The sequence below is a fragment of the Lichenostomus cassidix genome, chromosome 20 (assembly GCF_008360975.1).
Source record: "Lichenostomus cassidix isolate B80296 chromosome 20, HeHo_3.0, whole genome shotgun sequence".
Taxonomy (NCBI): Eukaryota; Metazoa; Chordata; class Aves; order Passeriformes; family Meliphagidae; genus Lichenostomus; species Lichenostomus cassidix.
In genome coordinates this window covers 10,048,111-10,167,229 of record NC_139500.1, presented here as the reverse complement: position 1 = coordinate 10,167,229, position 119,119 = coordinate 10,048,111, and the positions used below count along the sequence as shown (strand labels likewise).

General features: G+C 42.1%; 1 long non-coding RNA gene across 2 annotated transcripts; it reads left to right on the top strand.

Annotated features, from left to right (window-relative positions):
* The first annotated feature begins 14,246 nt into the window (after positions 1-14,246).
* Positions 14,247-102,058, top strand: LOC146428811 (uncharacterized). 2 transcript variants are annotated; one of them, XR_014855926.1, is made up of 8 exons: positions 14,247-14,361; positions 93,038-93,164; positions 95,700-95,818; positions 97,679-97,849; positions 99,305-99,432; positions 99,799-99,853; positions 99,947-100,174; positions 101,890-102,058. It is a non-coding gene; the product is annotated as an uncharacterized LOC146428811 (long non-coding RNA). The 2 variants fall into 2 exon arrangements; XR_014855927.1 differs by lacking the exon at positions 14,247-14,361 and adding an exon at positions 70,502-70,577.
* Positions 102,059-119,119: the final 17,061 nt, after the last annotated feature.

Here is a 119,119-nt window from a genome sequence, read left to right as displayed (position 1 = left end):
TCTGCTCGCTCAGAAGCTGGTGCTGAAGGAGATGCTACCAAACTTTATTATTTTCCTTCCAATTCTGTTACATTCTGAGAGCTCCCAATTTGAAATGATGGCTTGCCCTTAAAGAGCTGCTTGCACTTGACAAGTGTGTGGCAGTACTTCATTAATTACCAGCAGCCCTTCCCAGCACAACCTCAGTTAGGTGGAATATTTGTTCAGCGCACATAATTATCTCTCTGTCGTTCTCTCCATCCTATCGATTCATGTGGAAAATATGATTAAAACATGAACATCTACAAATGATTCAGAATAACAAGAGAGGAAAGGCCATTGTTTTTTCGCACTGACTATACTAGATTACTATAATTACAGCTGAATGGTTATACATTTCTCTGTGTCCCCCACAAGGCTATGCTCATTCACAGCCTCGATGTACCGTTTAAAATTAGAGCGCTTTAAAAGAAATAGCCTCTTAAGGATGTTTCTTTGACCCATTAAGGACCTTTACCTTGGCACTTGCACATGTAATCTCTGGCATAAGGTCATGCGAAGCGGGGGTAGGGCTAGGAAAAGAAACACCAACCCTTCAGACATCTGTTGTGGTGCTTGGGCCAAGAGCGGAGGGGAGGCTGTGCCAGTTCGGCAGCCGCTCCTGCAGATTGCAGTCGGCTTGCTTTTGATGCCAGCGTTAATAATGTGGGCTTCCCGCTGAGTGGGTGGCACTGCCAGATTCCTAATTAGAACCCACTAAAAGCAGCAAAAGGTGAAGTGGTCATTTCTTTCCACCCCCCACGTCTTCAGCTCTTCTCCCAGTAGGTTTGTTTAGCCTCATTTTTAGTTTGGCGGCTTAGCCCAACAGAAGGGAGTGGGGCAGGGTCCTGTGTGCTCTTGCCTCGGTCTCAAGTTAAACAACTGGAAATTTTGATCTGCTGAAGCCCTCAGGAAGGCCTGATTCACTGTGGAGTGTGTGGAGATGACAGAACTAATTTCACACTTCATCCACTGTGCGCAGTGGGTTCACTTGTTGTTTGCTGGTGCAGCTGCTGCAGGCTCCCGAGACAGGACATCGTTATCCTCTCCTGCTCGGATACGGGTGATGTTGGAAGAGCCTGGCTCAGAGGGTGAGAGCATGTTATGTGTAACCCATTGGCACCTCTTGCTTTCTCTGAAGAGGCTGTACATACTATTCCAGCGGTTTTGTTTGCTCCTAAATAGCTTCAGGTTGATTTTTCATAGAATCATAGAATGGGTTGGGTTGGAAGTGACCTGAAAGACAATCTTATTTCAACCTCCTGCAATTTCAATCCTCCTTCCACTATCCCAGGTTGCTCCAAGTCCCAACTAACCTGGCCTTGAACACTTCCAGATGAAGCAGCTACAGCTTCTCTTTTTTGGTTGGTTCTGGATTGTTTTACCAATTCAGAGATCCTTGAAAAGGCCCTGGCAACTCGGGCTGAGAAATAAGTAAATTTTGGCATTGCTGGCATGAAGCATGGCTAGATGTAGCTTATGTCCTCTGGGAGAACAGGTTGGGAAGCAGGCAGGACACAGAGGCACAGCTTGGAGAAACCAGCCCAGGTAAGCACAAGCCAGCCTGAGTGTCCTGTGGCCACCCTTTTCCAACTGGATGGTGACACATCCCCAGAGCTCTGTTGTGAAGGAATGGATGGGAAGTTACTGAAAGATGGAATAACACTTTTCAGGATGAAGTTTCTGCTTTTTTGGCTCCTCCCCATCATTTTCCTTTAGAAGGTGCCTTTTTAGAAGTTTATTAATCTGTTTCTCTCTGGTTGCTTGATAAAGGAATGTGATTAATTGTACCAAAAACCAGGCAAAATGCAACTTGCAAAATAAAGGCCGAAGAGTTCAGCAAGAATAGCAGACCTGGACCTGAGGTTGCTGTCACTGGACCTCTCATAAGGAATGTGCAGTGCTTTTTTCTAGACATGAAACAAGGCATTCAGGTTTTGCTTGTGAGGGTTGAGTTGCAAATTGGAACTCAGGCTGCACAAAGTTACTTATGAGTCAAAACTGGAGAAAGGAGTCCCGTGAACTCTTGCCAGCTGAAACTTCTCACTTTTCCTTGGCTTTACCTTTAATTTGCTGTTAGAAAACCTGTGATCAAGTTTTAGCCTGTGAGCCAGAATTAGCCAACTAATCAGCAGCCTTTCTCATCGCCTGATTAAATGAAGTCCTTCATACTGTCCTGCCTTTTGATCAGTAATGCAATATGATGCATATTCCAGTAATTGTGAATGCAGAACAATGAGTTTTCTGCCAGAAATATTTTAGCACAATTGCACTGCCCTCTGCAAATAGCACTTGACTTGCCCAACCTTTAGGATGGAAGGGAAATTGCCTTTCTTTGTGTCCACAAAATACTTATCATTGATCAGTAAATACTTTCTAGTCAGAACATTATTTCAGTTCCTTTCTATTTGCATCCTATAACACAAAACAATGCCAACTCTATTTCTTTCTTTTGCTATCCACTAACAAGGACATAATAATTATGACAAATGTTTTGGAAAAGCCTTATAACATATGTACGGATATAAATGAGAAAGAGCTGAAAAGATGAAAAATTCCAGGTTCCAGACAGGGTGAGAGAGAAAGGGTAAAAAAAAAAAAATATATATATCTATATTCTGAGAGATAGGAAATGTGTATCTTTTGTTTGGTAATATGGTATCCATGTAATGTCTCTGAAATGGCCACAGTTAAAGTTCATGCTACATTAGGAAAGCAAAGTGGTTTACATTGAAACTTAATAGAAGTCAATTGTGTTTGAAACATCTGATGCAGAAATAAAACACCTTATGTTTTATGGGAGCGAGGAGCTGCATATTTGGCACTTGTTCTTCTTTCCGAACACGTGTGCTCCCTCTATCAGTCTGAGATAATCCAGGTCTGGCTCCTGCCCAGTCACTCCTCCTAACCAGAATTACGTGAGACAAGCTGAGCTCCCTGCACACACTCCACTCCCTCCTGGACCACTAATTGCCCTGAGTGAGAATTTGTTGTTATCTTCTACAAATCTTCCACTTTCCAAGAGAACATTATTAACAATGAGTATTTTTTTTTTCTTTCATCAATGAGCTATTTTCTTTGTTTGGGAAAGCTTTGTGTATTATCTACTTGTATATATACATATATTTTTTTTTTCTTGATGCAAACTTCAAACTTTTGAAGTTCACATCAGAGCATGATCTCTATGACTGCTGCTGTTTGATCTACTTCTCTATACAACCAGAAAATGAAGTTTCACTGACAAAGCCACTCTCTTTTATAGATAGGTATGGTCATGAACTGATCCTGCAATTGAGCTAAGTTATCCTGTGGACACCTTCCAACTTCTGCTGCCTTCCACTCAATTACATGCTTATTTTCCTAATCCTCTATTTGACAGGCAGAGATTTTATGTTTTTGCATTCCAGCTGAAATGGGAACCTCTGTTCTTTGCTGCTTTAGATGTGTGGAGGCGTTCACACCTTCAGAGTGTTGGGGGATCTGAACACAGGAAGTCAGACTGTGAGAATATAATCCAGAATTTGCAAATATTAGTGCACTTCTACAGCCTCTTCTTTCTAAGGGGCTGAAAGCCAATTCAATTAGCTATTGAAGTGTTCTATTTGGTAGATTAGTTGGGATTTGGATTTTAAGAAAGGATTAATGTGGTGTTTTGTTTTGTTTCCCTACAAGGTTATATGTCAAGTCTAAAAGAAAACTAAAAATAATAACCAGAACTCCAAATCTAAAGTTCAGGGCTGTCATTATTCCTTCAGTCATCCTCCCTTTAAATATCACAATGTCTTCATTGGGAGCAAGTAGCAAAAAGTTTATCTAATCACTTATGTATATGAGGTTCAAACTAAGTACCTTTAAGTAAATGACATGTTTGGATTTTCCCTGTCTAAATTTAGGCAAGCTAATGTGTCAGAATTTAGCTGATACTCTCTGTTAAAAACAAAAAAAAGAAGGAAAAAGAAAATGTGAGATAATGAGCCACACTTGAGATTATATGCATTTAGCCTAATTGTTCAAAATAATGCTTTTATTTTTCAGCATTAATCTTAAATTCTGATGGAAAATTAATATGAAAAGTTTTGAAAGTCTCTATATGTTTTGTACAGCTACCAGCCATTTGACCTAGCAACATTTCCTATTCTTTCAGCGTATTTTAATTAGATGTTAAGGATGGAATTAGGATAGGCCATTTTTTCAGTTTATGGTGTATTATTGGAAGCCAGGGTTTGTTTAGATTGTTGATCTGTGCAAGAAATGGAGATCAGGTTGTTCTATTTCATATACCAAGATATTAAAACATGTTCTCCTAACAGCTATTTCTGTTAAATAGAAATTGGTCAGTTTGGTACCTGTTTCACAAATAGGAGAACAATATATTTTGTGACACAATCCAAACACTGTGGAAAACCTAACCCGAAAGGGGAACGCAATAATGCAGGGAACTTTTTGTGTTAAATTTTTAAACTCTCCTCTGGCATTCCCATTCCCAGGGGATTAATTTCCATGGCACTGTATCTGTAAGTCACCTCCCGTTACCAGGCTTTGTTTTTGTTGGCACTGCTGGAGGTTTTCCTTTTTTCCTTTGCAAAACTTTGGTGAGTACATGAAGACAATCTGGTTTGCTGTGCCTGAGAAGGTGAGGGAGGTGAGTCTGACTGCAAAGAGAAGGGATGTTCTGCAGAATTCAGCAGTGCCCTGCACAGCACAGTTTGTCTTGAGTAAGAAAAGGAGTTCTGCTCAGCCAGAATTCAGTGCTGAGCGCAGGAACAGAAAGGAGCTTAAGCACAGAGCTAGTGGAGAATGTAGAGCTGTAAGGCTAATCCTCTCTGAACCATGGCATCACAGGATGGTTTGGGAGGAAGGGATCTTATAGATAATCCTGTTCTACCCCTGCCATGGGCAGGGACACCTTCCACTGTCCCAGGTTGCTCCAAGCCCTGTCCAACCTGGCCTTGGACACTGCCAGGGATCCAGGGGCAGCCACAGCTTCTCTGGGCACCCTGTGCCAGGGCCTCAGCACCTGCTGAGTAAAGATTTTCCTCCTAACACCTAACCTAAACCTCCTCTCTTTTAGTTTAAAATCATTCCTCCTTGTCCTATCCTTATGTCTTGAATACATCTTTGAGATTCAAAAGTCTACAGTATGAAATTTCTTCCTGGTTTTAGCTATGGCTACTTCAAGCTTTGAGCAGTTGGGGGGAATTTTTTTTGTTGTGTTTTTTTTGTTGTTGTTTTGTTTTGTTTGGTGTTGTTGTTGTTGAGGGGGTTTTGTGGGTTTTTTCTTATTTTTGTTTTTGGGTTTTTTTAACACAAGGATGTTACTGTTTGAATACACAGCATAAGGCAGGAATCCCAAGTTTTCTCACTTTGATATTAATATTGTCATAAAAACCAGAGAACAATGTGGCTAAATGAGAGTCCAACCTCAATTTTATCAGTATTTGTCCTAAAGTCACAGTTCTTGGTATTCCACAACCAGGTGAATATCTGGTCCTCTCAGATGGAAGAGAAAATTTAGGATCTTATGCAAAAATAGTGATTTAAAACTTCAAAAGAAGATACGGCTGTTGGTTAAAAAGGATGGCAGTTTGGGGTGTTTTGGGGTTTTTTTGATTGTTTTGTGACCTTAAGTCCTGAACTGTGAATGCCCAGGTTTGACAGCACAAGAGCAATATTGAAAAGCCATTCCTGGTGGGGAAAGCTGACCTGAACAACAATTTGTGCTACAGCGTGTGCTCTGCAAGTGTAAAATCAAAACTTAACATTGCCAAAAGCCAGAGGAAGAAAGCAGTTCCCTAGACAGACTGGGCCAGCAGTGCAGCCAGCAGGCCAGGAGCCTTTCTGTCCCTGCCCTGCCTGGACATATGTTGGGCTGATGTGTGAGCCCAGCCGTGCCCTGTGCTGCTGCTGGGGGCAAGCAGCGGCTGGCTCACATCAGTGCTGCTGTCAGCAGCACCCCAGCCTGCAGTGTGCTCTGCCCCTGTGCTCTCACACAGCTCCCTGTGGGGCTCCAATCTGCTGCATCCAGGGAGGATCCCTGAGCAGGAGCTTTTGTCTCTGCTCCCCTTGATCACAGTGACACCGCCGATAATTGCAAATGCATTTCATGTATGACATCCATGGAATTCGTGCAGCACTGCAGACCTCAGTGCTTCCTGGTGCTTTTAAGCTCTCAGCGTTGGCTTTGCATCCATCCAGGAGGGTCTGTCTCTCCCCTTCATCACCGCAGTGGCAGCATGGCAGGAAATCCTCTCCTTGGGGACCAGTCCTTGCTGTCTCCTTCCTCCTCTCCTAGCCCCACTCGAGCAGTGCTGTTCCTTGATTGCAATCTAAATTGTCCTTATCTCATGCCAGACACCGGGAGAGCTGCAAGGCATCATTTCCTGCCGGGCACTGCCAGGCACAGAACATATGCTAGACATCCACAGGCAGATGGGGTTGGTTGGGGCCAGCGAAGCATGAAAAAACAGGGCCTGGGTAGGAAGAGGCTGAAGAACACCACAAACTGGTTGAGTGCCACATCCCAAGCAATGTTAACAGCTCATTAACATTCCCTACAGGGCTGGCGGGTCAGCACGAGAGGTCAAAAAAATTAAGGAGTATTTTCTTAAGGAAACAGGAGGGAAAGAGGTTTAGATACATACAGCTGGTGTAGGACACAGTGTAAGGGTTGGTCTGAAAGAAGGCAAAGGGGAATGCTTCATCTCAGTCTCTGCCTGCTTAACTAGGACCAGCCATCTGTCCATTTTCTACCTGGGATTCTCCCCATGCTGAGCTGAAACTTGCTTCATTATTCAAAAGCAAACTTGCCCAATGGCACAAGATGTTGGGAGGCAGCTGATTCGTGACCTAGCCAAAGACATCGGGAGGAGGGAGCGAGGTTTTCCTTTGAACCAGGCTCTGGAAGCATATGGCAGGCCTTGTACTTCAGGACGTGATCCATATGCTGCTCTTCAGTGCCCATATGCTTTCTATATTTTCCATATTTATTTATTTTAATCGGGATTGAGTCTGTGATCTTGATTTTCCTTTTGCTGCTGGCTGTAATTACATTTGGTTGTGCTACTGGAGGTAAGGCAAGGAGGTTAAAAATGAGCACCAGAGTGTTCAGTTGTGTCCTTTTAACATCGACTTGTCCTGTTCATTTTGTGTCGAGAGTTGTATTCTGGGTTAATGATCTGTAATGCTGTTAGTTTACATTTCTCCTTCTTGTTGCAGCTCGGAAGTGGAGTTTCATTGACTCAGGGTCAGAGAAGAGACAAGCTCCAACAATGGAGCTGTACAAACATTAACTGATATTCACTGCTTCTTATGGTGTTAGAGGCTATAAATCAGTGGGATAGGAATATAAATATTCCTATTTCACTGGAAAAAGCAGTAGAATTGAGAAAGAAGCTCCAGACTCTGCCTCCAACAATGTGGCAGAATTGGACCAAAGATAGTTAAGATTTATAGGCACAAGGAAGCACTATCAGCCACTCTCTTTGTCTTCCTCACTCATACTGGGATATTTTGGCTCCGGCAGGGCAGCATTTCCTGGTCTCTTTAGCTGAGCCCTTCCTGTCACAATGGCAATGTGTGGGTGTGACAGACATGGCTCCTTAGCTCCCAAACCAAGCAGCAATGCTGCTGGTGACATCCCACCTCTGCCCTGCACCCCTGAGCACAGAGGTGACCCCAGCCTGGGAGGAGCAGCAGCTCCTGAGCACACTGTCCTGTCCCCCTGGGGCTGTTGCAGGGTCCAAGCCCACCATTAGTGCCTGTTCCTCCTTCCACACTCTAGGAAAAAAGCCCCTGACAAAATAATTAATCTTTGATATTAGGGCAAAAGGTACTGATTTGTTGTTTTTTTTTGTTTTTTTTTTTTCTGTGGGAAAGGATGCGCCACACTCTGCATCTGGTGTTAATGAAACCAGACTTTTGAGGATCCTCACCAGGAATTAAATGAGTATTCCTCACCTTTTGTTACATGCAAAGAACAAATGAGCAGATTGGATATTTCCTCCATGAAGTGATAACATCTGTGTATTATTGGGGAATACTTAAGTCCTTCATCACTGTGTAGTAACTCACGTTAAGATTATTTGGAATTAATGACAGTTTTGTGTGAGCAAAAACAATGTCCTGGATTCCGAGAGCTTCTATCATTGATGTGCTTTTCCACCACAACATTTTTAGACACTGAGAAGATCCTATGGTGTCAAGGACTCCAGGACAAAATAAGGGGTTTTTTTTACAAGAAACATCTCAAATTTTCATTTAAATCTTGTGCTGAAAAGAATTATCTATAAATACTTTTGGATTTCATATTTGTTATTACTGGAGAACTGGAAATGTCGAAATACTGAACGAAAGCCTGTTGTTTCTGCTCTCAAAAGGAAGCAGGAGATGTTATAAACCTTGCCTGCTTTTATGAGAATACAGAGATAATTTTTCAGAACGAAGATTTAGAAAGAACACACTCTGGAAGATTTTGGTGGAATGTCTTTTGGTAGAAGACCAAATATTTAAAACTCAAAAATTTTTTGCTAAGGAGGTATATCATGGTACTTCCAGGAGAGTGGGAACCATTGAACTTTCCCTCTTCTGAGAAACCACGTTTGGAGAAGATGCACTTCAGTGCTGAACGGACTCTCAGCTGGTTCTAACAGGAGATATTAAAATGCTTTTTGTTAACAGCAGCAAAAAGTATTTCTATGTTCTCCAGTAAAATTTGTATTGAAACTTCCTGCTCTACCCATTCCCCTTGACAAATATTTCTATTTTCATCTCAGCTGGGAAGAAAAATCAAATGAAAGAATGCTGGAGTTTCCAGAGCACACAGCTTCCAGTGTTTATACAGTTCCAGTTAGGAAAGACAGCCTTTGAACAGAAAGTGCAGGAAAGACCTCAAATTTCAGACCTTCTAACGTTCAGTCATTTCTCTACTTCAACACTTAGATTATCATGTAAATATATGGTCTCACTCCTTTTTACACTTTTTTTGAGTGGTAGGATGGAAACCAAAACTTCAGATCATCACAGGGTAATTCTCTGGGCAGTCTCCCCTTTCTGTCATAAGCAGCTGGGGAATGTGACAACCTCACTCAGCTGTTCCAACATGGGAAGTTGAGCTCTGCCTTCCTAACCTGTGCAAGCCTCAGGCTGCTGTCACATCAATGGCTGATAATGATGGCAACCATTGCTCTACTGAGGCCTGAATGACAACTTTTCTTACAGTTCTGGAAAGAACATTGTTATCTTGCAACAGATGCTGAGAAACATCAAATTTTAGCCCTCCTGGAAAAGACATGGGAAGTATCCATGTGTTTTACAGCAAGCCTTGGATGGGATTTTCCAAGCATGAGTAAACAATAGAGGGCAAAACAAGTCTTGACTGAATTTTAAGGATCCATGTGAGACAGGGCATGTGCTGATGTAAAGGAGAGAGAAAATCATGAGTGTTTGCTTGGATGTGTTGCTCTCACACTGAACAAACTGGTGTTGGTCAGGAGGGTTTTGGCACCTGGGCTCAGGTAAGGGCAGAGCAGAGCAATGTCTGTGCTGTGCAGCTCAGGGAAATCCATCTTCCTTGTCCACCCTGCACAGCTGGAACTCTGTGAGAGGATGGGAAGTTCTGAGACCCAGGCTGCATCTCTCTGCATGGCAATCACTGTCATTTTCTCTTTGTTCTTCTGGTGAAATTTCAGTGTCTGTCTCCTCTTTCACCATTTAAAGGATAAGAACCAAACAGATCTGAAAATGTCTCCTGCATCTTACAGCAGTGAGCTTTGATTCACACTTCCCTTAATTCACTGCTGTGAAAAATGGGCTGGCATCCTACTGTGAATTTAAATACTCCCAGCCCAGGAATAAATGGATCCCATGGCTCATTTATCTTTCAGATATTAATTAATAGTGGTTAATTGTAGTTATGAACTGCAGCATTCCAGTCTCCAGCATCCATACATTTTATTTAATATATTCTGATTAAGGTGGAGTCAGCGAGTTGGAGAATAATTAAAACAGCTCTTTGCCATCAGCTTCTTACAAAATTTCAGCTTCCTCATGAATTCATAAGATGACTGCATCTGCCTCTTCAGAGAGACAGAGCTGTTTTGGGACTGAAGCACAGCAAGCACTGTGAGAAGATCCATTTGAACATGGTTTGCCTGTCCTTGGTGCCACAGGCTGACACACCACTACCTTTCCTACCCTGGCACTAATGGAATAACTCTGCACATCTGCAGTCTCTGTTCTAGAATCACAGGATCAGAACAGTTTCCACTCTTGATTCTGTGCCTCCTTTGTACAATGAAATAGTTGATAATATGAGTGGGGTAGTCCATGCCTGTGAATTTACAGTAGCAGAAAATTCCATGAAGGGCTTCTTTTGTATTAGTTTTCTGAAACCTGTTGTTACCCCAGGAAGGATGGGTCACAGTACAGGGCTAAGGGAGTAGTTTGCTTAGTGAACAGCATTTTCTTCATAGAATCATAGCATACTTTGGGTAGGAAGGAACCTTAAAAATCACCTCTTCCCAATCCCCTGCCATATGCAGGGACACCCACTAGACCAGGTTGCTCCAAACCTGGTATTTTCTTATTTCACAATTCACATTTCCTTTTTCTCTGACCACATGTAAATGCTATTTTTCTGTGCTTTGTTGAGATTTCATTCAAAGCTGTTGTAACAAGTACATTTTGGACTGATGGAAATACAAGATATCATTCATTTGAGTCTGTGTTAACGAGTTTTGGTTTCAAACCTCACCCAGGACTATATTGGAGTCACTTCAGGCAGCTCTAGGCAAAATGGGGGTCCATGAAGACTGGCAGGTGCTAAGGCACAGCACATTGCAAGTTTTCAGGGCTGTTTCCTGAGGGATTTCCTCCTGAAGGCAGCTATTGTTTGGCTAAGACAGAGCCACATCCACTCTGCTCACCGTGGCATCCTGAAACACCCTTGAAACCCAGAAAAAATGATGACTCTAGAATTGATGTGATGATAAAGTTTCCCCCCACTCCTCATAAATACTCGTGGCTGAGCTCTGGCAGGGAGATGTCCTGTTGGAAACTGAACCTCATTCATCTGGGCTCTGGTGGGAACCCTGTGTTCAAGATAAACACCAGAGTGCTCTTTGAAGTTGTTTGCTCATCAAAAGCACAGTCACTTTGTTTGTATTATGCTTGATACTCCCGTGAGATGGAGTTCAATTTATGGTATAAAATCTTGGCAAGAGGAGGCAGTTTAAGAAGAAAAATCCCCCCCAAACCAAACAAAACCCCCTTGCACTGCTGGGAAGGTGGGAATATTGTCCTCAGAGTCTGTCAGATGTTTCTCTTTGTAGCATTTAAAAGATTTTTATTTTACTTTTCTGTAGCCTATATGAAAAATCTTCCTCATGCCTCCAATATGTTTCAAAGTCTTTTGGGGTGAATTACACATGAGTTCACTTGATATTTTAAGCTTGGCCAGGACTGTAGTGTGTTACTAACATGGTGCTTATGCTTTGATGGTCTCTGACTGCCATTGCTGTAGGAGTAAAAATCCCCCTGTGCCAACAATCATTCACTCCTTCTTCCTCTGCATCGCCTGGAAAGGATGTTACTGATGTACCTTTGGTGGTAGATTTTAGGTTTGAAAATGTCCTCATACATGAGTTCTGAGCTGGGTGAAATGCATGTTGCAAGAGGCAAAATGGAAACACGACAGGATGGGAATAAGTCCTGCTCCTGGTAAAGGAATCATCCATGCTCATGTTTTATCATACATGCATAAGTACCAATGGCTGAAGGTGTTTGAAATTTATTTTTATCTAGCTCATAGCAAGTTTTTAGTGGTGGACAGAGGTTTATACCTTGTTTTTCCCTATTCATAGTTAAAAAAAAAAACAAACAAAACCCTAACAAAACAACAACCAAGCAAAAATGTATTGGAAATAAGTAATAGGAATGAACTGGTCACTCTAAAATGTAAATGTCTAAGTTTTGTGTAGATGCAATCAATCTCCAACTGTGACAAATCTGCACATACCAGCAATTTGTAGCAAGATGGGTACCATATGCATAAATATGTATATTAATATATATTCTTTATTAGTGTGTAAAAATGCACTCTGAGCAGTCATAGCTGAACTGAGGGACGTTTGTCATAACTAGGGACATGAATAGCAAAGGCAAATGACTTTTTTTCCTTATGGTGTGCTTTCTTTTTCTTTGAGAGAAATGATAAATTCCCCATCTCTCTTTCTCATCTACATTACTGATAATTGATACATCTGAAGAAATACTGGTAAATTAAATATAATTTTAAGCTTCTTCATTGCCTTCTGAGAGTCTTAAAGTAATTTGCTTTTAGTAAAGAATTCCAGAAGGATGTCACTGTTATAAAAGTGGCCATCATTGTAACAATGATAATTTTTTAAAAGGCGAGACATCTAAATCATAGAAAAGCTAAGCTCAGGATTTTCAGAGCACTTTAAGTACATCATTTTTGTGGTTGCTTGCTTCGAGTTGCTTAATGTAGTCATCTAAAATTCAAGGCTCCTAAAATCACTCCATGGAATCACTCCATCACTACATGGATTTTGCCCAAGATCTCAGTGGGAGTCTGTAATACTGCTGGGCCCAGAACCTACATGCTGATTCTGATCTTCCTTAAGCTAATCTTAAATCTTCTATAGTTATTAATGTCAGTAGATTTACTTTTGATGCAAAATTACTGTCACTAAGATTAAAATTCAGATTTCCAGACTTTTCATCCTGTGCTTTAGCTCAGCAGAAAATAATTCTTTCTCCATATGCTATTTTTTGGATGAGCTTTAAAATCAGATGCTTATCTCAGTCTCTTCTTTTGGCAAAAGTGAACTGGAAATCCCAGCTGGAGATTTCTATTCTGGCTGTGTCAGAAATGTCTTGGGAGCAGCTTTCTTTGCAGTGCTTCAGTGCTGCTCATTCTGCTCCCATTCACAATATCGGGAAGTTCAAAACAAAATTTACATTCTGGTGTTTGAGGCTAGGGAAAATCTCCTTGATTGGTTTGGAGATGGCTGAAAACATTCGTGTTTTTAAAATAGAGCCATGGAGCTGGAGACAAGCTCACAAGAGATTTTTGGTTTTTGTCTGTTTATCTCAGAGTGCCAAGGTGGAATTTAAGTCAGTAATATCTGATATAGCTCCTAAGTTCACACTCAGTTGTTTGACAGTCAGGGTGTTATGCATAAAACTATTTTGTCTTTCTGATTCCATATTTCCATGTGCACACACAGGTAGTGATGGTGCAAGGAGGTAAAGCTCAGCTGTAGATGCATTTCAGGCTTTAACTTGTTGATAAAACCATCCCTTTTCCAAACAGGTTGGACTCACTGTTGGCCTTGCCATGAGTTTCTCCTTTATTATGGTCTTAATCATGATTCAAAATATCCTTTAATCTCCCAAGAATGCCTCCTTTTCTTGTAAGATTTTTCCTGTGTCTCATAGCTGTAGTTCAGTCCAAGGGAGGTGAGAGAATGTGCTACTTCAAAGGTGATTTAAGTGAGCCTAATGTTTTAGCCTCTTTCAGAGTCTTTTCATTTTCAACAAGGACCTCCTGAATCTTGGTTTATCCCCAGGTGTTTCCACTGACATATAACTGGCTCTGAGAACAACCACGTGTGTTCTACTAATGGGAGACAGCACTGGAGAGCCTGGCGTGCTCCTCAAACCTCTGTGTACAGCCTGGCTCCTGCTCCCACCCCAGCTTGATTTACTTGGAGTGTTATCTTGGAGGGAGCTGGCTCTGAAAATGAGAGTTGGTGGAAAAAGTTTCACTGAAAAGAACAAAATTAATGTTTCCTGTCTTCTGTCCACACAGGCTGTTTTTGGACAGAGCCTCTGCTGAGGTGTGTACCATATGTAAGCACTCCTTAAAGCTGGTTATTCTCTGGTGTCATGACCTAGAGAACAAATACTGAATTGTTGAGTGGATGAGCTGCAGGTTTTTCCCTTCTTCTTTGCCCAGGATTTCTTAATTTCTCCATTCATGTCTCTGTCTGGTGGGGTTTTTTGCATGTGACATCAAACAGAACTTTTGATTCTGTACTGCCAATGAAAATCAGGATTCACCTGTGGATCTGTAGGCACAGAGTTAAGCCAGGAGGCAACAATAAACACCTATTGCCTACAGCTGGGCACTTTGTACAATGTGCAGCTGTGAGAGGGGCTGCAGGCATTTTAAGAGGCTTCCAGCCAGCTCTGCCCAGCCTTAGAGAGGTGACTGTCCTTTCTGTCCACAGAGGGCAAGTGTGCTCTTGCTCTGCCATTCCTGAGGGGTCAGCACGAGAACCCTAGGAGTCCTTAGCATCTGGATCACATTTGGATGGGGTGGTGAGTCCTCCTGCATTTTTCTTTGTCTTTGGGTGTTTCCTGATAAAAGTGATGTTAGCAGAACTCAACAGAGATTCTTGCTTCATGGCAATGATTGCTGTGGTTCACAAGCTTGAAGGGTTTGGGTTGAGGTTCTTTGGAAAGTGATAGTTTAAAAAAAGAAGTATTTTTACTTCAAGAGAAGGTCTTGATTATGATGTGTTAGCTTGATGGTGGAAATTAGGATTGTACTTACGTTGTTAACACCTTAATTTGTTGTCTTGGTATTTCATCTTTTGAAAAATATTCTAATTTTATCAAAAAGCTCCCTCACTTGGTGTCCCTCAGTGCCTTCCATAAGGCCTATCCACCCCTGGCTCTGGAGGCAGGTTCCAGCACTGTTGAGAGGGTTTGATGCTGTGTTCATGTAGCAGAAATGAGGGATATTCACAGCCTGGCATGGCCACTGGCTGCCCTGTCCTGCCTCCCTCTTCCTTGTCAGTCCATTTAGCTAATTCCTTTCCTCTTAAATTACTCCCTTCTGCTGAACAACTTTCACAACTTGTTTGCAACCACCCGCAGTCCCTGTGGTTGTGTATTCTTTTCTGGGGGATATATTAGACTGTTTATTTAGGCTGAAAGCTGCTGAGGGAAGGTTTGCAACTGTGTTTTCATGCTGTCTAGCACCCCCAGAGCCTGACCATTGTTTGTTTCAAAACGCACTGCAATAAAAACAATTGATGTTGCGTGCATTCATCAACAAAACTTATAAAGCAGTTGTAACTAAATCGCTTTATTTATTAAGTTGTTGCTCCCCGAGACTCTGTGAATGGGCCAAAGAAAGGCAAATGTGGCCCACAGAGACTTCACAGAGGAATTGTTGCTCTGAAGAGCCCATTTCACCTGCTCTCTCCTCCTCACTTGTTCCCATCAGTGTCTCTGCTTAAAGCTTCTCCTCCAGGCTCCAACCAAGCGAGCACCCAAATTCCTAGAGGTGCCATTTTGCAGCAATATGAGCCTAATTGTTTCTAGATTGAATATTTTCATGGGATATCAGTCTCAGTGTTGCTGGAATTAGCATGCTCAGTGAAGGATTGAAGATGCTTATCGGGCCCGACAGCTTCAGTGTCAGCGGGATCATCGGCAGCTCGGCGAAACTTAGCTGGGCTGGCGACAATATTTATTTATGCAGAATGGAGACATATGGCCGGAATCATCCGCTCCCTTTCCTCAGTAATTAAAACATCTGGGAGCACAAAAGGGCCGCAAGAAGAAAAAAAGAACAAACCCTCTCTCTGCTAAATAAAACAGGAGCATGGTGCCTTTACATAATTGCCAAGGCTTTCTCTTGCCGCCGTGGTGGCGTCTCTGGAGGACCAAGCTTCTCTAATGTTTTTTGAATGTGTGAAGGCCAATAGAAGCACAACCGAGCTGAGCACAGAGCTCCAAACCTTTTATTAATACTGTCTTGCTTTATTTTCCAAAGGATGGATTTGAATGCTCCTGAGAGGGACTGCTGGTTGTTTAAGGAGTAGCAAAAGCATACTGAAGTCATCAACTGTTTTACAGACCATGATTACACAGTGATAGCTTTCTCTGTCTGGAGTATTCTGTAGATATCTCTTTGATAAACACTATTTCACTGAGAGCTTTGAGGTTAAAATTCAGACCAGGGCAGTATGATGACAGCTGTTATCATTTGATGGATATTCAGTACAGTGTGTGAAGTGTGTTTAGTACAGTTTTATGTAACTTTCAGAGATTATGTGTCCCAAACACAAAACCATCTCAAAATGAAGTAATTGTCTAACTACTTGGCCCTTGCGAAATCACCAGCAGAGCTGTGCACTCCCAGCCTTGCAGGGCTGGACTTCAGAAGAGGAATCTTATTTCTGATATATGACACTTTTAAATCCTAAAATTTGTCATCTGCAGAGATGGGCAGCCATTTTGAGAATTACTGTTGTTTTGTTGTACACAGGGCTCACCCTGTGCTGCTTTGTAGAGACTTTTCTTTATGTCTTTTTTCTTTTTTTTTAGTGCAGTAAGATTATAGAATAATAGAATTGTTGGGGTTGGAAAAGACCTTTAAGATCAACAAGTCTGTCAAATCAGTACCATGATTTGAGTTGATGTTATCCAGGTTTAAGTACCTGAATAACATCCCATCTCCATTTTGCTTGCAGTGGTGAATTTACCCAGTACCTCCTGAGGGAAGAATGAGAAATTGAGGCAAAGGGGTGGAATAGAATTGCCCACAAACACATAAAAATCTGTGGCTAAGGTGGAAATCTAATTAAGCTCCTCTGAGGCTACTCCTGTGACAGCTTTTTGTGTTTTGAAACCACAGTTGAGCAGTAGTTGGTGCTCCCCACCAAGGAACCTGACTAGAGGGTCATAATGGATTTTTCTCTTAAAATCTGGGCAAGTAAAAAACCCACTATGATTGAGGAATGCTGCCACAGGCTGTTGCTCTGGAATTGCTCCTTGGTAGGGGCTGGTCTGTGTTATTTGCACCTGTTTTACACAGCTGGGCCAAGTGCAGGCTGGGATGGTGATTGGGATGAGGATGAGTGGATTCACCTGGGGCTCATATCCCCTGCCTGACTGGTCTAGAGCAGGAGCTTGGGGCTCATTCCTCTTAGGTGTCTTCTGGGTTTAAAAAGATTTCCAAAAAGTTGTGGTGCTCAGGTACCTTTCCCTTCCATGCTCTGGCAGTGACACAGCAGCATCTCTTGGCATCTGGAGATTTTGATTTTACCGCTGCTCCAAGGTAAGGGTTTCCCTGCAGGCACCTGTGGGGCTGCAGTTTGTTCCTGTGTGGAGAATCTCCTGCCTCTGGTTTGTCTTTTGGAACCCTCTGTGTGTGCTTAAAGAAACCTTGGCTTGCCAGGACTGGTTTGTGTGGAGCAGGAAGAGGTGTGACCCAGGGTTTGGGAGACACATGAGTGATTGACTTAATGGCTTCAATTTTAAGTGTTGTAAGGAAGGACATGGGTTGAAAGGCTGATTTAGGAAGGTGGACAAAATGGAAGCAGAGGGGAGGTGACAAGGAGAAGAGCATTAAATTCTTTACTGGGAATTTAGGAAAAAGCATGGAACCCCAGGAACTGGGTGCTGCTGGTGTTTAGTTTGCTCTTCATACTTGCTTCCAGCAGTACCCAAAAAAACTAAATTGGGAGCCATTGGCAGTAATATCCAGACTAGCTTTAATATAGTCCTGGAAGGCTCTGCAGTGCAGCACCTCTGCACTAATTTAGCTCTTTGTCAATAAAATGAGCTCCTGTGATGTTTCCAGTAACTGAACTGCCTCCCTGACCCAGCTGGGTCGAGCTTGGGCAGCACAGCTTGGCTCAGCAGTGAGGCATGTAAGGAGGGAGACTTGGGGAATCTCACCATCCATCTTTTTGGTTTGTTACTTCTCCTCCATACATCTTACAGCTTCTTTAGCTGCAGGTAGCTCTCCCTGCAGTGTGAGCAGCTATTGCATTTTGTAGAGTACCCCAGATAATGACAAGAGATATTTTCCTAAAGAAAACTTATCCCAGTAGAGGTCTAATCCAATATATTTATATGACAAGCAGTTGAAGCCTTGAAAATGTCTAGCTAGCTCAAAGATTCAATTAAATCCAGCCCAGTTCTAGGTGTACTTCCTAATTAAAGTATTTGACATCCATACAGACATAAATATTTATGCATAGTAGAACCTATCCCAAACAGCAAAACAAATTACTCTGACAACACTGATAACATGAATGCTCTCCATGGCTCTATTATCTGCACAAATAGTTTAAGTTTCAGCAGGTGTCATTTTACAAACAGTGGAGGAAGCTGTCAGCTGTGTTTGGAAGAAGGCTGACAGTATGAGGGAAGGTGATAGTTTTAGTGGGAATGGAACAAGAATTCTGCAAGCAGCATTGTGGGCCCAATTCTCACTTCACTTTCTTAGGCTCAACAATCTGGGCCATATTCTCAAAGATGTGAGGTCCTTTCACCCTGTCTGGTTGCCACAGGACCCTGACAGCATACACAAATGTGGCAACAGATCATTTTTACCTTGGGAATTGTGAATATTTGTTTGGTGGGTTCCTTGTTGCTGCCTCCTGTGCTCTGGCCAAGAGCCTCAGCCAGATATGTGTTATACTTCCATGTTTCCTGGCTCCCTAACAAATCCAGAAACCATCCAGTCCCTCATAAATTCCAGTGTTATCAACCCATAATTCCTGCAGCCCCACAGTCTAGTACAGACAAGCACTTAGCAAAATAGTTCGGGGCTGTGTTTTGCTGCTTGCTTTGGAAGTTGAAGTTACTGGCATGAACAGAGTTCTTAATTTATAGCATTAGTTAATTTCCCCTGGAGACTCAGGATCCTAAACTATCCTAATTCTGTGTTTTGGGCCCTATGAAATGGCATAATGAGGGTGGTCATGATTTAGCATTCTTCTGGCTGGTGTAAACAAGGGATTTTGGATTTGGAAAGACCCCAGTGTTCAAACAAAAGAATAAATCTCAGAAGAAAGGTTCAGAACCAAGATGCATGCAAGATTAGGTGTTTCTGCTTTGTTTACCAGCCTTCATTTAACCCCTAAATTTTGTTTTCCCCTGTGCTTTATTGTTGAAAATAGGATTAAAAAACAAACCCAAATCTGGGGACGTCTCATAGAACAGAACACACTTGCATTTATTTTATTTATTTAGCAACAGACATGTATTTTTAAAGGAGTCAATAATCACTCACATCCCTGCTTCCAAGCAGGAAGAACACCAGTCATAAATAGTGTAATACACTTGGTGCCAGGTGAGCATCTACATATTTTTTCCATTTACCTCCTTTTGTGCTGGTGATGCTCCAGGATCCCAGAAAACTGACTTTCTTCCCATCCTCCCCTCTGCTTCTGTGGTCAGTTACAGGGTGACCACCCCTTTATCCAGCCCACCTGGGCTGCTCCCTGTGTGAATATCCTGAGCTCTCATGTTGACCTCTGCTCCATGTGAACATCTAAGCCAGGTTTGATGAACAATATTAATTAGAGCTCTGGGTGGACACAAAACTGGGATTTAGAAGTTTCAAACTGCCAAAGGAAAAATATTTGTTTGCTAATTTCCCTCAAATCAGGTGTTCCAATGTCCACTTTCAGGTGGCTTTTAGCAGAATCCAAGCCACCCGTGGTGCTGCTGGCTTGGAGCAGGGCAAGGCACAGGCAAGACAGGGATATCCCTGGGGAAAAACTCCTTTTGTGTCCCTTTTCCCCTGGGCACATTTGGAAGAACACAGTGTACAGAGACCCCTGAGGAGATGTTTATCAGAGTGCAGGGTGGAAATCCTGCCCAGGCTTTGGGTTTAGCAGGAGCTGTTCCCAGGGAGAGCAGCTCAGGGCTGTGTAGCTGCTCAGTGTTAACATTGCCCGTGCAAGCATTGGGGGAATTGGAGTAAATCTTCCCAGATTGGAGAGCCACTTTCATCTTGTTTGACACATTGTTTCCTGATAAGAGCTGCTGGGAAAATACTTCAGTTTTCTTGTCAGACAGAGCTGGCTGAGTTGCCAGGAGAGACTCTGAATCCACGAGGTCCTGAAAAAGAAATTTAAACAGGCAAGCTGTGGAGGGAGGGAGGGAACAGTGATGTGTGAAATGGCTGAACACCAGGGGCAACTTTCTGAAGTATGGACAAGTGTAAAAGCATGTGGAAATCTCTCTTTGGCTCTGTCTGACAAAGAAAGGTGAAGCCTTTAATTTTCTCTGTGATTCCTGGTTGCTGTTGCTGGTTCCCTAGCTGTGTCTTGAGGTGGGGCTGAGCTGTTTGATCCTGACTGACATCTGCAGTAGCCAAAACCTGCAAACAAGGGACCTGTTCACCTGGAGAAACTTCAGAGAGCCAAGGTGACTCAAGTGATGCTGTGTAGTTTAAAGACAATAAGAAAAAGGACATAAAACCAGTAGAGGAATGTGGGGGTTTTTTTTTGCTTTTTTTTTTTTCTTTTGAGTTATGGGGTTTTTTGGTTGGTTTTTTTTGTTTGTTTTTGGGTTTTTTTTGGGCTGAAGAGGTTTGTGTTCATCGTAGCTTAGTCCCACTGCAAATCTGTTCCTTATATTATAGTTGGTGTTCTCATGCAACCCATGATCTCTGATAATCCCACTGATGCTTCTTGGGCTCACAGTCTGTATTGCAGAAAACGTTGTTTTGAAAGTATGTGTGCTAGCAAACATGGACTTCTGCTCTGAAAATCCAAAGCTTGGATAATTTTTTAATTCTTTTTGTGAGCATGAAGTTAAACACTTCTCTAGTTTTTGGTGGAAAACCCACACTAAAATTTTATGTCAACCTATGTTGCAAGCCACAGCCTGTGCATGGGTTAGAGAGGACTTTATGGCTGTTTTTTGACTGAAGTTCTTTCAGGCTCTGAAACTCAAGGGTTACAAGCTCAGATAAAAGCAGACTTTCCATGAACCACAGTGAACTGAAGCCATTATTTTCAGCAAAACTCACACTGAATGGTGTTCAGCCTTGAACTGCATTGACTCCAGCAGAGAGCAAGCATTTTCTGTGAAGCAATTGTGGATGTTTATTTTTGGTGTCTCTGAAAATCCAGCCATGTGCATGGGTGTGTAGTGAGGGTTTATTTGCCACCTTTGCTACAAAGTGTATTCTGTGTATCCAGCACGAGAAAGAAATTCAAACATGACTGTGGAGAGGGATATGTTTTTATCATCTTTTCTGTGTGAAGTAGGAAATACATCTTCGTACTCTGTGAACATTTTGTTTCAATCTGAGTTTCTAGTTGCAAGGAAGGATAAACACTTGTGAAAGAGCACACTCATGACAGACACACACAGTGACAAACTTTTTAAAAATACATGTCCCTAATTTTCTGAGCAGCTGTTTAAAACTAGATACATGTCAAAAATTACCTTGGTGATGTCAGCTCAGCCTTTTGCATTTTTCACTACCTGTCCCTGGGCAAATTCTGATCCACCACCCTGCACAATCAGAGATGTGTTTCTTCTACAAATTAAAGTAGTTAAGCAAAATGGGAGCTTGAATAGAAAAGTTTATAAATTAGCTATGAAGTTCTGTAAACATGTTTGCTTTTTATTTTTTTTTTAGATTTAATTGCAGCTCTAAATGTTTAATTCAGAGATTTCAGCAGCAGACATAGCTAAGGGTTCTGATGGGGCTGCTGCAGCACAGCCTCCTGTCTGTCAAATGGACAGTGCTCCCAGAAAAAACAACCCAGATTCCCCAAAAGACATCTGTGTCAAATTGATGATGAGCTTGACTGGCATCTTAGAAAGATCTTGAGATGGCAAGATTAACCCTCAAATGCCCTGGGAGGCAAAGGGCATGGCATTTGAAAAGAGGGCCACACACAGGAGCTGGCAGGTGGAAAAACCTGCAAGACTCAGCTAAATGCAAGTCTTCTTCAGAAATGAGAACTTTGGAGCAGGGGAAGGGGATGCAGGTCATGCTGTTGGCTCTCACTGGTTTTCCTTGGGGTGATGTGGTTTTTTGGGATGTATTTTCTATGGAAATAGCCACTGTGGAGTGCTTCATGGAAGGTATTACACCAATGCTTTTCAGGCAGTATGTTGGAAGGTCCCAAACATAGAATATGCTGAGCTGGAAAGGAACCACAAGATCATCAAGTCCAGGTCCTGGTTCTCCACAGGGCAACACCAGAAATCTTACCCTGTTCCCGATGGTGTTGTCCAAATGCTCCTGGAGCTCTGGCAGCCTCAGAGCTGTGCCCATGCCCTGGGGAGCTGTTCAGTGCCCAACACCCTCTGGGGGAAGAGCCTTTCCCTGATCTCCAGCCTGACCCTCCCCTGGCACAGCTCCAGCCATTCCCTGGATTCTGTCCCTGTCACAGAGAGCTGAGACTGAAGCTTCCCCTTGGGAGGAGCTGCAGACCCTGATGAGGTCTGACCCCATCTGCTCTGGCATCAGCCTCTCCTTGTACGGCTTCCCCTCTAGATTCTTCACATCTCAGTGTTCCTCCCTTGGGCATTCTTTAGGAAATTAATATTTTTCTTATACTGTGGTGTCCAAAACTGCACCCAGGACTCGAGGTGAGGCAGCACCAGCACATCCTCCTGCTTTTCTCCAAACTGGAGAAATCCATCACAGCTGACCCTTGGTGCCACCAGATACTAATGAGCCACCTTAAAAATTCAGCAGTAGCTCCCTAATGTTTCCCTGGAGGAAAATAAAGAACACAAAAGACCAACAATTGGTAAAGGGAGAGCAGTTCCCTGTGTTTGAATTTCCCTGTGTTTGAATTTCTGTGCTGGTGTGGTGTCAGCAGTGTGACTGGAAGGAGCCAGCTCCTCACTGGTGTGTGCTGGTGGGTCTGCTGGTGTCACTGGAGCAAGAGTTATTTACACCAGAGGAAGAGCCGACCTTCATGAATTGTAAATAGTCCTTGACAGAAATATGTAGCCGTGGCCTTGTCAGCTCTCAAAGGTTTTGTCAGTGTTGGTCTACTGGTAAATGTCCTGGCAAACTTCCCCTAGCAGAGGCAGCAAAATCCTGTCCTTCCTGGCCTCATATCCCAACACCTCTTATTGCAGTGAGAAACCTAAACAGTCATCTGACCCAAAGTGAATTCTGCTGTTATGGTTGCATCCATGGCATAGTTGTGTTGCTTAGAAATTGTGTGTCCCTGCATTTCTCAGTGTCTGGATTATTAGCAGAATTGTGCATTGTAGGTATGACTTGATTTCTGTAATAACTCCACCGCTGGAAGTAATTGACTGTCTCGGTGAATTTAGTTTTATTCTCAAGGCTTGCCAAACGTTTCTAGAGCTGTGAAGAAAACCCTTACATTCTGGTCATAAAGAGGTAATCATATGTCTTTTAAACATTATTTTTAGGTCTTATAAAAATGTAGACGAAGGCAAGGATTTGGGGTTTCCTCTCATGGCCTCAGTTTGAAAATAGTCTTTGGAAACCAAATGTAAATTGTGTGCAAGTCTTATGTTACTTGTGGTGTTATGACAGCATTAGAGCCCCTTGTGCTTTCCCTGTTTTCTTGGGAATTAATCAAAGCGTGCTCGACATTTTCTGAGGATCAAAATAGATATTTAATAGTGGATAAACACTGAGATTGTTTTATTCCTAGAAATGAGCAATAAATTGCCTAGAAATAGTCGCTGAGAATGTAAAAATTATTTAATACCTATTAGGCAGGAGCTGATGGACCTCAAGGCACTTTATTAACAAGGAACACGTCTCCCACGTAGTGTTGTGATTGATAGGAGTGTCTCCATGTACAGATGTGAAATACTAATGGAGGCTTCAGGAGAAGAGTTAGAGCTCTCCTGGGGATTTATCACATTGCTTTTCAGACTGGGGAGAAGCAGAAGTTAACAGTGAGTTGTAAAGGCTGTTGCAGGTTTTCTCCCCTGCTGTATATACACATTTAGGGCCAACAGGTTTATTGAAGAGGCAATGTACTCTGAAAATATGAAGCTTTATGAAAAAATGCATTCAGAAAAATCTGAGGATGTACAAAGGCCAAGTGGGAGTTTCTCAGAGTAGGAATCCCTGGAGTTTCCAAGTTTCTTTTGGGCTTACAGGATGAGCTCAGGTGTAAACAGAACTGGAAGCTGTAAATTGGGCTGGAAAGCACAGCTCTGCAGCCTTCAGAGAGCCCTTCTGACAGCAGGGATGGTGCCCAGGAGAATCCTGGCTGTGATGGAGAGCCAGGGCATGAGCAGCAGCCTTTGGAGATAAATGCTGCCTATCAGTCTGTTCCCTGGGATCATAAATACAGCTGACCAGAGGGTTACCCTCTGCTCTGGCTCGGGGTGAGGACATCACCAGCCCTGGCTTTGTGGGCTGTAAACATCTCCAAGTTCTCCACTGGCACAGACCACAGTGGTTTACAGCAAGTGAATTAGATCAATTAATTTCCAACCCAAACCTAATGGGCATTTTAGAAAAGGATTTAATGTCTCATTTACTCTCTACAGTTATCTTGCTAAATGCCAATTAAGTATCTAAATATTTCTTACAACCTTAATGAATTACAATATAATAAGTAATAAATGATCGCTAGTTTTTGCTAACATGCTGAAGTCTGCTGTTAACTTGAGAAAGTGAACATTAAATTTTCTTAGGACAGTTGTTTGTGCCAGTGCAAGAATTATTTTTAATAACACTGTAATATTTAAGTAACATGACTGGTAGAACACAGTCTTTTTTTATTTTTTTTTTTGTCTGGTAGGATAATGTCATCAAGAAAAAGTTGAGATTGCCCTTTAAAGGTCATATATTGGAGTAAGTTTTTAAACTTCCTTTTTCTCCTAAATTTTGCGAATACTTCTGTTTCTTCCAATTAGTTGCTGATGTAATTAACTCCATTTTCACATGTGATTGCACAGCTAAACTGAAAATCTGGCCCCACATTTTCAAGCTGATGAAAATCTTTTGGTGGCATTTCAGAGTGCAGTAGCACAGGTACATTTTTCCAAGTGTATTTGATGTCCTCCAAAAACATCTGTGACTTTTAATTTTTTTTTATGTTATTTGCATAAACAACCGCAGAATATATATGAGTACACAGGTACAAACAAAATACTTGTAGGTGATTTCTCCCCCATTTCTATTTAGGCTCCATCCTTTCTTTCTATTATTTGAGAAATGTATGCAAACATCATGGAGGTGATTTTTAATCAATCCTTTCTGTTATCCTTGAAGACAATGAGTAAGATTTCTTTCTTTGGGACAAGTTTGGTTTTGTCGAGGTAAGAGGTGCATAAAGCTGCAGAATCATGCAAACAGGGTCAGGGGTGGTGCAAAGGACAGGATTTGCCATGCCTGTGATCCATGGAATGAATCCTGGGCTGCACAGATTGCACAACAATGATGCTCTTGGGTTCTAGACCTATTGCAGTGAAAGATATTCCACTCCTAATTGGCCTCAGTCCTTCTGATGAGGTGAATGTGAATAAATTGACTCTTCACAATGTGCTTTCTGCAGCCAGAAGGGATGCTCCTCCTGGGATAACTGAGCACCCCAGTGCTGCCATCCCAGAGCAGCCTCAGTTTCCCACAGGATGAAGTGTCATGGCTGGGTTTTTGAGGAGTGGCTGAGTCTCCAGGGCTGTGTGGAGCTGTTGGGGTGATGGGAAATGTACCTTACAGCCATGCCTACAGCTTTCTGTTCCTACAGGAGAGCTGTTACCAAAACTGGCTTGTGGTTTTTTGTGCTTTCTTCCCAGATTAGGGGCTCTTAGGAGTATTCTGCAGGTATTTTTCCTAAGCAGTGTCTCTGTGCATTGTATGAAAGAGAATGCAAAGGTATTTCATCTGTATTAAAGAGAACACAGAGGTATTTCCAGAGTCTCTTTTCTTTCAGCATTGTCCTCCCTATTTATGTCAGCAATTAGTTTATTCTTAAAAGGAGGAAAATAGAAAAAGCAGCACACAAGCACTCAGACTGTGCAGCTCCCTAAGTGCTTTTTTCCAATTTATGAAACAAACAAAACAAAAAAAATCCCCTCCGAAGTTAAACTAATATGAAACAGCCCCAGCATTTGAACTTGTCGCACGAAGCTGGTTTAAATTTTAATGTGAGCTCTGGAGTAGATTTGTGTAAGGCAAGGTAAAGCAAGTCCCATGAAATATTGATTCTGTACATTTTCTTATGAATTTTTATACTCCAATTTAGTAAATTTTTCATCTCGCCTGCACTTAGAGGTTGCCTATAAAGTCGTTACTACCAATTGTATTAACTGTTGTAAATAAATCATCTTGGTTTGGGCTATTTGTATGAACATGGGCCGACAGGGCCTGGTTTTGTTTGAGCTGTGGCATGTTACGGCCTTAGTCTGAAAGGGCTAAAAAGGGATTATCAAAATTTAAAATCCGTCATGGCGCAGTGGCAGAGCTGCAAAGCCCAGGAGCATCTGTCAGAGGCAGGAATCTTCCTTCTGCATGTCCCACCTGGACCAGACAAAGCAGCAGGGAGGGCTCTGCACAAGAAGGTTGTTTTATGTCAGGGAAAAATGAGGTGGGAGGGGAGGCATTGCCACCTGTGTCTTTATACCCAGATTGACCCACTGAAGAGAAGAATAAAAACTATAATGGTTTGCAATGCTTGGGCACAGCCTGACTTTGCAAGTGTGTTTTCTTTTAAAAGCCACCTGAACAGGGACATTGGAACACCGGATTCGAGGGAAATCAGCAAGTAAATATTTTTCCTTTGGCAGTTTCAAGCCTCTAAATCTCAGTTCTCTCTGTACCCAGAGCTTTATCATGAGCTCTAACTAATATCCTACATCAAACCTAGCTTAGATGTTCACACTGCCTCCTCATCTCTAATTATAACATATTAAGTGGGTAGGTAGGCAAGATTCTGTTCTACTTTGTATGAAACGCAGTGGAACTTATATTTTCTGGTCCCTTTCCTTTTAAAAGAAGTACTTTCAAAACAACTTTTAAAACTCTACACAACATTCAGCTGAATACGCTTAGTGATATTTTTTCCTGTGATCTATTCCATTGGTGAGTTTGGCTGCTTAACAGAAACACATCATGAGAGATTCAAGGTGTTCAAATGGTCTCCTTTACTCATGTTGAACTGTATTCTAATTAATGCTTTTTGTTTTTTCTAATTTGGTTTTCAATCCTCCTCTTCTGTTTAAGATTCTGAATTTCAGCAACACTCTGAGCTTAAGGCTGATCATGCCTGGACTCTGCTGTAGAACCAGAGCAGGCTGTGAGCTGTTAATGTTGTTGGAGCTCTTTGACTCATAAATGTCAGCAATCATTTGATGAGGGCCTGACTTGAAGCAAGTTGTTGTATGTGCTCATACCCTGTAGTCTTGAGAGGTGCTTAAATAACTCCTTAAAGCTGGAGTGTATGCTTCAGTGTTCTGAAGATGGATTACATGAATGTGGCTCGCTGTGGTTGATGTATAAATAAGAACAGATGGTTTTTCCAGATTCTAGTTAATGGTAATTAAACTCTAATTTGTTATTTTATACAGAATAAATCTCTGTTAAATTTCTGGTTTTGTAAATATTCTGAAACAATGCTTTTTGAGATACTGTCATGAATCTTTGGGCTATTTTGAGATAAGCATTTTGGTAATTTGACAACAAAGCACACCAGATGCCCTTCTGATTCTTGCTTGTGGATATATAATTTTCCAACCAATTTCTATTTTGCCTACCTATAAATAAAGATTATAAATTCATTTTCCCAGTAGCCCTAAGCATAACTTTTTTCATAAAACAAACCTGTTAATAAAAAGAAATTCTGTAAATGTTTGAAGATAACAGCAAAACAATTCATAACTGATGAAAATTCCCTCAAAGTGCGCAAACAATCCTCTGTCTTGTTCTCTTCCATCCAAGCTGAGTCCTGCTCAGAAACCAGCTGTGCTCTGTTGGTTTGTGTGTTGCTCATAGGTGGGTTTCTTAAATACATTTAAAGCTTTTTATAAAATTCAGACTATCAATAGCATACAAGGAAAAACTCGACTATTTTTCCACAGGAGCAGCACTTCATTAGTTAAAAGGCTCTCTGTAATAATCACTTCGTGTTCCGTTTAACTTGCCCTCAGTGGCTGGAGCTGACCTTTCAGCTGTCTGTGTATCCTGAGTGTTTGTGTAAACAGCCAAGGACCCCGTTAATTGCAGAGCCTTCCTCCCATTCAGCAGGGCCATGTCCGGCCATGCCCGACCTCCTCTGATGGCAGAGGCGATAGGAGAAGCCTCTGGGAGACAGGAAGGAGCTCACAGAAAGGGAAAACCCTGGGAGGGAAGGAGGCAGTGGGCCACTGCAGTGGCCCTGCACTGAGGAAAAGTGAAATAGAACAGGCAGCATCTTGCTCTGTGGCCTTGGGAAGGTGTGGGAGGCAGATTTGGGGTTACAGAGCTGAAATCTCTCTGTCAGATTTACCAGGTAGCACCAACAGGCTTGGCCAGAGAAGTTCTCACTAAAAATCAATACTGGACTCTGTGTCATATTCCCCAGTCCATACTGGGAGGGCTGACTGGTGGGCTAAGGATTGATCCAAATATTTTCTCCAAACTTACAGCCACTCCCTGAAGCTTAGTAGAGTTAAAAAATCAAGCCAATCCCCTCATGTTGCTGTTTTTCCCCACGCAGCTCTCACTGAGTTTGTAGTTTCTCCTCTTCAGTCACGGCTCTTGCTGATTTGGATCCTGGATTTCCCTTACCTTCCCCTTACCTTGGCACAGCATCCTTGCTTGTAGGACTTTGTACTTCACACAGGGAGAGCAGGGCTCAGGCTGAGGTGCTTTTTCTCAAGGGATGTGGGATTTTCATATGGTGATAAATAAAATATCACTACAGAAAGGAAGTGAGGTTGACAGCAAACCTTGGTGAAAGGGTCAGCATCTGCAGTGCCTTAGTGCAGAGTATCAAGATTGGGAAGGAAAATTAATTGTAGAAGAAACACAAATTTTTCCTTTGTGTGTTTATTTTTACAACCCTGATTAGTGTTTTCTATTCTAAATTTCCACACTATTCAGCATCACTGTCGATATGACGTTGGAATGATGGTGATGGGTTTTGCTGGTTTGGGTTGGATGGAAGCCCTGCCTGGACCTGCAAAATTTAGAGAATCTCAGATGTGCTTCTTCCACTGCAAACCTGTATATTATTGATTAATTTTGTTTCAAAGATGCAAGTAAAATCCTGCTGTTTGATTGGAACTGACAAAGTGTAACTCAATCAGTTGCATATGAAAGACCTTTGAGGGCAGCTAGAAACAAGTATTACATTAAGTTCATATATTGAGCCTTCAACATATATGGCAAAAGCCGTGTATTATAATTTTTAGAAGTTATTTGGTCATCATAAATCTTTTTGGAAGAAAATACTTTCTTTTGACTAACTGCTAAATGCATAATTTTCAAATTCTGTGTGTGCAACAAATAAGATGAAGACACAGCTAACTGATATCAGGGAAGGGAGGATGGTTGAATGCAGGAAGAAAATCTTGGATGTTTCCAAGTGAGTATTTAAGCTGTTGGGTATACAGGGTTGTGCTCTTGGCTGTGGTTTTGCCCTGTGTTGTAATACAAAATCAGTCTGGGAAATGGAGCTGAGGGATTGTCTTGTGCTCACACAGGGATTGTTCAAACATCAGCTAAACCTTCCAATCGCTACTTATGGTTAAGTACTGTTAGTATTTGGACTTTTTTTCTATCAGTTGAGGAAGTAAAAGCTCAAAAAACTGTTTTGATATGAAAATGTGTGATTTCTAAATATGCATTCCTTCATTTTTCATCTGAAGTACAACTGGAAGCATGGATAGCCAATGCCTGCTTTGTGTGTTGAAGTGAAATAATGATCACATTAGGTACAAACTCCTAACAGAGGCGTCAGTTTTGGTGTGTATCTACTGATTTGCTGAGTTTCCTTAACTCCTCATAATTCACCCTGAGGAGGCTTGAAAGTCAGGTGCCAGAAAGTTCAGCAGAGAGCGAGGCCAGACTCAAGGCCCCAGCATTTTCAGAGAGAGGGGAGCAGATTAAGTTCAACCTTCAACCCTCTCCTCTGAGAATCTGCCACTCCTGTAAACCTGTTTTAGCTGTAGTACCCTAAAGTCTGACAAACAGAAACCAGAAACACGTCAGTGTGCATTTCTCCTGGAAGCAGGCAGTGTCAAGAAATGCAATTTTGTTAGATGACCGCATTAGCCTTGAACTTTTCAGACAAATCTAAATGAAGAGGAGGAGTTTATTCTGGCTCCTAGGAACTGATGGGAGCCCTGTGGGGCGTAGGTTCAAATTTTTAAATGTTCACATAAAATCAGATAATGGTATCCACCCCCTCAAAAGCTCCACGGGTGGAGAAGGGAAGAACATACCAATAAGCACATGCAATCCTTCAGAGTTCATTATACAGCAAGTGTGTTTCAAAGGACCTTGAGAGCATGTTTCCAAGGGAGGGGGAAGGTCGATGCATGGATGGGAGAAGCCAATTGAAATCAATGGGAATTGATTTAGAGTCCGGGGGCACTGTGTTAAAATCTCCAGTCTTACGATACACCTTCATGAATATTAACAGGAGCGGGATCAATACGCAGCTGATTTTCAGATGTACAGCTGGCTCCTTTTCGTCTGTAGATTAAAGACATGGCAATCTTTCTTTCTTTAGATAAGATTGAGAATTCCAAAAAAATGACTCGTGACTTTAGATCCCATATTCCAGGGCTGTTTGATGGTGTTTAAGATACTTTCCTACTTTTTAAAGTATCCGTTTTCCCGGTTAGGTTTATCTCTGGTGTCTGTTTCGAGGATTCCATCTAAATAAAGCGGAGCGGGCTGCTTCTGGGAGCACGGGGGTGGCTCCGTGGTGTTTTTGGGAATGCAGGGGATTGGGAAAGCCCTGTTGCCTGCCCTCCTGCCGGCTGCCTGCCAGCAGATGGCTGCAGCTCTCTGATGGAAGCCAGCAGCTCCATCGCCCCTTTTGCCTCCGCGGAAAGTCCCTGCAAAGCTCTCTGCTTGTCTGATCCGTGACAGCTCTGCCTGCAGACGTGTGATCTGCCAGCCTGCGAGCCCCAGTGACTGTCACCATCCGCCTGGGAGAGCTCTGCAGGCTCACAGTAGATCCCTGTGCCGCTGCTAGAGGGATGCACCAGCAGAGCCTCCGCGGTCCCTGATGCTGCCCGAGCTGTGAAAGCGAAATCAGACTGTTTCAAGTCTCCTTTAACAAAGGATGCACGTTATTTGAAACTTCCTGAACGCTTTTGTTTGTTTGTTTGGAAAGTGCAGGTCAGGATCCAGACCTGGCAGCTGTCCTGACTTCCTCAAGGAGCTGAACAAATGCCCCAGGTCCAACCAACCCACTGAAATTCTGGGAACATTTTGGGCTCTTCTTTACGGCAGGCAAAGATTTCCGTGTTCAGGCAGCCTAATAACAAATAATCACATCTCAGGTTTCTAAATACATTACAAAATACTTATAGAAGGCTGAATACATCCACGGGCTTACGGTTTTAATGCTTTTCCTGTGGTTCCTTTCGGTAGTATCTGGCAAACTGCATATCATTGAAAATACATTTGTTTTATTCCAGTTTTGTCACTATGACTGGTGGTAAAGATGTGGACAGTGCAAGATATACATATTGTCTCTGGCATCAGATACAGGCAGTTTCTGGGATTCCTCAGAGAGCCTGGGCATGCTCAGGGTGGTCTGATGGACCTCAGGGATGTGGTCAGGTTTGCTTCCAGCCAAAATTTGCTGTATCCTTATGCTGCTGAGCTGTTCCTGGCTGTTCCAAAAGTGGCAAAGCTACGCCTGTGCTGAATTCTGACAATTGCTTGCACTTCTAAAGGCACTGCTGCTTTCACGTTGTGTTTGTTTTGCACTTAAGGGAGTGCAGGTTTTGAGACAATTTGCTTATATTGGTTTTTTAATGAATTCTGCAAAACTGGATTTTGGAGGCTGAGCTGATGCTTGTGACGGGGGGGAAAAAGCTTGAAAAATTAGGAAAAAAACCCAAAAAATAGTTTCTGTAAGTTTGTTAAAGGTCCATGTAGCAGTGCTGCAGTGGCTTTCAGAACAGTTTTTGAAAACTAAAAATGGTGTGGAGGAAGGCAATGGGAACAATGTAACACAAAATGGGGTAAACTTTGAGACTTTGTCTTTCTATACATTATTCATCATGGCTCGTGAAAGGCGACTTGGCTTCTCTTGTGTTTTTGACGGCCAATTGGAAATGGTGAAAATGTTTGTAACTTCTATTGTGTTTTTTTCTAATTAGACAAGGCAAATAGTTTATGAAGAGCAAGGACAGAATTAATCATGGGCTCTTGCTCATCACAGCTGTGCTCTGAATGCCTGACAGAGCCACTTTATGGCATATAATTCAACATATAGAATAAATGCAGTACAAAGGACAGAGTTTTGAAAGCATTTTCAGTGGCGATCACGTTGTTTTGCAAAGTCCTGAGCATAACTGATTACAATTGAACTGAATGGGAGCTGTGAGATGCTTTGGAAAGTGAAATCCTCGCTGGCATTTCCAAAGAGGAGATCTGAATCTGGATTACAGCTTTTTGTGCAATTTGGATATAATTTCCATGTCTAATTTGGTGGGTGCATAAATGCATCGAGTGTTTTCTGCAGGCAGTTGGTTACCTAAGCATCCAACTCTCTCTTTGGTATAATAGCATAGAAATCAGGAGATTCTGATTGTACTTTCAGATCATATGATTAAAGTCTTCCCTCTATGTCAATCTGAAGACTAGAAGCTGTATTTGTATTCCATATGAACTATATGTATGTTTTTCTGAATGATCTGGTGCCAGCAGCAATTGTCATTAACGTTTCTTATGAACTTCAGATTGCATACAACTTGGTATTAGCTTTTTAATGAAATATTGTTTATTGTTCTTCCACCTTTGTCTTTCATTTTAGAACAAATCTGAAAGACTTCTGATGTTCTACTTTAATTTTAAAAGCCCTTTCCTATTTTTCCTTAGTAGGAGGGTCCACACTTTCAAATAACCCTTTGCATTGTATAACACTGGTTCAGCTTTGCAGGATGCAGTTAAAGTGGCTTCTCAGCCTTTTACCTGAGTCAGACTTCAGAAATTATCAGTGATCATTTTCACCTGCAAATGGCATTTGTCTGCCTTGTACCTAGTTGCACTGAATAACTGACCTACAAGCCCAAATTCTGTCTAGATGGGCAAAGCTCATGTATTTGCATATTTAAGTAGCTGTGTCCACACTTCAAAGGTCTGGTTTAAGTCACTTTGAGCATGCTACTGACAGGCAGAAGTGTGAGACTAAGTGTTAGTTCATAAAATGTCTCACAGAAAAAAAGGAGTTTATTCTCTATTACAATATTATTATATTGCAGTGATGTCTGTGAATTTCAGGCTGATGTGAAAATTGAATTAAATGAATGTGTGGCTTGTTTGGCTCTCAGTTCATCTCTGGCTAGAACAAAATGTTCACAGGTTTCCATTGGATTCATTGGTGTTTGTATACAGTATGCTAAAACACCTGACTTAAACTCTGCCAGCTCTGGCTGGAAATACTGAAACATTGCAACTACACAGATGAGAGTTTCAGAGAGGTGAGATAAGTGTCTGATCATGTGGGTGCCTCGTGAACACAAACCTGGTCTTTGAAAACCTGCCCCAGCTGTCCCATGTCATGTGGTGTGAGCATGCTGTGGCTGTTGGGTCCAAAGCACTTCTGATTATCAGTTTTTAAAGCATCAGTTTTCATGGAGTGGAACAGGAATCTTGGTTTGCTTATTGTGTTATCAGCAGGCAGGTTTCCAACGTGCTTTTCTCAGTGTCTGGTACCACACAAACCGGTGTTTGGAATTTAGGAGAGCTGAGATCCTCACAATAAGAGATAATGGAAAAGAAACCCACTTTCTTTACTGGTGTTTGTCACTTATTTCAGTATAGCAATTCAAAGTTTCACTGGGTTCAGAAGTGCCAAACCAGCACATTTTGTACTCCTCAAAAAAAAAAAAATTAAAAAAAATCAGCTTCTGGAAGTGAAGAACATCTGCATCTAAAACACGCCAATTAGCAAGAAGACACGAGTGATGCTAACGCGCTCGCTCTATTTTTGGTCACTGTCTACGTGATCAGGAAAGAAACAGAGAATGCTATGGCTTTGATTAACTCTTCTCATTCCCTTTTAAAAGCATTTCTTCTTGTTCTCAGTAGAGAAAAATTGACGAACAAAGCAAGTCCATGAAGGTGTAAAAATATGGCTGGAATCAAGCAGATTGATGGTCATGTGCAATTTACTTGATATATTTACTAAATAGTCTGCAGGCTACTCAGTGAGATACACTGCGCCCTGCCATTCAGAAGGCCAACAAAAGGCCTATATATTTACATAATTCATAGTTCTCTGGCTAAAGCTTGAATTTTCACATCTGCAGTTTTTATTTAGTTTTGACTTCTGTCATGTCACTTGATTTTGTCTTTTAATGTTTTCAGGATTCTCCTGAGTTAATGTTTAGTTTTAGCAGAAGTAACCATTATCAAATGGCAGCTCCTGGTACCTTCAGCTCTACCAATGCATTATCCATAAGATTTTGAGACCAGTAAAACCAGTGTGAAACTGCGTTGGCAGAAGAAATCTTAGTAGAACCTGTTTAGCTCAGTTCACTGTGAGGGAACAGAGATGTGGGGTTGTTGTGGTTTAAGCATGGCTTCTTTTTTAATGTTTTTTTTTGTTTGTTTGTTTAGTTGTGGGTTTTTTCAGTAACTTTTTTTATAAGGTTATTGTCTTTTTCTGAAGTCATTTATTGAAATGTCTGTTGACACATTTCCAGACTATGGAAAAACATAAATTTGCAATACATTATAATATTTTAGTTCATCAGTCTGTGTGTCTAAATATTTCACAAGCACAATGCTGATTACGGAAAGATACTTCAACTGGAAGTTGAATTGTGTTCCCAATAACTGTAAGCAGCAGGAAATAATTCAGGTACCTGGGATTTGTGTGAAGTGTGTTGGAAGTTGTTCAAGGCTTAGCTTGAGAGTTTGTGTGAATTCTCAGGCATGTGCAGAACATAAATACCTTGGCTAAATTTGCTCTGTTCCTTCCAGAGGTCAGGTGTTGTCCATAGATGACACCAAGCAGTTGCCATTCACCCCTGGTGTCCTGATCCAGCCCCTGGGAAGTGAAGGCAAAACTCCCCATGGATTCTGTAGTGTTTCAGACAAAGCCATTAGCAGCAGTGGAGGCTCTGCACCTGTCAGAGTTGTCATACCTTAATAGCTTTGAAGCTGATTTACAAATACTTTAGCATTGTTTTATCTTGAATGTTTAGCAATTTTACTGGTCCTGTCAGGTAAAACAAACTCAGGTGTTAATTATTGTTATTCCAAGTGTAGCATATGGGGAAATGAAAAATGTCTTGCAGGTACAGCAATAAAACGAAATCCTAATTAGTCTTTGGGTAAAACTGACATCAAAAGAGGGCACTAGTCCTCCACTGAACCCAGGTGTGGTGTGTTCCCAGGTTTCCCTCTCTGTGAGTGTTGAGCATTGCTGACAGAACAGTTATCTTTTTGGGGTAGAGTGAAACCTGTATTTAATAATATTTGCAATTTCAGTGGAATCCTTCCAATGTTATTTATGAGATCTTGAATAGACTGTGAGATGAGGAACAGGAAAACTCACTGCAGAACAGCAGTAGCCTCAATTTTAATCCTTCAGACCAGGGGGTGGCATTCAGCAATAGTCTTGTTATTAGCTGTGTAATAGATGTGACCTTTTAAAGGGACTACTTAAGTTATGCAAAACTACCCAGAACAGGGTAACAGACACTTTAAACTGCTTTTTCTGCACCAAGAGAGTGGGGTGGGTTGCAGAGACTTCCATGGTGCTTTCACAGGCTCTGTCACCAAGCCCACTGAAATGAATAAGAAGATGCCTTCAGAGCTAAATTGTGGTGACATTCCTGGGTTTTGGGCCTTGCTTAGGTGGCTCACATCATGTTTTACTCTGCTGCTGAGCAGTGGGTCCCTTAGTACCTAGAAACTGCATTGTTTTGGTCAGCAAGAGTTACAGAAGGTGACTAGCCCCAGTTTGTGGAAGAAATAAAAAAATAGGAAAAAAATTCAGCCTTTTTGTCTTGGTGATTGTTCAAGGCCCATGGTTATTGTGATCTTTGTGTTTTGTGTGTGTTGGCTGTGCATCTTCTCTCAGGAAAGCAGATGGAGAATTCTGCACAGCACTGGAAGACGAGTGCAGTGTGGCAGTTTAAAGGCAGTTCAGCTCAAACACAGGGAGCCAATGCCTTTGGCACCAATCTCCAGAGGGCTCAAAGGGATCTGATAGGGTCACACTGCTGCTCCACAGAGCAGCTGAAGCCCCGAAATGGCTCAGCCCCAGTGTGAACTGAACATCCTGAAAAGCAGTGGATTTGGGGGTAGTACCACTGTTAAAAGAAGTTCTGCACTTATGTATCAAGTATAATGTTGTTCCAGCTACTCCCTTAGTTCCTTCACTTGAGCTTTGACTTAAATGGGAGTATATTTTCTAAAGATGGCCAATAGGTAACCTAACAAGAATAGGAAAGGATCCTACACATACTAGTTATGCCAGCTGCAAATACAAATAACAAAAAAAACCCAAAACACAATTTTAAAAACTGTCATTTTACAATGGTATTATTTAAATGCCAGGCATTTTTTTGTGTTCCATATTCCTGGAAATTAAGTACCATACTTGATGTTTATCCTAGACCCTTTTAGGTTTCTCGCTTTAGTGCCTTTGGTGACCAGGAGGTTCTACTTATCTTTTAATTTGTGTGCCAGTAATATTGCTGTCCTGGTTTCAGCTGTTAATTTTCCTCCTAGTAGCTGGTACAGCGCTGGGGTTTGGATGTAGGATGAGAAAGGGGTTGGTGTTTAGCTGTTGCTGAGTTGTGTTGGTAAAAAGAACTTTTCCTCTTTTCACTTTGCCCTGCCAGTGAGGGGATGTGGGACACAACAAGCTGGCAGGGGACAGGGTTGGGACAACTGACCCCAGCTGGCCAAAGGGCTGTCCCAGAGCATAGCACTTCATGCTCCATCTGCAAGCAGGGGCGAGGTGGCCAGGGGGCAGTGGGCACTGCCCAGGGACTGCCTGGGCATTGGGCACTGCCCAGGGACTGCCTGGGCATTGGGCAGGGAGTGGTGAGCAATTGCACTGTGCAGCACTTGTTTGTATATTCTTTTATCATTATTAATATTTCCTTTCCTTCCTCTTCTGTTCTATTAAACTGACTTTATGTCACCCCACCTTATTTTTTGGATTTTCTCCTCCATCCCACTGGGAGTGAGGGAGTGAGCAGCTGTGGGGTGTTTCACTGCCTGCCCAGTTAAACCACAGCAGTTGCATAAGCTTCAGTGGAAACATTGAAAACCTCTGGCTTAAACTCTGAATTTAGGGCTGGTACAACTAGATAATGACTAAGGCATCAAAGGGTTCAGATACCTTTGCTTTATAATTGATCTCTCTTACATACCTATCAAAATTTCTTTCAAAATTTAAAACAGCCTCAGGCTTTCCCCATATAAAAAGTAGATCCTGCCTTTCCCATATTTAAAGAGTTGATTCCAGAGAGGTTTGCCAGTGTTTGGTTCCTCTTAAATGCTTGCTATTTCTGTACAATTCCCTGAAGTGTATGATGGTTTATTTGATTTCATTAACATTTGGAAAGGATTTGAGGAATTGCATGGTTTGGTCACTACAGTAAAAGGATAATAATGCTCCTGGGAGCAGCTGAATGTGGAAATTGCATGTGAGAAGCTGCGTGTCCATCCTTGGAGGCTGTAACAGCCTCTCTCTACGGTGTGCTATAAAGTTTTAACTGCTCTAATCAGCCAGGACCATCACTACCACTCATGTCAGAGGAATGGCTCACTTCTATGATAACATCTGAGGGCTGTTCTCATTGATGGCCCTGCCTATAGATCATTTTCTGAGCATGAGACTATGCTCAAGCCCAAACTTGCTGCATATTGAAATAATTTGGAGGGAAGGCCACCATGAGAGGAGGACTGGCTGGGATCTGGCACTGGATGGGGAAATTTTGGATTCACATTCCCTCTTTCCATGCCTTCAAGCACGCCTGTATTACAGACACGGTTATAAAACCATTTTCTTTACCAAGCCCTCTCTTTTACCAGCTCCATAATGCCATGAATAGTGTCACAGTGCCAGAGCAGACTGGTTAGCCAGTTCCCTTCCTTAAAAGAAAAGGCAGCTGGAGGCAGGTGAGCTGCATTAGCACCCTGACCAGCAGTGGCAGCCTCAGTGTGCTCTGGGCTGCTTTTCCAAGTGCTTTAAGCTCTCATAGTTCATGTGAACCACCTGCTTGGTGTTGATGTGACTCCTGTACTTCAGCAGCATCTTACAAAGGTGCTTGTGGAGCCTTACAAGCTTTCCTTGAGTTTGGCAGGGATGTGAAGTGACTTGTGGGATGTGGCACACTTCGAGAAAATCCCTTTTGCTTAGTAGTATTTAGGTAGGTTTTTGCAAGAGCTCAGAAGAGGATGCAGTGATTCCTGTGTCATAACTTGTTGCAGTGCCCTGCCCTGGAGACTCTCCAGCATTGCTTGCAGCCATGGGAAATTGCACTTGAAAGAAGCTGCTATCACAGCAGCCAGGCTGACAGCAAGAATAAAGCAGAGTGTGGCCTGCAGCTTGTTCCTTGCTCAGGATCACTGCCTGGGAACCAGCAAAAGGGGTGGAATGCTGGTGTAAGAATATTGAAGTAGTCTCTCTTATATTTTAACACATGTGTATGTTACCCAGCACTCAAGAGGGTAATACAGGGCTTTATCTCAAATCTTTGCAAACTGCTTACCTTGGGGTCTGAAATGTTGTATCTGACAGTAGCCACTTCTTGGGAGTAGGGCTGCCCTGCTCCAGATTAAAAAGGCAAAAGCTTAACTTCATTTTTCATTTCTTTTAGAAGCAAACACTGTCAATGAGGCACAAAAAACTTACCAGCCTAGGGTCACTGCAGCCTCTCGTGCTGAGGATTTGAGCTACAGTTTACATCCTTTCCTCCCTCCCTTCTCTCTCTGCCCTTCCCTCCCCACCTCTTCTCCTGGCACCATACATGTGTTTAATCTTAGACATGGATGTAAACCTGTCTATTCCTTATTTTGCATCCTCTGAGTATTATTATAATCAGCCCAGTTTATTAAGAATTAATGCCCCTTCGTGAGCAGAGGATAATGGAATGGCCACATTTCCTCTTGTGCTGGACTGTGATTTACTAATAGGAGCTTCCAGGGGAAGGATCATAAAAGAGTAAGGCCCCCACCTCTGGATTAATATTTAATCAGGTGTTAAGAGAGCCTTGTGTTGGATCCTAGAGTTGCTAGCAGAAACCTGCAGGGGAAATGAGAGGGTCCTGCATCTTAAAGGGGCAATGCAATTATAATTAAAGTCTTGATCCAAAGCCCATGGACATAAATGAAAAGTTCCTGTTCGTTTGAAGACCTTTGGATCTGGCCCAGAGGAAACCAAAAATAATGAATGTTTTTTGCATGTGAGACATAGAAAGACAGGCTTACTTTATATATATAATTATTTCAAAGTTATCAAACAAGGTTAACATGCATGATCTAAATTTAAAATGAATGGGATGGAAGAGATCTGCTGCCAAAAACATGCATCAAACAAGCTGGGGGCTAAACTGTTCCAAACTTTTTAGATATGTGAACGTGAATTCAGATGGCCTATTTCTTGTATTTCATGGCTAAATAAGCTACACGGAGAGAAGTGTGGCAGTTGACTTGTTCCAAGTCTCATTACAGTTTGTGGACTATAGCTCAATAATCTGTTTTTAAGCAGGCACAGATCAGCTCCCTTAAGTTTACAGACCTGCAGGTGGTTCCCTAAATCCTCTGCAGCCTGCTGTCCTGCAGGAGCAGCTCAGGTGGGATGCTCTGGGTGGGACACAGCCAGGAAGTGCAGGTGGCTCATCTGACAGAGCATCTTGTAAATCTAATTTGTGCAAAGCAAGTGCCTTTTTCAGTCGCTGTATCTTGTTGCCACTACTGTCACTGGACTGTTTCATAGTAAGGCTGGGCATATGGATTTTTAAGAGCTTAAATTATGTCCTTGACTTGGAACAGAGTGTTGGGTGGTGTGTTGTTGGTCGATGTAGTTTATTGCTGGGTTTTAAACTTTGCCAAATAAGAAAAGCCTCCAGCTGATGTGAAACCCCTGATAAGCAAAAAGGAGGCAAAAATAAGGGTGGTGGTGCTGAGGCTCTCCTCTTCAGATGAAGAGGAACAGAAGGGGCTGCTCTGCTCCTGTAGTGCCTGAGAGAGAATGAAGTTTGACTGTGGCAGATCTCTCTTCTTGCTACAGAGAACACTTTGCTTTCTGGTGAGTGTGTGATAAGAGGCTGCCCAGCTGAGCTGATTTATATGATCTTGTGCCATCCTATAAAACTGGCCTTTCAAACCAGTTTTGAAAGTATCCTCAGTATGGATGGAAGCACATGAAACACCCCAGGAGGATGGCACAGGTAGGTGCTCAGAGTGGCTCACTGCATTTCAGAGCAGCCTGTCGTGTCCTAGGTCACTGTGTTTCCATTGATCTCAGTTTGCATCTGCTCTCCAGCTCTGCTGGTTTGGCATTCGTGCTAAATATAGCACAGACAGGGGACACTGATTAGGGCTGTGTTTGTATCAATAAATCTCCTCTCCTCTCTCTGTGCATCCTCGGGATGCCTTGCACAAAGTAACTGTGTGCAGTGCAATATGGAATGATGGCATGGTGCATTTCATCTACTTGATTTAGAAAATCTGCTGGTATTCCTCTGATTGATTTTGGCCATTTGCATTTTAAAAAGTAAATCCTGTTACAGGAGTGTACATTTAGCTCTAAAACACAGTGGAAATGTGTACATGAGTAATAAATCATTTGAGAGAACATTGGTTGTGCCCTTTCTGTTCTTTATTTTGTATTTTTGCAACTGCATTTTGAGCATGGATTCTAGTTTTCCTGCAAAGTTACAACCTAGATTTTAACCAAGACCCATAACATGCTGCATCTTCTAAAACAACAGTGGAACTGAATTTTTTTACCTTGGAACTGGATAAGTTTAATTCTAATAGCAAAATCCTTATGAGCTGTATTTAAACCAAATATATTCATAATAAGCCTCTTCACTCTTTTTTCCCCCAGTCATCTTTTCATTCATTGGATGCTTCTGCTTTTGTGGGGGAAATTTGAAATCTTTTATGCAGAATTTTAAAATTATTTGTTTGTGGGTTTTCCCCACCCCGTCGTTTTGGAATTAGAAATTAGATTTTACAAATGGAAATCTGCAGCTACAGAAGACCTTTTTCACTTCAGATTTACACTGCAAAAGTTGATTTGATTGTAGCCTCTAGTTTTCATGATCTAAAGGCAACAAAAAATAGGCTGTGTGATTTTGTTGGGTGTGGTTTTGTCATCTTGAGGTCTTTGCAGCTACCTCAGGCTCCACAAAAATTTAGGATGCCCAGTTTTTGCATTTTGAAGTATTCCAGTGCAGTCAGTATCTATGAGAATGGACAGCACAGAGGCTCAGGGATAAAGAGGGCACATGCCAGGCAGGAAAAGCAGGAAGCAGGGATGGATGTGGAACATCCACCAGATCTCAACTGTGCTCCTGAACCAGAGCTAAACAGCTGCCTCCCTCATAATGATTGCTCCCAGAGAAAGACTGTCCCTTGAAAACCTCTTTCCAACACCATCTAATAGGCAAGGCTTATTTCAGAGTTTTATTCCAGCTCATTTAAGTTTAGGGACCTTCCCCGTTGCTCATTAATCTCAAGGAAAAATGCAGATGAGAGAGGTTCAGCTGCTGTGCAGCCACTGCAGATGAATCTGGGCAAGGTCTTTTCTTTCCTCCTGCTGGCTGGAGGTCAGGAGCCGTGGCTGAATTAAAACACCTCAACAGAGCAATGCCCAATTACACAGCCTCTTGTAAGGGCTGGGGATTGTGAGGCCATTACTATTGGATAGGAAGAGCTGGATCTCCCCATCGTTTGGTGGGAGATGAGAAATGATCAAAGAAAACTGACTGGTGTTTGAAATGGAGTAGGGAAGGGACTTTTGCTTCTAATGAAACAGTAACAGCTGCTTTGTGATTCAGCCTGCTGCCCTCGCTTGAGAATGGTACCAAATTGTCCATTAGTGGCACATAGCATTGCAATAAAACTTATGAAAATTATTTATTGCTACATCAAGCTGTACAGTTCCTTCTCACAAAGCAAGATATAGCAGAAATGGGGTAAAGGCCAAGCATTTAGCATTAAGTTCCCAAACACTAAGGTCTTACCTAATGTGCAATGTATCCTTTGCAATTAAGAGCAGAAGTTAATGAAGTTTCTGACAGTCCTTATTTTTTCCCAGGGAAACTTTGGCAGTGTGGGGCTGGCCACAAAGCAAGTTATCTCCAATTCATGCAAACCTCAGCTTTGCTCAGAAAGGCTTCATTCTTTTCTCAGAACATACCTATTAACCTTGCTTTCCTTTTGTTTTTAAGATAGAAGGGATTTTTGCAGATGTTTCTGTAAGGGAGTCTGTTGTCTGTGCCATTGTCACCCAACCAGACCTTGTCCCCTCAATGTCTGAGAGCTTCAGGAGGCAGTGACAGGTACCTGACCTGATCAGGCAAAAGCTTCCCCATTCCTGTGGTTGATGGGAACTTTGCCACTGACTTCTTGGAGTCAGGATTTCAGTCCTGATGTTCTCAAAGAGGTATTGATTCTGCGTGGTGGAAAACACAACAAGGTAGTTTATCACAAAAACAAGCGTAAATGTGGAAATAAAACCACAGAGATAATAAAGGTCAAAGCTGTTTAATGGACCTTCATAAAGTTATGTACCACTTAAATCCTAATTAACTCCAGTTTGGGGCATTTCAGTGGGATTTAACAAATAGGCTTGTGGAAAAGCTCTGCATAGGGTTGAATTTCAACCTTTGCAAGGCAAATGGGAGGAGGTTAGTTTACATTAGGCATCTGTGTATTTTGTTCCCAAAGTAGCATTTAGGAAAATGGCCACAAACAGCACATGCTGTGTTATAGCTGGCAATTTAATCTGCAGGCAGGAACATATAAAATCCATGCTAGGATGAAGTTTGCATTGCTGTGAGTGCTGTATAATGGAAGTACTCAACAAAAGCCAGAAGGCTGAGCAACAAGTGGCATTTCAAACCTCTGGGTTCACCACAGCCTCACGTATCTTGCAGGATGGATATTGTACTTAGGTTTCTAGTATTTCTAATGCTTTACTTGTCGTGGAAACAATGGGGGCTGTGCTAGCAGGGGTGGAGCCAAGTGGTGTTGCTACAATGCAGGAAAAAAATCAATTTATTCTGTGGCTTACAATTTATTTCATGGTCGGGGAAATATCAGTTTAAGTGATGATTATGCTCCCCAAGCATGTGGTACATTGGCTCTGTGTCTAATATAAACAATTACTGTATATGGGTTGCATGTGTGGTTATAATGTGGTGCTGTGGTGTGGTACTGAGATTTTATCAGGTCTGGGCTTGTCACATTACTCACCAATCTGAACCTTCCCTTTAGTCACATTTTTGATATCTGTGCAGGTCATCCCAAATGAGTGTGAGCAAAACCTTTACACTGCCAGTCTCCCATCATATGTTCCATTGTTGACATATCCTGAATAGTAATATAATGAATTCAGTGTTTGAGTCCTTAAAAGCACTTGAGGGACTCTACCTGGAAGAATTGGCTTTTCCATTATCCAAATCACATGGAATAAACTGTTAGAAAAAGAGAAAGTGATACTTTTTTTAAGTCTCTGGATATTATTTCTTTATAATGTGATTCTCTGTGGCATCCCAAGATGTTTGGCAATACAGGGATAAATGGTTTGAGGTCCTTGAAAATGCCGAGGGAATTGCCCTGTTCTGTAGCATGTTTAGATCACAAGACACTGAACTTGCTACCAGTTTCTAGGCTAATCCAGCTGCACTTATCATCTATTCTCTGAATTTTCAACACAGAAAAATCAGTTTCAATATTTCAAAATATGAGAAATAAAGCATTTCTACTTGTTTCAACCTCATCCCTGCATCCTGGTGCTGTGTTTGGAGTTGCAGGGTCCAGGGCTCTGTGCCTAGTCTGTCCAGGCAAGCAGAAATGCTGTCAAACCCTGGTTTTGTGAGCTCCCAAAGGCTCTTCCCTCCCCTGGTGCAGGGCTGGGCAGGCTAGGAACCAGCCAGGCTGACCCTGACAGGAGACCTTGTTCAGTGTGAAGAGATCCTGCCACAAAGTCTCTGAAAATAGAAAAAAAAAAAAAAAAAAAAGCTCTGCTTTTGGTCAGCTAGGAGAGGAAGGAAAGAGGAAGGGATAGGACAGAGTTCCCTTGCCAGCAGGCAGATAAGTTACTATCTCAGCGTGGCATTTCAGCCTTGCCTCTTACTCAGTCCCTTCCCCCCATCCTCCCTTCAGCTTTAATATCTAGGTTTGTCTGATTTTAAACTGGGTTATTTGAATGTCAAACTTTCAATAACACTTTAACAGAGGTGTCCATTAACCCATGCTAAATTACAGCAGAACATCTCTGGAAATACATGTGACATCCACATGAATACCAAATGAATTCATTAGGATCAGCGCTATTACAATGAATACCAAATGAAACCCACAATGATGGGGACATCATCTCCCTGGGAATAATCGACAGCGTTCCTTTGGCACTAGTCAAACACATCAGCTGTTTGTTTCCACTGATGAGAGGTGGCAGTCTAGGTTTTGGTTAGATAAACAAATGATGACACCAATAATCACTTAGTTGGTGGCTTTAATGCTTAATAATCACATCCTGATATCGTGCACACTAGAAGCAGTGCTGCACTTTTTATGCATAATGAATCCCAAACACTTCATAAAAGGTGATAACTTTCTTTGACCACTGAATATATTATTTATAAAAGTGCTCCTTTCCCTTCCCCCTCCCACCCTTGGAGATCCTTTTAGATTTTTTTTTTTTTTTATCATGTAGAATACACTGGTAGCACATCTTAGACTATGAGGTCTCTTCTTATACATAATTTATAAAACAATTTACAAGTGATTTATTTTTAGCAATAAGATAAAACATGGTGTGAAGGGTTTTGCCAACAGAGATATAGACGGTTTGGGAGTAATACTTGTGGAGGAGCCCGGGGTCAAGTGAAAATTATTTCTGCATTTTTCCCTGAGGTGTGAACTTTAAGGAGTCTCCTCTTGCACCCATTTGCACAGTGCACTAAATACACACACTTCCCTAAAACTGTGTGAAATTGTATGGCACCATGTTTTAGATGGCCTTGAAAAATATCCTTTCAGCAAACATACTGGCAGATAAATCTCGTTGACAGACACAATGAGAGTGTCCTTTCCAGATGCTGTCTGCTTTAGTTGCTGGCTCTGTCTGGCTTGAGGCCCTGCTGAGTGGTGGAGCTGCTGATGCCCACAGAGGTGATGCAAACTCTGGTTTATAATTAACAAGTCGCTGATGAAGAGGAGGGGCTGTGCTGCCTCCCGTGCCCCAGGAGATGGCAGTGTTTAAGAGCAGGAGCAGAGCATCCTGCGTGTCAGGAACCTCCTGCCCTTGGACCAACCCTGCTCCTCATCAACCAGGAATTCTCTAATATCCTGCTGGTAGTCTAATGGGAGAAGAAACATGGGTTGACCCAAGGATGGAGAGAGGGCTGTGTTGTAGCAGAACCTCTTTATGTCAGCTGTGGTGGTCTTTGGTTTAAATGATTGTTTTGGGCTTGTGTGTAGCAAGGTGATCAAAGATGTTGACCTTGTAGTTTGCTCACACCCCAGCCTGCAGCTGTGTGTACTGCAACAGGAAAACCCAAATCACTGCTTTTCTCTCATACTAAATATTATTCCATATCAGCCATGATTTTTCACAAAACTAAAAGGTCCATTTCTACAGGGGCCTTGCCTTGGAGTGCTGGTAACCAGCACACCACAAAATATAATCAGTATCAAGGACAACATTTGCTTATCCTGTAAACACTGAATGAGGTTCTGGCCTTCTCTTTCCAAGCCTTTTCAAAGACATGTCAGGAAAAATTGCCATTTGTCAGTGGCTGTGTAGAAACACTGGTCAGCAGTGATCTCTACCTGCTGTGGTCACCAGCTGGTGGCTTTGAGAATTGAAGTTATAGCAGTTTGTTATAAAGTTGAAGCTTTGCAACTTTGCTCTGTACGTGGCTGTGTAAGAGAGCAGAGAACAACACTTCCAGTCTCTGCTTTTCATACAAGTGATTGAGCTGAGGTTCTGACTTCTGGCATTCATGTGTCAGAGCTGGGGAAATGCACAGCTATTGTGGGTTTTGAGGTAGGACAAGTGCACCAGCATCTGTGTGCCTGGAGGAAACACCCTCTTGGAAGGGCATCTGAAAGGGTAAACCTCTCACTACCTAACTAAAAATCTAATCACAATGATGGCCATAGTCATGCTGGGTCCAGACATTGAAATGCCTGTGGCATGAGAGTCCAGAAAGTGAGGATGTTCAGCCATTTTTGGGGGGCATGTTCAAAACACCTGAGGAAGAAGCTGGAAGCACAGCCTGGACTGTTCTGGGGTTGCTTTGCAGAATTTCTTTTTCATGCTCTGCTCCTGTGTGTCTCACCCTGCTCTCCTGGGCTGTCTCTGAGCTCTCCATTGTGCACTCCTGGCCTTGAAATGGTTCAGCCTTCCAACTCCTAGGAAACTAATTTCCTACTAATCTATTTGTTTAAAATTAGCATCTACAGAGATAATTCTGTGAGCAGCACGGATTTTGATTTGGGGAGACTTGGGGACGTACACCCCAGAAAACTGTAAATGCAGGCACAGCTTTCCTTTGCATCCAGAATTCAACAGAGCTGTCAGATAACACATGAGAGATGGTTAATAATAAATTAAAAACATTGCAGCCACAGGGAAACTGCATCTCTCCCCTCCCCCCAAACTCCCCCTCTCTTTTTCTTTTTCTACCCCATGGGCTTAATCAGCATCAAAGAGTAACAAATCCAATAAAATGCTTCCCTGAGCCAGGAACCAGCCTGAACTGGATGCACACACACACACACACACACCAGCCTCTCTCCTCTCCCCCTGACTGCCAGCCCCTTTGCAAAACAGCTGACAGTCGAGGTGGAGATAGAACAAAGGAAGAGATGGGGAATGGTAAATCACAGAGACCTCACCATCTCTCATCTGGCGCTGGAAAGCTTGAACAGGCCTCCCGTGCTTTTAGACTACTGGTACAGAAAGGGCTTTTCTTGCTCCTGACTTGGTTTTTATCCCACCAAGATCAGAGATTCAGGGGGAGGGGATGGAAAGGGGAAAGCACACGTGTATTTCTACTGATTTCTCTGCTTTAAAACTGAATTCAAACAACAGCAGTTCCATCAAATGGCAGCGTGTCATGTGTAGATGTTTGATGGGTTTCTGGCTGTAGTTCTTCACAAACACCTGCCTGTGCCTTGCTTGGCTGAGCTGTGCCAGGAGGGTGCCCAGTGAGGATCCATACAGTGACTTCCTCCCCACCCTGCATTTGCAGGTTTCTCCTGTGCAGAAACATCTCTTTTCAGAGCTGGGGGAGATGTCCATCAATCCTGAGCAGGAGGAGAACGTGGTGGGCTGGAACTTCAGGGGTGAAAATAGATGTGGGTGTGTTTGAAGTCAACGGGCTGACATTGCTTTTCCATAGCTAAAGACTCAGCCTAAGGGATCACCTGTCTAGCAGCAGTGTGGAAGTACTCCAGCAGTGCTTGTAGCACTAGGAGATTAGAAAGGAATTAAAAAGAGGTTAGCAGGAAGAAGTAAGGAGAGCATAGCCTCAGCAAGTCCTTCACTCTGTGCTGCTCTTTGTGGTTTACTTCTTGGGGTATGTCTGTGTCCCCTCAAGCTGTAATATCTAAGCACTTCCTAGTTATTAATATGGTGAGTGCATCTTCTCCATAGCCTTGGAGAGAGAGTTGCCATCATTTCTGTCTTAGAGATGAAAACTGGAGCAACAGAGGATAGAGGGTTTTGCTCTTGGCCATGCAGAAAAGCCTATGGCAGAGTTAAGAAATGAATCCCCATAACTCAAAATCTGCAATATCAGATCATTCCTCGAAGAAAATCCTTGCCTTTGGCCTGTCTGAGCTGTAACACTTTCAGGTGAGTTCAGGCATCAAGGCTGTGATGTGCTGAGTCCAGCTTTCTAAATCTGTGCTAGAGAATAACCATGCTAAGGCAGAGATTCCAAGTAGCTGACAAACAGCTCTGTCTGCCAGGCTGATGGACATCTAGACAATGAGCACTTGGAAAGTTGAAAAGTCTGTGTAAATTGGCTCTGCATTTTCCCTGTGCACACCTCTTTCAAATGAGAGCCCCAAACCTGCTCTTGTTTAATGTAAATTGCCAGAAAGAACCCTTGGCATTTTTCACAATATTTCTTTACATTTCCTGCACTGTAATAATTCTTCCAGTGTGTTGCAGTGCTGTGGGTGTTGTCACCCCATGTAAAGCTGTACCTCAAAAGATCCTGTGTGAGTGTTGTTTGTGTGGACAGGGTAGGTGTGGGATGAAGAGTCTGTGGCTCCTGTGCTGCCCAGCTGGATCACCCTGATCCAGTATTAGTCATAGGAGGAGGTTGAGGTGGTGTTGCTGAAGGAATTCTATCACAACACTGGAAGATTCTGCCTTTCTAGGGAGCAAAGTTCTTTGGATTCTCTTTCTCTGCAAGTGTCCCCCATGAGAAGGTGTAGAACTGTGAACTAGCCAGGCTTTAATGAATGAATTTAGAAACACCAAAGAATTCCTATGGAAATACAGATGACATCTGCATTAAGGCCATAATTAATTAACCAATCAATTATCATGATGAATGCTGTTTTAATGAATCAGTTGCAAATCATTTTCAGTTCTTATGGTTTTCATTCGGAGCACATTAATCACGGCAGACTCTCTGGGTTGCAGAGGAATGCAGGATGTAAATCCAAGACCTGAGTACATCTCTAGCAGAGGTGAGCCAGGTTCTCAGCAATCAGATCCAGATGCAGGTATGGAAAGCTCTCCTGAAGGTCAGAAGATCTTCAAATTTGGGAAAACAGTGCTGGCATATTATAGCCATGGGCCCAGAGCATGAAAGATGCAGCTATGAAATGGCCCAGGACTGGGATGGCTTTCTGACACTTTCAGACTGGGACTTTCCTGCTATTTCCACTTATACTGGGAAGAAGGTAAAATAATGTTTTTATTTGAAGTGTTGGATAAACCATACTGGTTTGGGTTTTTTTTGGGTTTGTTGGTTTGGATTTTTCCTGACATTAGGTTAGAATTCTTGCAAATCTGTACAAATTCAATTGGCTTTGGCACTGCTGCACAGGGGCAGTGGCTGTCTGAGTGGAACCATTTGAGGGACTTGGGTTAAACCTGTTCTTTAATGTCTGCTTGGACACAGCACTTATTTTTAGAGAGATGTTCATTTATTCCTGTGGAGAGCTTGCCTGGCTCTACCACCTCTGAAAGATTCCAAAGAGTGTGATGAAAAAAGCACCAATTGGAATTAATGATTAGACTTCAGCCCTTGGATGTAACATCTTTATTTATCTGAGGTGGTGCCAAAACTCCCTGGTTGCTCCTGGAATTAGTCAGAAGATGCACTGACTGAGCCTGGGGTGTTTTGTACAGCTGTGCCTAAAGCTCTTTGGAGCTGGAGCTGCTACAGAGAAGTGCAGCAGATAATGCTTCACGACACTCATGGCATTGAAGTGGAATGACACAGGGAACACAGGTTTTCTACTGCAGGAAACTCTGGATTTGTGATGTGGAGGGGGATTTAATTTGTATTTTTTAAAATTTATTTTAAAGAAGAAGTGCCTGGGAAAAACAAAGTAGCAGGGAGATGAAGTCTTGGCTAAAAAGAGTTCTGAACCAGACTGAGGAGAATTGTTGGCTCTTTATTTCAGGGCGTTGTAGTTAATTAGGAGAATCAAAATAGAACAAAACCCTAAACCAGCTAGAAAATATGTGATTTCATCCACAATGTCAAGCTTGAGCCTGAGGTAGTTTTATATTGCATGTAACCATATAAGCATTAATTTAGGAATTGATCTCTGCAGTGTACCTGTTATGAATAGTTTATATCACTTGCAGCTAAGAAATACATAGATTTCCTTCTTGCATAGCTGAGGGAACATCATGGGGTGGAGTTTGGATATATTATTACATTTTTTCTATTCACCTTGTTGGTGTGGCAGCTCAGAATGCAGTAAGAAGAGGTATCTTTAATGAGTTTAATGGTTTGGGTAGATAACACTGGAATCTTTTTTTCTTGACAGAGGTATTATTTATAATAGTTGAGATAATATGTTTCTTTTCAGTGTTTATTGTATGTCACACTCCAAAAGGCACAGTTTTGGTAAATGTGGGCTTAATACTTGTTTCATAAAGCTATATGAAATTATCCATTGGCTTTTGGAAGCCCTTGGAAACCTCTCTTCTGATGGGATGTGGGCACCCAATTCGTGCAACAAATACAAAAGCTTGTGAGCAGTCCTGACATGGCTATATTAAAAAATGTGGGGAAATATTTGTGGGCTATTTTTTGGAGTCTTTATACTGCTTTACTGGCAATCACATGAATTTTATATCTGCCATGAAATCTCCTGACATTTCCACCAATATGTTGCAAGGAGGTCATTAGAACAATTACTGAGATGTGGGAAAAGAAGTAGCATTCCATAGCATCAATTGCCAGCGCTGCCATCTCTAAGCAATTAAAAACCATGAGAACAAAAATGTGACATTTTTCTGGCCTCTGTATCAAGTGGGTGCACCCGCATTTGTTTTTGAGGTTTTCAGCATTGCTATAGCACTAGACGTACATTCTTGAAAAAGATGAAGCTGTTTTGGGAAAAAAATTGAAGTCAAATTAAAGATTTTTCACAGAAACTCTTTGTTTCATCCATTAGAATTCACTGACTTGATACACGTTAAGATATTATAAAAACTATTAAATTTTGAGGACTTCTGACAGGAAACAAACAAGTTTTGGTAGAAAGTTTGTTTTTCTGAGGTTCCATCAGATTTTGTTTCACTTGTTTGTGAACCTGAAGGAAAGAGTTGGTCCAGTCCAATAGTCACAGCTGCTCACAGTCACTTCAACCCCAAGCCTGGCCAGTTCTGGTGGGATGAAGAGAATGTGAATTTGGGAATATCCCACTTGTGTAGAGCACTGGGGCTGAGGGCATGGTGATTCTGGGCTCCCAGCTCCTCACCTGTCTTCCTCTGGGGAGAGGAAATTTTCAGAAGGGCGTGTAGGGATAGGAAAAGGGAAAAAGGCCTGAAAGGAGAAGGGAGGGTAAGTTTAGGTTATTAGATATTAGGAAGAAATTCTTTACTATGAGGGTAGAAAGGAACTGGCATAGGTTGTGTTCAAGTGTTCAAGGCCAGGTTGGATGGGTTTCAGAGCAACCTGGGCTGGTGGAAGGTATCCCTGCCCATGGCAGGGGGCTGGAATTAGCTGATCTTTGAGGTCTCTTCCAACCCAAACCATTCCATGATTCTGCAGTTTTCACCTATTGCCAGCGACCTGCGGTTTTCACAGCCTTTGGATCTCGGAGGTCTTTAATTGCCAAATGGCCGCGACAGATTTGAAAATGAATGTGACGCTTTTCAACATGGAGTGCTAATGGCAAAATTACTGAGATGCTGTTTCACCCTTGCTTGGCAGGGATGGGTGATGCTGAAGCCAACAAAAATTTTGTCAGGCTTGGGCTGTAGCGATCAAGGCTGTTTGACTTGCTGTAGTCCTCTAGGAAGGTATTTGGACATCTGAGAGATTGTAATTCATTCTGGAAATGACATATTTCAATATTAAAGCTGAATTTCACTTCCATGACATGAAGCTGATTTCTGAATCCAGATGGAAAAAATTCCGAAACTTAAATAATTGATATCTGGTTTCCTGACCAGCTCTATTTCTTCTGTGGCAATAAGCTAGAGTTCTTGAGAAAATCGTCAAGTACTGAAAGAACTGAGGAATGGGTGTATCAAAAGGCTCAGCCAGTCTCCCACTGTCAATAAGGCACGTAGGATTATTTCCCTGGAGACTCAGAGCCGAGCCTGCTGACGGTGTGGCCGTTAATAAAACAGGAAAAAATATTAGTGAGGTTTGTCCGAGACCTGCTTTGAGTTTGTGGAAATACTTTTTAGTCTTTTTGGATCCAAATACGTGATTTATTCCCTTTAAGTCCTAAATTTAGCAGAAAATAAACCAGACTGGGCTTTCCTCGCTTGGGTATGGAATTTCTGTATGTTATGTTACACCTTGGGTTTGGGCTGTAGGGATAGGGATTAGTCTGTTGATCAGCCAGACTGCATCCTCTTTCCCTTGCCTCTGCTTAAAGCCAGCTTTGCCCACCCTCTCACACCTGAATTTTTCCCTCTCAGGTGGGAGCATTCAGTTGATAGTTTGGAGAAATAATAAAATAGCACAGGACAGGGTCTGTGATGGGTCTGGTATCTCCTGCTGGGTTAGGCTGGCTTTGGGGGAGCACCTGTCTGTGTTTGGGGTGAGCCAACCTTGACCCTTCAGCCCAAACCTCTGGAGACTCCACTACTGTTGGAGAGGTGATGGTTTGCACTTTCCCAAACAGAGCCCAGCGATGTTTCCTGTAATTGGAACCAAAGAGACAACTTGCTGCTTTGTAATCTGTGGGTGGGGGAGGCTCTGTTGAGTCAGGAAGCCCCCAGAGGGTGCTGGCTTTACTGGTTTCAGCTGTGAAATCAAAACACATGCATGAGTCAGGCCAGTGGTTAAGTTCTGCTCACTTTGAGGCCCTGGCTTTGATTAAATTCATGTGTCATTTTCAAAGGTCCATGTTTAGCTTGGTTTTAGATCATGCTTGCATAATTAGTTTATTTAAACTATGTCTCATGTTAAATCAGATTTTGCCTGTGGACTTAAGTACAACTATGTAATAAGATATACCTATTAAACAGATGTTTAATCTTAATGACTATGTTCTTGACAATCAATTGAAATTGAACATCTAATAACTACATTGCAACTAGGCATATCTCTTTGCATTTAATAAGATACTATAGTAATATAATTATAGTAATATAGGATATTATAAATAACATATTCATGGCAATATACCAATGTTTGTATAATACATACTATATATATATAAAATCATCTGAAAAGTGAGGAGGCTTTAGCTCAGCTCATCATTTCCCTGAAGGAACAGAACAAAAAGAAAAACCCCAAACCCCCAAATATCATCCTCTTACAGAGGAAACAATTTGTATTGGCACTTTGCACTGTGTGTCCTGTAATAGCCCTGTGTCCCCAGGTCATCAGCTCAAGTAAAATCCAAAGCAGTGGTGTCACAGAGCAAAGCTCCAGCTTAAGGTTACATATCTGGTGACTTGTGGAATACTTTTGTCAGACTCAATAGAAAGAAAGAGGACTAAGAAAAATAAGGGGAACAATTGGAACAGAGATAGATGTGGAAACACTTGCTGGAAAAAGAGCCAGCCAACCCTGTCCATCCTTATTGGAACTGTGCTTCTAGTTGTGTGTAAATAAAATATTTCTGCATTTGTGCACCCAAGTCTCTGATTTTTGGTTGTGGCCAATAAGTATGCCAGATCAGTAACAGATCACACAGATTATCTATTGTTCCACAAATTTGATCTGACAGACCCAACTCCAGACCTTTATATTCTGCTATCAAGATGTGCACAAATGGTTTGGAAAATATCCCTTTGTCATGCTTCTGTACCATAACTGTATACTGATGGCCATTTAAATATAAAAAAAAAATCTTCATAATGTTCTGTTCAGAATTAGCAAGTGTGTGTCAAATAGCCTGATGAAACAGTTGAATATTTTGGTAGTTGTGCAGTATTTTAGTATTTTATGTTTTTTAGGCTCTAGTTTGAGGATGCCTTTAAGCCCATGCTTAAATCTATCTTTTCAGCAAATCTGTTGCACATGTGTTCAGTATTAAGTGCATGCTAACTAGAAATAAGCTGATTAACTTTTGCCTTATGGTTGGACCTACTAGTCCTTGAACTGTATAGAAAACTTTCCATTGAATCCAATGAGCCCTGAGCTAAACAATTTAAAAATGTGGTGGAAAGGCAGGGAGAGAGGGTGGGAAACAGGTGGGTTAAAATTAGCCTGGATTATGTGGTATCTTTGGGGCTATTGAATATGTATAGAATGGAGCTCTTGTTAATGCAAATTACAAACATGTTTCAGAATCTGTCTTGTGGCACATGTACAGTGCAGTGATGGACTAGCAACATATGAAAGACATATTGATGATAGTAAACATTAGCTTGGCATTCTGGTCTCTAGCATTGCTCAGAACTGGGGGGAAAAAAAAGTCTTCAAACTTTTCATGTTCCGTAAAAATAGTTATCAAGGTCTCTTTTTGCTCAGCCTTCCAGATTCCTCTTTAAAAACCAGCCTGGTTTCCCTGAGCATCTCTTTCCCAGTGTATTATATTTTCCCCACGCCTGCCTGTGTTAATTTTTGTTAATATTGTTGTTGCCGTCTTTGCACTAAAAAATGCATGAAGGAGAGAGAAGTGTGTGTTTGTGTTTTCCCTTCCCCCTTCTCTCATCTAACTCAGAGGCTGGGGGAAGAAGACACTTTAAAAAAATTCCTTCCTTCACATACCAGGTTTGCAGTGAATTCTCCAGAGGGAAAGCCTATTGTGGTGGCCTTCTTGTAATTGTATTACTGGAGGGCACCTCTAGCTAACAATGCACTGGGTTCAATTAGGCCTACAACTTCTCAAGAGACTATTTTTACTACTGAAGTTATTTAGCCCCCTTTACCCCCTGTTTAGGATGGGAGAGGATGATGCTCTGTGTTTTATTTTGGGCCTTCTTTTTTTTTCTTTCTCCATTCTGTTGGTAATTTTTCCACACACCTTTATTAAAAGACAGTGATTGCAAACACATTTGACTTAATATTCAACTCACGCTCTAAGTTAACAAGTAGTTCAAAGATTAATTACCATGTACCTTGCAGTTCATAGATTCTATTATGATATAGCTCAAGCAAAGGGAACAGGGGGAAAATCCAGCTGATTAGCCTGTGATTATGTGTTAGCCTGGGCTTGTGGTCTTTGGTTGGCTGTCACTGGTGATGCAAGAACTTCTGAGTGGTTACACTTTCCCATCTGAATTCATTGTGATGTAGTTGAAAAAAATATTCGTGGCACTATTTGTCAGGTTAGTACAGTTTAAATGGTTAGTGCTTTAATGGGTGAAATGAATCTCCTTGGTGGTTGGATTAGGGCAGCTGTTGGTCATGTTCCACACGTGGCTCTCTGGAGCGTGGCTCAGCTCTGCCCTGCCCACAGCTTGGTCTGGAACTGGATTATCTTCCAGGTCCTTTCCAACCCAAACCATTCCATGATTCTGTGATTCTGTGCCATACAGGTGCCCAGTTCACTCACTATTGTGTCTGGGCACTCCTGATCTGGTCGTACTGCACCTAAAACTGCATTTACACCTCACCAGACAGTAGCATCTGCTAAGAGTGGGTTTAGCAATGTGCAGAAAGCCCCAGATGAAAAGTTCATCCTTCAACCCCCTGTTAATAGCTGGAGTTCTGTAGTTTAGGATTTGCAAAGTGAGACCTGTCAGAGCTGTGATTAGAATTTTCTTCCCGCTCTGTTCTCACTGCAAGCAACTCTGTTCCCCTCATTCTAGAGTAAATCGATTAGGACTCAATAAAAAGCTCGGGCAGAACCTGCTTGTCACTTCTTAAGTGTCTCAGGCTGTTTGGAGACTTTGCCTCAATCCCTGAGCAAGTGAGAGCTCTTCTAGTGTGAATTCCCCACATCCATAGTTTCCCTGGCTAACAAGGAAAGGCAATATACATAGGACAGAACAGGTTTCTATTCAGCCGTGGAGAAAGCACTTGTGAATGTTGCAGGAAATGAGATCTTAAGTCAGTGCATGAAACAATCTAATCCATCACAGCCCCTAGAATGGCCTCTCATAACTCAGGGGCTGTCATACCCCTTTGTGTGCATGAAGGCAGTTGTGGAAGAAGTGACGAACTGCGCACATATTCTGCTAAATCCGTTCTGGCAGCTGAGGTAATATATTTTCAATGCCAAGTCACATAATTTTACTTTAGCTCATTTGACTCCAGGCTACAAAGCTATTCCAGAAAACAAAGGGATGGTGTTTGAATAATGAATAATAATGAATTTAATTCTGTGGGCTTGTGCTGGGCTGAAGCCTCTAGGAGGTTAAATGCAGATAAAGTAATGGAAAGGAAAAGTTTTACCTTACAAAATGGTATTGTTTTACTCTACTTGTCTTGACTTCATTAGGTGTTGATACATTTGGATAGGTCCAGCTGGCATATCATTTTAAAACTAATATATTATTAAGTGTGATTTACAGATTTGCACCTACAAAATATAGAATTACTCTCAGCATCTTCTTCTTGCCTTCTAGTTGGATTTTATTTTTGGGGTTTTTTTTTGCTGTCCTGTTATTGTCCTGTCTGCTCTTGCTTTTGAGTTGCAAGGAAATCTGACTGTATCCTTGTACCATGATAATACATGTGCACTCTTTTTACCAAGCATCTTCAGTTGATAATTCAATGCTTTTCAGGAAATAAAGAAAGCAATGCTCCCGTGGGCAAAGAGGTGATGCAAACCTCTGCCTGTATAACACTAAACATGCACTAGTCCTGACACTGCTTCACTCTTTTGGAATCACTTTAGTATCAATGACAGGTGGGCAGAAGGAGAGGGATTCCTCAACAGAGAAATCCTGGAAGGCAACTTCAAGGAAGACTTTTCTATTTGTTAAATTTGCCACAGACAAGATTAATTCAATACCACTGTGGCATTAAAGCCCACTGAGCTCTGGGTGCTTAATTGTACCTTACTCCTTTGAGAATCCCCCTTTCCTTCAGTGTTTTGAGGCAGCAGGAATTTGTTTATAAACTCTTTAGGTTGTTTGTGAAGTTCCTTAAGACTCCCAAAGCTTTCCTCAGGCAGATCCAGGTGAGCAGGGCTGTGAAGTGCTGCAGGTGTTTGTCTGGGATGTCTCACCCCATCTGGAGGGGAAGCTGCTGAATATGTGCAAAAGGATAGAGTAACATTTGGGATTCTTAGCACCTCCCACCCCACAGTTGTTTTTGGTCAGAGATGCTGTTCCAGGTGGGTATTTCACTGAGGTGGGGTTCTCAGACCCTAATGAGGACATGCACAGGGACCTGCCCAGGTGCTGCTCTGGGAAGGGTGAGGAGAAGGAGTGAAGGCAGGAGCAGAGCAGAGGCTCAAACTCTGTGTTTGGCTTCCCTGAGAGCTGCAGGACAGCCCTGGTGAGGGAATCCCTGGAGAAGTTGGAAAGGGCCATGGTCAGGGGAAGAGGGACACTCATTTCTTGCTATTTGGGGTGTGCTAAGTGGGTGTCTGGCAGTCCTGGGCAATGTGTTGCTCTCCTTTTTCCTGTGCAATCTGACAGCAGGTCTTTTCCAACCTAAATGATTCTATGCACTGGAAATCAGTGTGATGGCAAAGATTCAGCGTTACTGTTAATTCACAGCAGAAGATCAGATGAACCAGGAAGGGGAAGTCGCCTCTAGAAACAATTTGATAAGTATTAAAAAGCAAAAAAATCTAGGGGCTTGATAGGCAAAGTAGGATGTGGGGAGCCATAACATAAACAGCATTTTCTGATCGTCTTGAACACAATTTATAGAACAGCTACGTGTGGGATGTACATTCTTTATCTGCAGCCTGAATGTGGCAATACTTTGTTAATTTGTGAGAATGAGAAAGTGAAGTTGATTACAAACAGAAATGAAATAATCACTCAGGTACCATGTGCATGGGACTTCCAGTGAGCTCCATCAGAGGTCCAGGCACCGAATATTTGCAGGATTATGTGTCATCTCATGGATCTGTTTTCACAGTCCAAGCCATCTGGCATACAGAAGTAAACAAACAGCAGAAAAGATAATAAGTAAACTGGTTTTTAACTATTTTTTCCCCAGTCTAAATACTGTAAGACCCAAGGAATTTTGATTCCTGAAACAGATTAATTTTAGATTACATTTAATGTGAAGTGAAATAGTAAATGTGACACTTCCACCTTGCAGGAAGGAGTTTCCTATTTCATTCAGAAGGCTGTGCACATGTTTTCTCCCAGCTCCAGCTGTGGTGAGAAAAGGGGTGAGCTCAGCCCTTCCCAAGGTTACTGTCAGGTTGCTGATCTGATGCTGATGCAGCTGGGAAGCCCTAAATACCCAGCACCAGTGCAGGCAACTCTGAGACCTACTTTTGGTGTCACCTGGAGAAGTTATGATGGTTTTACTGCAGAATTTCCATGGGTCACCACTGCCTCACCAGTCTGCAGCATTGCACAGGTGTTGTTTCATAACACTGAGCACCGAATTTCACTACAGTGAGGGAAATCACATTGACCCAAACTTTCTCCTCAGTGAAACCAGTGAAGGAACGACTGGCAGAAGGGTTACAGCATCCACTTGCTTGAATTCCCAGTGTTGATTCGGAGAAATAGTATCTCACAGTAGCTAGAAAGGTTCTGCATTTCATCAAAAAGTCTTTGAAAGGTTTCTGTTATGGTGGATTAACAGTACATTTGATTTCACAGAATCACAGCTCTATTAAAGTAATCCAAATGTGTGTAGTCAAGGTCCACTATTAGAGCTCATACCATTTAATTGAGTACTGCATTATTTAATGCCTTTCCTTTTGCTGTAATCTCATTTTGCAAGAAATCTCACTCAAAAAAAGAGTTTCTAGTTTTCCTGTCTATAGAGGAAACCTAGACCATGTCATCATACAGGCTTCCCAATAAAATAAATTAATTTAATGAACTTCAGTTCCCATAGTTTGTGTGGGGGAAAGGAGCTTCATCATGTGCATGAAGTTATACCAGACAAGTCCTCTTGCTCTGGTGCCTTTGGAAAGGTGTAGTCTACAAATGGCTGTGCTGAGGTTATCACTTCTTCAGAATTACTCCAAACCCATCTGGTGAGTTTGGGCTGTAAGAGAACAAGGTGGGTTATCTCAGGGTGCTGCTTAGGAGTGTAATATTCCAATCCTCAGCTCCCTTCAAACAAGTCCTTCCATCCTTACCTCCTCCTGCACGTTCTTGCCCCATTTTTGGGGTACATTGGCATCTGTGAGACAGAGAGAAACCAGGCCAAGGAGTTCAACCAGCTGAGTAAGACCTCTGGGGAAAGACCAATTCCCTACCAGTTTAGCCCTTTGGATCCAAAAGAGGAAACTTATTTACCTTAAGATCATCAAAACTAATTAAAAGGGGAATTTTGTCTGTTTGAAGGTGGAAAGCTTGTAGGTAAGGTACAGTGAGAAAAACTGGCCTTTTCCTCTAATCACTAAGATTTTCAGGAAATTTTCTCAGTTTTTAGATACTGTGTGAAGGATCTGCCCATCCTATATATTTGTCAGAGTTTAAACCTCCTGTAGAACAGGAACAAAGTCCTTCAAAGGTGTTTGGTGTTAACTTTTTTCTTTCTGAAAGGTGTATAATAGCTTTTAATATTTTGAGAGTAATCACAAATATTAAAGAGCACAAATAACCTCAGGGGGAAGTTTTCTTGGTACTCTTGGGTTCTCAGCTGCCTCCTTGGTTCCTTGTGTAAGTTGGTGTTTATGATGCTTGATCTCATTTCCCAAAACTATTTCCCAAGCTGTGCTCAGACAGAGGCTATGGGAAGGAACTTTCAGTGAAATGGAATCCCTCATTCAAGATGAAATAGGATTTTTTTTTTCTAAGCTGTTTCCTGGCAAGGTTTTCCTGTGACATTTGCTGGGAGGGTAACCCATTAATTTGAATCCAAGCACCAGCGGGAGCTAATCTGGATGACACTAGATCATGCTTGGCATTTGTTTCCACACTGGTGAGGTGCCATGTGAAATATTTCCAGTGTTGACCCATGTTTCCAGCTTTGGAAGCTGTGCTGGAAAGTGCTGTTATGCTAGAAGAGTTGTCTGATGATTTTATTTTTATGAAAAGTCCAGTGGAAATGTTAACTAGCTCACAGAAAACTCAGGTGCAAGCACAGTTCCACACCTGTGTCAGTACCAAAATGAGGAGCTGGCACAGGATTTCTGTCACTTATTTATTATATTTATTGAGGAAATGCTTAACTTCCCTATTGAAGATGAGGATTTCACTCTTCTGTGGCTACATACACTTCTTAACCTGCTCTTGAAGCTCACAGAATCCCTCACCACAGCCTATCTCTGCACCAAAGAGCTCCCAGAATGAGCTGTTTGAGTTGCAAACCTCAGGGAATACTGCAGAGCCATGCCTGGAAATAGTGGGTCATGCTCAGAGCTGGCACTCCACACAGTGTTGGGTAGATTTAAGAAGTAGCCAAGATTTAAATACTGAGCAGGAAAATATTTTGATCACTCTGTTCATGTCAGCAAATAGCTCCTGGTTTGCCTCCCATGGGCAGGGATGGAGTTGAAGTGCTCTTCCCAACACGGAGTCAGGGTATGTGGTGGGAGAAAGCTTTGAAATTACATGGTTATGTACCAATCTCATGCTTCTTCTGGTGCAGGGCAGGCTGGTTTGGTTTTAAGGACATGATGTGAAGTGGTTTTATGTGTTTTAATTTCTATTCAAATAAACAATTATCAGCAATTTGCTGGGGTGATAAATGGGGGATGGAGGAGTAAATGGCTAAAGCAGTAAAAAAAAAAAACCAAAGTAATTTGAAATCTTGTATGAATCTTTAATAAAATGAAATTCAGGAGCAGTTTTCAGCCCCCGAATTTTTGCCTGTGTGATTTTCAAAACTAGGCTGAAGTCTAATATTCTTGTCTTTGAAGGGCTGTGAAGAAAAAATATTAGGATTCCAAGTTGTTCTTCATCACAGCATCATTTTCAGTGCAGAATCTTAGAATTAACCCACTGCCAGTTCTGGGATATGGGAATTCAGCCCCGTTGGTTGTGGATGATTAGCCCAAAGTATGGTCAAGATTTTGAGTGACCAGGTGAACTTTAGAACATGCTAATTAGTTTTGAAAGATCCCTGGAGTTTGGATAAAAAAGAACCTGCTTTTACTCAGATAAAGGGAGGTATGCAATGCAATCCCTTGAATTGTTCCAGCTGTGAATTCATCCTCAGTTACAATCAATGGACCTCCCAACACCAGCAACTGGATTAATTGTAAATCCAAACTTTTTTTACCTAATTTTTTTTTTTGTCTCAGACTTGACCTAATGTTTTTTGAGAATAGTGGGACTTTTCCAGTTTACTTGAGTAGAAGCTGGGTCAGCCCAATATTAGATGTCTGTCACACTGGTGCCTAAGTGATCTGTAATTCCAATGAGACCTTAGGTTTGATAAAGAAATCTTTAATAAGATAGCTTTTGTGTTTAAACAGCCCATTTGGAAAGGCTTCTTTCCCCACAACAATAGTAATTGGATTCCTCAGTATTCAGTCATTTCACTGCAAGATGTTTCACTCTAAGAAAATAATTTCCAACCCGTGTTTCTTTTCTTCTTTTAACTTTAAAGAGCCTCTTGTCTTCTTTGTGGTCAGTGCAGCCCATTTGTAACTGCCTGGTACGAGCTGAAATCTCTACATTCTTATCTCCCTTGCTTTGTTTTTCTGTACCAAACTGTAAGCAAGCCCTGAAGTTTGCTCAGATTTGGGATCAAACACTGAATTTTTATTTCTTTTCTTGCAAATTCCTAGGGGGGAAAAATCAATATGCTAACGCTGTTGCATCAAGCTTTCAAATCTATGCAGACATCAATAGGCAGCTGTTCTGTGCTCTTTAGCATTTTGGGCCAAGTTTGATTTCAAACAGATTGATGTAAAATCAGAGGAACTTCATAGGAACTTCCCTAGATTTACACCACTGGCTCAGGCTAGGTCAAGCTGTAAAATTAATTCAGGATCCAAATTTTGATTTTCATCGGCTATTTATATAATAATTAGATTGTTATTAGGAATAGGATATCTGCACTTTCATAGCTACTCCCTCAGGAAATTAAGCCATAATTTTGTGACATTGTGTGCTGCCCAATATGTATAGCTGCTCTTACTTGGTAAATGTATATCAAATAGTGTTTGCTACTTCACCAATTTAATACAAAATAAAATCCTTTCAAGTCAGAGTAATGTCCTCTGCTTTATATTTGAAAAAACAAATTAATCCCATGATAGGCTGTGATTTGCAATAAAGTTGATCAATGGGATCTACCTCCACAAATTGCAAAACATACCATTCACATTGTTTTGAGTAATACTGTTGTTTTACCTCGAAGTACATTGCTGTTGCTCCCTGTGTTCAGTATAGCATCTTAAGGCTTTTTAATAGAAAGAAACTAAATGAAAATTGATTGATAAAAGCTCCATCAAGGTGTTAATTGTTTTTTGCCCAGGGGTAAAGCAGAAACTTTTGAAAGCCATGTCATTTGTATTAGATTCTGTTTTTCAAAGTGCATGGGCAATGGAGATGTGAACATAAAGGTAGGAAATTGCTTTTAATCATTAATAACTTGCACAGGGACCTTGTAGTACAAGGTGGAGTGTCCACCTTTGTGCTGGATAATGAGGATTTGTTGCAAAAATTGGTGTGCAGAGGTGTAGAGGAGGATTGTGTATGCAGCAGCAGTGCTGACAGTGGCACCCACAGCAGCTGGAAGCACATGCAAATGAAGGACAAAATACCTGATTAGCAAGGGAGCTGTGTTATAGTCAGGTGCTTTACCAGAACTGCAGCAGTACAGACACGATGTGCTTCAGCAGCAGTTGCCTGTGGGGCCTTTAAAGTTCTTAACTCCTTGGAGCAGGGCCTGAAACAACTCACCCTTCCCTAGTTCTTGGAGTATTCAGTTTTGATTGGGGCAGAATAAATCCATTTTCATCAGTGAGGGATTTTTAGTGAGGGTAAGGACTTCTAGCATATAGGAAAATGACATCCAGTGTGAGAACACAAAGTAGTGGGAAAGATGTTAGTGGAAGGAGTCTTCAGAGCATTGGAGAGGACAGTTGTTCTTGGCTGTAGTGAAGGGGCACAGGCTTGAAAACACCTCCTCCAGGCAGGAGTTTGCTGCATGGCTGCCTTTAACTCTGGCTGACAAGACAGACCTGAGGAGCCAGCTCAGCTATGTGTGAGTGAGCAGCTTGGGCTGCACATGGATGGGCTTGGGCTTAATTTTTTGCTGTACAGAGGTTATTTTTCCTCAAAGTAACCCAAACTGAAATGTCTCTAGTTCTGAAGATATGTGAAGGTGTATGATCAGGAACTTATTCCCTGCTGCCCATCACCCATGAGGCAGGAAAGCCCAGTGACTAGTTGCTTTGGTTGCTCAAGATCATTTTGCACTCTCAGATCTCCGTGTGCCTTTTTAGGATCATTTAACTATCTTCAGGATCATTAAATGATTTGGGCTGTGCCCACTCATCACATGCTAATTATTTGAAAAGGGAGAAGGTGGTCTGGCCTCTGTGTAACCAGATAGTTTCAGTGGCAGTGGGATGCTTGTGTTGTGTCCTTCTTGTCCCAAGAACTGGGGCCATAGGGAAGAGCTGAGCCTTGGTAGTGGTAACCTTTTGTAGTCATGACATCCAGTTCCTGACTTGGAAAGCCTCCAATCTAAATGGAAAATCAACACCCAAACTGGAAAATGTTTGTGAAAATGGCAGCTGGTGTCACTTGCTTTAGATCTTGCAGCAGCACTGGTGGCAGAACAAAACCTGAGTTCTGGAGTCAGTGCAGAGGAGATTGCAATGGATTATTCTACTCTATTCCTTACTCAAAGGAGTGTAGTTGAATTTCTCCACTAGCTCTGCTCTGATTTTTACAGATTGAGGTTGAGGAATTGTGTGCATGGGTTCCCAGTGTCTGGGGGCTTGTTTTGTTACGTGTGTGTAATATAGACTCCTTAGAAATGGCATTCACACCAAGGCTGTTTTTATTGGGAAGGTAACTATGAAAACCAAGTGGAAAGTGTCCCTGCTCTCCCTTTTACCTAAGATGAATTTCACTTTCTCTTCTTAGGCTGAAGAAAGAAAATAATTTTGTTTAATTTTGCTGGAGAAAAATGAAAACAAAAAACTGTATTGAACAGCATGCTACTTTTTGTTTGAATATGCTATAATTCATCAGTAAATAATTTATGTAAAAAAATCCAAGCTCCTGTTCCAGAAAAGATACTTGTAGTCAGAACACAGTTTAACAAAACTCAGTAATCTAAAAGGGAAAACAAGAATTCATTTCCATAAACTATATAAATCCATGCAAACAAATAAAATTTATTTCTCTTATACTTGGAGGAGGAAGGAAGAAACGGTTTAGTAGGAGAAAGTTCAAACACTGTGGTGATAAAACCCTCGCTGGTGAGCACAAAAGTAGTGTGTGTATTTGTAATGTTGTATTGCTGCACCACATAGGTAATTTCTGTAGTCCTTACTCAGTGTACTTATGTACTTTAAAAAGAATAAAAAAGAATTAACAAACCTACGTAGCTATGTTGTACAGCATATCCTATATGATGGGATTTCAGTTACATATTTAAGAAATAGAAATTTTCAGGCATGGCTGCTCAGTGCTTACAAACACTTGCAGTGGTTGTGCACAAATTAAAGAGAAATGCACAGCTAAGACTAAACTCTTTCAAGGTCAGACCCTACAAATCCACTGCACATCAGCTGTGCTAAGACTTGGCAATGGGGCTTGAATGGAACATGTGACAAACATATGGAAAATATATTCCTTTGTTTTGTACGTTAAAGAAATGGATCATACTCAACGTGCTACTGCCTTTGAGGGCTATAAGATAAAACATTGCATGGTTCATTGACTTTGAGATGGGAATCCTGGGTACAGCCCAGATGGGAGCCTGAGACAAAAAGCTGCTCCTGTCTTTGAACATTATTAGTCCCAAAGAACTGAAATTCCTTTTAGGTTTCTCCCCACCCACTTTATAACAATATGTGTGCAAAGAGTTTCCACTTGGTTTTGCACTGAGGGGAATGTGTTTTAGGAGAATTTTGGCTTACAAGTCCACTGAAGGGTTTTGGGAGGTGTAGAAAGCCCATCTTAAATTGTTCCAGGGTAGCTCCAGTGTAGCTGTACTGGTGCTTGCAGAAAAAATGGTTTAAGGAGGTTGTGTCCCCCTGGGCCACATTCTCAGTGACATCTTGATGTTTCTCTTTCCTCACCCTGGTTGGGCTGACAGTCATTTGCAGAGTTGATCCCTGAGTTACACCTTAGAGGTGATCATGTCTAATATCTGTTTTCCACTTTTCATTTTAGGAAGTTTATTTGTATGTGGCATCATTTCATAGTGATTCCTTTGAAATACTTGCACTAGCAGCTGTGGGTGGGAGGGCAGGTAAGTGTGGGCAGTGGTGGTGCCAGAAACAAGCCTTCAAATTATACCTGTGGCATTTTGTGACACTTTTGTTCTTTATGTTGTTTTGGAGTCCGAAATCAGCTGTTAGCCAGGCTGGTGTTTGAGCACAGTGCATTAATGAGTGTCTCCAGGGGTAGGGTATGAGAGGGGCATGGGAGGGAAGCACTGACCTCTGGTATCCCCGGGAAGTGTCATTGTCACAGGAGACCCATGGCATTGCAGCCCAGGTGACACAGCAGCCTGTTGGCACCCACAGGAACAGCCCTCCTCCATCCCCTCTTTGGGAAGCTCTTCCTTTGGGAAGCTCCCACTTCCTCCACTAGAATTCTGACTGGAGGTGATTCAGGCAGGAAAAAGCTTTCTTAAGCTTATTTTCATATTGGTTTTGCTCCAATAGAAAGCAAAGGGGTTCTGCAGTTTGTTCAGAGCACCTCACAACTTCCAGGGAAATGGGACTCCCTTTTTGGGGTCTGGGTTAAACCACACATGGGTAGGAAGAGTTCAAGCTGCTAGACTGGTGTTAGCTGATCTGTTGGTGAGCACAGAAGGTGAAAAGATGCTTTAAACTTAACTTTTCCTTTCCTCCTCACAGCCTTGTGCCAAATAGGGAATGGAGAAATTGGCTCGAAAGCCTTTGTTTCTTCCTGCTCATTTCTGTTATTTGTTGTTTTTCTTTTCAAGTAGACTTCCAGGCTGAATGCAATTTTCCTGTGGGAGTAGATGCCGTGTTCTGTCTGTGTTTTCATCTCCCTAGCTGACAATAATAAAAATTCCAAACAGCTTCCCCCACATTCCCTGCTTTGCTGTTGTCATGTTTTCTGCTGGTTGACAAAGTCACCTCTGCGGCCTTAATATCTGAGTACATTTGTTTTGCAAAGTGCTGGGAGCTGCATGGCTTGTTGATGTTTTCAAAAGCTCTCACAAAAGCTGTTGATACACTGCATGTTGCACGGTTAAGAATTTAGGAATTTTCCACTCCCACTCCCCAGCTGTTTTTTGGATTAGTGTTTGTGTTTCTCTAAAGCACCCTGCAAACACCTCCTGTCAGGAGGGGATGGCAGAGAGGCTGAGGATGTCATTAAGGCAGCCTGTGTTTTCTTGAAATACTGCTTTGTCCACTGAGAACCTGTAAGGAATTCCTGGGAAAATTTCCTTCATGTGCACAACCCTTTTGATGGAGGTGAAATCCCAAACCATTTAGAAAGGTTTATTTTGTGGAGTTGAATCCTCTTCTTTCCCCATTCCTCCCTTGCCTGTTTCCTCCTTCCACCTCTAGGCATTTCAAAGTATGACTTGCCTGATCACTAATTTGTTCTATTTTTCTGAAGATTGAAAAAAAGATACCCAGGAGCAAAAAAAAGAGTCATTTGAGAGATGCTGGTTTGGGGAATAACTGAGAAAACAAGGTTAGGCTTAACTGCAGATGATGTGTGGCTGGAAGAGGAGTAAAGTCTCCTCTGGCCAAAGGAAGGAAGGAAGAACAAATTTGCTCTGACAGTTTATTCTAAGTGGTATTGCTTGGACACTGCAGTAGCAAATCACCTGTGAATAAGAAGGGAAAGGAAGACAAATCACTTTACTTTAGATCACCATCAAGCTTTTAATGTGGGCTTTGTTTATTCAACTGCTTTTTCATGGATATTGGTCTCCTCACGCCATGGTGTTGTGTGTAAGTTATTCATCTTGGTCATCTGCTCTTACACACTGGTGCAAGATGGTTTTGATGCTGGAAGAGGAAAGACAAGCTGCTCCTTGCATCTTGAGAAATCCTCAGGAGCCAAATAACACAGCTCCCTCCAAACATTAACTTCTGTGCTCCCAAGTCCTGATTTTAAAAGATTGCATCTTGCAGAATTGCCAGACCATGAACCTTGCCAAGCAAGAGCTTTTACATGTTTCCAAAATGTCAGGAAAAATAAAATTGGCTGAATTAACCAGTGAACCAGCTTCCCCTTTCCTATACCTTCAAGTAATAGCAGTAAACGTCATTAAAACCATTCACTTTTTAGTCAAATATTATGTGATTAAAGATCCTTTAGACCACAAAACATATTCTGATAAATGGAGTTCCAGGCTGGATGCATATAATGTAGTGGCTCAGAAATTCACTGCCCCTCATTTCAACCCTGTGCTGTACAAATCAAATTGCAAATGAAGCCTGCTTCTGTTGGATGGTGCCAACCATCTGATAAGGAGATCTTGGCTGACTACTCCTCATGTGTCTTAAGGGGATAGAAGAAATGAATATTTGTAATTTTTATTACTCTTTGAAAATACCATCTTTTTACGCCTTACAAAAATGACTTGATCAATTTTCATCTTAAATCAATTATCACAGGGACTTTTTTCTGCAGACTGTTAAGCTTTTGTCTCTCGGAGTTTATCTTAATAATCACAAAAAATCCAATGACCCATGACAGGATTCGCATTGTTCCTTGTGATGTTTTACTCTGTGTACAATTTGGAGGTTGAGAGTCATTTAGGATGGTTGGGGCATGAAGAATATGAGCAGAAAGCTGGTGGTGTCTCTTCATTTCCAGCCAGGTCAGCATGTTCCCTTGCATTCAGACCCTAAGATGCAGTTTGATTTTAAGTTTCCCTTGATGGTTGTTCTGCTTGGAATGTTGCTGTAAAAAGCAAATAAATACATGGAATTTTGTTATTTTAAACTTGGCCTGGCAGTGCAGCGCTGCAGGCTGCTGCTGGGGGAGGTGGGTGCTGCCTGTGCTGGCTGCACCCCTGGGGAATGGAGTGTGAAAATGAGGGGTTTGTGCCTCCAAAAGTTCTTGCTCTTCCTAATTTGGGCTCAAGAAACTTGTCTGAGTTTGGAAGTCAACCCCATTCATGCTGCATTGATTTCTGTGCAGTGTTTAATGAGTGTGAAATAGCACAATGTGAAAGATATGTAGTTTTTATAATGTATTTTTTAAATTTCTACTTGGTTTTTAGCAGGAAGAGAGATTATTTAGTAAAAATACTTTCTTTTTTAAAAAAATTAATATTTCAGAATGAAATATTTCAATTCTATAAATGGATAATTACACTGATTATTAAATGTATATATCAATTCTATTAATGGATAGTTACACTAATTATTAAATGTTTGCTTAGTGTCAAAGTTTTCTCAAAGTGTGTGCCTGCCATATGCTAATGGCAGGCTGGTTAATATTATTTATTCCAGCCTGCATGTTTTCCAGGAATATTAATACATAGAATAAATTCTGTGTGCGTGAAAAGTGATGTGCATTCAGAGCAAGTAATTTTTCAGTTTCCCATCATCTGTTGGAACCTGGTTTTGAGAACTGTGTTTGCTTATTGTGACTGCAATCCCAGTTTACTGAGTTTATGACAACTCCAAAATCCTGGATTACATCAAGGGTTGGGGAAGAAATCTTCAGTCAAGCAGAGCTGAGTCCTTTAGGTGTTGTACACTGCATTTTCTAGCACAAGGAATCAAGTGAGAAGGGGAAGTAGCAAGCAAAGTCCTGAACAGCAGAACTATGGGACAGGATGTCTCCTGGATGATTATCATCATTATCAAAGTGTAATTTATCCAATTAGCCAATTCCATTACACAGGTTCGGCTGACTCTTTTTCTCCTGCCACATTTTAATGTGTTTATATCTCCAGTGAGTGAAGGATGTATTGTTTGACATGACAGCTTGCTTTGTGTGCAGCTACCTCTTTATTTCAATCCAGTGACTGACAAAAGGTAGGAGTGGGTCTTTTTGATGTAGTGTGGGGAATTATTTCCTGATTTGACATGCTAATTGACTGGGGATTTCTTATTATATTAAGGAATTTTCATCCTGAGTTGCTCAGCAAAACAGCATTGGTGCATTGCAACAGGAGGATAGAAATGAGGGATCAAACAAAAAAGGAGACATATTTAATGTGTTTTTCTGTACTGTGATTATTAAAAGTGGTTAATAATCTTTTTGCCATCTCCCTTGTTACCTTCAACCCTCTGCTTCTGTTTACTGAAGTGGCTTCAGAGCTTCTATTGAGAGATAGTGGAACTTTTTAAAACAATTTTAAAGTCGTGCCAGTAGAAAAATATGAAGCCTGATCATGTAAAAAATTGACAATCTGCATGTTTTCATTACACATCTGAAGTGAATTTTCCCCCCTCTTCCCAATGCCAAATAACAAATGGGTGGTAAAGGAAGAGGGGAAAGCCAGTGGAGAAGATCTTTGGTAGCAAAGGAAAGATCCTGTGCAAAGAAAAATTCACAGCATTCAGCTGAGCAAAATCTGGTTTCATGGGATTACTGTAGGTTTAAATTCTTTTCTACATGATCTGGGTAATTATGTCCTTAACCTTGAAATTAAGATCACAGAATTACAGAGTGCTTTGCTTTGGCAGAGATTTTAAGGATTATCTACTTCCAAACCCCCTGCCATGGCAGGACACCTTCCACTATCCCAGGTTGCTCCAAGCCCTGTCCAGCCTGGCCTTGGACACTGCCAGGGATCCAGGGGCAGCCACAGCTTCTCTGGGCACCCTGAGCCAGGGCCTCCCCACCCTCACAGGGAAGGATTTCCTCCTAATATCTAATCTAGATTGAGACTGTCAGTTTAAAGCCATTCCCTCTTGATCTGTCACTCCAGCCCCTCATTCAAAGTCCCTTTCCAGCTCTCTTGGAGCCCTTTTAGGCACAGGAATGTGCTCTGAGGTCTCCCCAGAGCCTTTCTTTCTCCAGGATGAACATCCCTAGCTCTCAGTCTCCAAAAACATGGTGTTCCAGCCCTTCATAGCCTCCTTTGGACCACACCAAGGTGCAGCCAATGTATTCTGCTGTTGGGTAGAAATAGGAATATCAGTGAGCACAAGGGCTGGCAAGATGCAGGCAGGGGGCAAGCACAGGCTCAGCACAGCATCTTTAAAAAAAGAACAAATGAAGTGAGTTGATTCTTTTTATGGAAATTTTTCTTTCAGGGAGGAAGTTGCTCTGACTTCTGGAAGGAGCTGGATACTCCATCACATTCCTGTGTTTCAATAAATGGAAAACACAGTGATGATGCTGATTGTTTTTAAAATGAAACTGTCTGTAGTTATCTCTAGAGATAATAATCCCCTGCTGGTTTAGTGCTTCCTTGATTTCGTTTGTATAAATCTGGAGGATGAGGCATCACAAGGCTGTCAGCTCCCCCACATCACCTCTCAGGGCTCATCTCACCCACCTTTCAAAATATATTCTCTAAACTCATCCTATAAGGTTTTGCTGGGATGCTTTGCTCCCTGATTTTTTAATACTGGACTAAAAGCTTGAACATAGCAATCTTTTCTCCCAGTGATTTTACATCTTTACTGGAAGGTAATTAATTTTGACTCTCTGATTTGCATCACACTTGAGAGTCTGTGGCATGTCTGTGTTTTGGGTGGTTTAGCATCTCAGAGGGCAGAACAGCTGCTGCTTGGCATCCAGGTACTCAGCTAGTGCTGTGCAAAGTGGGTGGAGGGGATGGATAGTTACTATTGGATGGATGGTTACTATTTCATAGCTTTTTTTCATTTCCCTGAGTGCAAGTGGCCACAAGTGAGAATTTTCAAAGATTCAGAATTCGTAGGTTTGTTTTTCCCTGGGTAAAGCAGCTTTGGATGACTGATGTCATCAACTGTGACAGTCACTCCTTTCTAGGAGCAGTTCGGTCTTGCATCTGCCTTTTAATTTTTTTATCCGAATAGCTGAAAGTACTTTTGAATCATTTAGATTCATTATTTGCATTTTAACAAGATAGCAAATGGGAAAGAAAGCGGAGAGAGACTAAACATACAAGTCTGTTGCTTATAATGATACCAGGATGTAAATCAAATTTGCCTAGTTCCACTCCTCACAGTTACTTTGAGACAATTGTTTTATGTAAGATTTTTGTGCATTTATTTCAGGAATGTCTCATGGTTTACCCCAGTTTGTAGTTTTTTGGTTTTGTTTTTTTTATTGCTATCAGCTGAATGGGCTGTTAAAAAATAATGTAGAGAGAGATGCTTTTCAAAAGAAAGATTTTTGCTTTGATCTCCATGATTATATGTAAAAAAAATAAAAATCCCTCTGTGCTTGTTCAGTGGACAGACCTTTCTAATGCTGGTGGCAGGAGACCTAAGTGTGATGGGCATTGCAATAGCAAGCTGTGCATTGTCACCCCTGGCAGAGGCTGGGCCACCAGAGGGTGACAATTTGCTGGTGCCACCAGTGATGGAGCTGGTGATGGGTGAACAAAGCTGTGCTCAAGCTCTGCATTCTGATTTCTGCTGAGGCAATGCCTATGGGAAAATGATAACTCTGTGTAGAAGTGCAGCCATGGATAGGACAGGTTAGAGCACCTCTGGAATGGGATTTGCAGAGCCCAGCTAGAGCTCTTTTCTCCACATTCTGCCCATATATTTCCATTTCGGAGCCTAAATATGACAGTGCTTCATTGGAAGAACATATTATCCAAATATCATGTTGAAAAGGTTGTAAAGTGCAATGTGGGGAACAATCATTAGGAGAAAACCCCCTGGGAGGGAGACATGTGATCTTGCCAGGGTATGAGAAGGCACCAAGGGGTTAATCATCCCCCACTCTCTATGAAATGACAACAAGCTCTTGGCAGCTTTCCCCACTCTTTATATAACACTTCCAAGCGCTGAAGCTTGTATCCTCCTAGTAATGCTTTTAATTTGTGCTCTGCTGGGGAGAGGCCAAGATTTAATCGAAATCATTAGAATGTCTTTGCTTGAAGTAGCTGAGGGCTTGTAGTGAGCTGGAGGAGGTTACTTCAGAATAATTAAAAGAAATACATAAGGTCATCATTGGTGTCTGAGCTATTCCAGACACCAGGTTCAAGGGGGAAAGGTCGAGTTTAATGACAACTCCTCTTAACTTAAGTGGGATGCTTGCACAGCCACATAGTTTTAATAATTAAACTTTGCCTTTTTCCCTTCCCACACACCTGCTCAAGTGACTTTGTTTCTAGCTTTACATCAGCACAGTAAAGATGGGCTGGAGCCAAAGCCCAGATTTCTCAGAGATTCAGGGCTTGAGGGGAAGCCCCACCACCTAGATCCAAATCTGGTTTATCTTTTATTTCGAAAGAGGCATGAATTTCAGTGTGTTTATAAGCGTGCACATATGTGTGTGTGTGAGAGAATGTGGTTGTGTGTGTGTATTTATTTATTTACAGCCTCAGCTGAGAGCTGCTCTTGAATTTTGACTCCCTTCATTTAAGTGGGACTGTCAGAATTTAGGTTCTTCTGCTTTCAGTGTTTCTTGTCCATGCATGGATTTTAGTCCTGTGTGTGTCTGACAGGCAGTGCCATGCTCTGGGTGTGTGCACAGCAAAATCAACTGCTGGGGTTATTTTGAGGCACAATGCATACGCTAATTGCTTACTGTAAATTAGAACATGCACTTTCTCTGTTGGTTGTATATTAGAAACAAAAAAAATACTCAAAGGAAAGTTGAAAAAAATGGGTTTCACATTTCTTGCACTGTACAGTCCTAATGTACACACAGTGATGGAGTGAACTGGCAAGTGATGAATTTGTGTGAGAAACTGTCTTTTTTGAATGACTTTTTATGCCTACATTTGAATACAGCCTCTTACAGCAGAGTAGGTTCTAATAATGAACTAATAGTGAATGTTAAAGATTTAGGGAATTGTCTGTGAACTTTTGACCCTGGGAATATAAGGAGGTTTGCTTTTCAGGAGAATTAGTCTAGCTGGGCTAATGGGTGCCAATAAGGGCTGTAAGCAGTGTGTCAGGGACCAAATCTTTTAATTAACCGCTGAGTGAAAAGTAGTTTGGGAAATGCAATAAGTCAGATTCAGGTCAGATCAAGCAGAATAATATGTGGGCAAAGATGAAATTAACATACTAGGAAATGCAAGCTGAAAATCTCCAAACTTTCTTTATTAGACTGATAGAAAATGGGATTTACTTTGATTGCTTCAAGAAAACATTGCACCTACTTTTACTGACTCCTTTTAGCAAGGTTTGGATTCCCCTGGCCAACATCATCTGCAGATGGAAAAGATTAAACTGGAGACACACCATGGTCCAGCTTTGGAATGACTGAGACTTGTGGTTCAGGCTGGCTTGGTGCTCCAGTGGTTTTGCTCAGTTCTCGGATGCCTACCAAGTTACAACAAGGATTCAATTGCTAGTGAGCTACTATCTCTTGTCTTTCTTGACAAATAGTGTTGTCTCAGAGCTTCTTTGCATTCTCAATTTTTCTGAGTCTGCTGTCTGTTGCTTTGACAGTGACATTTTAACTTCTCAGGGAGCAGTTTGTCTTCTTGTCCTGTGTTTGTATCATCCTTGTCACAGCTCTGTCATGAAATCATAGAATCGTTTAGGTTGGAAAAGACCTTTAAAATCATCTAATCCACCCCAGCACTGCCAATCCCACCACTAAACCATGGTGTTTAAACCAAGTACCACATCCACATGACTTTTAAATCCCTCCAGGGACGGTGAGTCAAGGTGAGCTTCACTAATTATTAACACAACACAGATAACTGCATTCAGGATTGTCCTGTAGGTGTAAGGATCTCAATTTTAATTATACCTTATTAACAAAATTAGTAGGATCAGAACTACATCTAGAGAGTTTAGAAGGTAAACCAGTGCCTGTCAATGTATCATTATAGAGTAAGGTTTGAATTATTAGCTTAATTCACATCTAATAGGATTTTAATCCTATTCTGATTGTTCTCTGTGCATGGAAAGTATTATTTTATAGAAGGACTATACCTTAAATTTTGGTTTAGAGGACTTTGAAATTAATGGAAAAAATCCAAGTTAAGCTTAGTGGGCTTTGAATCGATCCATTTTGAGTCTTTTCCATCAACATTAAAATTTAGATATGCTTTGAAAACTGTGATTGTGGGTCCCTAATTTCCTAAGTATCATTATCAACAATGATAATGTGGCATCTGAACTGCCAAATAACTTACTCAAACCTCCACTAATGTTTCAGTCATCACAAACTACTGAAGTAATTTATTTAATTGGAAAGTGCACTAACTTCAGTGTTACATGCACTGCAGAGTAGTGAGGGATTCCATAAAATCAGAAACAACTTCCCAAGCCCCATTGCATTTCCTCCTTGCTTTCTGACTGCCTTGAGAGTTGCAAAGGCTAGCTGGGATAATATTTTCTTTCTTCATAATTGTTGCTAGGTGCACATCTTGCCAAAAATCAAAGGTCTAAATTGAATTCACTGACTTAAAATCAGTCCTGCTGTCAGCTAGGATGCATGTTTAATTGTTCTGTCTGTATGTTGTTGGGCTGGAACAGTTTCAAACAATCTACCAATCATGAGCAGGCAAAAAAATCATTAGAAAATCAATTTCTGCTTAATTGAAGATCTTTCTTCCAAATGGGAATGAAGCAAGATTTATAACCTCGGATTCACTGACTGTATAATGATGGCACTTGAGCTTGTCAGGGTTTTGGTTTGGTAGCTGTGGCATGGACAGCATTTGCTTTTCCACCTGCTGTGGGTCAGCAGAGTGAGGAGTCTGGGGAGAAAAGGGCTGTGCTGTGAGCCTGGGGGAGCACAAGAAGCTGTGTTTGCCAATCAAGGCTGGAAAATAAGGCCTTGCACAGGGAGGGAGCATAGCAGTAGAAGGGAATTTCTGATGCATTGTTTATTTATGCATTTCTTCTGAATGCTGTGAGTGGAAATTACAGTGACTCCTGGAGACACCCCTTTGGCATCTGACTGCTGATGCCAACTCCCAGAAAATCCTCTATCCCTGTGCCCTTGGGGGAGTTTGTTCTCTGCTCCCACAACAAAAGTTCACAAAGGTAAACTCCTGTCACTCCTCAGGGTGAGAGCTTTGCCACTGATTTCAGTAGGATCAGCATTTCACTCCATCTGAAAACTTGTAGTCTAATTTTCTACTGTTAAAAACAGCAAATCACAGTGTGGTTAAAATGCCAGCAGGCAAGGAAAGCATAGGAAAATGGAAAACTGAGAGGAAAATCAGACTTGTTGTGACTGTAGATCCTTTCCCCTTCCTGGTTTCTCCTGCTGCACTGGGAGAATGCAGCTCCAACCTCCTTTAAGTTCAAAATGAGCAGAAGAGAGTCACAGTGTAAATACCAAGCAATAGCTAAAAATGAATTTACCAAAGTTCAATAAACATAAAAATGATGAATTTAGATGTCATGTAATTAACTCAGAATTACATGAGCAATAACCAAGTAATTACACCTTTAATAATGCATTAAACTTGTCAGGAATACTTAGTCATTCAACTAGAATTTAACAAGATAGCCTATAGCAAGTTACAGTAATTAGATATCACTACTGAAAACATTGACAGTTCCTAATTGATACCTTTTATTATAAAGTTAAATGCCAAACAATTCTTTTGAGTGTATTAAGGAGTAATATTAGCTGTGTTTAAAACCGTACTGCCTACTCTTACAAATTGTATGCAGGTATAAAGAAACAGCAACAAACAGAACCCTATATATATATATATATATCTATATATATATCTCAGCTGAATCTATCAATCACTTACACAAATGTGATTCAAGTTCTCACTCCTGTGATTTAAATTACAACCTAAGAGAATCTGCTCCCTGGCAGGTCTGTCAGTTGCAAAGGGAAAAGAGAGGTGGGAGAAAAAACTTTGTGAAACAGGTAAAGAGAATAATATTTGCATCACCTGGAGGATGCAGTTCTTCAGTGGGAATAAGGCACCCTGCAGCCTTTGCAGGAGCAGAGCAGGGAAAATAAACAACCTCAGGATTTAGTAAATTAGCTTTAAAAGCAGGGCTTGGCCTTGCTAACAACTAAATCAGGTTGTTTAGACTACAGGAGAAAGGGTTTTGGAGAAAGAGATGGAATAGAATTGAAACTATGTGTTTACTTGCTGCTTCTAAATGTGGGAGAAATTTCTGCTGTTTTTTGTTGTTCAGCCTCTGCACTTGGCAAATAATTTTTTGTCATTGTAAGCATGCCAAAAAGTAAAGTTTCTTCCAGGGGAAACTGAAAGAATAATGTAAAGAGAAAGGAAAAAAACCCCAAAATTTTTCAACTTTAAATGTAGTTTTTCTGAAATAAAAGTGTATTTTTAAGTTCTACTTTATAAAACAACTTTTAACCCATCTTTTTATTTACAACAATAATACCCACATTTTTCCTGAATTCACAAATATTTTTGTTTTCCAAAACTTCATCTCTTTAAAAAATTTCTCAAGAGAGAAAGTATGCAATCTTACCCTGGATATGCCCTGGAATCTCTGATGCTTAGTGGAACCATCTGTACTTTAAACCAAACTAAGCAGAGATTGATGGTGTCTGTGTGAAGCAGTAGAGATCAGCTGGAATCATCACATACATCTTTTGTCATTTCTTTTTTCATCTGTATAATTACAAGTCTTATCAGGCTGCATGCTGAGCTATGGCTGATTGTCAATAAGACCTCTCTTGATTGCATTGTATATAAATATTCCATGTCAGTCTTGCAGGATGCCATTCCAGGGGCCAAACCATTGTGCCTCAGTCCATGGATATGAGGTCCTGGCCTTTTTTGCTGCACTGATAATCAAATTAATTCCTAAAAAGGAGGCTCCCAGCTGCCAAGTGGTTAATTCCCCTGCACCCTTCATGCTGCTCCTCTGCTCTGGTCTGTGGTGGCTCTGCTGAGCCCTTTTCTCCAGATACATCGGATTATTCATGAAAATGAAACTACTGCATTTATGTTTACATGGTTCTCAGCCAGTTGCATGGCAACTGGAATTGTCTTTACTTTTATGCATATGAAAAACACTCGATAGATACCCTTTCAATAATTAATTGGTAATGGATGGAGAGGCTGGAGGATGCTTTATCCAATGTGTTCAGGCTTTATCCAGTGGTCAAACTGGATAAACAACTTTGTTGTTCTTGTTAGGCTTCTTTCACAGGAGATGCCATGCACTGTTCCCAAAAATACCAGGCAGTAAACAAAACCCAGGAGGAGCTGAGTGACCTGAGCAGTGTCAAGGCCAGCCAAGTGTGTGTGTTTGCAGGGCACAGGACAGAAACTCTGGGACAGAGCAGAAGCAAAACCTACTCTGTGAGGGAGGCAGCAATGATTTTCAATACATTTTCACAGCTTCTGATGCTCCTGAAACCCACCTAGTGCCTGTCTCTCTCTTTGGACTCTCCCAGTGTGCAGATTACTTCTCAAAATGACACCAGAACAGTTCTGTGGCTTGAAATAGCCTTGAAGAGCTTCCTCTCCTCTCTTCACTGACTGTGACATAAAAGGTTTCCATTGCATGGAGAAAGTGAGCATCAATAAATATTTTTCTTGTTCCTTGTTGCTTTTTTCCTGGCCTGTTCTAGAGGAAAAAGAAAAGGTCAGCTCAGCTGTGTCTGCATCACTTGGCAATTTCACCTCCCCATCATACCTTTGGGCTTCTCTTGATAGAGGTTTAGGATTCCAAAAACTGCTCTGTCTGGGACTGGCCAACCCTTCCTCCTTCTTGGGAATGTGAGCAGGACCTTTTTCTAAAAAAAGACAGAGGCAAACATCTGGTTTCTGCATGGTTTTTCTACTTGTTTTAGCATAAGATGAAGTAAGAGGTTCCTTTACTCTCTGAAAGTCTCCTTCAGACTCATTTAACAGGACCAGAGTGCTGATGGATGCTTGTGCTTTGTAGAAGAGTTGTACACCTGCTTGTTTGGCCTTGCCAGCACTCCCTGAGCTCCCCAGTGGAGCTTGTCAGTGCCTTTCTTGTCCCCTTGTCTGGAGCATCTCTGGAGTCACCCCTTGGTCCTGATGAGGATCTGCTCACAGATCTGCATGTGGGGAGGGAAGGCACAGCTCTGTCCTCACTGACCCTGTGTGCAGCAGCAGCACCTGGAAAGTATTTAGCTGATTCTTCTTCCTTTTTAATGTAGTAGAAGTTAATTGTGTTTTAATTACCCATGAATACCCTCATGTGTGTGTATTTCTATCCATGTAACACACACAGACCCATTTGCTGCCATGGAGGCTCTTCCCTCGAACATGACTTTGGGGTTTGAGGTTCCTTAAAATGAGGTGTTCTCAGCAGCTGGGATGGGAACTCAGCAGCCACTCTGCACATCTGTTCCTGCAGCCCCTCAGGTGGGGGCACAGTTACCATGGCTGCAGGATGCAATCATGGCAAGTCATATAAATGAAGGACACTATTGATTGTTCATTTTTGCACACACCATTACATGCACACACTTCTGAAAATAAGGCTCGGGGCATAATTGGTTGCCAATGGAGCTTCACCAAGTTGGCTGCATACATTTGGTTTCCCTTATTTTTTACATTTTATAGAGCTGTTCATGCTGATTCACAGAACCTGTCTTAGGGCCTTGAATTTCCTCCTAGATGTGCTTCTCTCTGCATTGCTCTTGTGTTGGGTACCTAAAATAGAATGTGGTCAGCCTTTTAGATATGCTGTTTGTGTTCTGCTTGATCTCTGTAAAGCAAGGAATTGAGTGTTCCCCAAAGGCTCCCCAAGTTTGTTCCCAGAAACAAAAGCACAGGAGTTTCTTGAAAGCCTGAGACAAGATATGTGTGGAGGCAAATTTGACAAAATAGTTGATGAGTTACTCCGGAGCAAATTGCTAGGGAGAAAACGCAGATCCTCTCCTTAAATCCCAAGATTGCACAGAATATTTAGGTCTCTAGTATTGATCCTGAGGATGGGCATTTTCCCTGGATCCTTTCCTGGGCTCTTCACCAATGTCAGCAACTTTGAGGTACCTGTGTTTCCCAGGCTGCCAACTGATGAAGTGACAATGGGCTGTGATAATTCGCCAGCCAGCGCTGGATTACAGAGCTGCTGCAGCCCATTAACACTTCCTAGCAATCCTGTATGGCTCTGTATTGCTGAACCTGAAAGGCATTAGGGTAAGCACTGAAAAGCTGAAGCCCATATGAAGTCAGGAGTGTTCCTGGGACAGCAAAACTGGAGGCTTCCAGAGGATTTTTTTGAGCCAGTTGGAGACTGGGAGACATCTGTCTAAAGAATTTTTTGCATGAGAGCCCAGCACATTGTTTTTGGGCTTTACATGAGGGGAGAACCTCTGGGCTGCTGCACAAGTGCTCATCTCCCCTGATGCAGTGGAGAAGAGGTACAGTGAACTAGCACCTAAGTATTTTTATAATAACTTTTAACTTTTCTGAAGTGTGTGGAATCCAGCTGTCCTTGCAGGTCTTGATCCTGCAATGGGTCTGGACCTGATTTGCCTCTCCACTGCATTTTCCTTAGATTTAGAGTCCTGGAGTTCAGAATCCAGTTACTGAAGAAAGACTAATCTGGTCTGTTTGCTGTTGCTGAAAGGAGAAATAGTTAGCAAGATGCACAAACCTTCCCTTGGGTTTCACTCAGCAGTAAAACTCTAAGAGCATTAGAAGGAGGTTCTTCAAAGGACTGTGAAACACATTTGAGTGGAACCCCTACAAAAAGGGTTTGGTTTTAGTCCATACTATTTTGTTGCAGGCAATTAAAGGGTCAATGTGAAGATGAATGATGCAAAGGAATTAAAGAGATAATGGGGGAAAGAATGTCTTAATTAAGACATCTTGCCACTTCTATCATTGCAGTCATGAAAATGGTGAATTGAAGAGTTTCTCTAGAGCTGCAAAAGTTAGCCCATCATTTTTGTCATATATTACCTGTATTCTATCTGCTGCATGAATTATCCTTTAATGATGTGCATGGTGTAATAACCTAGATAGATAGATACACCTTAACTATTATCTTTTCCAAATGGTGCAGGAGCTCTGGACCATTGCATTACACCCCAACTGAAGCAATCAGGCTATAGATGTTTAGTCTGGAAAGGTCCAGAGAATATCTTTCCCACACCACCTACTTGCCACAAAATGTTTCCAATGACTTACTTAAGACCTAATGAAAAAGATCAAAAGGCTGTATTACAGTAGAGGAAAAGATCAGGAGAAATCAAAGTCATAAAGCAGTGTCCTAAAGCCTGGGAACTGCAGGTAACTTGCTGAAATTCCCAGGAAATCCTGGGATGCTGGTAGTGCAGGCAAAAAATCTTGAGTGATCGCTATCAGTGGGGCTTGGAGGAATGCTCTGTCCTTTATCCAAGATCTTGTGATGAGTTGAGCTCAGTGTACTCAATTAAGATATAGCAATATGTACACTGTGGCTCTAATGTTATTGTGGGTCCTGATTTGCCCTTCTTGGTGTCCTGTTCTAGTTAGGGATCAGGGGAAAGCAGTAAAAACCCTGAGTCAATTTTACCCCTTTGTGATCTTTGCAGCAAAGTAGTGGAAGCCCTGAAAGATGGGATTAAACCAAAGATTTAAAGTAACATATTTATTATGTCCTTATTGAAAGTATTAACCTTTTGTGGCAGGATGAGGGAGGTGAAGATGACCTGGCTGGTTTATAGCTGTGTAAGTACACAGTACAGATATCCTGCTTTGGATAGCAATGGGAATGTGCAGTGTCCACCAAAACCTGAATTTCAGTCTCTGTCTTATTAAAGCCCTGACTCAGCAGATCCCTTCAGCATTGTTTTGCTTTCAATTACATTATGCACAAACTGGCTTAAATACTTTGGACTCCCCAGTTTGATTCCAAGTGAGATAGAAAAAAGCAAAATTTAGAACATGGGACCAATAGGTGCCCTAATCCCCTGATGTCCTTGGTGCCAAGTTGTGTTTCAAATCTGGCCCATGTGCAAAAGATCCTCTTCCCTTTTTATAGCTCTTTTAGTCAAGGCTGTTTTTGACAAAAACCAGCAAAATATCCTGGAATTACCTAACGTGCTTGCAAGTGATTGTCCAATGGTTTGCACAGCGTTCCCATGCAGGGGTTATATAAAAATGTTCTGTTGCTATGTGAACTGGAGGTTTGTTTTGATGTAGCATCAATACCCAGGAGGGGAGAAAGGGCTGGGGGGAGGGAAGAGAAGAGAAGACACTGGCACAGTGCCAATCTCTGGAGTTTTTTGTCATGATAAATGGTTCACAAGGAGTCAGCATGACCCGCCAAGTAAACCCAAATGCTCTCAAAGAGCCGTGGGCTTCAGATACTGCTGACAGACAAGTACTCCTTATCAGCCTTTTTGTTTAAACACACAGGCAGAGCTGCACACGTAGGGGATCTGCAGCAGAGAGGGAGAATGGGCCAGCAGAGAGGGCTGCACTGGCAGGTCATGTCCACCCAGATGGCCACAGCTGATTTCCACCCACTTGGACTTCTGGAGAAGCTTTGCCTTTCCTCTCGGCTGCAGACACAGGGCACTGTAGATCCCCTCTGCTGCTGCCTGCAGTGGATGAGTTGTGGAGTACAGCAAAGCCTCTGGTTTTGAAGGGAGGAATTCACATTAAACTGGTGACTGAGGTACAGGGGCCCCTATTACTCTTGTACCTGAATCAGAGGCAGAGCTTCTCTGCCTTTGGGTTGGTTTTTGTTTGGTCCTGATTTTTGTTTATTCCTGTATTTGATCCAAGTGAAAGGCTTGGGATGTATAGCTTTGAAAATGGTTTTCATATTTATTTCTAGTTTTTTTTCACCTTATCCACACTCTCCTAGAAAGCGTCAATCTTGTTCTGATGGGCAGGTCAAGACATGAGCTCAGTGGTGGTTTGGGGAATGCTTGTGCACCACTTAGAGCTCCTGCCTGGTTTCATGGAAATCTATCTGTAACTGCAGCCCCCACAGTGCATGAAGCAACCCTTTGCTAACAGAGACTGTAATGCACTCAATTTACACTTGCAGGAAACAGCTACAAGGACAATCAAAGATATAATTAATGTGAAATAAGTATTCCCTGGCAGAATAGTCTTAGGGAATTGATGAAGTTGAAGAAAACAACTTTTTTCCAGTTATTCTCAGAGGGAATTTCAAAGCAATGGGAAATGTTCAGGAGAGTATTCATATGTAAGAAGACATGTTAGAAAGATCCTACCATTAACTGAAAGTGAACCATTCAAATCCTCTAAACCTAAAGAGAGTGAAACAAGATAGATTGAGAAATTAAAAATGTCAACCAGAGACAAAAGATAAAGGGATTGAATCATGAGTCTTCCACTGTTTGGGTGAGTGTAATCATCTCTCTCTTATCCACTTTGCTGTGTATATACACAGGGTAGGCGACAGGGGAAATAAGAAGGACATTATGAAGCATAAGTAGTCACAGGATATTTGAAAATACGAAGTATTTAATAGTAGTAACTGTGAGCAGAGTGGGTTAAATAAGTGCTTTGGTGAACAGCTGAGTTAAATGATCTACAAGCCCAGAGCTGTGAAGGTAGACCTGGTGCTGGCGGCAGTGAGACAGGGTGAGCTGGCAGGAGGTATCTCTTAGGGGAGTGAGGGGAGCAGCAGAAACTCTGGGAACAAGCCTTGTATCCCTGAGACAGCTTGGAGTGAGCTGGAGCCTCTGTGCTGTGCAGTGAAGCTCTGGGAAGCAATGCTGGTGTGGCTCCAGGAGTGCTGTAGCTACATCAGCTTTGTGCCAGGGATGAGCCAGCAGGGCTGATTAACACCAGGCTGGGGAGGCTCTTCTCTTTCTGGGCTAGAATGAGCTTTGGCAGAGTCAGTGAGGGGTTCTTGTGCTGTCCTTTGCTGTAAGGGGTTCATGAGAGCTTGGCCATGAACTTGTGTGATCAGCTGAGTCCTCTGTGGTTCCCATGAAGCACATGCAGTTAATGGAATAATACATTATGGTAAGCATAACACAGACACAAGAGTTAATGCTTGCAGTTCATACCTGGCTTTGGACTTGACTGACTTTGTTGTGACACTTTATTTATCGTTTTGTGCGTCTGTGAGATGAGGAGAATTGGCAGCAGGTATCACCTTTCTGCACGACTGGAGAGAAATGGGAAAGAGATTGGAGAGATATGGAAAAGGAGAGTCTAGGAAACAGGTTGACACAAGTGGGTGAGGCTGCCAGGGATGAGGAGGTGGCTTATCTGAATGGGGTAACCAATTGCTTCCTCTCTACCTAATTATTGTTGCCATCAATGTGAAGACCCAACAGCTGAAATACATATTTGATTTTGTGAGTGGGACTTAAGTAGACAGAAAATCAAATTGGAGCCAAGAACTAGCCTGAAGGCAGGCACATCCTAATGCAAAAAAAAAATTTAAAGGTATTTGAGCATTCCCTGTGGCACAGCTTCCTTGTCCCGCTGCTGCTGATGCAGCATGGACTGGTTTCCCCCAATTTCCAGGAGACCAAAGAAATAAAATACTGTTCTGTCAAAACCAAAGTGCCTCTGGGCAGCAGATGAGGTGGGTTTGGAGCTCTCTATCTTTTATTGGTTTTATTTTTTTTTCCCTTTTCCATCCTGCATTTGCTCTTTAAGAAATTGTCATTGAGGGGGGAGAAGGCAAACAAAAGTTGACTTTTGTTAAGCGGCTGAGACTTGGCAGTTGTGTGGAGGTCATGGTGCTCAGTCAGTGTCAGCCTCCATTCCCCAGAGTTGTATCCTGTAATGTATTTATTTATCATTACAGACGGCCAAAATTTTTTTTCCCCCTTTCAGTTTGTTCTGTCCAAGGCCGCAGGGTTCCGACAGAGATCAACAGCATTCCCGCAGTGATGAAGCAGCTCGTCAAAAGCTGAATTAGATGTTAAATCTTTCTGAAGTGGGGAGGAGGAGGAAGGAGGGGAATCACATTGTGCTAAGAATTTATCATGTGTTGTTTCCTGTGAGATAATGTATAGGAGAAGATTTGTTATGGTGCAAGTTTCAAACTGCTGTTTCAGGGCTACAGTGTCTGCCAAGCTTATGATGTATTTGATCTTTTCTGAAAGTCCTTCTTTTCCTTTGCTACCTTTTGTTAAGCAGATGGTCTTCCAGGTAGGTAAACACTGAAAATGCTCCATCTACTGAAATATGTACAGCTAAGCACCAGAATTTGCATGGATAAGAGGAATAAGCAGAAATAAGGTAGATTAGGCTGTGAGATGCAGTGAGGCTCCAGCTCAATTTGCAGTTGGATGTGTTAGACAAGCTGTGCAGGTGTGCCTTTTTGTGGAAACCTATGAATTGTGGTACAGACCTTGAGGAAAGCAAGGCCTTGCTTTGCAAAGGTGATGCAAAATGTGCCCAGCAATACTTAGAGCCCAAAGAAGCAACAGCCTGATGGTGTTTCTCAAAGAATTTACTAAACCATTCTTGCATCAGTGACCATCTCTCACAGTGCAGGTCACTTTCTTGAGCTTGCACACTTGTATCATGGTGGAAATTCTCTTTTTGTTTTTTCTTTCTTTCCTAATGCTCTTTTTGTCATCAGAAGGACATAGAGCTGAGTCTCATTTATTCTTTCTGATATAACAGTGTTTGCTCTCTGCAGTGGTTGAAGGGGCAGTTCATGTCCCTTTTTAATGGACTCTAAAATGCACCCCTTTTAATCCAAATTGAGAAGGGGGAAATGTAAGAAAGATTTTTCTCTCTTAATAAGTGTGCTGGTGTAAGAACCTCTGGGGTAAAATAGTTTTGCTCCAATTCCTCAATAAAATGTCAAGTGCAATGATAGATGAATGGGCAATCCTGAAGTTTACTCAATATTGTTTTGTTCCCAGTATCTAGGTCAAGATATTTCTGGTTTGCTTGAATCAGACAGAGTTTCCACAGGTCTTAAATAACACTGTTAATATTATAAGTGGTTTAGTTATCAGGCAGGAAGGAAGCTTATTGATCAGCAGGAAGAGCACTGTGTGCATATGAGCCATCTTTTCCTGCTTGGCTGTAATGAATCTGAAATCCAACAGCAGACATGGAAAGTCCCTTGTGCTGGGGGGTGTGGGAAGGAAGCTGGTAACACACCTGCCTCCTTCCTTAGCTGCTTGCATGGTTTTTACTAGAAGCCTGAAATACAACTTTTCCATAAATCCTGAAAGTACAAGCTACTCTGTACTTTGCTCAGGGGTGAGTGATGTACAAGGAGAAATCAAAAATTCCCCCATTGTTGAATGAATTTGGGCCCTGACTTTGGATTTGAGCCCAATCTTTGTACTGTCAAAGTGTTGTTTTGGCCTCTGGACTGGATGAATGTGCTTGTCAGATGCTGGTTCCCACCTGAATATCCCTATGGGGAAAACACATGACTGGTTTAAGCCACTAAGCTCAGAAAACATAGCAGATACCAAAAGAGTCAAAGGTGAACAAGGACTTTGTCACTGCAACTCCTAAATTCATCCAGGGGCTAGGACCTCAGTCAACTACTCAGGTTGCTCAGTTTGAGTGCAAAGGACTTGGAGGTACAATCCAGGAAAAAAAAAGTGTTCTGACCTTTCTAGGTTGTCCTAAAAGGAACTTTAGTCCCTTCTTCCTTTTGCAGGTTTGTGATGTTGCCAAAGTCCAGGGTAACCTGCCTTTGCTCAAAGCAGAAAGGTACATAAGTTGTGAAATCATCTTTCCTAAGTATGGCTCCCATCTTTCACATTATATTATTTACAGAAAATAGGGCAGTAGGAGGAATCCCTGAGCATCATCACAGTGTTTCCTCTGCCCATTCTCTCAATGAAACTTGAACCCTTCCTGTGAAGTAGCAAGGCTTTGACAGGAGAAGAGCAGGTAGCCAGGGAAATACAGCATCACCCTGGGATTTGGGAAGTGTTCATCTGAAGCCCTCTGGTTGAGAAGCAGAATTTCTGCAGGAGTGCAGGAGCTGCTGAGCAATTCAGAGAAGCAGCAGGGGCATTTCTGTGGTGTGGTTTGGCCTGAGAGCAGAGCCAGCAGTGGGCTCTGGGAGGATCACACCCCACCTGGGAGTGTTTGGCACTCACCTGCAGCTCCTGAAGGCATTGGGGGAGATGAAAACCTGTTTTGTGGAGTCCAAGCAGAGCTGGGCTGAGCTTGGTGTGCAGTGGGGACATGCCCAGATGCTGAGCTGTGCAGAGAGCACTACTGCTGGAAATAAAGGTGTGTAAAGGGCTGGGGATTGGGAACATCACCGGTTCCAACAAAGGTGGACACAGGGCAGGTTGTGCCAAGTGGCTGAGCTGCTCTGACAGTTCACTCCTGCCAGAAGAGGGAAGTCTCTCTACACCACCCAGCTCTTGGCAGAGCTTTGCTGGACCAGCTCACCACACTGAGTGCAGCAGTGGTGAGCTATCAGAGCAAGCATCTCGTGGGGCTTCATCCTGCCAGGTGTTTGCAGAAAGTCACAATGAGGCAGAAAAATGAATCCTTCTCTGCCAAGCGGTTTTATTTACCATGTGTTCCTGTTTGCAGTTTCTGAAGGATCTGGAAGAAATTACAAGAGTGACAGTTGTGAGAGGGATGTATTCCAGATTGGCAGGGTTGGTTTGTGTCTTGTTACCCCATTGGCTCTTCCTAGCAAAATGGACGTGCTGGTGGTATTCCTGGATTTCTTGAGCTCTCATGCTAACTCTGGTAAGTGTGTAGAAAGGGAAGAATGAACATCATACAGCAAATAACAGTTTAGTGTGGGTGAACGTTTTATTTTTGTTTGAGTTGTTTGTTTGTTTGCTTGCTTGTGGTTTTGTGGTTTTTTGTTTGTTTACTTTTGGTTTGTTTTTGGGGTTTTTTTGGGTTTGTTTGTTTGTTGTTGGTTTTTCTTGCAGATCTGTGTTTCAGGCTGGGAAATGCATCTGTAGCCCACTTAGATAGGATTGTTGTATTGGTTTTCCTGGATCTTTATTTGTTCAATATTCCTTAATGTTGTATCAAGCTGCCCAGCCTGTGTTTTGGGGAGGATCTGCTCCTCCCTGTGACACTGCAGGTCACACAGCAAAGCCCCCCAGTAAAGGAGTGTAACTGTCACAATAATGTGTTCCCAGTGCACAGAACAGAAATCCAATAGAAAAGTGACATGATAGAAGATGAGCAGTGTTAAACAAAAATGTTTTTAGTGTATCAAACCCAACCATGGTGTATTTCATAATACAGCAGAGCACACTTCATCAGAATCCCAGAAAATAAGCAGACATGCTAAAAGAATAACATTTTGGTGCCAGGGAAATTATGCATTTAATAGATCTCTGCTGTATTTTGTAAAGAGATTTGCAGCTACATTCAGCCTTGGCTAAAATGTGATGGCAACATGCTGTAGGAGCCAATTCCTCCTTAGGGCTTCCTGCTACAACAATGGGGCTGTAAATGGTGTTGTAGAAGTGTCGAGAGTCAGAAGGCAGCAGGATGTCATTGCAATTGGGAGGTGCTTTTGATGAACTGGCCTGTTTGAATGCTGAACTGTCCAGGAGAAAATCCAGTCAGGTTGCTTTTGAGATGCTTGAAGGGGAGGAAGTTTGACTGTGCTCTACATGCCTTGTTGCAGTGCATCTTGATCCTAATCCTTATCCAAATCCACTCTGGCTAGAGCAGAACCTCAGGGAGAGAGTTCTTTTTCCTCCCTGCAGCTTCTCCTCACCCCAGGCAGCTGCTGATGGGATGCATCCCTGCTGAGAGGCAGGATGGATGGAAGGGATCTCCCTCCAACCTTTCTCCTGCTGGTGCTTCTTGTCCAAGAGAAACCTCAGCTCAATGTTTTGAATGGAAACCTTTCCAAACATTGCCAGCTGCTAGTGAAAAACATGGATGCGATGTTTTGGTTTTGGATAGAGGGTTTGAAAAATATCACCTACAGTGTGTCAGAGAGTGACAACTGCTTGCAATCTTTTTTATGGGCACTTCTTTCCTGCAGCATTCAAAAGAGTAAAGAGCTGATCCTCTGCTACTTTTGTGTTTGCCTTGGAAGAGATACTCCTCTAGGAGAATTGGGATTGTCTTGGAAGAGACCAAGCTGTCACTAAAAGCTGTGCATTCTGACTGTATGAGGAGAAAAGCCAATTTTATAAAGCTATGTCTCGCTCTTCTGTCCCTGCCTTCCCCATGTACCTGTCCCCAAAAAGGGACTGAAAGGGAAGAGGAAGCTCACTGGGACAGTGGATGGTGCTGATGCCAACCTGGTCTGCAGGGACCATCTGCCTTGTGGTAGAAAACCCTAATGGATTTGTTTTAATTTAGACTTCAAAGTCTAAATTAAAAAGTCTCTTCTACATTCTACTTTTTGAATAATAACTTCACTACTTTCTGACCATGGAAGGAGTAACTGGTTGAATGAAACTACTTTGTAATGTAGGAGAGTGGCAGAAATCCCTGTGCCAGGGCTGGCTGGGGGCAGGTGCAGCAGGAGGGGAGCACTGGGCAGGGTGATTGTTGTCCATGTCCATGGAGGGAAGAATGGGAGTTTCCACCCCCAGCAGTCACTGCTGGTGCTGCAGGAGCTACGCTGTGTCTGCAGGCTTGCGGGGGAGGCTAAAATAGATTCTTGGCATCAAATCTTGCATCTTGGATCCTCTTTGCTTAATAGATTGCTCTGTCTCCCTAGTGATACTGCTGCAGCTGCAAGCCACTGAGGCATTTTGGCTGAAGGCCTCTTGGTTTAAAGGAGAGAATGCTGGATAGATCTGCTCAGCAGCAGTGTGACTGAATGCTCTCTTTCCACCCTGGCCTGGGAGAGTCCCAATTCTGCTGACCTGAGGGACACATCTCTTCATGTCCCAGGCTCTGGAAATGAAGAACTAGTGTCTGCAGAAGTTCTTGGTTTATATAGAAAGATTAGAGGTCTCTGCCCAAGAGGCTTTTTTGTGCCTTCTTTTCCCTTTGAAAGTTACTAAGTTTATTTTTGTCTGTGTGAGCTGGCCTGGTTTTTTTAATATATGGTAAAGGTGGCTAGAGTCCTGCATAGACACTTTTTTATATTTCATATAAACCTAAACAAATACATTAAATAAAGGTCCTTTCACCTCCAACTTGATGGTTCAAATCCAACCGTGCTTGGGAACAGAAATGTTCGAGCAGTAAAAATAAAACATCTCCTGATTTATGAATAGAAGTGTCAAGCTTTGACTTGCTGTGATTACTGGCATCACGTTATTTGTGAACATCCAGACAACTGCCAGAAATCCACGAAACACATTTGTGAATCCCAGAAGTTTCATAAACTTCAGCCTGAGTGGTTATTTGCTTTCTGGTGGATAAGTGGGCTGGCTAGAGTTGTATAACAAAGTCAGCTAACTAATGCTCAGGTCTCAGAGTAATAATGAGTGCAAAGGCTCTTGTTTCTCTTACACAGCAGAAGGTGGCAATTCTGCTCCAGTTTACACCAGACAATTGCCATTTGCTCTGGGGAATTGTTGTTACTGGTTTGAGGAAGCCAAGGAAGAGAGGGTCCAACCTGACTTTCAAATCTTACATTGTTTGCTGGGACAGCTGTTGGGGGAAAAAGAAAATCAGTGATTTGCTTCAAGGCTGAACTGTTCTATCAGAGAAACCCCAGCAGTGCTAACCCAGGTAGTGCTTGCAGAGAACAGGAGGTGGTGGGAAGCAGGGCTGTGGTTCAGAGCTCTGTGCAAGGCAGGGCAGAGAACATCAGTCATTCTCTGTACTTGTACCAGTGTTGAAGTGCCCTAAAAAGCATGGGGATTGGGCAGATCCATATGGATTTCACACCAGGAATAGAGATGTCACAATTAAAGCCTAAATTCAAGGCTAGGATGACTGTCTGCCTAGCAGACCCTGCCATACACCTATTTTTTGGGCATTCCAAAGCAATTTGTTAATCCCTGCTGTGGGAATCTTGGCTCAAAGCAATGGCAAGACGTGGCCTGCAGTATTGCAGAGCTACTCTGGGACTAATTGTACATGATATTTTGAACATTTTTTAAGTGTTCTTTTCCTTTATGTGAGTCTTTATATTCTCTCACTGCTTTCTCTCCATCTGTAGAAAGTAAAATTTAGAAAAGGTTATTATAGCTGCTTTGTCCCAATGTAGTACCTGCATGGGGAAGTGACAGGATAGGGAGAACATGGCATGGTTTGCTTCTGCTACCACTTTGCATATGTGCGACTTTAAAACATTATTTGCAATTTCTGTTAGTATTATAAATAATAGATCAGGTCCACAATTTATTTGCTGAAAGTTCCAGCAGATGCGGTGTAATTAACAGACTGTAATCATTAGGTTTTGGAGAGAGGGTGACATATCAATTTTTAACTGTTTTTCTGCTTAGAAACACATCCAAGTAGTGCTGCCTCCAGAGGGATATGCACATGGATGAATGCACTTTGTGCATGCCATTTTATATACATTCTCACTTTGCTTTCCAAGTATTAACATGTGTAAATCCCTTTGGCATGTGCAGATACGTGCAAGTGGGCTGTGCATCCATAGCTTTTATTTGCATATGGAAGAAAGCATATGTGGAATTGTGTGCACTGAGTTACTCTTGCACTGAAGTCCTTTGGGTGTTTAACCTCACAAAGTATCTCTTCAAATCTGCAACTCAGTGATTTGGTTCCTTTTGCCTCAAAAATAAAGGCAGAGTGATTTTGGGTGGAGGAATAATGATATTATTTTAGGAAACAAACCTTTGAGGTGTATTCCTCAGTTGCCTTTCCTTTAATATAGTAACACAAAAACCACAGAGGTGGAGAAACCAGTCTTGGTGGACAAATACAGGTGTAGCTGCAGGTGTTGAGCTGATACCCAAGTGAGTTCAAGTAATTACTGCAGGGGAGATTGTCCTTTCTACCCACACAAATAACCTGTGGTTGCAGCATGAGCACCATGAGCTCTTTGCTGCTGGAGGTCTCATCTGCTCAACAAACCTGTCCAACAGGTTATGTTTGGCTCTCAGGGTCTTTAGGCAGCAGGGACACCGTGGTGTTGAGATGTTCATTCCCCACAGTGATGCAGGAGTGCCCAGAGGAGTGAATCTCACACAGGTGATCCAGGACAGGAATTAGAATTAGCTTCTGGGAATATTAATGCATGCATTTGAGTTTTGAGGGTAGTTGGAAAGAAAAAAAAGAAGTTTTGGGGAGAACTGATTTTCCTTTACATTTCAGGAGGGGTTCTTATGATTTTGTCCACTAGCTCCTGATTTCTGCCAATAAATTCTATTCTTTGTGCATGGAAGTAACAATGATGGCAATATCTGACATATCTCCTTGAAAGGCTGGTTAAAACCTGAGAAATTTTACTGGGGAAACTGGTGAGAACCTTTTGGCAAACTGTTGGGTTGTCCACCTCGAAACACCTACCATTGATTACATAAATGACTTCTTTTTTTTTTAATGAAAAGTAAATTAGAGTACCCCTGACTTCCCTCATGTAGGCAGCTTTGCACATGTGGATTCTTTTTTCTCTTTTTTTGGAGAAAGTGGATGTTTCATTCTGTATCTTTAGGAGACTCTAATTCAGGTTTCCTACTGTTATATAATTTTATTTAAGGACAGTGCAGGAGACAGGAATCTGAACTGACTGCCTGATGCTTAAGAAGGTGAATAACGACTTGGAGAAGACCTCGTGCGTATCTTTTGATCTTTGGGCTTCAGACACCCCTTCACCCATAATTAACTCATGTGTTGACTGATCACCTGAGTGATCAAGGGAGACTCAGTCTGTCAGTGGAAACCAGGGAACTATTACTCTATGGCAAAACAGCAATCAAGCCAGCTCGTCTATGATACAAATCAGATACCTGCAAGAACAAGTCACGTAATGGCAAGCTGTGCTGGAGATGGATGATATCCTAAATCATTATCTTCGATAGCATCAATTATGTTTACAGGGTAAGCCCATGCTATCTTCATGGCAAGCCCTGCATCCAGATAGCAGCAGCAGCAACAACAGAAATTAAAATTACAGCACGAATTTCGGGAGGGGCAGTGCACTATGCACGACTGGCCAATAAATCAAGACCATCGGTGGATTAGATGGAGGGGAATGGGAATGGTTATCATCCTGTTGTATAAAATGCACAGCTTAGGCTCTGTAGATCATTTAAAAAATATATATGAATTTGAAATCAGCCAAAAGATATGTCAGGCATTTTTCTTCTTAGAATTATGGCATGTTTTTAAAGCCTAAGTGCTTTTCAGTACAAATTTTAGCATGTTTTGCATTCAAATGAAACATCTACTGTACGTGTGAAGCCCTTGCACACACTGCCTGTAAAAGTGGAGGGAACCACTGGATTTATAGGTTCTTTTGCATATTCTCTCAAAGTTAGCTGTCCTGCCTAATGGAGCCCATGGAGCAGGAAAGGCTTTCATTGCACAACTTTCCGTAAGAGAGATAATGTTTGCTGTCTGACACAATGCAACGTGTAAACAAAGACTCCAAATCAGTTTGTATTAAAAGTAGGAACCTCAGCTGGGAAGGGATTAAGTTAATAACATTTTCTGTAATGTCTTTATCAGCATTTCTGTGGCCAGTTTGCGACAATAAACAGGCAAAAAAAAGAAGCTCATGCTGGAGATGGAAGTAAATTTCAGGCTGATATGAGTGATGTACCTCATAACCAGTTATAATTAGAAGGGAGGCTTCTTACAGCACCATTCCCCTATAAATCACAGCAGATATTACCCCAACTTGTACAACAACTATGAAATATGCTGTGAAATTTGAAACTCATGAAAAATAGGTTCTTTTGTTGCAATTTCATTCTCAGATAAGCTCTCATTTTGATACAAGTATATGCCTCCTTTTGACTGATTTCTTAAAAATAAGGTAACCAGCCTCAATTCCCTAGAAAACTGTGTTAAAATTTCAATTTAGTAAAGTCTTTTTTTGTTTTTTATAGTCACAGTTTGTGCAAGCTGAGAGCAGTGCATGTTTTGCCACACAGAATCCTAACTTGCAAGAGTCTGTCAAAAAAACTCAAGCAAAAGCTTTCTATAGCAGAAGCTTCTTATCAAGCACAGTTTTACACTAAAGAAGTCAGAAATAGAGGATGGTAGCAGAATAGATGTGTATTTTCCTTTTCTCTTCTGACAGAGTCAGTTTTGACCTGGCCTGGTTCCCACCCCCATTATTCCAGATGTGAGCATGGAAAGCCCACAGGGAAAGCAACCCTAGGGAAGAAGGTCTTGCTGGCTTGATGCCTAAAAACAACAAAAACCAAGTAATATTTCTTGAGCCTTTTTCTTGTACTAAGGTCTAAGTATGTTTCCTATAATATCTTATTATATTTTTAATAGAAAATGGATGATTTTATTTTAGAAATGGGTTCTCTAAAAACCTCTGAACCATTCAGGGCTGTTGGCATGGTAGGGCTGTAGCTGCCTCTATTGATCCTAATTTAAAGCTATAATTGCAAATATAAACATCATTATATCCCCCACCTAACTTAATTGAAAGGGTTGATTCATGGGGCAAAGCATGATAAGAACTTCTATATGGGCCAAGTGCTTATGGACATTCTCACACCCTCATTTTGGCATGGCCTGGGTTTGCTCTTGTGTGGAAGAATTTCCAAGGCCAGGATGGACAGGGATTGGAGCAACCTGGGCCAGTGGAAGATGTCCCTGTGATGCTATAAAATACCTTTCAAAATATCTGCTCAAGTTGATGAGAGAGGTCAGAGGGAAACTTAGAAAACAGCTATGGTTCCCCTTCTCTCTGGGCAGATGTTTTGAGTGAATGCATTTAGAGGACCTGAGGAGGAATAAAAGTAGAAGATTGTAGTTCCTCCTTGAATCTGCCTGTATTATGGGATATGAAATGCAAAGCATATTAAGTATGCCAAGGTCTTTTATTGTAACTGGTCCTCAGAGAAGGTGCAAAACCCCTTTTCCTTAAAGGAAATGGTGGAGCTTTAAGATGCTGAACTCCTCTTTCAGAACAGGAACCTGAAATATCCTTGCACTCCTTGCACTCTCTCAGCCCACAAGAACACAACTATTTCATAACAACTCAAGGGGGTGAACACCCAAGCCCTTCAAGGTACCAAAATACTTTTAGGATCTCAGCCCAGGAGATTAGCTCTTCTTTAGCAACGCAGATTATTTTATCTTCAGAGTCAAATAACTCTACTTATGGTGCAGTGAGTTATGTCTTTTTAGTGCACTCAGCTTGGAGGAGTAAACCTGTAGGGCAAGAAATATTTTTAAAGATCTCAGACTAAAATCAATGGGGCAAAATAAAGGTTTACACTATGATTGGCTGTAGTAAGAGTGAGATGTCATTACTCAAGGGAACATAATCTGTCAGTCTGGGTTCACATATGTGGGACACACTTAGCTGCTTCAAAAATAAACCAGCATTTTAAAAGAATTAAACAAAACTCTTGTTTATTAGGTGAAACTATCAATTGTTTTGTCTTCCAGAGGTAAACAAAGAGCTGAGGGAGTCTCAGTCACTCAGTCTCATGACCTTATGGTCACTGTCCAAAATACCAGCAGTGACGTCCCACACTGGAGAGCTCAGGAGAAGAAAAGCAGATACTCAGCAGGGTTAGCCCAGTGCCTTTCCAAGTAATCCTTTATTTTTGCAAAACATTTCCATATGGGAAACTCTATCGCTGAGCAGATGCACTGAAAGCAGTGTGGTCAGTGCTTTGTGGAGATGCTGATAGGGCTGTTGAATACCCAGAACAGTTGATAGGCTTCAGCAGAGCTGCCCTGCACATCTAAATGTAAAACTGATGCCTGGGGCTGAAAATTGATCTGTAACATTAAAATCCAACCACAGAACGGGCATCACTGTTTGGAAGGGAAGCAGATAACTGGTATTAGCTCATCTGGTAAAGATGAGTAGCTGGACAGGGTCTGAAGAATTCTTGAAGATATGAAACTCGTACCCTGAACTTTGTGGAAAATTGGTTCAAAACACAAATTTGCAGCAGATACTTATTTATGTAATGGGCCTGAAATATAACCCTGAATCTAAATCCTTTTTTGCTGGGCAGAGTTGGGATCTGGCTCTCCACAGACCCTGCAGGACAGTTTGTCTGTTTACTAATCCTAGAAAGCAGACATACTTAAGAAAAAACCTTTTTTTACTTCCCCTTCCCTTTTCCCTTTGCTTTTTTTTCTCTCTTTCTTTCTCTTTTCTCTTCTTTTCTTTTTCTCTTTTCTCTTATTTTTCTTTCCTTCATTCTTTCTTTTTTTTAAAGGGAAAATTAGTTGCAATAATACAAACCCATCATGCTCTCTCTGGTTACAGCTGAGTGACACTACATCAGCAGCAGAATATGTAGAAATTAAACTGCAACAACGCACCAAGGAGAGGCACAGCAATATCATAAAAATTATCCACAGTACAATATGACTAATGTTGTGTGAAATGCATTCATTGGCCAAATGATGTCTAGGTGTATCTTAAGGAGTTATGCTGATGGTGATAATGGTTATAGAACAGAGATAAAGGAAGGAAAGGCGAGTGAAAGACAAAAGGTTGCAGCAAGGGCAGCCTGGCTGGGGAGGATGCTCAGGCAGGTGAGTTTGAACAGGAAAGCTGAGCTGCTCTGGAATATAGAAGGATGTGAGAAGCACTCAGTGGCACCTGCTGTTTCAGGCACACACACATTTCTGTGCTCTTTCTCACCTCCTTGTATGAGGACTTTTTGCAAACGTTTATCTGGAAATACCGGGTGCATATCTGTTAAATATTCTCCAGGTGTATTCCTTATAGAAATGTCTTTATTTTCTCTTTCTAGGTACAAAAGGAAACCAAAATCCAAAGGGAAGGGGCTGATTTCATTAGAATGTCACAAACAAAGAAATTATTTCTAACTTAGCCAGAGAGAAGATGGTCTACAGTAAACACGTCATTAAGGTACACTCAGAAGTTGTCATCTCATTCCTTAATCTGAGGGTCTTTATGAAATGAGTAAGTTTTGCCTGAAAAAGTAACTTGGGTATTGGTAACTCAAAGTGATTTTCCTCTCTGTTAAACATAGCTTTAGACAAAAATCTGTCCAGTGACCCATTGTGCCATCATGCTTATCCAGAGATGTTTATCTAGTATATGAACATTTTGTTTTCAAAGGAACTTAGGGATTACCCATGTAAATCTTATTTTACATCTAAATTGCATTTTCCAAAACAGCTCAGGTGAGCCCCCATCTCACTGAGTGTCTCCTAAAAACCTAAGTACTTTTTAAAATCAGAGAACTGTTCAGCAAAGCGGACTTGCCTAAAATAAAATCAATCTCTGTTGCTGGAGTGCAGGGTCTGATGCACTCCTGATGAGCATCAGGATGAATGAAGCCACAGCCTCTGTGAAGCCACAGCCTCTCAAATTGCTAGAAAAATAGAGTATTTTCATGGTGTTCCTGATTATTTGTTACCTGGTTGGTTACAAAGAGAGAGCCTAGGCCAAGATCATGCAGCAGTTGCTGTTTCTGATGTGTTCTGATGAGCCATGTTAGCCAGGTTTTTCCTCATTTATTGATATGTGCAAGGATGGGAGGTAGACCCAGCCAAAAACGCTGGGATCCAACTATTTTCAAAGTCCAGATATCCAGAGTGGGGAGTTCATTTTGTCTCCTAGTGAAGATAGAGGGTCCCCATGGAGCCTTTCAAAGGGAGGAAAAGCTCTCCACGGACATGGGGTGTGCTGGACTGAGCATTTCTGTTCTGCTTCAAAGGCAGAGGAGGAGGGAGCAATGTGATAAAATCAGCGTTTTCAGCCCTAAATCTGACTTGGATCTGGGGGTTCTTTGTGAACCTTAAAAAGCTTTTTCTGCAGCCAACCACCTCCACTCGCTGCTGAGCACATGCCAGGAATTCCCTAGCAAAGGAAGCTGCCAAAACTCAGGGAGCTGAGATAACTCTCTGCTATCACCTCCATAAAGCCCCAGTCAAGGCTGCTCTCCCCTCGAGCAGGCAGGAGCATAGCGTGGCCAAAGAGGAACATCTCCAGGCTGTAGCCCAGGCTCTGTTATTTTGCTCCCTCTCCATGCTGAGGTTTTATGCTTTTACAGGGCTGTGATGCAGAAGAATCTCTGCATTCCCTCCCCATTTGGGGAACAAACCTCAGCCATTTACTCCGGGGGCAGGAAAGCACACTTCTCCTTTGCTCTGCCAGGAGGGTTGCAGTAACACAGCCAGCTCAACCTTGAGAAGGGGGAGAGGCACTCTGGGACCTGGGCTGGTTTATATCTCAGCTGATTCTCCTCTTTCTCTCTTCCGTATCCCCTTAATAGCTTGACAGGAGAAATATAGGGAAGATACAGCCATCTGATTAACAGTGCCGGGGGCTGGGGATGGATGACAAGGAAAGGGAGCGCAGCGTGGCTACCAGCCAAGTTCCAGCAAGAAACAGAATATCTGGCTTCCTCTAATCTCTGGAGGAAAATTAAGTTACAAAAACCTTTAGTGGAAACTTTGCATACATTCAGTACCATTGCCATGCCTGACAGAAAAAAAAAAAAACCCAACCCTGATATATTATTTAGTTTATAGTTATGGAATTAAAGGCGTAAGCTTTCTCACCAGGAATAAAGGAAAAAAAATCCTATGGAAACCTAAAGAGAAAACCCTGTAAAACCCCTCAAATGTTTTGTGCTGTCAGAGTTCTTGAGAAATTCTTCTTTTTGTGTTAATGGATGGTTGTGTAAACTGTGTGAAGATGTCTGAACATCTTCCCAATGAATTTTTGCACTTACATGTAGAGCTCTTCTTGCTTTCCCAGCCCTTTGCTGTGCCTCCTGCAGGAGAAGTGAAGGTGAGGAGAAGGTGAAGGTGGGGAAAAGGCTCTGAATTGCCCTGGGCAGACAGCACTGCCCTGGCTAGGGGCTAAGGCTGCTCACACCACTACTGAGCCCAGGAGCCAAGGCCATCGCCTTGCTGTTCATCAAAATGTGTGAGTGACACACAGAGAGGAATTCCTCCCCTTCCTCCATGTCTGTCATCGATGTGCTGATGAAAAATGGTGGAGTTTGAGTTTAAAAAAATAGCTTAGGTGTTAAGTGAGCAACAAGCTGGGACCTGTGCATATGAGAGAAAGCACTGATTAAAATTAAATAGCCTATTTATTGACTGTTACAGCTAAAGCAGCTGGAGTAAGCATGATGAAAGTATTACTTACATGTTACTCAGTTTTATGAGAGGGGAAAAAAAGAAGCTAGATTGGCTGCTTAGATCTTTTCTTCATTAAGTCATATGGTATGTTGAAATATGTACAAAGTGAGATTTTTTTCATGTCAGAAATGTGAACCAAGGGTCTGAACAGGCATTGTCTGGCTCAGCACCACTCATTCCCCTGGCTGCCTGTGCTCTCCTCTTGCTGGTTGCTCAGGCTGGTGGGAATCTGTCTCTGCTTCAAGAGGAGAAAGCACAGATGCATTTTGTAGTATTTCCCTCCACCTGGTTGCAAGCATCTTTTTCCCAACCTTCCTCCTGTGGTTCCTCCGCCAGCCTTGTCCAAAGGGAACATTTTCCATGCAGACCAATCTAAGAACTGTGTTTACATGCCATTTCCCTTCTGAGAGCTGTATTTCTCTCCAGCCTCAGGGACCTCAACAGCAGCCAAAACTCAATATGGGGCTGAAATTGTACACTGGCTGTCCCCAGCCCTGGGCAGTCCTGCTGCAGGACAGAGGGGTGTGTTTGTGGAAGTGTGCACGTGTGTGTGTGTGTGTGTGTGTGCACAAAAACAGATGTGTGCTGTCCAGAATAAATGAGGCTATTCAGACTGTCACAAAGTGGACAATTTATGGCCAGTTTCAGCAATTAGTCAGACCAAAGAAGTGAGGTGGGTCAGTATTAAAACCCTCACTGTTTTGTTTACTTTAGAAAAGCAACAGGGAGTTCCAGCTGATGAGCAAAGATACTAAGAAAGGGTAATTAAAGAGAAACAATCTTTGATGTTTGTCTTAATACAGTTTCTCCTCATTTTGTTGTGCTCCCCTTACTTGGTCCTGAGAAACAGAGCTGCTGCTTTCCTTTAGGGAGGGTGGTGTGTGGGTGGCTGCAGGGGCAGCTCTGCAGCAGGAATTCACCACTCACATCCTGCCAGGCATGGATAATTCACCTTGCAGTGAATTAAGGTCCTTCCTGCAGAAATGCTGGCACCTAGCAGACATTCTAGCTATCAGTCTATGGGGCCATCCACTCATGTGACTATTTGTATTGGGCTAATGGGGGAAAATGTTCCCCTGAAAAACATTGAGAGCTTCTAAAATACTCCACCAGCCCAAGAGTAGCTTAAACTGTGTAAATTAACCCTTGAGCATGACCTGCCCCCCACAGTTCACCACTTCTATGTTACTACAAATATTCTCTTCCATCTGAATTAAGTATTTTCTCATCTACTCAGGTCTCAGTTCTTCTGCTTCCAACACTTGATTTTGTGCCACAGTCACGAGATTATGGGTTCTGCATATGTTGTTACAAACCCCTGAGCAACCCAAATCTTCCTGCTATATGGAAGCCTTTTAAGTTCAGGTTGTACAGCAAGAAGTTAAGATTTGCATGACTTTTTGTTTTTCCTGGTCCAAGGGCAGCCTTTTCTGAATTGTGCATTCACTTGCAACATAGTGAAGCTGGCTGCTGCTCATGGATGATCTGTCATTTGTGGGGATGACAGTGAGAGATTGTTGGGAGTCATTTAATCAAAGTCTTTCAATGAAAGAAAAGATATTTTAATATGTAGTTTGATTCACTGCAAATTTTTGGCAGTAGATGGGGCCCTTACTGTAATAAAATTCCATCGGGTTGGGAAGTCTCTTGGAGGTGGTGCCCAGATGAAATATTGGATCTCACTCCTGGAACATCATCTCTGGCCCAACTCAGGCTCTCTGTTGTCTCCAGGTAACTGCTCATGAAAGGGCACAAGAAAACCCAAAACCAACCTAGCCACAAACAGGTGGGAAAGGGAAAGCAATGTTCTTACACCTCTGTGCCCCAACTTTTCACTCCACTCTGTCCTAATGCTTCTTTTTACTGTCTTTCTTTCCAGAAAGCTGCAAACCCCCAGGCTCCCTGATTGTGTTCTTGCTGACCATACTGAGGACACCACATGAGATTGAGGATGGGCAGGAAGGGAAATGCACCCTGCAACAGGATGGGACAGAACCAGAGCCTCACCTCCTGCCACAGTGCTGTGAATTCAACATTTCACTCAGGCAAACCCACATTTCCTGGCAGTGCTGGGGCTGGCCTGGAATCCAGAGCCAGTCTGCTCAAGGTAGAGCCATTATCCTAAAGTGCTTTTATTGATCTGTTGACTTTCTGTCTCCCTCTTTCTCTTCCTCTCCTCACCCTGCCAGCCTCTTAAAGACTCCTATCTTGTCTCATACAACTCAGGTATTTTAAGGGGTGAACAATAATTTTGAAGTCAGATTAGACAAACTATATCTGATCAGTAAATCCAGATATCCCCTGAATGATATGTGAAGAAGTTTCTGTCTACATTTACAAATCAGTCCCTCTCTCTCTTCCCCTCTTATTTTTTCTCCCTCTATGTATGCCCTGGTGTTCTTCAAACAATCAATTTCAAGGCCTCACACATCTCCTCTGCAGCAGCCTATCCTCCAAAGTGGCAATGCCATATTGTCATGCTTTATCTTTGGTTGGTTAAAGAGACCTATAGTTGTAAATCTATATCTGTGCTGTGATATCCAGCAGTATTAAAGGCTGAGATTTAAAGACAGGCCTGAAAGACTTAGTAGTTGATGCCTAGAGAAAGCCAAGAAGAGCTGTGTGCCTTACTGGAAATTTCAGGCACAACATGTTAGAGTGCAATATATTACAGTGACCTGAACTGCAAATCCTTCTGAGATGGAGATAAAGGGAGAAAGAATAACACTGGAGAAAATGTTAACAACCCTGTGTGTTACCAAATACCAAGAAAGGGGTGGAAGTTGGTTGGCTTGTTTTTTATTTCTTCTTTCAGTGTTCATAATTTCTCAGGGTTGTGGAAAAATTGCAATTCCTTCCTAATATCGTTGCTCATTAATTGGTTAAAGTATGGGCATTTACTCAATGGTCTGAAAAACACACAGGTAAATACAGAACAGTTTTGAAAGGTTAAATTTGATTATAGAAGTGCATTAACTTCTCAAAAATGTAAAGTGCACGGTCTCTCATACAGCTGAATACATCATTGTTCATGAATGCAGTATTTGAAAAATGAAGAAGGTACAGATAGTTTATAGACAGGTAAGCATAAATATGCATACATGCTTTATAATGCACTATTTTTTTTGTGTTGAAACAATATAAATAGAAGCATATTTGAGTAAAATACAAAAATTCACATTGAACTTTTCTGGTAGGCTGGATAGTACTGCACTGAAAATAGTGTGAGTGTTTTCACCAAGAAATATTAATGAGATTAAGGACAAAAACTTCTATAGTCACATCCCTTTTCCACTTGATTCATATCAGCATTAGTTTTGTTTTATAGAAATTCACAGAAAAGAAGACAAATTAGTTTGCTATAGCCAGTGGTTGCCTGGGCATTATCAAAACCCTCCTTTCAAATGTAGGCCATTGCTCTCATAAGCCAGGAACAGAACAGCTCTGCCTGTCTCAGGTGAGCAGTTGTGCAGGAGCTGTCATGGATCATGTCTGGTGCTTCCTTCAATAATCAATGTGGAGAGTTTGAAAGTAACCTGCTGGCTGGAATATGTTCATCTAAAGAATTTATCGAAGAAATCTGAATATAGTGTAATGTGAAGGGGGAAAAAGATAAAAACCTGTTTCCATACTACTGAGGAAATGAAAAAAATGTTGTTGGTAAGTTGGTTAGACCATGGCATGCCCACGTATGTCCACAGGGCAGTGAACCTTGATTGATTTGGGGATTTGTGGGTGAGAAGAGTTCACAGTGCATTGCAGAGGACTTAGCTAATTGTAATGCTGTGTCAGTAACAGCAAACTTTCCTTTTGAACTCACAGACAGGAAAAAAGGAATGGGAGGCCTGGGGGGAGAGAATCCCTTAGCAAGCACCCCTAAATCATTTACCTTTTTTGAGAAACTACAGCAGGACCACAGCTACAGCCTGATGGGCATTGAGCTGCTTCTCTGGAGGGTGATCAGCAAATGCTTCGTGTCCTGCACTGAGCTGGAGGCAAGAGCCAGAGTTGTCCTTCCTTCCAGACCAGAGTTTGCATCGATGCTGCTCATGGGAGAAAACAGTGTATTCCAAGCTCGGCACCAATCTGCATTTCTTTGTCAAAACTTACAGATTTTTAGGCAATGTGTTTTTAAGGAGATATGTTTGGCTAGTTCTGTAGAAATCTTGATTAAAAAAGCATTGGCTCAGCCTGTGAGATGCTCCTAAGTACTGCTATAAGTAGACTGTGAAGTTAGTTGCTGTGTTTCAAAACCTAATTGCTCAGTGAAACTACCTCAGTAAACTGGTTTCAGGGACAGAAAAGGCTCATAACCATGTTTGTATGGTGAGAGATCATACAAAGATAAAGCTGATGCTCATTCTAAAAGGTAAATTTGTCTTTATACAGAGCAAGGTGAATTTGTGGACTTTCCTCCTGCAAGATGCTATCAGGACAAGCTGTGAAGTTGGATGGCTGAAACAGACCAAGGAGATTTTCTAAACATCAGTACACAAGTAAGCACTAAGTAATTTGCAAGCTAGGGAGTGAGACAAAAGTCACTTTTCCAGACACAAATGAGGCTGAGCAGAATGATGTGAAACTCTGTCTCTTCTGGCAGCAACACTGAGTATGGATGAGTGAATTTTGCAATGTGGCACTGCTGAGCAGGAGCCTGTTTGGAGGCAGGAGCTCAGACAGGTGAGCTGATCTGCTGGGGAAATCCTTTACCAACAGCACAACTCTCCTTGTGGTCTCCAGGCTTTGCATAAAAGAACTTTCCTACGTATTAGAATGTGGTATGCCCAATTACACAGGATTAAAGGCAATCCCAGTGAAGAGGATTACAAACTGGGAACTGCCTGGCTATTTCCAGTGAGAATCTGCCAGCCAGGGGCAGCTGCAGTGTGGTCTGGGGGATGGCAGATAAAGCAAGAGGAAGTAGGAAGGGAAATATTCTCTGGTAATTCAGGGGGAGGGGAGAGGCAGAGGGAACCCCACGCACCTTTCAGCAGAGCAGTTGAGAGCTGTGAGGTGTGAATCCCACAGGAACCCTTTGTAATTAAGCATCCTGTAAGGTGAGGAGGGGGGTGAGCACTGCAATGAGCTCATCAGCAGCTTCTGCACCAACTCTCTGCCCCTCTGGATACCCTTTGGGAATCTTCAGCGTGTTGTGAGCTTGTTTTGGAGCCAGAAACAAATGCTGGCAAATGCAAAGGTGTGAAATGTTGGCCAAGCGATCCCAGCGTGCTCTACCAGGCACTGGAGGGAGGATTGCTCTAAGTGGATGATGAGCTCAGTTCAGAGCATGTCAAGTTAAAGCTTATTACCCTCATTAAGAGATGTGTGTAATGTGGTTTCAGGCTTGTGATATGGTAAAACCAACATTTTCCAAATGTTTTGTTGTTCTGTCTGTTATGCTTGGAGGGGAATTCGGTTTCTGTTTTGCACTGGGTCAAATTTGGTGTGGAGATAAGATTTCTTCATAGAGTTTAGAGTTTGGAACTGCCTCTGTGATGGCAGAGGCTGTCTGGGGCAATGTGCTCTGTCAGAACCAGGAGTGGCTTCCCTGTAAACAGAGGGAAAGAAGGAGCAGGGTGCAGAGGAGTTCACACACCTCTGCTGGGAACCAGTGCTGTGCTGAGAGCACTGGGGACAAAATGCCAAGCCCTGCAGGTGTCCCTGGCTGTGCTCCCTGCAGCTCTGCCTGGCAGGAGATCAGGCTGTATTGCTCCCAGCAGGGTAGAAATGAAGAAGGATGGTTCAGGTTTGGCTTTCCATGGGATTTAATAACCCCTGCAGGATTAGGAGCACTGAGGTGGGGTGCAGCAGGATCAGGAAGCAGTTTAGGTTCACCAGGTAGCATCAGCTGGAGCTCAGCACTGACCCTGCAAGACTGATCCTGCAGGACTGGGCTGGCTTGCACAAGAAAGCTTGAGTGTCTCTGCCATGTGCTCCTCATCATTTCCATTATCTGTGTCTTTCCTTTATCTGGGGTACCACAGCTCCTCCCAATGATGGAGCAGTGCCTCTCCAGTCAGCTTTAATCTCTAGCTGTCTTAAGAGGGTCAGGTTGGGAGAGATTTGAGGTCCTCAGCCCTGAAGTGAAGCCCTCCCTGCCTCAGACAGGGCTGCAATTGAAACCAGCTGATCCCAAGTCCTTTGCAAACATTTCCATTTCAAACCACTGAAGTTTTATGTCTTTCTAGTAAATTTTTTTCTTAAGCCTCATAAATCTCATAAAGATCTTGAACAGCTAGTAAATTTGGCCATTGAGATACACGTTTTCCAGTAAAGAGGATAATGGTTGCTGTTCCTGATGCCACCTCCCCTCCCCACCCCTTCAGCTGTAGGAATTCACCTCTTGCCTGTGGGCTGCTTGCACACAGCTTGGGCCATGCTGAGAAAGGCAGCTCATGCAGGTCCCATTTGCAGGAAGGATCAGGGTGTTGCTGGGTCTTTGCTAGCTCAGCCACTGCCCTAGGTGTGACCTGAGCAAAGTCATTGGTTCTCACATCTCGGATCAGAAGGAATAGGCTGATGTTCCCCTGCTCAGGGCACTGGGGATCTTGCTCTGTTCAGGCTGGACAGAAAATATTCCAGCCAAGTCTCTTAGGCTTGGATTTCCAGGTGGGCTTGAAAGGACATGAATCCAAGGACAACATAAGCCCAACACTCCTCAGACTTCTTTTGGAAACACCAGGCAAAAGTGCTGAAGTTATTTAGAAAAACATACTAGAGAAACAGCAAATTGCAAGCATATTTTCCCCTTTATTTGTTGTCTCCCAAATTCAAACAAGCTTATTTCCTTTCCTGCAATGCTGCTTTTGATAATCTTGTGCCAAAGGCACTGAATCTGTTCTTATTGCTGTCAATAGCAAGATGCCTGTTGCTTTTAATGGTTCAGCTATTAAAACACCACATCCCAGTTGTCTGGCTGTGAGCAATCCCAAGCTATCGCAGTGACAATATGGAACCTTTTTCCTCTCTGAATGTTTCTCTGCAAAGTTTGACCATTTTGGCTGGGGTAAAACATGTGTCTATCTGGGATTCTTTCCAAGGATGAGATTTTGACAGCTGTGCTCATGTTGGCAAAAATCCTGACATCTTGCGCTCCGTTGAAATAGCAGATTCTTAGTGGAGAGGGGTGGGAATCCGATTTCATAGATGAACACTTATGAATTGAAGACTGTGAGCCTGGCTGAGCTCTTTTCACTTGGGGGAAAAGGTTGAAGGCATCCTTTGGGAACAGGGTGGAGCCTGCCTTTCTCTCCATCCCCACCTGTGGGCACAGATGGCCGATGGGCAGTGGGGAGGATGGAGCTCTCTGTGCTGCTGCCAGCTTTGTGCAGCAGCGTGGGACATGCCTTGGACTGCACCCATGGAAATGGAGTCAGCCTGCTCACAGCCCATGCCTGATGATTTTCAGTTACATTTTGGATGCTTTGGGCACGGCTGGTGGGCGGTGTTGGTGTGCTTTCAGTGAATATCCACCTTTGCAACCCTGGTCAAAGCTTGACCTGATATTTGTGCCAGAGATCTCATGGAGAAACAAAGCCTTGATGTGGTCTGAAATAGCCTGTTTTGGGGGTTCTGTTATCACTGTTGTGATAAAGTTGATTGAGTGGTTTTTGTTTGTTTTTTTTTTCGCTGGAGTCTCCATCTTGAACTGGAGAAACATTTCCCACAAATGCTGTAATTATTCAAAGCTGATATATTTCTGCAGTAACCTTCAATCTGATGAACTGTCAGTTTTCTGATGAAGAATCACTTATTTGGAGACTAGAATTCCTATTATCTCGACAAATAGGGAATGGTGGCACAGAAAATTGTGCCACGAGGTCACCCAGGAGCTCCACATCAGAGCCAAGGATAAACTGGAATAGGTCTGGTGGAAGGTCATCAAAACCTTTTCAGAAGGTATTTTGCAAATATTGTATTTATTTCAAACTTTCCAGTGGCCAGGCAGTTCCTTTATATTTTACCAAGAAAAATAAATTAAAGAAAAAAGTCACAAAGTTTTAAAACCATGTCAACAATTATATCCCATGTCTGGTATTTCACTGGAAATCAAGGAAAAATATTTTTAAAACACAAACAAGATAGAAGTCAAACAACAAAACCCCAAACAAAACATGCCTCCTGTTGCAAACAATTCAAACAGTTTTGCTCAGGGAAGATTGTAGCTTAGGGTTTGACACACAGAGTCAGACATTCCTGCTTGCATCCATGGCAAATGTGAGTTCTTTTATGTGACTTTTAAAGGAAAAGCATCTAACCTGTCTCAAATTCATCCTTGCTGTGCATTAAGTGATGTATACGGGTATTTATCATCCCTCAGAAAGCACTTTGGCTGCCTTTTCACGTGTTTAAGCCCTCAAGCCTTTTTTAAGGATTTGGGAGGCTGCTGAAGGACAGATGAGTCAGATTTGAAGTGGTTAAATTTGGGACAATCCCAGAACAAGAAAAGGTGGATGTGTGGGGTGACTGCACATGGCTGGGACGGGAGGCAGGTGAGCTGAAGGTGAGCTCTGAGCACAGATTATTTATCTTTGCACAGCCTGAGTGGCCAAAAAAGTGACGAGTAGCTACAGAATGATATGGGGAAATGCTGCACCTCCTCTAGTTTGGTGATGGGGTTGAGGAGGACAGCAAAGGACACTGTTGTGTGGGAGGTGTGGTCAGTGGGGACTGACCTATGGCCTCAGAGGCCCTTTCAAAGCCATGCCTTAATGACAAGCTCTTCCCTTCCTCTCCCACTTGTTTTTTGAAAACTAGGGCAAACATTAGCACAACTGTGAGTGCTGGGCTGCTGTGTTGGAGTGCTTCTAACCCATGCTAGCTAGATTAAAACTAACATCGCTGTTTCTACGCTGAGAAATTCCAGTGGTGTGTCTACCATAAATTAAACTGGAATTCCAACTTTAAGTTGTCTTCTAGTTCTGCAGATCTGTTTACTCTGGGATAGCATAAGGCAGATGTCTTCATCTTTGCTGATTCTTAACAGGTCACAGGCTTTGACTTTTAATAGCTAAAAGCCTTTAAAATAATTTCAAAACAGGCTTCCCCCTCTCCTGCAGACCTTAACCTTTAGTTGGCCTTAACTAGAAATGCCCAGGATAACATGATCCTAAAACAGATCATATAAACCAAGGAGCAGCTTTAAATATATAATGTGATCATTACCTGAAACCAACGAAGAGGTTGGAATAATTATTGCTCATGTTTACACTCCTGCATCTCAGTGGGTTGTGTTCAATCCTTTAATGGTGATGATTAAAAACATACTGGAAACACATAGTAATTAAAGAGAGCACTTAACCGTGATTCTGAGAGCACAGAGGCAGCTTTGAAGTGGAACTGGACACAGTGTCTGCTGCCAAAACCCTGCAAGAGTCAGAGCACCAGGTAGTTGGTAATTGTAGGTAGCACACCACGTCTGTTTTGGCACCTGCAGCATCCTCCTCCAGCAGCAACCTCAGAATGGCTCCTTGTACGTCAGAGAGACTCCTGCAGCCTCAGAAAGAGCTGATTGATGGTGGCTGAGGGATCATACAAACACCCTGCTTTTTAATTTATGGAAAGCCAAAGTTGAATTTTGGCTTGTTTCTCCATGGGGGACTTTTTGAGGGTGAGGCAATGTTTAGGAAGAGGGAGGGAGGAGGAAATTTGGGGTGACAGCAGAGAGTGGGCACTGGTTCAGGGGCTTTGCCCTGCCAAGGCTGCACTGTGGGCACTGACATGAAAGGGAGTTCTCAAGCCACAAGCTCCAAACCTTGTGTTTTAGGAGTGTTTCTGTGGGTGAGGGAGAGGGGCATGTACTGCGGAATGGATTCCTTTGTTTGTTTTCCCCATTTAAAACAACAAAAATACTCTCACTATAATAAGTGCAGGAGGATGAGTGATGAGGCTTGTGCTGTAAAATCATGTTTGCTGCAAAAGCTTTCCTGTTTTCCATTGCTTAATTTCATCTGACAAGGGAGAGGGCATGGAGGCTGGGGAGAGCACAGCTACTTTCTTGGAAATACTTTTCCAAACACTAGATGGTACTTCCCAGGAGGGATCAGTTTAGTTCTCTGTAGGGAGAACACAGTTCAGAACAGGTTCCAAAGTTTCTTTGGGGCTTAAAGGATTTTGGTCACTGTCCCTAAATTTTCTACTCCATATCTCTTGGTAATTTTCTCTGCAAACCTGAATTCAGTTTCTGCTCCTGCGCTGCTGCCACAGAGACCACCTGTTTACACCATTTCTGTGGTGTTCCTGTCCCCCCACAAAGTCCCCTTGAAGACGATCAGACATTAGCTAACACTCAACAAAGCTTTCTCCCATAGATCTCTTAAGCAACATGGACAATATTAAGATCCTGTCTGTCACTCAGACCTTTGGATGTCATCTTTGACTTCTGTCTCTCTAGGCTCATGCTATTTAAATAGGCTCTGGCTATTTGTTTCTGTGCAGCCTCTCTAAAATATTGTCATTTCTGTTCCATCTCCTGGCACACATGCTTGCCCAGGCTGTCATTACCATACCCCTCAATCACTGCTACAACATGGCTAATTCTGGCCCTGGCAAATCCAATCTCACCCATGTTCTTTATGCCTCAGAAAGGAACAAATGTTCAAAAGAACAAAGGTCCTTATGCTTCAAAAAATCACTCACCTCACCTGCCCATCACCCCTTTTGCTGTGTCTCTCTTGCAAGGCTCTGCTCTTGGTCATACCAAGCATAATCTATTTGTCTTTGTTCCCAAGATCTTTCACGACCTTTTTCCACCCAATACAGTGTTTTTCTTTATTTATTTTATTATTTATCTTCTTTGGCCTCTGACCAGCCCATTGTGCCACTCTGTGTTGCCCAGCTATTAAAATCTGAAAGCACCCTCACTCATTTCCCTGTGCTCTTAAGGCAGCTGCATCACACTCTCCTCAGTTTCCCTTCAAAATCTATTTCTTTGAAGGCTGTAAACCCTTCAGAGCAGTGGGGCTGTGGGTGTGCTGGGTTCTCTGCTGGCTGTGTGAGCAAAGGTGAATTCCATGCACTCCCCTGGTCTGTAACATCAGCTTTTGGCTTGGTCTGAAGGCTCCTTGGTTTGGAACAATCTGTGCTGGCTTTGTGTGGTGTCTGTCACTGTGGGATACTGCCCCACAAAAGGAATCCACAGTGGTAATATCAAATAATAATCATTTAAAAAGCAAGGATTAACAGCACTGTGTGTCTGTTGTTGCCCCTGCAGCACTGAGCAAGCACTGGTCCTGGAGGAAGTTGGTGGGTTTTACTTGTTTTGGAAAAAATGTGATGGAGAGAATTCCCATCTCTATTCCACACCTCTTTAACAGTCCCTTTTAATTGCCCCACCAATCACTGAAATAAAGGAAAGGCTTAAAAAGCAAGATGGTAAGAGGTAGGACCAGCATTATGCAATTCCACTTTTGGGTCTTCTGTCCATTCTGTTCAGACTTCATTGCTGGGGAATTTCAGAAAGTGAGCTGGAGTTCGTTTGTGAGAAGAGACAGGGAAATGTCATTGATCCACATCCAATTCCACCCTTTTTTTCTTGTTGGGGTGTTGCTTGGAGAAGCCTGACGTGGTACACAGAGTGCCCAGTGCCCTGGCCTGTGTAGGACAGGAACAAATGCACTCTGGGGTTTTGCAGCACCCTCTGCAGCTGCATTCCAGCTCAGAGTCTCCTGAAGCTGCCAGACACATGAAACCAGTGCTGACAATGGGATTAAATCCATTTTCTACATAAGAGTTTTGCCTGTGGAAAAAAAAAAAATCTGATGCCAAAATGTCAGGCTGCAAACCCCAACTGCCGAGCAGTTCTTCTTCCTGTGAGAAGGAAGAACTCTGGTGAAAACCAAAAAAAAAAAAAAGTAATAATAATCCAGCCCTGTGTTGGGAACAAAGGTCGCTGCCTCTGCAGCAGCCAAGTGTGTAGCCCAAGGCCAGTCAACATCTTGAGCCTTCTCCCGTGGCTTTGGGACTTTGACAAAAGCTGGGCATCCTTCCAGCACTGAGCCAGAGGAAGGACAGTTGACCCACGTTGCACCTGGGGCATCTCAGCCTTATTTCAGTTTCACATAAGGCTTTGTCTAGGTTTATTTCATTTAATGGGCTTTTTTTTTTTTTTTAACTGGTTATACTGTCACAGGAAATTCTCACTGTTCTATTACCTTTTTCCTGTTGGAACGAGCCTTAAAATAAAATGAATAAATAAATACATATACATACATATAAAAATATGCAGACAGGAAAGCTATTCAGGTCTGCAGAGGCCTTGATAACGCTGCTGATGAGGTTGCCAGCTTTGCCTGTGTCTGAGCTGAACAATTCCCCACCACCTCCCCAACCCCTGGGAACTTAAGGGGAGGTAGTTGTGAAGTTTCTAATTCTGACTACAGGTGTCTGGTTTGAAAGACACCACATGCCATGCTGTAATCTCATTTAGGAAAAGGGTAATTAAATAAAAATACAGATGTGTTACAGTCACAGTTCCTGAACATCTGAAACACCCGTTGGTTTGAAAAAAGTAAAGAGTAAATCTCTCTAGAGGAGCACTATCCTCTCATCTGCTGTAATATTATTCACTATTAGTACTTTAAATAAGAAAAAGGGTTTTGAATGTCAACATCTGCTCTTAACCATCTCTTTACAGCAGGAACATTGTGTTTGAAAACAAACTAGATAGGAATGCCTAAACTCCCCTCCTTCTTCTGCTCTCCCTATCCAAATATTCCTGCCACTGTTTACTTGATGCACATTCTGCTCCATCATTTGGTGGTTTTAAGGTGCTGTAGATTATCAAAACCAGAGGAGTCATTAGACCTGCTCAGCTTTGTCATAACAAATTGGATAGTCACTGATCTTGCCCTTTTGAATCATTAGCTCGAGCAGTGTAAACGCCACTATATTCTGGATAAATTGCTTGGAAAGATTATTTTGAAAAAGATTAGCCAGCGTTAAGATGGACTCTCCACTGCTCAGTAGTAATGATGGTCATATTAATGATAACAATAAACTAACTACAGAATTCATCTGGTCTCAATCCAGTAAAATATTTAACCCCATGCTTAACTTTTTAAGTGTGTGTGCATCCCTGCAGCAGCTCTGCTCTATTGCTGCTTAATTCCAGCATGTGCTGCTCCTGTTGTTTGCTTGAGTCAGGCTGTTGCTGGAGAATAAACCTTTGGGATTAGCAAATACTGAAGAATTGCTAATATGTTAGTTATCCAGTAGGATTTAGGGGGTTGCAACAACACCTGAGTGGTGTTACTACCCTGATTGTTTACTACATATTTTACAAAGTTGGTCTCTCCTTGCCTCTGTTTAACCCCCTTTTCTCTTGTGCTGCCTGAGGGAAGGAGATCCAGATCCATGAAACTTAGTCTTGGAGGAAGAGTATGGAGGTACCAAGCCTGGTAGCATTACTGTGAACCTTTCCAGAAATGCCTTCCTAAAGCCTGAGCAGTTGTAATCATGCTATTTCTTTGAACTCTTGTTTATATTATACCAAAAATATACCCCAACACATTGCTCTTTTAAAGAGCTTTAAACCCACATTTCTAGTCTTCACAGTGTGGTTATTGTGAACTAGGGTCCAAAATCAAAAAGCACATAAAAATCTTCTGTACTTAATAATTTTTCAGGGTTTTCAAGCCAATTTCAAGCCTTTCTGAGACCTGACAGGTTTTGAGCTCTTAGTGCTGGCGATTCCTTGAGCTCCTGAAGCCTAGCTTATGGAGAATCAGATTTTTATAGGACTTTATAGAAAATTCATCCTTCCTTGCTGTGCTGAGCATTATAGAAACACCACATGGGAAACAGTCAGGGGTTTAAACTCTGTGCCATCAAAATGATTGTCAAAGAGTAGGAACCACAACTGCAACAGGTTTTATCACCTCAGTCCCCACTTTGCAGCATCCCCATAGGAGCAGAGCCCTAAAGCAGCACCCAGCTCCTTGCAGGCACAGCTCAGTGATGCTGCCAGGCTGAGCTTCAGGCTGCTGGGGGATTTCTCCAGGATTTCTCCTCCCACCCCTCTGCATTTGCAGAGATTCCCAGCAGGCTCCTGAGTGTACTGGCTTTTCAACTGGACTCCTTGAGTTATTCTCAAACACCTACAAACTACATGAGAATTCTGCCATTGTCACAACTGGCCTTTGAATCAGGAGCTCTTAAAGAGAGGATATGCCATTCTTCTTTTGTTCCACACTCCCAGAATGCTCTTAAAAGGAAAGAAAAGCAAAAAAAACCCAAAAACCCAAGTAAAAACTAAACCTGAATCGTGCTGTCAGCTTTACCTGACAGCCAGAGGTGGAAGGGATGGTTAGCCAGGATCAGAGTCCTAGGCTTTGTGATTTCTCCCTGTGAGTTATGGCTCCATGTCAGGAGCAGTAAGTAAAGCAAAACGCAGTAGCTAGACTGGTGTTCTGTTCAATTGCCTGGGGCCCCAACTGAAATTTAATAAGCAAATGTAAGATTTTAGTGCTTTGGAATGGAAACTTTATGGTAACTTCTTTCTGCAGCCCCTGTTTAAGTGATGTATCACATGTACAGCTCGAGCAGTGCACCTTGGATGCTGAATCCAACTCTGCTGTGGTGCTGTTCCTCTCCCAAGCTGGAGCCAGGGAAATCCTCAGGTCACAGAGCAAGATGGTGTGGGATGATATGGCTGGAAGGTATGGCTGGAATATCTTCTCTGCAGCTCCATTCACATGGGTTAGGATGAGAATACTAATGCCTGTGGCAGGTGGGACAATCTCTACTGGTGATTTTTTGAAGCTAGGAGTTACCTAGTCCTGTTCAGAGTTGGCTTATGGAGTGTGGATACTTTGGGTCATTCTTCAGATTTGAAAACACAGAGGCATTGTTTGTGATTCTCTGAAATTGTTATTCTTTTTTTATTATTTTCTGAGACACACATTTTTATTGCTCGTGTTTGACTCACTAGTGAGGATGGAGAACCCTCTCATGGGAAATGAGAAAATGTTCCTTATTTTAAATATATCCATTGCTCAGGAAGAGGTGAGGAGTGCATGCTCTCCTTAGCTGCCAGCTTCTGTTTTGCTCTTTCTGTTACTTTACAGTTTCTTCATTATGATGGTTCACAGACACTTGTCAGCTGTTCCTCATCTCTCTCCAAGCATGAAAATCTAGTCTTAAGGGGTGTGTTTAGAATCAGATCATATCAGGAGCTGTTGGCAGGAATGCACTGAGATGGCAAAGGGAGCTTTACCCTTTTCCCAGCTCCCTGCTACTGTTTCCCATTAGTACCAGCTGGCACAGCCCATTTGTCAGGGATTTTCTGCATGTTACTCAATACCTCCAATATCCATGGCAGGCTTTAGGAGATGAGGAGGCTGAAGGACTCCCAAGAAATGGTGAATTCAGTCTAACCAGGTCAAAAAAAGAAAAAGGGTCCTCCTTACCTTGCACAATTGACTATCCCAACTTTGTGTCCTTCCAGCATGTGGTGTGCAAAGAGCCAGAAAAACATGGAGATCTCTCTCTAGGGGAACACATCAAAGCTAGCCATGATCCTTGTGCTCCTTGGGTACCTCCTGTGTGCTTTCACTGGAGTAGGGCCCAAGCTGAGGCTGTCTCATTGTGCATATACAGCCTCTGAGGACAGAAATTACATAAACTCTCTTTCAAACCCATGTCCCTGTTTCAGCAAAGTCTTTCAAGTTCAGTCACTGAAAGGTCCCCCACGATAATAAACCCCTGTTCATTCCCCTTGCCTTCTCACGCGTGTGTTTATTTCTGTTTGCTCCTTTCTTTTTCACAGATGGCAGATAAATCTTGTCAGTGCTTTTTTGGCTTTGCAGCCTTTTCTCAATCATCTTTCTTTTTGTATCTCCAGCAATGTGCAAATCTGGTGGTTTGCTATTTCTGCTAAGCGTATTTCTTTTCCATGCTGTCTCATTGTCTCAGTCTTGTGCTTTTTTGCTGGGTGAAAGAAGAGACAAATTTCCAGTAGGCAAAAAATCAACCAGCCCCAGCTCATGAAAAAAAATGAACCCTTTTTAATCACTGCTATAAAAGGTAATGGTTTGATGTGAATTCCTTGTCAAGGTTGGAAAGCTGACCAATAGCTCCCTGAGAAGCATCTTTTGATCTGTCTCCTGGATCAACTGGAATTTTATTGCACATGAGGAGAACAATACCACAGGAGCCCTTGAAGTGGAGCGAACACAGATGACATTTTTATTCATTCTCAGCCAGATTGCTTGGTATTGTGTCCCTTCAATGAAAAATGACACTCTGGCAACAGGCCACTGACTGCAAAGCATCTTGGCATGGGTCTCCTGTTTGTCTCAGCCTGAGCTGAGCATCACCAGAGATGCCAGTCTGCTGGCCACAAGCTGAGGGTGTTAAAGCACCATCTTTATCAGCACCTCGCTGCCATTTTTGGTGGGAAGTGCTTGAGCTTCTGACTGTTTGGATATTTGGTGGCAGCAGCAATGGTAGTTGGCTCTCCCCTTGGGAAGAGCAGCAGCTCCCCTGGCATGTTTGTCACAGTCCTGCCAACAAATTAGTCTTCAGAGTTTCTGAGTCTGTGTTTCCCATCTCCTTTTTCTTTCCTTGTGTCTCACGTGGAACGTTTGAAAGCCTTCAAGTGATTAGGAAGACAAATCTGATTGACTTCTAGTTTTATCTGAGCCTCCATAGTTCCTGCAACGTAGGTAAAAGCTCATGGATTTCCCTCAGACTTTTCAGAGGGAAATCCCTCAGTTTATCTGACAGGGAGCTGTCACTCAGTGTCTGGGGACAGGTGACACTGAGCTGTGTCATCTGTTTCAGCAGGACACTTGGCCATCAAAACTGGGTGTAATCCCAAGGCATTTCCACCATTATAGAATAGTCCACATCATAAATAATTTTTCCAAGGTCCCTGTTGGGTCCTTCTGTCTTCTGAGAAAGGAGTTTAAATGGAGAAAGTGGAGGAAGATTTTCTTCTTCCAAGCACAACAGTTTAACCCACCCAGACACGTTCCTGTGGAACCTTCTGCAGGTGAGCCTGCCTTGGCAGGGGGCTTGGGCTGGCTGATCTCCAGAGCTCCCTTCCAACCCTAACAATTCTGTGACTCTGTGAACTATTAATTTCATAAGGTGTCCAGGTTTTTATTCAATTTAAATGTTTTCTGTTCCATCCAAGCAGGAGTGTGGCAAGGTGTGCAACAGGCACTGCTGTGCACTAGGAGACCCTGGGCTGGAAACTGGATGTGAATTTGTCCTTCCTGCTAGAACCAGACTCCTCTGTGCCTCCTTCTAATGGGTATTTCCCTAACCAAATAGTTGGAATTTTCTGAAGGAAGGACAGTATCTTTGCCTTCAGCTCTGATGCAGTGTGACATGTACCATAGGACCTGTCATCATTCATGAACTCAGCTCTCTTTCAATGTTAATAAGTCTTTAATCAAGTCATTTGTTTCATCCAGGATGTCACATTTAGCAGGGAATTGTCAAATGCTTGAAAACTGGAATTATAGGAGCACTATTTAATGCTAAGTGGTATCTGCATCATATCTGAAGCTGGAACATGCCAGGAAAATCTCCTTCACATTCTGCAACTAATATTTCCAAGCTTTCAGGACCAATCATGGGTTGGCTCCTCTCTGTTTATGTGTGGCATACTATTATATTCTATATTTAGCAACTCGTTCTCACATTGCTTATCTGTTCCTTATTTTCTTTGGCTGGTTCTTCTGCTTTTTAAAATAATACTGGGCAGCATTGGACGAATCACTAGAAACCAAGATTGACACTCTCAGTCCAACAGAAAATAACTGAAATTTAAATCTGGTGCTCCTCATTCTAATCTGTGATATGTAAGGGAAAAGAAGAGGCTTGAGCCAAGCAGCTGCTGGTGGGATTAAGTGGGAAGCTGTCCAGGGAGACCAGGTTTATGATTATCATCTCCTGTTCTTGATGTTGTCTTCAAGAGGAACAGAGCTAAGGGCTAAAATTGTATCTCTAATATCTAGTTCCTGTAAGTCTTTTCCACTTGAAAAGAAGGAAAGGAAGTTATAGTGAACTCATGGCAGATATTGTCTCAATGCATTTTCCTTCTTTTATTTAAATTACATTTAATGTTGTGCCTTTTTTTTTCCTTCTAAGCTTGTTTCTGTCTGCAAATAGGCACATTATGGTGTGAGTGGTAATAGGAAACACACCTGTACATGCATCATCTGCTGCTATAAAGCAGTGCCATTATGTACAAAATACCTGCAAAGTGGAAGATTGAAAAGTAATTTTTTTTTTGCCTTAAGGAACGGTTTGTATTTATATTTTAACTCTGCTGTAGTGTTGTGTCCTTCTCGTGAGCCAGACCCCTTGTGGTGGTTCTGTGAAGACATAGAAGGAATCCTGGTCATATCTGTGGGGAAAACATTTTGGTTTGGGGTTTTCCCCCGTTTCTGTCCTGAAATACTCAGTAAAATATAGTTAAAAAAATAATTATAAAATACTACTTCAGATTTTATTTTGAGTTTCCACAGTTATTCCTGGTTCCAATCAGTTGATCAAAAATACTGAATGTATTAAGGATCCATGTTTTCTGAAAAAAAAAATGTTGTGTTCTCCTAAAAGCTCTTTTTCCCTATAAAATGTTGTATTTGAATTTAGTCCAAGTCATAATGAGTGCTGGAGCAATTAAAGTATCAGCCACTATAAGGAGTCTTGGGAGCACAGGAGACAGATAGGATCAGGGTTTAAGCTACTTAAATACCTTTTATGAGAAATAAAGATTTCACAAACCTCAGTTTCAAACAAAATAGTTGACATATGCTAAGCTCAAAGTACTAAACTTCTTCTCCTGCCCTCTCTCACTAAACAAATAAAGATCTATGAAATATTTAAACTTTATATCTGCAGGAAGAAAGAAAACACTTTATTTCTATTTAAAATTTTTTGGCAGGTGCTCAGATATTTATGATAATGGGATCATAAAATGACGTGGAAAGGTTAGTGGGAAGGTGTGGTGGGAATTTTGAGTGTGACTTTGCAAAAGGTCGCATTTGTTAAATCTTAGTCTAAGACTCAAATTGTAGCCAGGGTGTTTGTTCATTTCCATGTGTCATGGTATAGTTATTGTGCATTAGGAAAGCCTTAAATCAACAAAGTGTTTGTATGTAGGGCTGGATCATGCCTTCACATGCTGCAATCAGTTAAATTCCTTTGATTTAATTCTTGTAACCATTACCCCTAAAAAAAAAAAAAAAGAAAGAAAGAAGGAAAAAGCCTTTTAAATATTTTTCATTAACACATACTATTAAGTGGGTAAGTGCCCTAACTATATTTTAATTTAATTTAGATTTAACAGCAACATTTTTCCCATACTAATTAAATGCCAGTTTGTTATTAAGAAAATATTTATTGAAGTTGAACTTGGTGATAGATACATATCTATCACATCACTGTTAAACCTCATTAAATAGTGTTTTAATTGCAATTTGTTTTTAATTACCATTCATTAAGCATATTATTAAATCTAAATTGCATGCTTATGAAAGACGGGTTTGCCAATACAAGTGGCTGAGGCCCTTAACTACTGCCTTGCTTTTAGGTTCCCATGATTTGAAGTGTGTAGGGTGAAAGTTTGATCTATTTATATTATTTCTATTATTATCTCCCTCGCTGCCTGTGTCTCCCATCTTTATTAACAGAATTAATAACATCTGAGGCAGTCAACAGATATGAAAGGAAAATAGAGTACGAAAAGTGGTGACAAAACAGGTCTTTGGGCAAGGAAGCAGGGAGGAAGGGAAAATAGTTAAACAGGGCATTAAAACCAATTAGCTAAATTGGAAGGAGGAGAGGATGGGGACTGGGAGCCTGAAGGATGCAGAGGGATGCTGTTGATGATCTGAAGAGCTTTTTTTCCTTGGCTGATCATGGGCAGTCTGGCCAGGGTCAGTCTGAGACAGCCCAGTGGTTGTTCAGGAAAGGTTTACTGGTCCCAGTGTGGGTCTGACTCAGCTGCCAGTGTGGGAAAGGCTCATCCTCAGCTCAGGGCAGAGCATTCTGCTGGTGGCTCTATAGCATCAGCTCACACACAGGTGTTACAAGGAAAGCCTAGCACCTTTCAGTTTTTCCAAATTTTTACCCAGAGGCAGCACTGCCCCCCTTTAGAAATACCACTCAGAGGAATGCCTCTATGGGAGGTGTGAACTTGCTTTTTTTAGACACATTTGCCTGATTTCTTAGTAATCCATGAATCTAAGGTATGCTGAAAAAATTCTGAGATAAGAAGCTTTCTTTTCAAAGGATATCAGCTCTTTCAACACAAAGACCCCACTGAGTTGGGTTTTTAAAGACTGGGTGGTTTTTTTTAAATATTGAAAGAAAAGAGTCTTTTGGAGCCTTTCATCTAGGAATGACACTTGATTTTTGCCAACAGGGAGGAAAGGCTGGAAAGACAGGTGTGAGGTTCTTCTGCTGGAGATCAGCTCAATGTAAGCAGTTAGCAAGCTGGAGAACCATTCCCAAAGAGGGATGGAGAGGCAGTCACTGCCAGAAGGCACTGTCCCTTATGGGGTGCAGTGCTGGAATCCTCTATTGCACCAGTGTCTGACCCTATCAGAACACTCAGGGAGGAATTAATGGGAATGGGGGCTTCTGGAGAGTGCCACAGGAGGGAGAAGACATTTATATGTGGAAATAGCAGAATCAGCCAGAGGTATTGCCAACTTTCCCATGGGCTGGATAAAGAAACACAGTAAAACTCTGAACATTGACACTCTCTGGCTGTGGTTCTCCTTGCATTGAGGATGGTTTTGTGCCAGGTTATCTCCATTGGCTCCAGTGGATTATCTCCAATTCACAGTGCAGTTCAAATCAGAGGCAGGACATCTTTTCTCCTCTTTCCAATTCATGAATCTCTTTCAAAACCTTCTGTACCAGATGTTACAACTGTAAGCAAATCATCCTGGCAAAGCAAAGTATCTCCTCATGAGTCTGTGTCACGGTAGGCCCTGGTGCCTCTATCTGCCTCTGGATCTTTTGCTCATAAAACATTAGTTATACAACGTTTTTTTTGGCAGATGGGTATCTTCCATGAAAAACCCATTTC